At 35.9% G+C, this 144179-nt stretch overlaps 5 protein-coding genes, 1 long non-coding RNA gene and 2 pseudogenes across 10 annotated transcripts in view; 6 read left to right on the top strand and 2 right to left on the bottom strand.

Annotated features, from left to right (window-relative positions):
• Positions 1–3955, top strand: part of LOC146938410 (uncharacterized) — a 5448-nt gene extending 1493 nt beyond the window's left edge. For both annotated transcript variants that reach the window (XM_085752374.1, XM_085752373.1), the window contains exons 2-6: positions 1–418; positions 1757–1906; positions 2012–2092; positions 2204–2637; positions 3076–3955. The exon at positions 1–418 is cut by the window's left edge. In XM_085752374.1, the coding sequence (XP_085608500.1) occupies positions 1–418; positions 1757–1906; positions 2012–2092; positions 2204–2637; positions 3076–3594 (1602 nt within the window). In that variant the 3' untranslated portion in view covers positions 3595–3955. The remainder of the gene's footprint in view (positions 419–1756; positions 1907–2011; positions 2093–2203; positions 2638–3075) is intronic.
• A 61862-nt stretch (positions 3956–65817) lies between these two features.
• LOC146938409 (uncharacterized) lies at positions 65818–78879 on the top strand. Its single transcript, XM_085752375.1, has 6 exons — positions 65818–65930; positions 74299–74787; positions 76030–76179; positions 76264–76344; positions 76457–76890; positions 78180–78879. Exons 1-6 carry the CDS (start codon positions 65864–65866, stop codon positions 78711–78713), a joined length of 1755 nt encoding a protein of 584 aa, XP_085608501.1. The 5' UTR covers positions 65818–65863; the 3' UTR covers positions 78714–78879.
• A 1549-nt stretch (positions 78880–80428) lies between these two features.
• On the bottom strand, positions 80429–83533 carry LOC146938408 (disease resistance protein RPM1-like; annotated as a pseudogene).
• A 4725-nt stretch (positions 83534–88258) lies between these two features.
• Positions 88259–91114, top strand: LOC146938407 (uncharacterized). 2 transcript variants are annotated; one of them, XR_015031272.1, is made up of 6 exons: positions 88259–88443; positions 88535–88631; positions 88731–88873; positions 89684–89791; positions 90020–90068; positions 90905–91114. It is a non-coding gene; the product is annotated as an uncharacterized LOC146938407 (long non-coding RNA). The 2 variants fall into 2 exon arrangements; XR_015031273.1 differs by lacking the exon at positions 89684–89791.
• Positions 91115–92325: 1211 nt separating this feature from the next.
• Positions 92326–93174, top strand: LOC146938406 (uncharacterized). Its single transcript, XM_085749629.1, has one exon. It carries the CDS (start codon positions 92326–92328, stop codon positions 93172–93174), a length of 849 nt encoding a protein of 282 aa, XP_085605755.1.
• A 3036-nt stretch (positions 93175–96210) lies between these two features.
• Positions 96211–105046, bottom strand: LOC146938405 (disease resistance protein RPM1-like; annotated as a pseudogene).
• A 2111-nt stretch (positions 105047–107157) lies between these two features.
• Positions 107158–108752, top strand: LOC146938404 (uncharacterized). Its single transcript, XM_085752360.1, has 2 exons — positions 107158–108139; positions 108457–108752. Exons 1-2 carry the CDS (start codon positions 107158–107160, stop codon positions 108489–108491), a joined length of 1017 nt encoding a protein of 338 aa, XP_085608486.1. The 3' UTR covers positions 108492–108752.
• Positions 108753–112338: 3586 nt separating this feature from the next.
• Positions 112339–120157, top strand: LOC146938403 (serine/threonine protein kinase OSK1-like). Of its 3 annotated transcripts, XM_085752371.1 has the most exons (4): positions 112342–113046; positions 113132–113293; positions 115303–115473; positions 119884–120157. In XM_085752371.1, the coding sequence occupies exons 2-4, from the start codon at positions 113267–113269 to the stop codon at positions 119992–119994; spliced, it is 309 nt and encodes a 102-aa protein (XP_085608497.1). In that variant the 5' UTR covers positions 112342–113046; positions 113132–113266; the 3' UTR covers positions 119995–120157. The 3 variants fall into 3 exon arrangements, 2 of the variants coding, with proteins under 2 accessions (XP_085608497.1, XP_085608498.1); XR_015031271.1 differs by lacking the exons at positions 115303–115473; positions 119884–120157 and adding an exon at positions 114648–115089 and having other exon boundaries at positions 112339–113046; XM_085752372.1 differs by having other exon boundaries at positions 112358–113293.
• Positions 120158–144179: the final 24022 nt, after the last annotated feature.

Raw genomic sequence — 144179 nt, 5'->3', positions numbered from 1 at the left:
AAGGCTTTTCTTGATAACGATCCAAGTGCATTGACAGCGAAGGTTACGGTACTTGGTAGGACTGTACTTCACGTTGCAGCTGTAGGAGCTCAGTGGAAACTTATTCAGAAGTTAGTACAACATATGCCTGCATATATGCTTACAGAATTAGACTTGATGGGCTGTACTTGCCTTCACTATGTTGCAATGGGCGAAAGCGTAAATTCTGCAAAAGCATTGGTGGCTAAAAATCCTTCTGTTACACAGTTTACAGATTCTAAAGGATTCACACCACTCATCTCTAGTCTTACTTCTACAAGATGTAAAGAGATGGTTTCATATCTTTTAATGAATACTACAGATGACAGACCTGGCTGTCCATTCTCTGGTCCATCTGCTAGTCAACTTGTTGCTTTGCTCACTGCCGCCGGATTTCATGGTAATTTAAATTATTTGCTGAATGTGTAAATGCTGCAAGTCTTTTCCATCCTTATTCATGAAATAGAATGAGTTATTAAGTTTATAATGTTATTGTCTTCATAGCCTTACCTGTGGCTGTGAATGTTTGATAGACACTATTGTTGACAACATTATTATTGTCAAGAAATGATAGTGGTATTAACTGGTGAAACATAACAATTGCTACTGATAGTACTTTTCCCTGCTTAAGCCTCCTTAAAAAATGTCTCTAAATATAATAAGTAATTTTACCATATTGTCATATACAGTTATTACTGTCCTCGTGAGCTTAACTCAGTTGGTAAGGACAATGTATAATATATGCAAAGTCTGGGATTCAAACCTCGACCACCATAAAAAAAAAAAATATACAGTTATTAATTTCTTTTAAATATACCCTTATTAATAATCTACAGTTACTAATTCTTTCACAAGTCCACTGACTGAATATGTGTGTCTCCAAGACATCAAACTAAGTCAAGGCTAAGTGGGACTGGACAATGACCCACAAAGTCCATGTTCTATGTTTGTAGGGCCACAAAACACAGAGAGGGATGAGTGAAGAAGAGCGTTCTTGGTGGAGTTGTGAACCAAAGAATGTGTCAACGGATCATATTGCGGAGGAGGAGACGCAGAACCAAATGTAGGGCGCCATTATTCCCTGAACAAGGGAAACTCACGCACTACCCACGAAATTAGCCGAACAGACCAGCTTATCATTGTACAAGTCGTTTGGCTAATATGCATAGTTTTTTGTTATAACTACACAGTTTATACACTGTAATTAGAGACATCCAATCAATCAAATAAGTTTATTTCACTATTTTTTATCCTTTTACCTTCCTGCCTTTATCTATTTTTTATACATTTCTTAGTGTATCTCAAAAAACACAAAATCAATCGTTCCTAACTTTCTACAAGAGAAGTTAGGGAACCCATAAATGAGGAACAAAGTTCCTTCCTCAACGTCAATCGTTTGAAGAAAACGGAATCATAGTTAAGGACAATCAACCAAACCTTGATGAAACTCTTGCTCCATTAATATTGATACTACTATTTAGTCTAAAAATTTCTAGAACACATTTGTACAAGGAACAATAAAATAATACTTTTACACAAAATCAAAACATTAATTACACCATCAATTTTTTTTTCCTAGAACAAGTTGATAGAAGTTAAACTGCTAAAGTATCCAAAACTCTCAAAATTTATGTAACTGTTTATTTATTTTTAAGAATTATTGTGCTGCTATAATAATCAAGCATATAAAATACTATTACTCATATGTGTATATCCTTTTTAAATCTTCCATGCATAGATATCACCATGCATCTTCTGCAGCGCTACCCTAACTTGGCCACAGTTTCTGATTCTAATGGAAGCATTATACTTAATCTTCTGTCAAAATTGCCATCACACTTTCCAAGTGGAAAAGCGTATGTGCTTTTGAAAAAATACATTTACAAATGTAAGTATTTCTTGTAACTGTAAGCATAATTTTTTGAGGTACAAAATGCTTGACTGTAATACTCTTCGTCCTTACTTAAATTTAACATTTCTTAAACTATGTCAGGGGCTCCTGTTGATCGTGAATATTTATCACCCAATCAGTGTAATTTTGGAAATATAATATGGAATGCACTTCAAACTCTTGGTATGTCATTTTGTAGGGAATATCATCACATAGATTCTCTGGGTGTATCATTCTCTTAACTTTTGTTTCACTTTAAACTTTTTTATATAAAGTGGACAATTTCATTTGCAGTTCCTTGCATTAAGGAAGTTAGAGATACAAAGTTGAGACAGGTATCTGCTGTGAGATTGGCTGAATTTGTTTTCTCGCAAGCTTCAACCATCAATGACTATCAATTATTGCAATCTTTTATGAGTGAGGACATTATTTTCAGTGCAACGTCATCTGGCATAGTTGAAATATTAAGGATTTGTTTTCACTGTTTTCCTGATTTGGTTTGGACTCATATTCCAAATGAAGGGTATGTGGTTCAAGTTGCCATCAAGAACAGGAAAGAAAAAGTTTTTAGACTTCTATCCAAAATGCCAATAATTTGCAAGGTTTTAGTCTTGACATTAGATGAATCAAATAACACGACATCACATCTGGCAGCAAGGTTTCATTCTGAAGTAGAATCACATTCAGGTGCAGCATTTCAAATGCAAAGAGAGTTACAGTGGTTTAAGGTTTGTTTAATTTAATTTCATTATATTTTTTGTAATTTTTAAGTTAATTTAATCTATCTTTAAAAATATTTACACGGTTGAAACAAATTTCGTTTTTTGTTCATTTATGTTAGAAATCAGTATCTATAAGCGTTGAGTAATATAATACAAAGAATATTTCATCACTCAGTACCACAATTAGACCCTCGTTGACAATAGCGTGGTCACAATTAATCTTAAACGAAAACTAAAAAAGAACATGTAAATATTATTGGATTAGATATTGTAACAATCATTATGATATAGTTTAGATGTTATCTTGATGGGCCGAAGATGCAATTTATATTACTGAGATAATTAACCTGACATGAAATTTTTAATTAAATTAAAGAAACCGCATATAATTTTGTCTGAATTGTATGAGGTTATTGATAACTTAGCTACGTACATCACCAACAGGAAGTAGAAAAATTGGATCACCCTCTTCATAAAAAAGATAAAAACCAAGATGGCAAAACAGCTCGACAAGTGTTTACAGAAGAACATAAACCATTGCTTGAAGAAGGGAAGAAATGGATAAAGGGTAGATCAAACACTTGTATGATAGTGGCAGCTCTTATTGCGACAGTCACCTTTGCGGCTGCAATAACTGTATCTGGAAGTAACATCCAAGACAAAGCAATACCAGTAGCCGTGTTTATTCTGTCAGATGTAGTAGCCTTCTTTTGCTCAATGGCTTCTCTTCTGGTGTTTTTAGCAAACACAAATAAACGCTTTACCAATGAAGAGTTTATGATGGTATTTACTAGGACATTAGTATCCAGTTTGGATATGTTGTTTGTTGCTGTAGTGACAACAACAATAGCATTTATTGCAGCTATGTCTATGATTCTAGAGGAGAGATTTACATCTGCAGTTTATATTTTTTTATTGGCTACTCTTCCAATTTTTTTTATCTTTAAGGCTTTGATATCCTGAATTGACCAGCATAAATTACATGTGAATGAAGAAAATTTTGCGGACTTTTCATGGACTCTTATGCTCGAAAGAGTTATTACGCATGCTGCTTTGTTCAGGAGGTTGCTGGTACGTGTACATCTTGATACCGTATGGCGTTCGATCCATTCGCCGCCTTATACAACATTTTGATCCATACAATACAGATGGCCACTCTTCATTTTTTTTAATGTCATTTCGCGCTAGTGCATGGGTTTGCTGGGTTGTGTCCTTGAGGCGTGTTTGTTTTGTTAGGATTGATTATGGTTGGTCCACTTGGTTTGTATTATCACAATAAATTCTTGATTGGAATATACCAGGGTCAGGTCTAATGCCTTCTCAATTTATGTATCTCTTTATTTTATATTTATTATATTTATCATTTTTGTCTAAAAAGAAAAAAAAAACTTTTGCCAAGAAAAAATCAACAAATTATCATGAATTAATTTAGGACCTTTGCAAGTGTGAACATAAATAACACCTTTTCCTTCTGTAAAGAGGTGAATAGATTTGGTTTTCTTGCCATGTGGATTGTACACCCATTGTGAACATACCATACATCTTTTGTTAATGAGTTTGCAATTTATCAACAACCTCGGAAACAGTTAGTTTCTTGAGGACTCTTCAATAGCATCACTTTGGCTTTAAATATATCAGGTAAACATTTTTTCCACAACATTACTTTCATCTACGACCTCACCATAAAGCCTAATTTGGCTTACCAAGTTAGACCATTTTGAGGGCTTGAAAAGTGTCAAATTTAGGTTATTTTCATTAGCACTTAGTGACCTGTTTTGCAAGTAATTTACATAAAACCCTCAATGTATTATAAAAACAAGAATATTTATAGTTTTAAGCTGGTTAAGCTATTTGTACCTATTTTCCTTCGTTTTTTTTTAAGTCTTTGAGCACAATTACCAAAAATGACAAAGACCAAAGATGCTAAGCCAACGCACATTTGCTAGGCGAGCATGAACGAACTCAAAGCGAATAATTCCAGAGAGTTTCAGAGAGAAATGCTAGAGCACGTTCGCTAGATGAGCATCAATTCGTCCAACGAAGTAAGACGATGTAGTGACCTGTTGGGTTACTTGGCATTTCCTTATAGTTAAAGAAACCTTGATTGTTTGGATGAGCTGAATTCTCCCAGCGAACATTCACTTTTATAGACAGATAAAATAGCTTCTCCAATCAACTTTTGATAAAATATTATACTTTAGCAAGGTCACAAAATCCACTTTATTCACGTGATGGCAACCCATCATCAATGTTGTGAAAGTGCCTCAAAATTGAAGAAATTGCAATTCTGGTAGCAGAAAATTGGTGGCCGATTTTCAGAGCACGGTGACTGATTTTGGACTCTGTTTTTTGGCCTTTGGTTCGGCAAAAATCGGTGGCCGATTTGGAGCATTCGGTGGCCCATTTTGACAGCAGCAAATAAAACAGAAACGTATTTTTGGGCCTAGATTTGTTCCAGTTTTATTGAGGATTCTTTTACTATAAATATAGACATTGTACCAGTGTAAACCTTGAGATAGAGGGGGCTGAAACAAGGGTTTAGAAAGACAACAACAAAACTAGGGTTTGTATAGAGTTTGTCTCTTGGGAACAAACACTAGGGTTTGAAGGTTGATTCACCTTGGGAAACACTATTAGGATTGAGTCTCTTGGTTATGGGAAGAGATTGGGGCTTTGGGTTGAATTAGGCGGGAGACTTATTCTCCTAATCCATTGATATCTCTTTTGTAAGGTTACTCACCATTATAGTGAAACGGAGGGCTGCTCTCTCCCCCAGACTAGGTCAATTTGGACCAGACTGGGTCAACAAATTCTTTTGTGTTCTCTCTTTCTTTCTCTCGCTGTTTTCTACTTTTGCTTGTGATTATAACTATTACCCACCTGTATTGGTTGCTTGACTATCCCTTGCTCTACACATCAAGTATTATTGGTGTGATTTTTTCATCGAATTCACAACAATTGGCGCCCACCGTGGGGCAAGGGTCAAAGGATAATCAAGTACCATGGGTTCGAAGTGGGATATTGAGAAGTTTAGCGGAGATAACAATTTTGGGTTATATAAGGTAAAGATAGAATCGGTGTTAATACAACAAAAGTTTGAGAAAGATTTGAAGGGTGAAGGTTCGTTACCGGTCACCATGTCACGAGCGGAGAAGACCGAGATGGTGGACAAGGCCAGGAGTGCCATTGTCTTGTGCCTTGGGAATAAAGTTTTGAGAGAAGTAGCGAAAGAAACAACCGCGGCATCGATGTGGTCAAAGTTCGAATATTTGTATATGACAAAGTCTTTGGCTCATCGGAAAGTCCTAAAGCAACAACTTTACTCATTCAAGATGGTAAAGTCAAAGGCCGTCATGGAGCCACTTGTGGAGTTCAAGAAAATCATTGGTGATTTGGAGAACATTAAGTTGCGTCTTGAGGATGCGGGTGCTCTGATGGTGTGGTGTTGTTTGGAGGATGAAGAAGGTGATTTGTCCCACCTTGGGAGTGATGCCTAGTTGAGCGGTGGTCGTCTGGAGAGACGTTAAACACTCAACATCAGCCTGGAGTGGCGGTGGTAAGAATACTCATGATCAGTCTAGAGAGGCGGAGGCAACAATACTCATGAGCTACCTGTTGAGGTGGAGTTTCAAGGTTGAAGACATAGTGGGATGTACGCATTTGCTAGTTGAGGTAGAGTACGCTCAGGTTGAGGTGGAGTTGAACACACCGGTAATGGTACGACTATGGAGGACCTTGGATGCTATGCTCTATGGTGAGCAAGGGATTTCTTCAAAAATACGGAAGGCATTCCGAAGGTTGAAGAATGTATAGCACGGCTTGCGAGATTACCCTAAAAAAAGGCCATGGGTGATTGGATGCAAGGAAATCTTCAAGGAAGCGGGAGATGTCCTATGTTGAAGATGTTAGGGTGAATGCTTGTGGAACTACCTAAAATTCCTAGCCTAGTTGGACTGCAAGGACCTTCGGGAAGGCGGAAGACATTCCGAGGGCTGAAGGGGTTAAGGTGTATACTTTTGGATTACTCTAAAAGCCAAGGGTGATTGGGCACAAGTAGATCTTCAAGGAAGCGGGAGATGTCATGTGTTGAAGAAATATGGTATAGTCTTGTGGAACTACCTAAAATTCCTAGCGTAGTTCTGCAAGGATCTTCGAGAAGGCAGAAGACATTCCGATGGCTGAAGAGATTAAAGTGTGCACTTGTGGAACTACCTAAAATTCCTTGAGTAGTTTGGACACAAGGATCTTCAATAGGGCGGAAGGCATTCCGATGGTTGAAGAGGTTAGAGTGTAAACTTGTGGAGCTACATGGTGTAGTGGGAAGCAAGGGAAAGAGCAGTGAGGTGGTTGATGGTTTGTCATCATCACTAATTTAAAGTCAAGGTGGAGATTGTTGTGAAACTGCCTCAAAATTGAAGAAATTGGAATTCTGGTAGCAGAAAATCGGTGGCCGATTTGGAGCATTCGGTGGCCGATTTTGACAGCAGGAAATAAAACAGAAATGTATTTTCGGGCCTAGATTTGTTCCAGTTTTATTGAGGATTCTTTTGCTATAAATATAGACATTGTATTAGTGTAAACCTTAAGATAGAGGGGGCTGAAACAAGGGTTTAGAAAGACAACAACAAAACTAGGGTTTGTATAGAGTTTGTCTCTTGGGAACAAACACTAGGGTTTGAGGGTTGATTCACCTTGGGAAACACTATTAGGATTGAGTCTCTTGGTTACAGGAAGAGATTGGGGCTTTGGGTAGAATTAGGCGGGAGACTTATTCTTGTAACCCGTTGATATCTCTTTTGTAAAGTTACTCATCATTATAGTGAAACGGAGGGCTGCTCTCTCCCCCAGACTAGGTCAATTTGGACCGAACTGGGTCAACAAATTCTTTTGTGTTTTCTCTTTCTTTCTCTCGTTGTTTTCTACTTTTGCTTGTGATTATAATTGTTACCCACTTGTATTGGTTGCTTGACTATCCCTTGCTCCACACATCAATTATTATTGATGTGATTTTTTCATCAAATTCACAACAATCAAATATCATTCAAAAAAAAAAAAGCTAAGGTGGTGGTCAAGATTACTTAGAAAAAAAGGAAAAATGAAAGGATTGAAAGGGCTTCTAAGAAAGCTTAATGAGAAACATAAAAAGGCAAGGGAGGTTTAGAGAAAGACAAACCCACATGAGTAAATAAAGAAAGGTTGCGGATTGGTTGAAGTGGTGATGTGAAAGAGCTATAAATAGATTCATACACTTCACACACGAACATCACGTTTTGGAACACAAACAAAATCAAAACATTGGTTCTTTGCAATCAACAACTCAATAATAAGATAGAGAGAGTGATCTAGAGGTGGAAAGAGAGCAAAGGGGCAAGAGATTGCGGAGTGACTTCGGCATCAGATATATTTGACATCCCAACTAGGTTAGCACCCCATAGCCCCAATCCTCTACCACCTTGCTTGAAAATTTTATCAAAAAGGAAAAACTATACAAGAAGGTGTGTTATACCCTAATTTTGGACCTAAAAATACTTGTTCAAAATTTTCTTTCACCTTTGATATGTGTCTATTACTTTTGAAGAATTGCCAATTTGTTATTGTTTACACTGACATTTCACTCTGCTTTATCTCAATTTAGTTTTACATATCCTTTCAACTGTGTGTTTGTCCATGTTTTCTTGCATTCCAAGTCATCCAAGACATCTTTCTTACATTCCAAGTCATTGGAAATCATCTCTGATCAATTGCATCTTTCTTTGCATCTTATTTCAATGTTATTTGCAAAATTCATGGAAAAGGGTATTTTAGTCATTTCCTATATCCAAACTCATTTTAGTCCTTTAAAAAAAAAAATTGTTTGAGTCTTTTCAATTGGTTTGAATAAGTCTTCATTTCAATTCTATGTCAAAATCCATTTTAAAAACTGCATTTGAAGTCATTTTGAGTCAGTTTAGCCCCTAGGGGCATTTTAGTCTTTTCATGTGTTAAAGCCCTGTTTAATCTCTTAAAATTGTCTCTGAGTCTTTTAATTTGCTTGTATGAATTTTTGCTTTAATTCTCTGTTAAAAATCATTTTAAAAAATTACATCTGAGACGTTTTGAGTCGTTTTAGTTCCCAGGGGCATTTTGGTCATTTCACGCGAAATTTTGACAGAGAGAGGTTACTTTAAAGTACCTCATTTAAGTAATTGGTTCGTTTTAGTCCGTTTTATTATTTTTTTAATCATTTCACTTTTCGTTATTTTCAAAATTACATTTTTTACCAATTTTATTTTAATTACTTTTTGGTCCTTTTTGTCATTTTGTATTTTAGTCCATTTGTTAGTCCAAATAATTTTCAGGTGCCACATGTCCCACTCCAATTGGCCCAATGCTTACCACATCACCTATAAAAGTCAAGGTCATGGTCAAAGTCACATAACTAATCATTTTTTTTTCTTTCACCAATTATTTTCAATCTTTTTCACAAAAATACAAAAAGTCACAAAAAATCATTTTCTTTCCCCTCTTTTTTTTCCTCCACCGTAACAACTTTTCTCCACCACTCTAACCACCATAACCAACTATTTTCCACCACTTTCTTCATCCCTAACAACCTCCTGAAGGAAAATCGAAAGATATTATACACAGCGGAAGAAGAAGAAGAAGAAGAAGAAGAAGAATTTCGATTTTCTTTCCTTGGATCATTACGAAATTCAAACATGAATCAGTGATTCGATTGTTACCTTGAACTGTGGAATCTGAAAGCTGGAAATGGAAACTGGAATCTCGATCACAGCCAAGCAAGCAGCAAGCAGCAAAGCCTCTAGCAAGTCCACACGAACAGTGCTCCTCCAAAACTCGGTGCTAGCCAATGAATTGGAAGTGCAGAGAAGAAAGGGGTTGCTTCAAAAACGTGTAACCTAAAACTTCAGCACCAGAGTTCTATTTATAGAACTTCTAGTGTGCTCTGCAAGTCATAAGTCACTATTGGGCTTCAGTAAGCCCAACAACGAGTTTAGTAATTTTGCTAACTAATTAGCGTTATTTACTAAACGCACCCCTTATATAAGTCATACTTATATATTTCTCTTTTGACTGTTCTTTGTGTGTGACCCAATAGGTTCTAGTCACGTTGGCAATAATATTAAATCTAATATTTAATATTATAAACAATGAGCGGTATCTAGCAACACATCATTGCTACCCAAGTGACAAGAATGTCAAGTGATCTGACGAAACCTTTCCATGATAACACTCATGTGTATATTTACTCCTTTGTCTCGATATCTTCATTGATCCCAAGGCATAGTTATTGTCACCCTTGTATAGATCAATATTTATATTTCTTGATTCCAAAATATACTGAATAACGAATAAGTCCAATATCTTATATTCACTTAGTTCGGCATGGCCATGCAATTTTACAGTCATATTTCATCAAGAGGCCTAAAGATATATCTCCTGTTTATGAGGAGGGACAAATCCCATCTAGGACACTCATGTCCCTCAACATGATTCATCAAGTACCCATCAACCAACGTTATGGTTATCCTTTTACAGACAACGTTAGAATGGCAACAAAGCACTTGAGTCCACATCTAGGGATCATAGTGGTTTCAGGTCTAAGAGCGATATACATTATTATCATTGTGAGAATATCTTATGACATTTTCATAACATACTATGTAGTATTCTCACGGTGGGTCAATCCAGTATAAATATTACCCCTAATATTTATACCTATGTATAGACTTAATATCTCAATATCAATGACCCATGAGATGCGGTCATCAGTCTACATACATAATAGTCTTTATGCTTTATTATTATCCCAATTCATATTAAAGCTTGACTATGGATATGTTTAAGAATAGCGTTCTTTACGTAATGTAATCTCATGATTAAGTCACACTTAATATTCCATTACATGAACTATCTATTCTAGGGACTTTATTATTTTGAAACATAACAAAATCAATAAAGAAATGCCTTATTATTATATATATTCACAATATATATTTATATCAATATCATGATACAAAGCCAAACCCAATCAATATTGATTGGATATTAGGGCTTACTCCAACAATCTCCCACTAGCACTAAAAGCCAATCAAATATTAACTCAATATATATTGATCAAGTGTTAGCATCAAGCACACCCTGGGCATGATACTATTCTAGTAGATAAGGAACTCTTTCCTATGTTGGTAGGTTACACTTCTTTCAATTTCCACTTTCGATATTCCATCGAAAAGAAATTGAAGTGTCAAAGTATACATTTGGATTATTGGTGAGATCAAGTATTCATTGCTCGCAAGTTTAAACCAATTTCACCTCAGACGGGATCAATGGAATCCGCAACGCAAGAGACACATGGTTTTGCTCAGTTATGAGCTAAACAATCCAAATCATATATATTTGACATCTGTAATAGAAACAACAACTATTTGAAGCTTGTACTTTTACAAATTTCATAGATGATATCCAAGCATAGCATTTATTCCAAATTGCGATTTGGATATACTGTACACCGATATTAAAGTCAGCATCATTGTAACTTCTTTACAATGTTCCTTTAATCCGTGTTCAAGAAACAATCCTTAGTCCTTTAAGACATCCATGGATATTCTTGAAAGTATTCTAGTGTCGAACTACAATCAATTTTGGTACATATTGAAAATAATTTTCTAACCATGTCTCACATGTGTAGATAAATTGTTTTGGTGACTAGTATGTCATCCACATACTCCACCAAACTAATATCAATGCTCCCACTATTCTCCTTGTGTGCACAAGATTTTTATTAATCAAAGTTTTTCATAAAACTTCACTAATAAAACAAATAATTCAACTTCAAGAAGCTTGCTCCAATTCATACATGAATTTTGTAATATATATACCTTTCTAGCATCCTTTGGATTAACGAAATCCTACATATGTCAAATACATATATAAGGTTATTCCAATTAAGGAATACAACCTCGTTATCCATCTTCTAGAACATGTATTATACAACAATGGCAATTGAGATCGTTAGATTTAAGCATTACGATGATGTAATGGTTTCGTCATAATTTGCATCATGAGTGTCATGAAACCATATACAATCAATCACATCTTAAAGGTATTCATAATACCATCCATGTCAGCTTTCTACAAGAAAACTCACATTCATCTCATGAGTCATACTCATTTGGATGATTTAACCAATATCTATATATGGTTTGTGTACATGGATTCTTTATAAGATCCCATGGCATTTAGCCATTTCTCAAAGTTCAGGCCATTTACGACCTTCTAGTAAGTTTGGGGCTCATCTACCATGAAAATCATAACACCTTGTTGAGCCATGACAAAATCATGTTACTCATTGTAGTGATATGACATATCAAACTCATCTAGATCTTGTGCTACTCGAACTGGTGATTTAACAACAACCCTTTGTTGAATTAGTTCATGTTCCATTCTTAAAGATACATGTATTTTGTGGTACTTGACTTAATTCAAGTTCTACAACACTCCCACTGGCTCCTACAGAGACATATTCCTTTAATAGGAATACTCCAGATCTAGAGACAAACGACTATTGTCATGAAAGGTGATGTATAATCAGTATCCCTTAGTTTCCTTAGGGTACCTCCACAAATGTACATTCATTTAATTTGTAGTTTAGTTTATCTAATAAACCATATAACCTCAAATTATCATAAAGTCAAAAACTAGGTACTCTTACCTCCATATCTAATATGGTGTCTTTATGATTACTCTATTGGAACTTGTAGTGGGTGAAGAATAACTGTAATTTAATTTAACATCAAGAGTCAATGAGTCATAACCAAACTATTTTAGATCGATTCATGTCAAACATGAAGCGATATAAATAATAATTATACTCATTAATCAAACATTTACCAATCACGACTTACTCATATGGTCTTTATACTTTTCAAACCTATTTCTTTTACTTCATTGTTAAACTCTTTGAACAATTTCAAAGATTTCTTGAATTGTGTCAAATACACTTTTCTCATATACTATTAATTAGTAATGTTAGATGAAGTAAGAGAAATAAAATATCCAGCAAATATGTGTAGTGCTCCATATACATCTCATATGTATATCAACTCAAATAGATTATGTGTCCTTTTCACCTTTACCGGTATACTAATCTATTTTGAAAGGTGGAACTCACATCCTTCAAATGATATAAAACCAAATGAGTCCAATAGTCCATATCCATGGATTTTGGAAATGTGAATCACACTTGTTTGTACTAAACAGTGATGCCAATGATATACAAAAGGTTCAAATCTCATTTGATCCTTTTCTCATATGTTATAGACTAGCTTATCAAGATCATGGAACTCAAATCCATTACTTGATCAGCACATTGTATAGAAAACATTATTAGGACAATAGGACAATATTTGTCTATCATTCAACTACATAATCTTTCTCTTGTCAATACAAGATTTATGATTTAATGTTTCTATTTTATATGGAATTTAATAACAATTATTTGGTTCCATATCAAGTTAAGTTTAAGTCCAAGCATAAGCTCTTATAGTCAATGAAACAATTTGTTCCATTCCAGACGTAGGTGAACTTCACTTATAGTTAATGTTCTGCTTCTTTAAAACTCTTTATATTTCAACAAATATGAGATTAATCATCAAGTATCATATACTTATGATGAAGAAGTAGAAATTTAACTTTCTATAACTATATGGGTAAATAAGAAGTCTTACTTCTTTCTTATATTTTGACCCTTTCAAAACTACGAGCAATTTTTGTTTTTCAACTTTTGAAATAATTGCTTCCCCTTTTTGCAACCGTGTTTAACCTTTCAAAGGTAGAAAAACAGAATTTAAATTTTATTCTTATCCATGTACATCTACTTGATAGGCTTAAACTATTCATCTTATAACATTGAGGTTGAATGATCATATCATTCTCCATCGATGTTAGCACTATGAGATATCCTATATCTACTCATTTGACCCAATGCTTCTGATAAGCGTTGTTTTTCAAATATAGACATAGAAAGTTGCTAGGAAATAACTGCTCGAGAATATACAGTTTTTCTCATTCTTAAGAACAATTCTTAAATTTTGTACCAATTCAGAAACTCTTTTATGAAAATTTTGTTGTTCATAAGAACTTTTAACAGTATAATAAAATTTATATGCTAAAGAAATTCTAAATACAGAAAATAAATAAATGTATCATGATTTAAAACATATTTAAATAGGTCTTTAATTAAATATGCTCCCACTATTTTACTCAAAACAAATGACCTTCAACATTTGAATCGGAAAATCTCATTGGAAGATTTTCTAGTGGGTTGAAATCCATATTTCACCTTGGTTTAAGTCAACGGAGGCTGTACTCAAAACTCAGTTATTTAGGTAGGAACTCCTTCCAATTGTATCTCATACAACTTTCAAATCATTTGAGTGAATAACTCCTTACTCTAATCTATCATATAGATGTTCCCAAACATTGCTTCTAAATTTATTTTAATCTTATTAAAATTAATTTAGTTAAGTTAAACCCAAAAGAATAACACTTGGGTAAATTGGATTACCGCACCGCAACTTACTAGTATAGAAAGTGCACCTCGCGGAGGCGAAACCTACACATTTCGATATTAGTCTTGAAGGGTGTTAGACTTTTGGAAAGCATTAAACTTAATATTTTGAATTGAAGGATTTTTATTAAGTTTGATCTCACCTCACCACGGCTTATATATCATATATATTCGCACTCCAATCATTCAAGCATGCATAACAATTATACAAAATAAAAGTGACATGATTATGGCCTCCTAACGTTATGACTCTCTCAAGCCAATGAGAGAATCTAAACTAATCCTAGAAACGACCTTGCTTCTCCAAGCTGGACCTCCAGGACTATCCTAACGCCTTCAGCCCTATTACCTACTTGTATTCTATTTACATTACATAATAAGAAACTCGTTTTACATACGAGGGAGTGGATGAGAAGAGAATGTACAAATAGAATATGAGAGAGAGGCACGACACGCAGGCCGTATTTCAAAATCCAAACAAAATATAATAAAAAGGACTAAGGCCATAATCATTCACACACATAATAATAACAAACACACTTTTATTATTATTAAGGTCTTATAATTAAAATAAATTAAATTAAAATTTGACATATGATCACACTACGCAGATTAGCTGGGGGTTTAATTGAGTACCAAAATATATTATATTGAGTACAAAATTATATTATATTAAGTACAAAAATATCTCATATTATGTACCAAAATATATTTTATTGAGTACCAAAATATATTATATTATGTACCAAAATATATTTCAGATCAAGTACTAAAATATATTAGATTGCATACCAAAATATTTCAGATTGTGTTCCAAAATATTCTAGATTGCGTATTTCGCATCAACACTTGACACGTTTATGAACACCCAAATCGTTTCGGCAAATATTATGATCAAATCCAAAAGATCATATATGATATTGAAACTCTTTCAAATCATGATTCTTTTAAATTATAAACAAATCAAGTTAAAGTCATGCAAATCGATTAAATAATTTCAAAAGATCATATATGACATTGAAACTATTTCAAATCATGATCTTTTAAATTAACTATCAGTTTAGGATCGTTTATTACCTTTCAAACAACTTTTGAAAAACAATCCAAAAGGTAGAATTTTTATTTACTTAATTATAGTAATATTGACACTCAATAATTATTATAATTAAATCTGCTTTATTTAGGCAATCAATTTGTTTCCAAAACAAATTACAGGGCTAAAATTAAGCAAATATTTTATTACCAAATTCAAAAATCAAATCATATCTGATATTGAAACTCTTTCAAAATCATGATCTTTTAAATTTACTACCTTTCTCCAAATAAATAAATTAATTAAACATAAATATTTTCAAGGATTGTTTGTTTAATATGAACAACCGGATCTATGATGCTTCACCGGATTCGGATATTGAAGCTCACTCTCACGAATTGTTCAAATTCACAACAATCTCTTTGAAAACAATTGATCGAATGATACAACCATAATAATACAACGCTTGTATAGTTAGGTATCCTAATACAACAATCAAACATCAATAGTTTTAACAATTGTTTGTTCAGTATGGACAACCGGATCTTTGATGCTTCACCAGAATCGGTATTCGAAGCTCAATCTCACGAGTTGACTACAAATTCACAATCAATTATATAAAACCTATTGAACGAATGATATCATCAATATATCACATATAATGATGTTGTATGAAAATCATATATCACATATATGATATTGATCAATAAATTTTAATTAATATTTAAATTTAAATAATAAAATATTAACACTTAATATTCTATTTTATTAACGGATTTGCATTCCAAATTAATTCCTTATAGAATATCAAAATATTAGCAAATCAAATATTTGTGAAAATATTATTATCTCTTAAAACAATTTTAAAAGATAATCTAATTTGATTTGTTTCCAATCATGTTCCCGTCGATATGTATAATCAATATGTCGATACTTCACCAGAAACGGTTTCTGAAACATCAAACAAATCGAAAAGCCATGCACAGAAAACATGATACGATGCCAATTTTAATTCTCTTTATTATTTAATTCCGATTCAAAATGTTTAATCATATTAAAACATAAAGTAGTAACAAAGCAATCCGATTCATGGTTTCGCAATTGGCTCTGATACTACTGAAGGAAAATCGAAAGATATCATACACAGCGGAAGAAGAAGAAGAAGAAGAAGAAGAATTTTGATTTTCTTTCCTTGGATCATTACGAAATTCAAACACGAATCAGTGATTCGATTGTTACCTTGAACTGTGGAATCTGAAAGCTGGAAATGGAAACTGGAATCTCGATCACAACCAAGCAAGCAGCAAGCAGCAAAGCCTCTAGCAAGTCCACACGAACAGTGCTCCTCCAAAACTCGGTGCTAGCCAATGAATTGGAAGTGCAGAGAAGAAAGGGGTTGCTTCAAAAACGTGTAACCTAAAACTTCAGCACCAGAGTTCTATTTATAGAACTTCTAGTGTGCTCTGCAAGTCATAAGTCACTATTGGGCTTCAGTAAGCCCAACAACGAGTTTAGTAATTTTGCTAACTAATTAGCGTTATTTACTAAACGCACCCCTTATATAAGTCATACTTATATATTTCTCTTTTGACTGTTCTTTGTGTGTGACCCAATAGGTTCTAGTCACGTTGGCAATAATATTAAATCTAATATTTAATATTATAAACAATGAGCGGTATCTAGCAACACATCATTGCTACCCAAGTGACAAGAATGTCAAGTGATCTGACGAAACCTTTCCATGATAACACTCATGTGTATATTTACTCCTTTGTCTCGATATCTTCATTGATCCCAAGGCATAGTTATTGTCACCCTTGTATAGATCAATATTTATATTTCTTGATTCCAAAATATACTGAATAACGAATAAGTCCAATATCTTATATTCACTTAGTTCGGCATGGCCATGCAATTTTACAGTCATATTTCATCAAGAGGCCTAAAGATATATCTCCTGTTTATGAGGAGGGACAAATCCCATCTAGGACACTCATGTCCCTCAACATGATTCATCAAGTACCCATCAACCAACGTTATGGTTATCCTTTTACAGACAACGTTAGAATGGCAACAAAGCACTTGAGTCCACATCTAGGGATCATAGTGGTTTCAGGTCTAAGAGCGATATACATTATTATCATTGTGAGAATATCTTATGACATTTTCATAACATACTATGTAGTATTCTCACGGTGGGTCAATCCAGTATAAATATTACCCCTAATATTTATACCTATGTATAGACTTAATATCTCAATATCAATGACCCATGAGATGCGGTCATCAGTCTACATACATAATAGTCTTTATGCTTTATTATTATCCCAATTCATATTAAAGCTTGACTATGGATATGTTTAAGAATAGCGTTCTTTACGTAATGTAATCTCATGATTAAGTCACACTTAATATTCCATTACATGAACTATCTATTCTAGGGACTTTATTATTTTGAAACATAACAAAATCAATAAAGAAATGCCTTATTATTATATATATTCACAATATATATTTATATCAATATCATGATACAAAGCCAAACCCAATCAATATTGATTGGATATTAGGGCTTACTCCAACACCTCCAACCACCACAACAACTTTCCACCACCACTTCCTCCACCACTCAATCATCCTAACCACCTCTATCTCCGTCACAACACCACCGTAACAAACCTTCCAACTCCACAACCTTCAGCCGCATTCGAATTCACCAACATCAAAGAGGAAACCGAAATCAAAATCATCACTGAAAATCACTACTCCACCGATCCATTCATCATCACAACATCAAGCTCAACCGATTCATACAACCGGAAGCGGATTGTGCAGATGAAACGTGATTGAAGCGGGAACCGATTGGAACGAATTTGTTACAAACCTGGAACATAAACGGATCTGGTACAAGTCCGATTGAAACAACGGCGATGAACTCGGATCGTACGAGCCAGAACACAGTCGAATCGGTAACAGGTAACACGTTCTTCCTTTCCTTTTCTTGTTGACATTTGCAAGGCTGTTCTTGTGGATCTAAGATTGTTATGAATTACTTTTGAAAACTGAGTTTTGAAATCGAAAAAGGAGAAGAATACATGAGTAGTGATGTGTTTTGTTGAGAATTGAGTGTTGTTGTCAAGGTTCCGGCGCCGGAAATCCCCTGTCTCGCCGGAGAAGACAACCGGCGCCGGTGAAGCTTAGAGAGAAGGAGAGCGTAGGTGAGTGTTAGTGAGAGAGGAGGAAGAAGAGCTCTGTGTTTGTTTCACGTTTCAGAGTTTGTTAAAGAATTCTTGTTCCATTTTAATCCCATGCGTGAAAGTACATGTCCTTACCGTGTGCTTTCGCGTGTTTTGAGCGTTGGATCTCGGATCTGATCCAATTGGATCGATCTGACGATCCCTGTGTCTCCCAGTAACCCGTTTCTGCATCTTGACTTGGGCTTGGGCTGTTGTGTGTTGTCAATTTCGTTTTTGGGAATTTTCTTACTATTTGTATATTGCAAACTGTTTTTTACACCCCTGTGCACTCAAAAAGCTCTTTAAAAATTCCATAAAAATTCATAGTTCTTTCTTGATAATTTTGTGGTGTTTTTATGATAATCTTGTACTAAAAAACTTGGAAAAATAATGTGTTAATTTCTTGTGTTAGCTTTGAAGATTTTATGTAAAAAAAAGCTTGTGAGGATTGCTTGGTTTCAATTCCAATACTTGATATGTGTTTGTGATCCATGGTGTGTGACTTTGTGATATTTTTTTTCCTACTGTTTAAATGAATATACTACTGCATGTGAATATTTTTACGCTCTATTACTCGTTTTATAAGTCTTGTGTGTGAATAAATAATGTGGAATAAGCCTAACTTTTGTCCTAAATGCTTGACATGTTACACTCCTTTAATCCTCCTTGTGAAAACTGATTTGACACTCTTTGGGAACTTGTTAAGACATGAGGATTATAGGCCTTGTTCAAGCCTTGCATTGTTGATGAATCTTTAGGCCTATTTCGCACTATTTTTGCCATGTTTTGTGATATTTTTCTTGCTTTTGCTATAGTGATGTTTCCTTGCTCTTATTTCTTGATATTATCATGTGCTACTAACTCTTTTTTGTTTCATGTTTCATCATCATAAGCATTCCATATCTCATCTTTTTCTCCACTTTAATTTCTTGCACTTTAAATTTTGCCAAGACTTAGCATGTAAAGACTTAGGGATTTTGTAATATTTTTTATGCTTTTAATTCTTGCAAGACCATAGAATGTAAACTAGGGCATGATGTAAAAGACAATGGACTCTAATGATGTACACCGACACAAGCACCGACACATGCACACACATCACATAGATAGCTTTAGATGTATGGCTAGGATATGCATGCTTAGATGTATGTTTAGGATTGTATGTTTAGATGAATGCTTAGGCTTTACACTTAGAAAAAAAATCATTTTTCAAATAAACATGAACAACATCACTCAAATCTTTTTCCTAATAAACTTTGGGATCCAAATTCCCATTGATTTTCCCTTTCTTTTCTTAAGCAAAAATCTTAACAAATTCTTAATCATACTTAGACTTTTTTGCAAAATGACTAATCAAACCTCACAATTTCACAATCTTATGCCCTTGAGGCCTCTTTCTCTCATTCTTCAAAATTCCAATTTTCAAACTTAAAACCAACCAACAAAAACAAAAACATTTTTTGGAAAAAAACTACGGTGGATTTGATCCCTTAAACGGGTACGTAGGCAAGGAATCAAAATTCCTTCAATTCAAATAAAATAAAAATTCAAACATCTTCTTCTCCCTCCAATTCTTCACTTAGAAGACTCTTAGGCTTAATATCACTTTCAAAATAGCATTTAAAAATGAAGCGCGCATGTAGAAAGCAAAGACGGTTCCTATAGGATACTATAGTCGTTATGGGTGCCTAACACCTTCCCGTAGCGAAAACAACTCCCGGACCTCGATTCTCAAGGGTTTTGCTTATTTTTTCCCTTCCCAAGAAAAAAATGAGATATCACCGGTTGAAAAGGTTCAAACGTAATCAATGTTTAACACCCGAAAACCAAGATAAAACAGCTGGCGACTTCACTGGGGAGATTCGAGAGTTACGCCTAGTCTTTATTTCCACGCTTGCGCTTTGTTTTTACTTGTTTCTTTTACTTGTTTTCCTATGTGAATAAATGTTTAAATTCTTGCAAGCGTGTGGGGTGAGAATATCAAAAGTCCTACACCCGGGCTGAGTGAACTTAGGATTTAGGAGGGATATAATCGACAATTCATTCCGAGGGTTGCCTCGTGTATTGGATTATGCGATCAATCCCACATAGCTGAGGCATTTTGGGGGTGATGTTGTCGGCGCGTGTTGTCGCGTTTAGGCACTTTACTTCTAATTGTTCTATGACGCTATGAACCGTAGATAACCAAACCCATCCATGGCCATTTTCTAGGATGTAGTGCGGAGGCTAAACCGAGTGTTGTCTCGAGTTTTAGTCGTCACGCGATACTACACTCAAGTTAGACCTTCTTACGGATAATCATGGAGCGAGTGTTGTCTCGTGACACCGTGATATACGTCGGAGAGGTTGCAACTTGGGAACCTTTTTTAGAACCCGGTTACTATTATCCTAAAGCCCTAGTTTCACCGGACACCGTGTCCACCCATGACTCCTCGACTTTGAACTTTAACCCACCATGTTTTCTCCGAACTTGAACATAATCATGCATACATGCATACATGCATAAACTTTTTCCATGCATTTATCGAAGGGCTTAGACAAATTGAATTTGTAAACATTGTAGGAATGGGGAAGACTAAGTCCTACAAGTTCAAGGAAGTGGATTTAGCTAGTTTGAGAGATTCGGCACTCAAGATCAAGGATCCGACTGGTTTCCGACATCGTTACGGGGCTTTACTTACTATTCTCAAAACCAATGTGGATGAGAAGCTTGTGCACACTCTAGTGCAATTCTATGATCGGGAGTATCGGTGCTTTACTTTTCCCGACTTTCAGTTGGTGCCTACTTTAGAGGCTTATTCTTGCTTGATGGGTCTATCTATTGCTAAGGGGGTACCTTTCTCAGGACTTGAGCATCCTCCTACTCCATTGGTTATTGCTAAAGATCTCTATCTCAAGACCACCGATGTCTCCAAGAATCTTGTCACTAAGGCTCATATCCGAGGGTTCACTTCGAAGTATCTACTTGAGAAATCCAACCTCAAGACCACTTGTCAGGACACTCTTGAGGCTATTCTTGCACTTCTCATATATGGGCTTATTCTCTTTCCAAATCTTGATGACTTCGTGGACATGAATGCTATTATGATCTTCCACTCCAAGAATCCGGTTCCTACTTTGCTAGCTGACACATACCATGCTATTCACGATCGATCCGGCAAGGGTCGTGGATACATTCTTTGTTGTGTGCCTCTCCTCTATAGGTGGTTTATTTCGCACCTTCCGAAGTCTTTCCACGACAATCCGGAGAATTGGTCTATTTCGCAGAGGATTATGGCTCTCACTCCTAATGAAGTAGTTTGGCTTACTCCAGCTTCTAGAGTTAAGGAAATTATCTTTAGTGGTGGGAAGTTTCTTAATGTACCTCTTCTTGGTACCCGGGGTGGAATCAACTATAACCCGGAGCTCGCCTTGCGACAATTTGGTTTCCCGATGAAAGAAAAGCCCATCAATCTTGCTACATCTCACTACTTCTTTCACTATTCCAATGCTCCCACGGGAATAAGAGAAGATTTCATGGAAGCTTGGTCTAAGCTTCAAAAGAAAGAGGTGAAGCATATGGGTGTAAGGTCCGGCGTTGCTCATGAGGCCTATACGCAGTGGGTGATAAACCAAGCTAAGGAGATTGGCATGCCTTACCCCTCCATGAGATATGTGTCTGCATCTATTCCTACCATGCCTTTGCCTCTACTCCCACCTACTCAGGAGATGTATCAGGAGCATCTAGCTATGGAGAGTCGGGAGAAGCATCAGTGGAGGACTAGATACTATGAGGCTGAGAACTTGATCATGACTTTGGATGGGAAAGATGAGCAGAAGACTCATGAGGTCTTGACACTGAAGAAAGAGCTAGCTAAAGCTCGGAAAGAAATTAAAGAGAAAGATAGGTTGCTTATGAGGGACTCCAAGAGGGCTAGGGGTGCCCGTAACTTCTATGCCCGATACTGCAGCTATGAGTCTGAGTCTGAGGATGATGCTTCCACTTCCTATGCTTGAGGATTTCTGTTTCCAGTTGTTATTTCCAGTTTGTTTATGTCGTTTTACATTTCAAAGTCTATCCCTTGGCTTAGTATTTCAAAGGGAATCGTCTTGTAAAACTATATGTTGGTTGTTTGTTTCCCGTTTATGTTAATTGTTGTTTAGTAATGTTTACAAGAGCTCCAATTTGTCTAAAACCCTTCGATAACATAAAAAGAATCTTTTTGAATATGCATTTACATGCATCATATGCATTCATTGGTCACAAAAGACTTCTCTCGTGCTCATTGCCTCCTGGTTTTGTCCGCCGCAGTCTGAAAAGTGGCTCGTGCTCACAAAGTTTACCAACCAGATAGAGTTCATCAAACAAGATTTTACAAGAGAAGAATCATGGCTAACTTTGAAGAAGAAAATGCTCAGCTCCGTGCCGAATTGGCTGCTATGAAAGAAGGCCTGGCTAAGGCTCATGACGCTATGTCCACCATGATGGCTGCACAAGAGCAACCAGCCATATCTGTCCCAACTTCTACTGAAGTGATTCCATCTATCCCACTGTCTACTGTGATGTCTGATGCTCGGTTTGTTATGCCCAATGGACGCCTTTATGGACTCTCAGCTTTCTATGCTCCTAATACTGCGGCTGGTATATCTGGTTTTGCTGGTCAAGGACAGATTCCCGTATCCACCTCTATGCCTCAAGTGACTACTGTTGTTACCGACCCTGTTGTACACACTGTGCAACAGGTGATTGATGTTGATACTCCGCGTGGACAAGACCCTGTAATGGAGGCTATGAGACAACAGTTAAGAGAGTTAGCTGGAGAACTCCGCGAGGTCAAAGCTAGCCGTGGGAACGTTGCTTCTGCTAAGGCTCGTGATCTATGTCTGGTATCCCGATTTGAGGTTCCTAAGAAGTTCAAAGTGCCAGATTTTGACAAATACAATGGAACTTCTTGTCCACATAGCCATGTCATTCGGTACGTCTGAAAGATGGCCAACTACGCAGATAATGATGCACTGATGATCCACTGCTTCCAGGATAGTTTGATGGAAGATGCGGCAGACTGGTACACTGGTTTGAGCAAGGACAATATCCATACTTTTGAGGAACTTGCTGCTGCTTTTGAAAGTCATTATGAGTTCAACACCCGTTTGAAGCCGAATAGGGATTCTCTTAAGTCTTTGTCTCAAAAGTCAGATGAAACCTTCCGTGAATATGCTCAGAGGTGGAGAGGGGCAGCTGCCCGTGTTTCTCCTCGACTTGATGAAGAAGAATTAACACAGACATTCCTGAAGACTCTGAAGATAGAATATAAGGAAAGAATGATAGTCTCTGCTCCGAATAATTTCTCCGATATGGTTACCATGGGAACTCGTCTAGAGGAGGCTGTCAGAGAGGGTATCATTGTTCTTGAAAAGGGAGAATCTTCAGCTAATGCACCAAAGAAGTACGGTAATGGCCACCACAAGAGGAAGGAATCCGAAGTAGGGATGGTATCCGGTAACCAATCTTCAGCTACTGTCGCTCCTATTAATGCTGCTCAGTTGCCTCTGCCCTACCAATACATGCAGTACTCTCAACATCCTTTCTTCCCACCATTCTACCAGCAATATCCTCTGCCACCGGGTCAACCACCAGTGCCAGTTAATGCCATTGCTCAGCAAGTACAACAACAACCTCCTGCTCAACAACAGCAGCAACAACAGGGTCCTCGGCCCAAGACTTATTTTCCACCAATATCAATGCGGTATGCTGAGCTGCTCCCAACTCTACTTGCTAAGGGCCACTGCGTCAGCAGACCAGGCAAGCCTCCGCCTACGCCATTGCCTCCCAGGTTCTGACAGGATCTCACATGTGAATTCCATCAGGGTGCTTAAGGCCATGATGTTGAGGGTTGCTATGCCCTGAAATATATTGTGAAGGACCTGATGGACAGAGGACGGTTGACTTTTGAAAATAGTGTTCCTCATGTTCTTGACAATCCACTCCCAAATCATGCTGTTGTTAACATGATCGAGGCGTTCGAAGGAGTTCCTATTCCCAGAGAGGCTCCCATGTTGAATGTCCGTAATGTTGTTACTCCTTTGGTACCATTACATGTCAAGCTTTGCCAGGCTTCTTTGTTCCATCACAATCATGCTTCTTGTTCAGAATGTCTTCAAAATCCCATGGGTTGTTGTGTGGTGCAAGATGATATACAGAGCCTAATGGTTGATAAACACTTGATTGCCAATGATGTTTGTGTGACTGTGCCAGTGTTTCATGATTCCCCGGTTGAAGTTGCATCTCAGACAAAGAATGTTCAACCTTTGGTGATCAAGTTACCTGGTCCGGTATCTTATGCCTCTACAAAAGCAATCCCTTACAAGTACAATGCAACCATGATTGAGAATGGGGTGGAAGTGCCTCTGGTATCTCCAGCTACGGTTGATAATGTTGCGGGAGAAATTACAGCTCTGAGAAGCGGAAAAGTCCGTTCACCCTTGTTCCAAAAGAAGTTGGTTACACCTGTTGCCACAATAACTCCACCAGTTGCTCCTCCTATTGACAAGAATGCCAGCCCATCAGGCCAATCTATTGACGAGTCTAATCTGGACGAAATTTTGAGGCTTATTAAAAAGAGCGATTATAAAATTGTTGACCAGCTACTGCAAACTCCGTCAAAGATATCCATCTTGTCTCTACTCTTGAGCTCAGAAGCTCACAGGAAAGTGTTGATGAAAGTACTGGAACGGGCCTATGTTGATCATGAAGTCTCTGTGGACCAGTTTGATGGAATAGTGGGTAACATTACTGCTTGCAATAACTTGGGGTTTGGTGATGATGAACTCCCCGAAGCAGGGAAATACCACAACTTAGCTTTGCATATCTCAGTACACTGCAAGTCTGACATGATATCCAATGTGTTGGTGGACACTGGATCATCCTTGAATGTAATGCCTGAGTCTACACTAAGACAGTTGAGTCATCATGGAATTTCTCTGAGGGGAAGTAGCTATCTGGTTAAGGCTTTCGACGGATCTCGCAAAGATGTTCTTGGGGAAGTAGACTTGCCAATTACCATTGGTCCTGAGACATTTCAGATCACTTTCCAGGTTATGGACATCAATGCTTCTTACAGTTGTCTCCTTGGAAGACCGTGGATTCACGGCGCTGGAGCAGTCACTTCTACTCTGCACCAAAAGCTCAAGTTTGTAAGGAATGGTAAGATTGTCACTGTACATGGTGAAGAAGCATATCTGGTTAGCCAAGTTTCATCTTTCTCTTGTGTTGAAGCAGGGTCCGCCGAAGGGACGTTATTTCAAGGCTTGACTGTTGAAGGTGCAGAATCCCGGAGAGCTAGTGCTAGTATGGCATCATTGAAAGACGCCCAGACGGCTGTTCAAGAAGGGCAAGCTGCTGGCTGGGGCAAAGTGATTCAGATTTTGGAAAACAAGCGTAAAGAGGGCCTTGGATTCTCCCCGACCTCAGGCGTTTCAACAGGAACTTTCTACAGTGCTGGGTTTATCAATGCTATTGCTGAAGACGCTGCTGAAAGTAGTCATGGGCCTACATTTGTTGTACCAGGAGGCACTGTGAGAAATTGGGAGGCTATTGATGTTCCTTTAGTCATGCATGCTTCCATGTAATGTGTCTTGTTGCTCATGTTTTTCTTTTTTTTCAAAATAACAATCCTTCCGCTCTGCCCAAGGCGAAAGTGATCATTGTAAGGGCATGTTTGTTTCGGCATTGCCGTTATCAATAAAAGTTGTCGTCTTTCTCACGACTCTTTGTTTTTTACTTTTTAGTGCCTTTTTCTTGGGAATAATGGTAATGCCAGAAAAAACCAAAACATCTGTATTTTCTTATTAATTTCAAAAATTTGCATGAAAAACATTTGTCTAAAATCATTCCAATCATATTATGCAGATTGAACCATAATAAACCCGTTGAACACAGTGACCCTATGGTTCCTCCAAATTTTGAATTCCCTGTATTTGAAGCTGAAGATGAGGAAGATGATGAAGAGATACCGTATGAGATCACTCGACTGCTTGAACAAGAAAGAAGAGCCATTCAGCCTCACCAGGAAGAGATTGAGCTCATCAACCTGGGTACTGAAGAGAACAAGCGAGAGATCAAGATCGGTGCTGCACTTGAGCCAGAAGTGAAAAAGAAGATCACTCAGCTTCTCCATGATTATCCAGATGTCTTTGCATGGTCCTATGAAGATATGCCGGGTCTAGATCCCAAGATTGTGGAACATCGGATACCCACAAGACCTGAATGTCCTCCTGTCAAACAGAAATTGAGAAGGTCTCGTCCAGACATGGCTCTTAAGATCAAGGTTGAGGTGCAAAAGCAAATTGATGCGGGCTTCCTCATGACAGCTGAATATCCTGAGTGGATTGCCAACATTGTACCAGTACCAAAGAAAGATGGGAAAGTTCGAATGTGGGTTGACTACAGGGATCTGAACAAAGCCAGTCCGAAAGATAACTTCCCATTGCCTCATATTGATGTGCTTGTTGACAGTACTGCTCAATCTAAAGTGCTCTCTTTTATGGATGGTTTCTCTGGCTATAACCAGATACGAATGTCGCCTGAAGATAGAGAAAAGACGTCCTTCATCACCCCGTGGGGAACGTTCTGTTATAAAGTGATGCCGTTTGGCTTGATAAATGCTGGTGCTACCTATCAAAGAGGTATGACTACTCTATTTCATGATATGATTCACAAAGAAATTGAAGTGTATGTTGATGATATGATTGTGAAATCAAGTGATGAAGAGCAGCATGTGGTGTATTTGAAAAAGATGTTTGAAAGACTAAGAAAGTACAAGCTGCGGTTGAATCCTAACAAGTGCACATTTGGGGTAAGATCTGGAAAATTGCTAGGCTTCATTGTCAGTCAAAGAGGCATTGAAGTTGATCCTGACAAAGTCTGAGCCATCAGAGAGATGCCGGCCCTTCAAACTGAGAAGCAAGTCAGAGGTTTCCTCGGGCGTCTGAATTATATTTCAAGATTTATATCTCACATGACTACTACCTGTGGACCAATTTTCAAATTGCTCAGAAAGAATCAGCCTGTTGTATGGAGTGATGAATGTCAGGAAGCTTTTGATAGCATTAATGAATACCTGCTGGAACCACCTATCCTTGTCCCACCAGTGGAAGGAAGGCCCTTGATTATGTATCTGTCGGTATTAGATGATTTTGTGGGTTGTGTCCTCGGTCAACAAGACGAGACTGGAAAGAAAGAACATGCTATCTACTATCTGAGCAAGAAGTTCACCGACTGTGAGACTCGGTATACAATGTTTGAAAAGACTTGTTGTGCTTTAGCCTGGGCTGCCAAACGCCTGCGTCATTATATGGTGAATCATACAACTTGGTTGATATCCCGAATGGATCCAATCAAGTACATCTTTGAGAAGCCTGCTGTTACTGGGAAGATCGCACGTTGGCAAATGTTGTTGTCTGAATATGATATTGTGTACAAAGCTCAGAAAGCAATCAAAGGAAGCATCCTTGCTGAGCATCTTGCTTGTCAACCTCTTGATGATTACCAGCCGATTAAGTTTGATTTCCCTGATGAAGAGATTATGTATTTGAAAGCAAAAGACTGTGAAGAACCACTGATCAATGAAGGGCCAGATCCCAATAGCAAGTGGGGATTGGTGTTTGATGGTGCTGTTAACGCTTATGGTAAAGGAATTGGGGCCATTATTGTAACTCCGCAGGGGCACCACATTCCTTTCACCGCTCGAATAACTTTTGAATGCACGAACAACATAGCTGAATATGAAGCATGCATCTTGGGCATTGAAGAAGCCATTGATCTGAGAATTAAGCACCTTGACATCTATGGAGATTCTGCACTTGTTATTAATCAGATAAAGGGCGAATGGGAGACTCATCATGAGAAACAGATCCCTTACCGTGACTATGCAAGACGTCTGTTGACATACTTTACCAAGGTTGAGCTGCACCATATCCCTCGGGATGAAAACTAGATGGCGGATGCTCTTGCTACTCTGTCTTCCATGTTTCGTTTAAATCACTGGAATGACGTGCCCGTAATCAAGGTGCAGCGTCTTGATAGACCCGCTCATGTGTTTACTATTGAAAATATGCCAGATCAAGCTGATAAAGATGCGAATAATGGAAAACCTTGGTATCACAATATCAAACAATCCTTGCAGAATCATGAATATCCACCTGGTGCTTCCAACAGGGATAAAAAGACTTTGAGACGATGGGCTAGCAAATTCCTTCTGGACGGAGAAATCCTATACAAAAGGAACTATGACATGGTCTTGTTGAGATGTGTTGATAAACAAGAAGCTGAGAAGTTGATGCATGATGTACATGATGGTACTTTTGGGACCCATGCTTCGGGCCACACCATGTCAAGGAAACTGGTAAGATCCGGCTATTACTGGATAACTATGGAGCGTGACTGCCACAAACATGCTAAGAGATGCCACAAATGTCAAATTTATGCTGATAAGATTCACGTGCCTCCGCACGCTCTCAATGTTATCTCTTCCCCATGGCCTTTCTCTATGTGGGGTATTGACATGATCGGAAGAATTGAACCAAAAGCTTCCAACGGACATCGTTTCATTCTAGTGGCAATTGACTATTTCACCAAATGGGTTGAAGCTGCTTCCTATGCAAATGTGACCAAGCAAGTGGTAGTAAAGTTTATCAAGAATAACATCATCTGTCGATATGGTGTTCCCAACAAGATCATCACTGACAATGGTTCCAATCTGAACAATAGCATGATGCAAACTTTATGTGAAGAGTTCAAAATTGAACATCACAACTCTTCTCCTTATAGACCTCAGATGAATGGTGCAGTTGAGGCCGCTAACAAGAACATCAAGAAGATTGTTCAGAAGATGGTCACTACTTACAAAGACTGGCATGAGATGCTACCGTTTGCCTTGCATGGTTACCATACTACAGTGCGCAGTTCAACCGGGGCAACTCCTTTCTCTTTGGTATATGGCATGGAAGCAGTTCTCCCTCTGGAAGTGGAGATTCCATCTCTTCGAATAATCATGGAAGCAAAATTGACTGAGGCTGAATGGTGTCAAAGTCGGTACGATCAATTGAATCTGATTGAAGAGAAACGTATGGATGCTATGGCTCATGGACAGTTGTATCAAGTGCGAATGAAGAATGCTTTTGACAAGAAAGTCCGACCTCGAGAATTCAAGGAAGGCGAACTTGTATTGAAAAGAAGGATAAGCCAACAACCCGACCCAAGGGGCAAGTGGACACCTAACTACGAAGGTCCTTATGTTGTCAAGAAGGCTTTCTCTGGTGGTGCTTTGATTCTTACACACATGGATGGTGTTGAACTTCCGAATCCTGTAAATGCCGATATAGTCAAGAAATACTTTGTCTAGAAAGAAAAGAACAGCGTGGTAGGTCGAAAACCCGAAAGGGCGGCCTAGGCAAAAATGCGCTTCCCGGTGGATCGAAAACCCGAAAGGGCGGTCCAGGCAAAAGTTAGGGACAAAAAAAAATGAATATGAAAAAAGCTCGCTGAGATTGTACGCAACTCAGGCAAGAATGAGCGCCTCGATGAGCCGAAAACCCGAAAGGGCGGTTCATGCAAAAATGAGGTTGATAATAAGAGACAAGTAACTATATCTGGCAAACCACCATCACTCCTTGGGGCATCTGCAACTGTCAATGATCGTCTTCATCAGAAGCTTCTGTACTTGTGAATTCAAAATTTCTATGAGCCTGTGCTATTGTAAATCCGTGGAGTTATGCCTTTGGCTGATTCTCACTCTTCTACATCAATTTGAGCCTGTGCTATTGTTTGAAATTCTATTTCTCTTTCTACTTTCAATGCTATATACAAAATATTTTCTTTCTATTTGATAAAGTCAATGTTTGAAACAAACATCTTTGAAAATTGAAAAATCATTTCTGTCTATTTTGAAAGCAAACCTGAGCAATAGGGTACATTTCAATGAAACATGCATGAATAAATGAATATCAATGTCCATTTCAATACATGTTACGAGCAGGTTACTCCCCAGGATGATCTGTGGTCAATGGCAAGAATGAAAAAACAGAATGAAAGTGAAAGTTTGAAAAAAAATACAAATGAAAAGCTCGCTAAGTTGAAAACCCAGAAGGGCGGCTTAGGCAAAAAGGAGCACCCCGCTGATTGACAACCTATGAAGGCAATTCAGGCAAAAATGGGGCAATAAAAAGAATTTTATTCCCCGGTGAATCGAAAACCCGAAAGGGCGGTTCAGGCAGAAATGGGATTGAAAAATGAAAAAAGGAAAAATGAAAGAATGAAATATTGAAAAGCATTGACCACAGATGCGAACATCCAATGTTTACCCAGCACTGACACGCCTAACAACGGCGACCTGTATCCAAGAATCTTCCAAGGGTCCCTCCTCTACAAGTTTTATTGCCCTCACCCATGGTCTTGATACGTCTCTCAACGACGATCTCTCCAAAGAGGATTTCTATGTGAATATGTTGCAGCACGAGCCACTACGTGCCCAATCTTCCAATGTTTTGTCTGTCTCTGTGAAACTTCTCTCTCAAACTGCAAACCAATCATGCATTTCAAGCATTCATACATGCATAATCATGCATTTTATGTGCTCATATATTCAATAATCTTGTTATACCATACATACATGTTGCATTTCCAATCTCAATTTTCAACCCAACTCAGTTTCCAATTTCAATTCAACTCAATTTCAATTTTCAGCTCAATTCAATCTTCACTGTCAAATTCAACTCAATCCCCAATTTCAATCCAATCTCAATTTCAATTCAATTCAATTTCAACTGTCAAACTCAATTCAATCTCAACTTTCAATCCAATCTCAATGTCAATTTAACTCAGTTTCAATTTCTAACTCAATTCAATTTCAATCTCCAATTCAATTCAATTTCAACTCTCCATTCAATGTCTATGTCTATGTCTCTGATTAATCTCAATTTTCAATCCCTCTTTCAATCTCAAACTTTCAATTCAATGCCTTTGGCAATATTAACCCACTCTCAATTTGCTTTTGGGCCAACAAAAATGGTCATGTCTATTCCCAAGTCAAGTCAATATCAACTTACTCTCAATTTGTACCTTTTCAAATCAAACTTCCAATTTGTATCTTGTTATAGGTCAAGTAGCTGGTTCGATCCAAAGAACAGCTTGTACCTGCTTATATGCCTACATTTCCGGTCAAACGACAAGTTCGATCCAAAGAACAGTTTGTACCAATCTACGTGTTGTAATACTGATCAAGCCGCAGGTTCGATCCAAAGAACAACTTGTATCAGTCTTTTGTCTATATTTCTAGGTCAAACAGCAAGTTCGATCCAAAGAACAGTTTGTACCTGCCTATCTGTTTGTATTTTCGGTCAAGCGACAAGTTCGATCCAAAGAACAGCTTGTATCTTTCTATATGTCTATGTTTCCGGTCAAGTGACAAGTTCGATCCAAAGAACAGCATGTACCTGTCTTGTGTTTCTATTCCCAGTCAAGCGGCAAGTTCGATCCAAAGAACAGCTTGTACCCATCTCTTGTTTGTATTTCATGGTCAAGTGGCGAGTTCGATCCAAAGAGCAGCTTGTACCTCTCTTTTGTCCCCTGGTTTGTCTACCCTGTCAATGTATACCTAAATCCCCAGTGATATGACATGCTCTATTAGACTCTAGTTCGTTCGTCTTGCATTCATAATCAAAACGTTGCATGACATTCATATTTTGAAAATCTAAGAGCGTATCTTTATGTCCAAAAACAGTGCAAATGTTAATATTTAAGTATCTTCGTCCCGTCAAATCAAAGACTCCGTCTCTTGACTCTCCGAACAAAGAAACTTAAATAGGGGCAGCTGTTATACCCTAATTTTGGACCTAAAAATACTTGTTCAAAATTTTCTTTCACCTTTGATATGTGTCTATTACTTTTGAAGAATTGCCAATTTGTTATTGTTTACACTGACATTTCACTCTGCTTTATCTCAATTTAGTTTTACATATCCTTTCAACTGTGTGTTTGTCCATGTTTTCTTGCATTCCAAGTCATCCAAGACATCTTTCTTACATTCCAAGTCATTGGAAATCATCTCTGATCAATTGCATCTTTCTTTGCATCTTATTTCAATGTTATTTGCAAAATTCATGGAAAAGGGTATTTTAGTCATTTCCTATATCCAAACTCATTTTAGTCCTTTAAAAAAAATTGTTTGAGTCTTTTCAATTGGTTTGAATAAGTCTTCATTTCAATTCTATGTCAAAATCCATTTTAAAAATTGCATTTGAAGTCATTTTGAGTCAGTTTAGCCCCTAGGGGCATTTTAGTCTTTTCATGTGTTAAAGCCCTGTTTAATCTCTTAAAATTGTCTCTGAGTCTTTTAATTTGCTTGTATGAATTTTTGCTTTAATTCTCTGTTAAAAATCATTTTAAAAAATTGCATCTGAGACGTTTTGAGTCGTTTTAGTCCCCAGGGGCATTTTGGTCATTTCACACGAAATTTTGACAGAGAGAGGTTACTTTAAAGTACCTCATTTAAGTAATTGGTTCGTTTTAGTCCGTTTTGTTATTTTTTTAATCGTTTCACTTTTCGTTATTTTCAAAATTACATTTTTTACCAATTTTATTTTAATTACTTTTTGGTCCTTTTTGTCATTTTGTATTTTAGTCCATTTGTTAGTCCAAATAATTTTCAGGTGCCACATGTCCCACTCCAATTGGCCCAAGACTTACCACATCACCTATAAAAGTCAAGGTCATGGTCAAAGTCACATAACTAATCATTTTTTTTCTTTCACCAATTATTTTCAATCTTTTTCACAAAAATACAAAAAGTCACAAAAAATCATTTTCTTTTCCCTCTTTTTTTTCCTCCACCGTAACAACTTTTCTCCACCACTCTAACCACCATAACCAACTATTTTCCACCACTTTCTTCATCCCTAACAACCTCCAACCACCACAACAACTTTCCACCACCACTTCCTCCACCACTCAATCATCCTAACCACCTCTATCTCCGTCACAACACCACCGTAACAAACCTTCCAACTCCACAACCTTCAGCCGCATTCGAATTCACCAACATCAAAGAGGAAACCGAACTCAAAATCATCACTGAAAATCACTACTCCACCGATCCATTCATCATCACAACATCAAGCTCAACCGATTCATACAACCGGAAGCGGATTGTGCAGATGAAACGTGATTGAAGCGGGAACCGATTGGAACGAATTTGTTACAAACCTGGAACATAAACGGATCTGGTACAAGTCCGATTGAAACAACGGCGATGAACTCGGATCGTACGAGCCAGAACACAGTTGAATCGGTAACAGGTAACACGTTCTTCCTTTCCTTTTCTTGTTGACATTTGCAAGGCTGTTCTTGTGGATCTAAGATTGTTATGAATTACTTTTAAAAACTGAGTTTTGAAATCGAAAAAGGAGAAGAATCCATGAGTAGTGATGTGTTTTGTTGAGAATTGAGTGTTGTTGTCAAGGTTCCGGCGTCGGAAATCCCCTGTCTCGCCGGAGAAGACAACCGGCGCCGGTGAAGCTTAGAGAGAAGGAGAGCGTAGGTGAGTGTTAGTGAGAGAGGAGGAAGAAGAGCTCTGTGTTTGTTTCACGTTTCAGAGTTTGTTAAAGAATTCTTGTTCCATTTTAATCCCATGCGTGCAAGTACATACCGTGTGCTTTCGCGTGTTTTGAGTGTTGGATCTCGGATCTGATCCAATTGGATCGATCTGACGATCCCTGTGTCTCCCAGTAACCCGTTTCTGCATCTTGACTTGGGCTTGGGCTGTTGTGTGTTGTCAATTTCGTTTTTGGGAATTTTCTTACTATTTGTATATTGCAAACTATTTTTTACACCCCTGTGCACTCAAAAAGCTCTTTAAAAATTCCATAAAAATTCATAGTTCTTTCTTGATAATTTTGTGGTGTTTTTATGATAATCTTGTACTAAAAAACTTGGAAAAATAATGTGTTAATTTCTTGTGTTAGCTTTGAAGATTTTATGTAAAAAAAAGCTTGTGAGGATTGCTTGGTTTCAATTCCAATACTTGATATGTGTTTGTGATCCATGGTGTGTGACTTTGTGATATTTTTTTTCCTACTGTTTAAATGAATATACTACTGCATGTGAATATTTTTACGCTCTATTACTCGTTTTATAAGTCTTGTGTGTGAATAAATAATGTGGAATAAGCCTAACTTTTGTCCTAAATGCTTGACATGTTACACTCCTTTAATCCTCCTTGTGAAAACTGATTTGACACTCTTTGGGAACTTGTTAAGACATGAGGATTATAGGCCTTGTTCAAGCCTTGCATTGTTGATGAATCTTTAGGCCTATTTCGCACTATTTTTGCCATGTTTTGTGATATTTTTCTTGCTTTTGCTATAGTGATGTTTCCTTGCTCTTATTTCTTGATATTATCATGTGCTACTAACTCTTTTTTGTTTCATGTTTCATCATCATAAGCATTCCATATCTCATCTTTTTCTCCACTTTAATTTCTTGCACTTTAAATTTTGCCAAGACTTAGCATGTAAAGACTTAGGGATTTTGTAATATTTTTTATGCTTTTAATTCTTGCAAGACCATAGAATGTAAACTAGGGCATGATGTAAAAGACAATGGACTCTAATGATGTACACCGACACAAGCACCGACACATGCACACACATCACATAGATAGCTTTAGATGTATGGCTAGGATATGCATGTTTTGATGTATGTTTAGGATTGTATGTTTAGATGAATGCTTAGGCTTTACACTTAGAAAAAAATCATTTTTCAAATAACCATGAACAACATCACTCAAATCTTTTTCCTAATAAACTTTGGGATCCAAATTCCCATTGATTTTCCCTTTCTTTTCTTAAGCAAAAATCTTAACAAATTCTTAATCATACTTAGACTTTTTTGCAAAATGACTAATCAAACCTCACAATTTCACAATCTTATGCCCTTGAGGCCTCTTTCTCTCATTCTTCAAAAGTCCAATTTTCAAACTTAAAACCAACCAACAAAAACAAAAACATTTTTTGGAAAAGAACTACGGTGGATTTGATCCCTTAAATGGGTACGTAGGCAAGGAATCAAAATTCCTTCAATTCAAATAAAATAAAAATTCAAACATCTTCTTCTCCCTCCAATTCTTCACTTAGAAGACTCTTAGGCTTAATATCACTTTCAAAATAGCATTTAAAAATGAAGCGCGCGCGTAGAAAGTAAAGACGGTTCCTATAGGATACTATAGTCGTTATGGGTGCCTAACACCTTCCCGTAGCAAAAACAACTCCCGGACCTCGATTCTCAAGGGTTTTGCTTATTTTTTCCCTTCCCAAGAAAAAAATGAGATATCACCGGTTGAAAAGGTTCAAACGTAATCAATGTTTGACACCCGAAAACCAAGATAAAACAAGGTGGACTAGACCAAAACCCTCAGAAAAAACAGAAAACAAAAAGCCAAAAATAAAGCAAGAGGCCTAAGGATAACATAAAAAAGGAAGTCCGTATCTATCATTATAAAAATCATCTCTAATAAACAATGGGAGAGACTCCCACCAAAAATCATCATTCAAGTTGTGACCATGATTCACAAGCTTATCCGTACAACAATTCCCTTCCCGGAAAATATGAGATGAAAGGATGGAGATCACACCATGATTTGCAAGCTTATCCGTATCTTTCTTTTTCTTCTTGTTTCTTATTGTAAGGTATATAATGTATAACTAATCCTCTCTATGGTTGAGATTAGGTATAGTGAATGGGAATCTAATGTAGATACTTGTTATACCCTAATTTTGGACCTAAAAATACCAATTCAATTCCTCTTTTCTTGCATCTTAAGTCATTTGATATGTCTCTGATCAGTTGCATCTTTCTCTGCATTTTATTTCAATGTTATTTGCAAAATTTACATGGAAGGGCATTTTAGTCATTTCCTATGTCAAAATCTCTCTCAATCTTTCAAAATTTTGTTTGAGTCCTTTCAGGTAGTTTGAATAAGTCTCTGTTTCATTCTATGTCAAAATCCATTTCAAAAATTGCATTTGAAGTCATTTCGAGTCAGTTTTGCCCCTAGGGGCATTTCAGTCATTTCAAGTATCAAAACTCTGTTTAAACCCTCAAAATTGTCTCTGAGTCTGTTAATTTTGCTTGAATAAGTCTTTGCTTCAACTCCTTGTTAAAAATCCATTTTAAAAGTTCGTATCTGAGTCATTTACAGCTGTTTTAGCCCTAGGGGCATTTTGGTCATTTCACACGAAATTTTGGCAGAGAGAGGTTACTTTAAAGTACCTCATTTAGGCCATTGGTTCGTTTTAGTCCGTTTTGTCAAATTTTAGACGTTTCACTTTACGTTTAGTCAAATTATCATTTTTTATTTTCAATTTTTATGTTTAGTTTTTTCTAAGTCCAAAGTGTCCAAAATTGCATTCAAGTCCCTTTTAGTTTTCTTTTTAGGCCTTAATTTCGCATTTTTGCATAATGGTCCTTTTTACTTCAATTTTCTTCTTTAAGTCTTTTTTTTTAAATTGCAATTAAGTCCTCTTTTCCATTTTGCAGTTTTGTCCCTTTAGCTTTTCAATTTGCAGAATGGTCCTCCAACCTTCAAAAATTGCAAAAAGGCCCAGAATTCAGAATTTGTCCCAAAGAACGAATTAGTTACAAGTCCAGAACAGGTGGCAAGCTTTCATTGGCCACCAAGGCCACATGGCTCCCTATAAAAGGAGCATTCACTGCAATGTGTCAGGATCACCATTCACAATTTGCCAACACATCAAACACGCAGAAACAGAATTTCTTTTTCTCTCTCTATTCTGTTACGATCAAAACCTCCAAAAACTCAAAAACACCGAAGAACACAAACCCTAATTTCTATCAATGGCGATGAATTTGAAGCAGTTCTCAGAGATTCATTGAAGAATCTTCATCATCGAACTCTTTCTTCTGCAATTCGAAGCTCAAGTTCATCACCTAGGTGACAAACCTGAACGATCACAGAAAGCGAGGCATCAAGAGTGAGAAGAAGAGAAGATCGAAGTGAATTCTGAACCAGTGAAGCAGAGAGAGAAAGAATAACTGATTTATTTTCAGTTCAAGACTTACCAGAAGCTTCGCAGGATCTAATTGTTCGAATCTCCAAACAAAATCAGGTAAACACACAAATCCTTCTCGTTCTTGCTTCAAATCATCATCGAAGGATTAAAAGTGAAGTTAAACGGTGAATCGAAGTGAAAACTTCGAAAAGATTCGAAAAAAGTGAAAACGAAACCCTAATTTCAAAAATCATGAAGGTTCACCGTTTGTTCTTCGATTTAAAGCATAAATTCATCATCAGCATGTAAAATAAGCCAGAATAGGGTTCAGTTTCAAAGAAATCAGAAGAAATTTTCGAAACCCTAAGTTGTTGATTCAAGTGTAGATCTGTTCGAATCCATGCATAATTTTGAAAAATCAGTATCAGAATCATAGAGAGGGAGCCAAGACGAACACAACGGTGTAAAGTTTTTCAGAAAAGGTGCTCAGGTGCGGCGGCGCCACCGGCAAGCCACCGCACCTCCTCCGTTGTGTCCGTCGGAGAAGACGACGGATAGGAAGAGAGAAGTGAGAGCTTCTCTCACTAGAACAACATAGAGAGAGAGAGAGAGAGATAGTTGCAGAATGAATTGGACCGGTCTTCCAGCCTTTATAAAGGCTGTTGAACCGGACCGGTTCAATTCTGGTTCGCTCTAGGTTCCCTCTCCACCATCAGATCTAGGTTTAGTTGGACTTGGATCAATCCAACGCTTCTGGTGCGTTTGGATGATCCAGGATCCGTATCCTCTTGGGCCTGGGTTTGGACTCCTGCGCAGACTGTTTCCTTTCCATGTTTCTTGCTATTTTGAACGTTGTTCTTGCTTTTCACACCTCCTTTGACTCAAAAAATCTTTTCATAGAAGCATCTAAAATCCTCGTGTATTTTCAAAGTGTTTTCTTGATATTTTGTGAAGTGTTTTACATCTTAAAATTGATAAAAGAGATGTATACTTGTTACTTGTGTTTTTTTTTTGTTTATTTTTCTTGTGATTTGTTTGCTATAATTCCGTACAATATCTTGTTAAATTGATATGGATGTTGGTGTGAAAATTTGTGAATACGTTAGCTCCTGAATGGTCTTTTCTTTGCTGATTAGAGAATGCAATTTGATTGATTTCTTGGGGTGCAAGTTATGTGTATGTCTTAATATGTGAATAAATGGTGAAATAGGCTTATGATGATTCATGATCTTTAAGAGCTTGATATGGCTTTGTAGTTCTCATGTTGTGGCTGAAATAAACCTTTTGAAAAAGCTTGTCACAACATGAGAATTATGGGACATAGCCTTGCCTTGGCATTGTGATGAATATTAGGCACATTTTACCACTTTCTCTTGATTAGGTTTTATTCCCTTGCTTGATAATATTGCACTTGTTCTTAATACTTCTCTTGTTTACATTTTCTACCACTCCTTGCTTTATATTACTAACCATTTGTTCATTATTTCATACATCATTTCATCTTCCATCTCACATTTTCATTCTTTTATTTTCTTACATTTTCAAATTCATGCAAAGTTTAGAATGTAAACACTCAGGAGTTTTGTAATATTTTTCCTTTATGCACTTTTAATTTTCTTGGCAAAGAGGCCATAGAATGTATCTAGGGTATGATGTAAAGGACAATGGACTCTAATAATGTACACCGACACAAGCACCGACACATGCACACACATCACTATAATATAGCTAGAATATGCATGTTTAGATGTATGTTTAGGATTGTATGTTTAGATGAATGCCTAGGACTTATACTTAGAAAAAACCAATTTTCCAAACAAATGTGAACAACGTCACTCAAGCATTTTTCATAATAAACCTTGGGGTCAAAACCCCATTGAATTTTCCTTTTATTTTCTTAATCAAATTTCAACAAATTTTAATCATACTTTGACTTGTTTTTGCAAATGACTAATTCAACCTCACAATTTCCCAATCTCATGCCCTTGAGGCTTTTTTTCCTCATTCTTAAAAATTCCAATTTTCAAACTTAAAATCAACCAACAAAAACAAAAACATTTTTTGAGAGAGAACTACGGTGGATTTGATCCCTTAAACGGGTACGTAGGCAAGGAACAAAATTCCTTCAATTCAACTAAAATAAAAATCCAAAAACATTCTTCTCCCTCCAATTCTTCATTTAGTAACTTTTAGGTGTAAATAACATTTTCAAATAGCATTTAAAAATAAAGCGCGCGCGTAGAAATTAAAGACGGTTCCAATAGGTTACTATAGTCGTTATGGGTGCCTAACACCTTCCCGTAGCGAAAACAACTCCCGGACCTCGATTCTCAAGGGTTTTGCTTACTTTTTCCCTTCCCAAGAAAAAATAAGATATCACCGGTTTAAAAGGTTCAAATGTGATCAATGTTTGACACCCGAAAACCAAGATAAAACAGCTGGCGACTTCACTGGGGAGATTCGAGAGTTACGCCTAGTCTTTATTTCCACGCTTGCGCTTGTATTTTTACTTGTTTCTTTTACTTGCTTTCCTATGTGAATAAATGTTTAATTTCTTGCGAACGTGTGGGGTGAGAATATCAAAAGTCCTGCACCCGGGCTGAGTGAACTTAGGATTTAGGAGGGATATAATCGACAATTCATTCCGGGGGTTGCCTCGTGTTTTGGATTATGCGATCAATCCCACATAGCTGAGGCATTTTGGGGGTGATGGTGTCGGCGCGTGTTGTCGCGTTTAGGCACTTTACTTCTAATTGTTCTATGACGCTATGAACCGTAGATAACCAAACCCATCCATGGCCATTTTCTAGGATGTAGTGCGGAGGCTAAACCGAGTGTTGTCTCGAGTTTTAGTCGTCACGCGATACTACACTCAAGTTAGACCTTCCACGGATAATCATGGAGCGAGTGTTGTCTCGTGACACCATGAGATACGTCGGAGAGGTTGCAACTTGGGAACCTTTTAGAACCCGGTTACTATATCCTAAAGCCCTAGTTTCACCGGACACCGTGTCCACCCATGACTCCTCGACTTTGAACTTCACCCACCATGTTTTCTCCGAACTTGAACATAATCATGCATTCATGCATACATGCATACATGCATAAACTTTTTCCATGCATTGTTATCAAAGGGCTTAGACAAGTTGGATTTGTAAACATTGTAGGGATGAAGATGACTAAGTCCTACAAGTTCAAGGAAGTGGATTTGGCTAGTTTGAGAGATTTGACACTCAAGATTGAGGATCCGACTGGTTTCCGACGTTGTTACGGGGCTTTACTTCCTATTCTCCATACTAATGTGGATGAGAAGCTTGTGCACACTCTAGTGCAATTCTATGATCCGAAGTATCGGTGCTTTACTTTTCCAGATTTTCAGTTGGTGCCTACTCTAGAGGCTTATTCTTCCTTGATGGGTTTATCTATTGCTAAGGGTATACCTTTCTCAGGACCTGAAGATTCTCCTACTCTATTGGTTATTGCTAAGGATATCTATCTCAAGACCACCGATGTCTCCAAGAATCTTGGCACGCATCCGAGGTTTCACTTCAGAGTATCTTCTTGGGAAAGCCAACCTCAATACTACTTGTCAGGACACTCTCGAGGCTATTCTTGCACTTCTCATCTATGGGCTTATTCTCTTTCCGAATCTTGATGGCTTCGTGGACATGAATGCTATTATGATCTTCCACTCCAAGAATCCGGTTCCTACTTTGCTAGCTGACACGTACCATGCTATTCATGATCGATCCGGCAAGGGTCGTGGATACATTCTTTGTTGTGTGCCTCTCCTCTATAGGTGGTTTATTTCGCACCTTCCGAAGTCTTTCCACGACAATCCGGAGAATTGGTCTATTTCACAGAGGATTATGGCTCTCACTCCTAATGAAGTGGTTTGGCTCACTCCCGCTTCTAGGGTTAAGGAAATTATCTTTGGTGGTGGAAAGTTTCTTAATGTACCTCTTCTTGGTACCCGGGGTGGAATCAACTATAACCCGGAGCTTGCTTTGCGACAATTTGGTTTCCCGATGAAAGATAAGCCCATCAATCTTGCTACGGCTCCTTACTTCTTTCACTACTCCAATGCTCCCACGGGAATAAGAGAGGATTTCATGGAAGCTTAGACTAAGCTTCGGAAGAAAGAGGTGAAGCACATGGGTGTAAGGTCCGGTATTGCTCATGAGGCCTATACACAGTGGGTGATAAACCAGGCCGAGGAGATTGGTATGCCTTACTCCTCTATGAGATATGTGTCTGCATCTGTTCCTACCATGCCTTTGCCTCTACTCCCACCTACCCAGGAGATGTATCAGGAGCATCTAGCTATGGAGAGTCGGGAGAAACATCAGTGGAGAGCTAGATACTATGAGGCTGAGAACTTGATCATGACTTTGGATGGAAAGGATGAGCAGCAGACTCATGAAGTCTTGACACTAAAGAAAGAGCTAGCTAAGGCTAAGGGAGAGATTGAGGAGAAGGATAGACTGCTTATGAGGGAATCCAAGAGGGCTAGGAGTGCCCATGACTTCTATGCACGATACTGCAGCTATGAGTCTGAGTCTGAGGATGATGCTTCCACTTCCTATGCTTGAGGATTTCTTTTTCCTGTTGTTATTTCCGTTTGTTTATGTTGAAATGGTCTTGTAAAACTATATGTTGTTTGTTTGTTTCCCGTTTATGATAATTGTTGTCTAGTAATGTTTACAAGTTTTTAATTTGTCTAAAACCCTTCGATAACATAAAAAGAGTCTTTTTTGCATATGCATTTACACATTTCATGCATCATATGCATCCATTGGTCACAAAAAACTGCTCTCGTGCTCATTGCCTCCTGGTTTTGTCCGCCGCAGTCTGAAAAGTGGCTCGTGTTCGCAAAGTCTACCAACCAGATAGAATTCATCAGACAAGATTTCACAAGAGAAGGATGATGGCTAACTTTGAAGAAGAAAATGCTCAGCTCCGTGCCGAATTGGCTGCTATGAAAGAAGACTTGGCTAAGGCTCATGACGCTATGTCCGCTATGATGGCTTCACAAGAACAGCCAGCCACTTCTATTCCAGTTACTACTGAGGTGGTTCCCTCTATCCCACTATCTACTGTGGCTACTGATGCTCGTTTTGTTATGCCCAATGGCCGTCCTTATGGCCTCTCAGCTTACTACTCTCCTAATACTGCTGCTGGTGTTTCTGGCGTTGCTGGTCAAGGACAGATTCCTGTGTCCACTGCTATGCCTCAGGTGACTACTGTTGTTACCGACCCTATTGTACACACTGTGCAACAGGTGATTGATGTTGATACTCCGCGTGGACAAGATCCCGCAATAGAAGCTATGAAGAGACAGTTAAGGGAGTTGGCTGGAGAACTCCGTGAGGTAAAGGCTAGCCGAGGAAACAATGGTGCTCCTGCTAAAGCTCGTGACCTATGCTTGGTATCCCGATTTGCGGTTCCTAAGAAATTCAAAGAGCCAGAATTTGACAAGTACAATGGGACTTCTTGCCCACATAACCATGTTATCCGGTATGTCCGAAAGATGGCTAACTACGCCGACAATGATGCACTGATGATCCACTGCTTTCAGAGTAGCTTGACAGATGATGCAGCAGATTGGTACACTAGTCTGAGCAAAGATAACATCCATACCTTTGAGGAACTCGCTGCTGCTTTCGAAGGTCAATATGAGTTCAACACCCGTCTGAGGCCAAACAGGGACTCTCTCAAAGCCCTATCTCAGAAATCAGATGAGACCTTCCGTGAATACGCTCAAAGATGGAGAGGGGCAGCTGCCCGTGTTTCTCCTCGACTCGATGAGGAAGAGTTAACACAGACATTCCTGAAGACTCTGAAGAAGGAATATAAGGAGAGAATGATAGTCTCTGCTCCGAACAACTTCTCTGATATGGTTACGATGGGAACTCGCCTAGAAGAGGCTGTCCGAGATGGTATTATTGTCCTTGAGAAGGGTGAATCTTCAAACAGCGCGCCAAAGAAGTATGGTAATGGTCACCACAAGAGGAAAGAATCTGACGTAGGAATGGTGGCTGGTAACCCATCTGCAGCTGCTACACAATTACCTCTGCCTTATCACTACATGCAATACTCTCAACACCCTTTCTTCCCACCATTTTATCAGCAATATCCTCTACCACCGGGTCAACCACCAATGCCCGTCAATGCCATCCCTCAGCAAGTGCAACAACAGCCTCCTGCTCAACAGCAACGACAGCAACAACAGGGTCCCCGCCCCAAACCTTCTTTTCCACCAATACCAATGCGGTATGGTGAACTTCTCCCAACTCTACTTGCTAAGGGACACTGCGTCACCAGACCAGGCAAGCCTCCGCCTAATCCATTGCCTCCCAGGTTCCGTCAGGACCTAACATGTGAATTCCATCAGGGTGCTCAAGGCCATGATGTCGAAGGTTGCTTTGCTCTGAAATATATTGTGAAAGATCTGATAGAAAAAGGACGTTTGACTTTTGAGAACAGTGTTCCTCATGTCCTTGACAATCTGCTTCCGAACCATGCTGCTGTTAATATGTTCGAGGCCTTTGAAGGGGTTCCCATCCCTCAAGAGGATCCCATTTTGGATGTCCGCAATGTCGTTACTCCCTTGGTGCCATTACATGTCAAGTTATGCCAGGCTTCTCTGTTCAAACATGATCATGATTCTTGTTCAGAATGTCTTCAGAATCCTATGGGCTGTTGTGTTGTGCAAAATGATATCCAGAGCCTGATGGATGACAAGTACTTGATTGCCAGTGACGTATGTGTGATTGTGCCAGTGTTCCATGACTCTCCTGTTGAAAGTACCTCTCAGACGAGAAATGTTGAACCTTTGGTGATCAGGTTACCTGGTCCGGTATCTTATACCTCTACCAAAGCAATTCCTTACAAATACAATGCAACTATGATTGAGAACGGAGTGGAGGTGCCTCTGATATCCCCAGCTACAGTTGACAATGTTGCCGGTGAAGTTACAACTCTGAGAAGTGGAAAAGTCCGTCCACCCTTGTTTCAAAAGAAGGTGGTGACACCCATTGCCACAATAACTCCACCAGTTGCTCCTCCTGTTGACAAGAACACCGGTCCAGCAGGCCAATCTATTGAGGAATCCAATCTGGACGAAATCCTGAGGCTTATCAAGAAAAGTGACTATAAGATTGTTGACCAGCTGCTACAGACCCCATCAAAGATATCCATCTTGTCTCTGCTCATGAGCTCGGAAGCTCACAGGAAGGTGTTGATGAAGATACTAGAGCAAGCTTATGTGGACCACGAAGTCTCTGTGGATCAATTTGATGGGATAGTGAGTAATATTACTGCCTGCAACAACTTGGGGTTCGGTGACGATGAGCTCCCCGAAGCAGGGAAGCACCACAACTTGGCTCTACATATCTCGGTGCACTGTGGGTCTGATATGATATCCAATGTGTTGGTAGACACTGGATCGTCTCTGAATGTAATGCCTGAATCAACACTACGGCAATTGAGCCATCACGGAATTTCTCTGAGGGGTAGCAGCTATCTGGTTAAAGCTTTTGATGGATCCCGCAAGGATGTTCTCGGGGAGGTAGACTTGCCAATTACCATTGGTCCAGAGACATTCCAAATTACTTTCCAAGTCATGGATATCAATGCTTCCTACAGTTGTCTCCTCGGAAGACCGTGGATCCACGACGCTGGAGCAGTCACTTCTACTTTGCATCAGAAGCTCAAGTTCATGAGGAATGGCAAGATTGTCACTGTGCATGGTGAGGAAGCATATCTAGTCAGCCAGGTATCATCGTTCTCTTGTGTTGAAGCAGGGTCCGCTGAAGGGACGTCGTTTCAAGGCTTGACTGTTGAGGGTGCAGAGCCCCGGAGGGCTGGTACTGCTATGGCTTCACTGAAAGACGCCCAGAGGGCTGTCCAAGCAGGGCAAGCTGCTGGCTGGGGCAAAGTGATTCAGATTCTGGAAAACAAGCGTAAAGAGGGCCTTGGATTCTCTCCAACATCTGCTGTTTCAAAGGGAACCTTCTACAGCGCTGGGTTCATCAATGCTATTGCTGAAGATGCTGCTGAAAGAGGTCACGTGCCTACATTTGTTACACCAGGAGGCACTGTGAGAAATTGGGAAGCCATTGATGTTCCCTTAGTCATGCATGCTTCCATGTAATGTGTTTTGTTGCTCATGTTTTTGTTTTCAAAATAACAATCCTTTCGCTCTGCCCAAGGCGAAAGTGATATCATTGTAAGGGCGTGTTTGTTTCGGCATTGCCGTTATCAATAAAAGTTGTCGTCTTTCTCACGACTCTTTGTTTTTTACTTTTTAGTGCCTTTTCCTTGGAAATAATGGTAATGCCAGAAAAAACCAAAACATCTGTTTTTTTTCTTATTAATTTCAAAAATCTGCATGAAAAACTTTTTCTAAAATCATCCCAATCATATTATGCAGATTGAACCATAATAAACCCGTTGAACACAGTGACCCTATGGTTCCTCCAAATTTTGAATTCCCTGTATATGAAGCTGAAGATGAGGATGATGATGAAGAGATACCGTATGAGATCACTCGACTGCTTGAGCAAGAAAGAAGAGCCATTCAGCCTCACCAGGAAGAGATTGAACTCATCAACCTGGGTACTGAAGAGAACAAGCGAGAGATCAAGATTGGTGCTGCACTTGAGCCAGAAGTGAAAAAGAAGATCATTCAACTTCTCCATGATTATCCAGATGTCTTTGCGTGGTCCTATGAAGATATGCCGGGTCTAGATCCCAAGATTGTGGAACATCGGATACCGACAAGACCTGAATGTCCTCCTGTCAAACAGAAATTGAGAAGGTCTCGTCCAGACATGGCTCTTAAGATCAAGGCTGAAGTACATAAGCAAATTGATGCGGGTTTCCTCATGACAGCTGAATATCCTGAGTGGATTGCCAACATCGTACCAGTACCAAAGAAAGATGGGAAAGTTCGAATGTGTGTTGATTACAGAGATTTGAATAAAGCTAGTCCAAAAGATAACTTCCCATTGCCTCATATTGATGTACTTGTTGACAGTACTGCTCAATCCAAAGTCTTCTCCTTTATGGATGGTTTCTCTGGTTATAATCAGATACGAATGTCTCCTGAAGATAGAGAAAAGACGTCCTTCATCACTCCATGGGGAACATTCTGTTATAAAGTGATGCCGTTTGGCTTGATAAATGCTGGTGCTACCTATCAAAGGGGTATGACCACTCTGTTTCATGATATGATTCACAAGGAAATTGAAGTATATGTCGATGATATGATTGTGAAGTCAAGTGATGAAGAGCAGCATGTTGTGTATTTGAAAAAGATGCTTGAAAGATTAAGAAAGTACAAGCTGCGGTTGAATCCTAACAAATGCACATTCGGTGTACGATCTGGGAAGTTGCTAGGCTTCATTGTCAGCCAGAGAGGCATTGAGGTTGATCCTGACAAAGTCCGAGCCATCAGAGAGATGTCGGCCCCTCAAACTGAAAAGCAAGTCAGAGGTTTCCTCGGACGTCTGAACTATATTTCAAGATTCATATCTCACATGACTACTACTTGTGGTCCCATTTTCAAATTGCTCAGAAAGAATCAGCCTGTTGTATGGAATGATGAATGTCAGGAAGCTTTTGATAGCATTAAAGAATACCTGTTGGAACCACCTATCCTTGTCCCACCAGTGGAAGGGAGGCCTTTGATTATGTATCTGTCAGTGTTAGATGATTCAGTGGGTTGTGTTCTCGGTCAACAAGATGAGACTGGTAAGAAAGAGCATGCTATCTACTATCTGAGCAAGAAGTTCACCGACTGTGAGACTCGGTATACAATGCTTGAAAAGACATGTTGTGCCTTAGCTTGGGCTGCCAAACGCCTGCGTCATTACATGGTGAATCATACAACTTGGTTAATATCCCGAATGGACCCAATCAAGTACATCTTTGAAAAGCCTGCTGTTACTGGAAAGATTGCGCGTTGGCAAATGTTGTTGTCTGAATATGATATTGTGTACAAAGCTCAGAAAGCAATCAAAGGAAGTGTCCTTGCTGAGCATCTTGCTTGCCAACCTCTTGATGATTACCAGCCAATTAAATTTGATTTCCCTGATGAAGAGGTTATGTATTTGAAAGCAAAAGACTGTGAAGAACCACTGATCAATGAAGGGCCGGACCTCAATAGCAAGTGGGGATAGGTGTTTGATGGTGCTGTTAATGCTTATGGTAAAGGGATTGGAGCCATCATCGTAACTCCGCAGGGGCACCACATTCCTTTCACCTCTCGAATAACTTTTGAATGCACAAACAACATAGCTGAATATGAAGCATGCATCTTGGGCATTGAAGAAGCCCTCGATCTGAGAATTAAGCACCTTGACATCTATGGAGATTCTGCACTTGTTATTAATCAGATAAAGGGTGAATGGGAGACTCATCATGAGAAGTTAATCCCTTACCGTGACTATGCAAGACGTCTGTTGACATACTTTACCAAGGTTGAGCTGCACCACATCCCTCGGGATGAAAATCAGATGGCTGATGCTCTTGCTACTTTGTCTTCCATGTTTCGTGTCAATCACTGGAATGATGTGCCTGTAATCAAAGTACAGCGTCTTGATAGACCCGCTCACGTGTTTACCATTAAAGATATGCCAGATCAAGCTGATGGAGATGTGAATGATAAAAAACCCTGGTATTACAACATCAAGCAATTCTTGCAGAACCGTGAATATCCACCTGGTGCTTCCAACAGGGATAAAAAGACTTTGAGACGATGGGCTAGCAAGTTCCTTCTGGACGGAGAAATCCTATACAAGAGGAACTATGACATGGTCTTGTTGAGATGTGTTGACAAACAAGAAGCCGAGAAATTGATGCATGATGTACATGATGGTACTTTTGGGACCCATGCTTCGGGCCATGCCATGTCAAGGAAACTGTTAAGAGCCGGCTATTACTGGATAACTATGGAGCGTGACTGCCACAAACATGCCAAAAGATGCCACAAATGTCAAGTTTATGCTGACAAGAATCATGCGCCTCCACATGCTCTCAATGTTATCTCTTCCCCATGGCCTTTCTCTATGTGGGGCATCGACATGATCGGAAGAATTGAACCAAAAGCTTCCAATGGACATCGTTTCATCCTAGTGGCAATTGACTATTTCACCAAGTGGGTTGAAGCTGCCTCCTATGCCAATGTGACCAAGCAAGTGGTTGTCAAGTTTATCAAAAATAACATCATCTGTCGATATGGTGTTCCCAACAAAATTATCACTGACAATGGTTCCAATCTGAACAATAGCATGATGCAAGCTTTATGTGAAGAATTCAAGATTGAACATCACAACTCTGCTCCTTATAGACCTCAGATGAATGGTGCAGTTGAGGCCGCTAACAAGAACATCAAGAAGATTGTTCAGAAGATGGTCACTACTTACAAAGACTGGCATGAAATGCTACCTTTTGCCTTGCATGGTTACCGTACTACAGTGCGCAGTTCAACCGGGGCAACTCCTTTCTCTTTGGTGTATGGTATGGAAGCAGTTCTCCCTCTGGAAGTGGAGATTCCATCTCTTCGAGTGATCATGGAAGCAAAACTAACTGAGGCTGAATGGTGTCAAAGTCGGTATGATCAATTGAATCTAATTAAAGAGAAACGAATGGATGTTATGGCTCATGGACAGTTGTATCAAGTGCGGATGAAGAATGCTTTTGACAAGAAAGTCCGACCGCGAGAATTCAGGGAAGGCGAACTTGTATTGAAAAGAAGAATAAGTCAGCAACCCGACCCAAGGGGCAAGTGGACACCTAACTATGAAGGTCCTTATGTTGTCAAGAAGGCTTTCTCTGGTGGTGCTTTGATTCTTACACACATGGATGGTGTTGAGCTTCCAAATCCTGTCAATGCCGATATAGTCAAGAAATACTTTGTCTAGAAAGAAAAGAACAGCGTGGTAGGTCGAAAACCCGAAAGGGCGGCCTAGGCAAAAATGCGCTTCCCGGTGGATCGAAAACCCGAAAGGGCGATCCAGGCAAAAGTTAGGGACAAAAAAAATGAAAATGAAAAAGCTCGCTGAGATTGTACGCAACTCAGGCAAAAATGAGCGCCTCGATGAGCCGAAAACCCGAAAGGGCGGTTCATGCAAAAATGAGGTTGACAATAAAAGACAAGTAACTATATCTGGCAAACCACCATCACCCCTTGGGGCATCTGCAACTGTCAATGATCATCTTCATCAGAGGCTTCTGTACTTGTGGATTCAAAATTTCTATGAAATGTAGCGGTCATCGTGTTCAATGTATCACCAACCAATAAAATTACCATTTTCCAAGCTTTGTAAATCCGTGGAGTCATGCCTTTGGCTGACTTTCACTCTTCTACATCAATTTGAGCCTGTGCTATTGTTTGAAACTCTATTTTTCTTTCTACTTTCAATACTATATACAAAATATTTTCTTTCTATTTGATAATGTCGATGTCTGAAACAAACATCTTTGAAAACTAAAAAACCTTTTCCTGTCTATTTTGAAAGCGAACCTGAGCAACAGGGTACATTTCAATGAAACATGCATGAATAAATGAATGTCAATGTCTATTTCAATACATGTTGCAAGCAGGTTACTCCCCAGGATGATCTGTGGTCAATGGCAAGAATGAAAAAACAGAATGAAAATGAAAAATCAAAAAAATGAAAATGAAAAGCTCGCTAAGTTGAAAACCCGAAAGGGCGGCTTAGGCAAAAATGAGCACCCCGCTGATTGACAACCTATGAAGGCAATTCAGGCAAAAATGGGGCAATGAAAGGAATCTTACTCCCCAGTGAATCGAAAACCCGAAAGGGCGGTTCAGGCAAAAATGGGGTTTGAAAATAAAAAATGAAAGAATATAAAAGCATTGACCACAGATGCGAACATCCAATGTTTACCCAGCACTGACACGCCTAGCAACGGCGACCTGTATCCAAGAACCCTCTAAGGGTCTCTCCTTTACAAGTTTTACTGCCCTCAGCCATGGTTTCGATACGTCTCCTAACGACGGTCTCTCCAAAGAGGTTTTCCCCCTGTGAATATGTTTCAGCACGAGCCACTACGTGCCCAATCTTCCAATGTTTTGTCTATCTCTGTGAAACTTCCTTGTCAAACTGCCAATCAATCATGCATTTCAAGCATTCATACATGCATAATCATGCATTTTATGTGCTCATACATCCAATAATCTTACTATACCATACATACATGTTGCATATCCAACTGTCAACTGTCAAATTCAATTTCAATCACAATTCCAATTCCAAACTGTCAAATTCAATTCAATTTCAACTGTCAAATTCGATGCAATCTCAACTTTCCAATCTCAATTCCAAATCATGTCAACTGTCAAATTCGAAGCAATCTCAATTTCAAATTCAATTCAATGTCAAATTCGAAGCAATGTCAAATTCGAAGCAATGTCAATCTCCAATGTCAATTCCAATTTCAATTCCAATGTCAATGTCAATATCCAATGCCAATGTCAATGGCAATGTCAATGTCAATGTCAATATCCAATGCCAATGTCAATGTCAATGTCAATTTTCAATTCAATTCCAATATCCAATGTCAATGTCAATGTCAATTTTCAATTCAATTCCAATATCCAATGTCAATGTCAATTTCAATTTTCAATTCAATTCCAATCCAATCTCAATGTCAATTGCAACTCTCCAATCCGATGTCTATGTCTCCGTTCAATCTCAACTTTCAATCTCTCTTTCAATGTCAATTTTCAATTCAAATCAATGTCAATTCACTCTCAATTTACTCTTGGGCAAACCAAAAGGGTCATGTCTATTTTTCAAACCAAGTCAATGACAATTTACCCTCAATAGGTATCTTGTCAAAGCAGACTTCCAACATATCTTGTTACTGGTCAAGTGCCAGGTTCGATCCAAAAAGAACCACTTGTGCCTGCTTATATACCTATGCTTCCGGACAAACGACAAGTTCGATCTAAAAAGAACAGTTTGTACCCAGCTCATGCTTTGTTATCAGTCAGACGGCAAGTTCAATCTGAAGAACAGTTTGTACCCAGCTTATGCTTTGTTATCGGTCAAACGACAAGTTCGATCTAGGAAGAACAGTCTGCACCTTCCCACATGACGTGGTGATAATCCAACAAGCAAGTTCGATCCAAAGAAACAGCTTGTATCAACCCTTTTGTCTATGTCTCCAGCCAAACAGCCAGTTCAATCCAAAAGAACAGTTTGTGTCTGCCTATCTGTTTGTATCTTTAACCAAGTGTCAAGTTCGATCCAAAGAACAACTTGTATCTGCCTATATGTCTATGTTTCCGGTCAAGTGCCAAGTTCAATCCCAGGAACAGCTTGCACCTATCTCTTGTTTTGTCTTCCTTGGTCAAGTGTCAAGTTCGACCCAAAGAACAACTTGTACCCTATCTTCTACTCCCTGGTTTGTCTACCCTGTCAATGTCCACCTGAATCCCCAGTGACATGACAGGTTCCATAGACTCCAGTTGTTTGTCTTGCATTCATAATCAAAGTATTGCATAACATTCATGTTTTTGAAAATCTGAAAACGTATTTTTATGTCCAAAAGCAGCGCAAACGATTAATATTTAAGTATCTTCGTCCCGTCAACTCTAAGACTTCGTCTCTAGACTCTCCGGACGAAGAAACTTAAATAGGGGCAGCTGTTATACCCTAATTTTGGACCTAAAAATACCAATTCAATTCCTCTTTTCTTGCATCTTAAGTCATTTGATATGTCTCTGATCAGTTGCATCTTTCTCTGCATTTTATTTCAATGTTATTTGCAAAATTTACATGGAAGGGCATTTTAGTCATTTCCTATGTCAAAATCTCTCTCAATCTTTCAAAATTTTGTTTGAGTCCTTTCAGGTAGTTTGAATAAGTCTCTGTTTCATTCTATGTCAAAATCCATTTCAAAAATTGCATTTGAAGTCATTTCGAGTCAGTTTTGCCCCTAGGGGCATTTCAGTCATTTCAAGTGTCAAAACTCTGTTTAAACCCTCAAAATTGTCTCTGAGTCTGTTAATTTTGCTTGAATAAGTCTTTGCTTCAACTCCTTGTTAAAAATTCATTTTAAAAGTTCGTATCTGAGTCATTTACAGCTGTTTTAGCCCTAGGGGCATTTTGGTCATTTCACACGAAATTTTGGCAGAGAGAGGTTACTTTAAAGTACCTCATTTAGGCCATTGGTTCGTTTTAGTCCGTTTTGTCAAATTTTAGACGTTTCACTTTACGTTTAGTCAAATTATCATTTTTTATTTTCAATTTTTATGTTTAGTTTTTTCTAAGTCCAAAGTGTCCAAAATTGCATTCAAGTCCCTTTTAGTTTTCTTTTTAGGCCTTAATTTCGCATTTTTGCATAATGGTCCTTTTTACTTCAATTTTCTTCTTTAAGTCTTTTTTTTTAAATTGCAATTAAGTCCTCTTTTCCATTTTGCAGTTTTGTCCCTTTAGCTTTTCAATTTGCAGAATGGTCCTCCAACCTTCAAAAATTGCAAAAAGGCCCAGAATTCAGAATTTGTCCCAAAGAACGAATTAGTTACAAGTCCAGAACAGGTGGCAAGCTTTCATTGGCCACCAAGGCCACATGGCTCCCTATAAAAGGAGCATTCACTGCAATGTGTCAGGATCACCATTCACAATTTGCCAACACATCAAACACGCAGAAACAGAATTTCTTTTTCTCTCTCTATTCTGTTACGATCAAAACCTCCAAAAACTCAAGAACACCGAAGAACACAAACCCTAATTTCTATCAATGGCGATGAATTTGAAGCAGTTCTCAGAGATTCATTGAAGAATCTTCATCATCGAACTCTTTCTTCTGCAATTCGAAGCTCAAGTTCATCACCTAGGTGACAAACCTGAACGATCACAGAAAGCGAGGCATCAAGAGTGAGAAGAAGAGAAGATCGAAGTGAATTCTGAACCAGTGAAGCAGAGAGAGAAAGAATAACTGATTTATTTTCAGTTCAAGACTTACCAGAAGCTTCGCAGGATCTAATTGTTCGAATCTCCAAACAAAATCAGGTAAACACACAAATCCTTCTCGTTCTTGCTTCAAATCATCATCGAAGGATTAAAAGTGAAGTTAAACGGTGAATCGAAGTGAAAACTTCGAAAAGATTCGAAAAAAGTGAAAACGAAACCCTAATTTCAAAAATCATGAAGGTTCACCGTTTGTTCTTCGATTTAAAGCATAAATTCATCATCAGCATGTAAAATAAGCCAGAATAGGGTTCAGTTTCAAAGAAATCAGAAGAAATTTTCGAAACCCTAAGTTGTTGATTCAAGTGTAGATCTGTTCGAATCCATGCATAATTTTGAAAAATCAGTATCAGAATCATAGAGAGGGAGCCAAGACGAACACAACGGTGTAAAGTTTTTCAGAAAAGGTGCTCAGGTGCGGCGGCGCCACCGGCAAGCCACCGCACCTCCTCCGTTGTGTCCGTCGGAGAAGACGACGGAGAGGAAGAGAGAAGTGAGAGCTTCTCTCACTAGAACAACATAGAGAGAGAGACAGATAGTTGCAGAATGAATTGGACCGGTCTTCCAGCCTTTATAAAGGCTGTTGAACCGGACCGGTTCAATTCTGGTTCGCTCTAGGTTCCCTCTCCACCATCAGATCTAGGTTTAGTTGGACTTGGATCAATCCAACGCTTCTGGTGCGTTTGGATGATCCAGGATCCGTATCCTCTTGGGCCTGGGTTTGGACTCCTGCGCAGACTGTTTCCTTTCCATGTTTCTTGCTATTTTGAACGTTGTTCTTGCTTTTCACACCTCCTTTGACTCAAAAAATCTTTTCATAGAAGCATCTAAAATCCTCGTGTATTTTCAAAGTGTTTTCTTGATATTTTGTGAAGTGTTTTACATCTTAAAATTGATAAAAGAGATGTATACTTGTTACTTGTGTTTTTTTTTTGTTTATTTTTCTTGTGATTTGTTTGCTATAATTCCGTACAATATCTTGTTAAATTGATATGGATGTTGGTGTGAAAATTTGTGAATACGTTAGCTCCTGAATGGTCTTTTCTTTGCTGATTAGAGAATGCAATTTGATTGATTTCTTGGGGTGCAAGTTATGTGTATGTCTTAATATGTGAATAAATGGTGAAATAGGCTTATGATGATTCATGATCTTTAAGAGCTTGATATGGCTTTGTAGTTCTCATGTTGTGGCTGAAATAAACCTTTTGAAAAAGCTTGTCACAACATGAGAATTATGGGACATAGCCTTGCCTTGGCATTGTGATGAATATTAGGCACATTTTACCACTTTCTCTTGATTAGGTTTTATTCCCTTGCTTGATAATATTGCACTTGTTCTTAATACTTCTCTTGTTTACATTTTCTACCACTCCTTGCTTTATATTACTAACCATTTGTTCATTATTTCATACATCATTTCATCTTCCATCTCACATTTTCATTCTTTTATTTTCTTACATTTTCAAATTCATGCAAAGTTTAGAATGTAAACACTCAGGAGTTTTGTAATATTTTTCCTTTATGCACTTTTAATTTTCTTGGCAAAGAGGCCATAGAATGTATCTAGGGTATGATGTAAAGGACAATGGACTCTAATAATGTACACCGACACAAGCACCGACACATGCACACACATCACTATAATATAGCTAGAATATGCATGTTTAGATGTATGTTTAGGATTGTATGTTTAGATGAATGCCTAGGACTTATACTTAGAAAAAACCAATTTTCCAAACAAATGTGAACAACGTCACTCAAGCATTTTTCATAATAAACCTTGGGGTCAAAACCCCATTGAATTTTCCTTTTATTTTCTTAATCAAATTTCAACAAATTTTAATCATACTTTGACTTGTTTTTGCAAATGACTAATTCAACCTCACAATTTCCCAATCTCATGCCCTTGAGGCTTTTTTTCCTCATTCTTAAAAATTCCAATTTTCAAACTTAAAATCAACCAACAAAAACAAAAACATTTTTTGAGAGAGAACTACGGTGGATTTGATCCCTTAAACGGGTACGTAGGCAAGGAACAAAATTCCTTCAATTCAACTAAAATAAAAATCCAAAAACATTCTTCTCCCTCCAATTCTTCATTTAGTAACTTTTAGGTGTAAATAACATTTTCAAATAGCATTTAAAAATAAAGCGCGCGCGTAGAAATTAAAGACGGTTCCAATAGGTTACTATAGTCGTTATGGGTGCCTAACACCTTCCCGTAGCGAAAACAACTCCCGGACCTCGATTCTCAAGGGTTTTGCTTACTTTTTCCCTTCCCAAGAAAAAATAAGATATCACCGGTTTAAAAGGTTCAAATGTGATCAATGTTTGACACCCGAAAACTAAGATAAAACAATACTTAATCTGGATGGTTATATATGAACTTGATTTCGTTAAAATATTTTGTTTAATTTTGTACTTAATGCTTTTGCCGACGAGCACTCCGTAAGTGGGTTTTAAACTTAGCAAGTTCAAGACATCGACTTGTTATTTAAGGTATATAGTTTAAACCATGTGTAGATTCTAACTACTAGACATAAGGTTATGTGTTCAATCATATTCAACTATCCAATCATACATCATTGAATCAATAAACTATTTTGCTGCCGAGCATTGAAAGTCGATTGATACAATGAATTTCGCATCGTAGGCCAAACATTGAAACGTTTGATGAGATATAGGTGGAGTTATGATTAAAATAAAAGGAATACATAATCGATTAAGAAAAGACATTAAATGATTAGTTAACGAAGCTTAATACCTACAACATAATCTTTCTATTTTTGTTTTATCTATTAAATTGTGAAAACTGGTTTTTGAACAAACAAATCCACCTTTTCGTACTCAAAACAATTTTAGTTTTTAAACGGTTCAAATAACACACAAGTCACTGTGAATTCGATATTTTATTTTTCGTAAAACCAACATACTTACCGTTGTACAAGGATATGTAAATCCTCTTTATCAAATGACGCCGTTGTATGAGGAAATAACAATATTTGTTGTTTTGGGTATTTCTATATATTTGTTTATATTGTACAGTTTGGTATGTACTAACCTTTCTTTTCTAGACAAAGCAAAATTTTCTTGTTATCCTTTTTTTATTCTCCATTATAGACGAAATCATGACTGTTCATAACAACTTTTATACTTCATACGAGTATGAAATCAGAGATGTTTTTCTTGTCTGTGTCTTTCATACTTTTCAAACAATATGGATGGTGCGGAATTTTGTGCAATATAATGATGCCAAGATTTTTTTACATGCAGCCAAAGCGAAAATTTCTACGTTTGTGGCAATGAGTGGTAATTATTCCAGTGGTTGCCTACCTATTGATGCTAATACTCGGTTGTTGGACAACTTTCTTGTATTTCCTTGCATTAAGCATTACATGAACACATAAACCTTTGTATGGATATCTCCCAATGCTCCTTGGGTTAAGGTGGACACAGACGGGCCTTTGGCTGATTCTCATGCAGTCATGCTGTTTATGGAGGTATGTTTCGTGATCACAGAGGGGCCTTTTTGGGTTGTTTAGCATTATTGGATGATACACATAAGAATGATATAACTTGTACCTTAAGTAATTGAGTTTTAGGGTTTTCTAGTTACACTATAGTGTTACACTGCTACGGTAGCTTATCCTGTACGCTAGCTCTTGTATATAAACACCTTGTAACTACATTCACAAGTTAATGAGAATTATTTCTTTCATTCATATTCTTTCTCTTAATATGGTATCAGTTTCTTCTCCTTCAATTGGGGAAGTTTGTTACGATCCATAACTACCTTTTCTAACAGCTTTCCGCTGCAATTTTCCCTCTTTTCTTCATCTTCTTCACTGAATCTTCATGGTTCTGTGATTGATTCTCCATTTTTGTGCTTGATTGCTTTGTCTTCAAGCTTTGTTTCGTGCGATTTTGTTACTTCACATTTCTTTTCTTACTCTATTTCTTTCCCTTCTTTCTCCATTGATTCTTCTTCAACATGGCACCTCGTAATCAAGGTCCTGATCAAGAATCTCCCTTTTACGTTCATCCCAGTGAAGGTCCTTCATCGTTAATTGTTTCTCCTAAGCTTGATGGTTCCAATTATCTAGCTTGGAATCGTTCTATGAAGCGTTCTCTTGGCACGAAGAACAAACTTGGTTTTATCAATGGCTCCATTGAACAACCTGACATTGATGATCTTAATCGTTCTGCATGGGAGCGTTGCAACCATTTGGTGGAGTCTTGGATCATCAACTCCGTTTCAGATTCTATTGCTCAAACCGTTGTCTTCTACGACACTGCTTTTGAGGTATGGCAAGATCTCCATGAACGTTCCTCTAAGGTTGATCGTATTCGTATTGCCAATTTGCGTTCTTCCATTAATAATTTGAAACAAGGTGCTAAGTCTGTTATTGAGTATTTTACTGAATTGAAAGCGTTATGGGAAGAGCATTCATCACATAGACCTATTCCATCTTGTGTGTGCGTTCATGCTTGCCGTTGTGATGCTACTAGGGTTGCTAAGATCTACAGAACTAAGGATCAAATTATGCAGTTTTTGACTGGCTTGAATGATAATTTTGGGGTTGTTAAGACTCAAGTTCTTCTTCTTGATCCTCTTCCTCCTCTTAATAAGGTTTACTCTCTTGTGGTGCAAGAAGAAAGCAATAACTCTTTACCAAATTCAATTTCTACTTCAGATGATAGTAACATACAACTGAATGTTTCTGAAGTTAAGAAATCACAAGGACGTGGTAAAGGCTTTGTTAATTCTCAGAAACCTAATAGGTATTGCACCTTTTGTCACAAAACTAATCATACAGTTGATTTTTGTTACCAATTGCATGGTCACCCTAGTTTTCCCAAGCAACAACCTAAAGTGAATGCTGCTACTCATGAGGTCCATGATGAAAATGGTGCATTGGATCATGGTTTTGGGGCTTCTACAGGTTCTGGTACTAGTTTGTCTCAAGAGCAATACACTCAACTTGTTTCCTTGCTACAGCAGGCTAGCTTGATTCCCTCAGCATCCTCTCCTTCTACTTCAAATGCCACCACCAATCATGTCCAAATCACTCCTTTTGTTTCAAATAACATCTCTGCTTCTCCTCATGATACTGCATGTATACCTTCTAAACCTAATTACTGGCTTTTGGATTCAGGAGCAAATGAACATATATGCTCCAATTTGTCCTTTTTTACCTCTTTCCATAGAATCAAACCTGTTCATGTTAATCTCCCTAATAATACTTCTATCATTGTTCATTTTGCTGGTAATGTTATTTTCACTCCTCATTTTTATCTTACCAATGTGTTATATTCACCTTTGTGCCAAATGAATCTCCTGTCTGTTGCTAAACTTTGTGAGTCTTTATCTTGTGTTCTAAATTTTTCTCATGATAAATGTCTTATACAGGACAAAATTTCATTGAGGATGATTGGTTTGGCTAAGCAAGTAGCTGGTCTTTACAGATATACTCCTCCTTCTGTTTCTAGTTCCACTAGTTTTATACATTCCTTAAATAAACCTTGTAATTTTTCTTCTTCTATCAGTTGTAATTCAAGCACTTGTATTCCAGTTACTGCCTTGTGGCATTTCAGACCACAATGTCTCATCTGTATCCATCTATTGTTCACAATAATAAAGATGTGTGTGATATTTGTCACTTTTCCAAACAAAAGCATTTACCTTTTTCTTCCAGTTTATATCATGCTTCAACCAATTTTGAATTGCTTCATTTTGACATATGGGGTCCCCTTTCAGCTTCATCTGTCCATGGTCATAGATATTTTCTCACTATCTTAGATGACCATAGCAGATTTTTATGGATCATTATTTTAAAATCCAAATTTGAAGTTTCCCTTCATGTTAAAAATTTTATTCTCATGATCAGAACTCAATTTCATGTCACTCCTAAATACATTAGATCAGACAATGGTCCTGAGTTTTTACTTAATGATTTTTACAGTTCTCATGGTATTATCCATCAAAAATCTTGTGTTGAAACTCCTCAACAAAATGGTAGAGTTGAGAGGAAACACCAACACATTTTGAATGTTGGCAGAGCTTTGTTGTATCAATCTAAACTTCCTCCTTCCTTTTGGTCTTATGCCATTCTCCATGCTGTGTTTTTAATTAATAGAGTGCCCACTCTTGTTCTTCATAACCAGTCTCCTTATCATGTTTTGTTTCACAAACTTCCTGATATACAACTTTTTAAGGTTTTTGGCTGCTTGTGTTTTGCTTCTACATTGCAAGCTAATAGGTCCAAACTTCAACCTCGTGCTAGAAAATCATTGTTTTTAGGTTATAAGTCTGGCTACAAAGGCTACCACTTGTTTGATTTGTCCACCAGAGAAATCTTTGTATCTAGACATGTTACCTTTCATGAACATATACTCCCTTACAATTTTACTACTTCTTCCACTACTCCCAGCTGGGATTATTTTTGTCCCTCTGATACAGCAATCTCAACTCCTCCAAATGACACTTCCTCCACACCTTCTGTCTCTCTTCCAAATACATTCCCACTATTACCCTCTTCACCTGTTCCACATTTACCTAGACATTCTACTAGAAATAAAACTTCTCCTTCTTACTTGCAAGATTTTGTTTGTAATAGTTTTAGCACTACTACTTATCCCATTTCTCATTATCTTAGTCATAATAAATTGTCTTCTGACCATTCTTCTTATGTTTTGTCTTTACATACACACAATGAGCCCAAAATCTATGCTGAGGCCATCAAACATGAATGCTGGCAAAAAGCGATGCAAGTTGAGTTACAAGCTCTTGAACAAACTGGGACTTGGACTTTTGTAGATTTACCCCCTAATGTGAAACCCATAGGCTGCAGATGGGTATTCAAAATCAAACGACATGCTGATGGAAGTATTGAGAGATACAAAGCGCGCTTGGTTGCCAAAGGCTACACTCAAGTTGAAGGGCTTGATTATTTTGATACTTTCTCTCCAGTAGCAAAACTCACTACTGTCAGACTTATCATTGCCCTAGCTTCCATCAATCATTGGCATCTTCACCAACTTGATGTTAATAACGCTTTCCTCCATGGCGATTTACAAGAAAATGTTTACATGACTTTACCTCCAGGCATCTCTACTAAGAACTCCAAAACTGTCTGTAAACTCAATAAATCTCTTTATGGTCTCAAGCAAGCAAGTAGGAAGTGGTATGATAAACTTACTTCTGTACTCATCAGTAATCAATATGTTCAAGCTAATTCTGATTATTCTCTATTCATCAAGAAAACTGGTACTTCATATACTATTTTGCTTGTATATGTTGATGATATTCTTCTTGCTGGTGACTCCTTGGAAGAATTTCAGTCTATTAAAACCATTTTGGACACATTGTTCAAGATTAAAGATTTAGGACAATTAAAATTCTTCCTTGGGCTTGAAGTTGCTCATTCTCAACTGGGTATTTCTATTTGTCAGAAGAAATACTGCTTGGATTTACTTGCAGACTCAGGTGTCATTGGATCTAAACCTGCACCCACTCCATCTGATCCTTCCCTCAAGTTACATAATGATAGTGCTCCATCATATGAAGACATTCCTTCTTATAGAAGGCTGATTGGCAGATTACTATATCTTAACACCACTAGACCGGATATCACATATGTCACACAACAACTGGGTCAGTTTTTATCTGCTCCCACTCATACTCATCATTCTGCAGCTTTAAGGGTCTTGCGATATTTGAAGAACTGTCCAGGCAAGGGTTTATTTTTTCCTAGAAATTCACCTCTTCACTTGCAAGGATACTCTAATGCTGATTGGGCAGGATGTGTTGACACTAGAAGATCCATCAGTGGCCAGTGTTTTTTCTTAGGGAATTCTCTCATTTCATGGAGAACAAAGAAACAGGTGACCATTTCTAGGTCCTCTTCTGAAGCTGAGTAGCGTGCTTTAGCCTCAGCAACTTGTGAGCTTCAATGGTTGGTTTACCTTCTTCAAGATCTCCATGTTACCTGCACCAAGATTCCTGTCCTCTTCTGTGACAATCAAAGCGCCTTATGTATAGCAGCTAATCCTGTCTTTCATGAACGCACTAAACATTTAGAAATTGATTGTCACATAGTAAGAGAAAAACTTCATTCTGGCATACTTAAGCTTCTCCCTGTTTCTTCTAAAGAGCAAGTGGCTGATTTCTTCACCAAAGCTCTTCATCCTCAACCTTTCAACCTTCTTATATCCAAGCTGGGCTTGTTAGACATTTACCAACCTCCAGCTTGTGGGGGGCTATTGGATGATACACATAAGAATGATATAACTTGTACCTTAAGTAATTGAGTTTTAGGGTTTTCTAGTTACACTATAGTGTTACACTGCTACGGTAGCTTATCATGTACGCTAGCTCTTGTATATAAACACCTTGTAACTACATTCACAAGTTAATGAGAATTATTTCTTTCATTCATATTCTTTCTCTTAATAAGCATCTAATCTAGGTGTTTTTTAGGTGTTGGAGTTTGAGCTGCTCGGTTTTACTATTGCATTGGAAATGGCTGCCTGTAACCATTGGTCAATGATTTGGATAGAAATGAGACTCTTTCAAGATGCCTTCACAGCTTCAATTGTTCCTTGCCGCCAGCATAATCGTATTCACAAATACTTCAATCTTGGTGTTAAAAGTCCCACATAAGATAGGAGATGGCCTGACAATGTGTTTATAAGTGGGGGTAATCCTCACCTCACAAGGCGGTTTTGTGGGGTTGTGTTAGGCCCAAACACGATTTCAAAGATGGCCTCTCCAAGATTCATTGGGCCACATGCTATCATGCTATCACTATCAGGTATGTGTTTATACATGGGACAATCCTCACCTCACAAGCCGAGAAAATGGTTATGCAAACAAACTTGTTAATCATATATCACTATCAGGTATGTGTTTATACATGGGACAATACTCACCTCACAAGCCGAGAAAATGGTTACGCAAACAAACTTGTTAATCATATATCACTATCAGGTATGTGTTTATACATGGGACAATCCTCACCTCACAAGCCGAGAAAATGGTTACGCAAACAAACTTGTTAATCATGGTCATACTAATTAGGATGGTCATACTAATTAGGATGCAATTTAGTGAGATTCTTTACCTTGTTTTTTGTTAGGGAGGATTTCCGTAGACTTTGTTTGCGAGTTTGGGGAAGAGGGGAAGAGAAGGTTTGGGAGGGTTGGAAATATAGGGAAAAATGGTAAAATCTTACACATTTTTTTAAAAAACTAATTTTTAGAGAATGGTAAATTAATGTTTATGATTAATATATTTTTTATAATAAGAATATTATAAGTACCTAGATTAAATCTGAAGAATTCATATAAACCTTTTAAAAACCCCCAAAACCTCTTCCAATACAAGTTTTGAATTCCCCGAAATGATAAGGGTTTTATATTATGAAGAAAAGTGAAACCCCAAAGTCTTTTCCCCTCTCAATGTCATTTATTTTTTTCACTTACTCCTTCTTTTTATTCCAAACCCCTCCCATCTCTTATAATTTCCTTCGAATTCGCAAACAAAATGCTAGAGACAGTTGTCAAAAACTATAATAGTTTTGTATGTCAAATCAAAGAACCTCGGAATTGAAATATGAATGCTGAGTAAGACAAGTGAGAAGATATGCATTATCAATAAAACTATTACATTAATCTTGTCATCTAACCTTTTTTTATCTTAAACTGGTACGTTAATTTTTTATATTAGAAAAATATTTATTTTAGTGTGATATTATTTTTTGATAACTTGATAAAAAAAATATCAAAGAAAGGCCACAAACTCTTCATCTCTCTATATATCGACAATATTGTGTACCACTATCAGAGAAAGGCGACAAAGTCTTCATCTCCCAAAGATAATTTAAATTTCTTTTTTTACTACAAATTTAGGCGAATTAGATTTTGGAGGCTCATTAATATCAGAGCAGACATCGACACTCAAGGAGTTAGCTTTTGCCGAGGTACTTATATATTACCCATCAAAGAAGTTCTCATGGTAGCAACAATATAAAACCATACATTTACGAGGTATGAGTCAACTCCCTAACAACCAAATCAATCTTCATTGACGTCTTCAAGGTACATGGCACTGAATAAAAATTAGAAATATATCTTAAAAATAATTTATTTTTCTCTTGGCTTTTTTTGAGTGTCTGGATGTGTGGGTTCTGGAAAAGGGGAAATAATAGAGAGGAATCTTATCTTATATATAAAAGGACATACAAATGTTCCAAAAGTATTTTAAGATTTAGTGACATAGTGAGTGTTTATGTATATATTTCAACTTTTTCTAAATGAGTGTTATTGACTTATTGTGCATGTTTTCCTTATCTTCAGCAGCTTTTATCATTCAAAACAAAGACAACACTTTGCAATAGAACCCTCGGAATCGAAATATTAATGCTAAGACAAGTGAGAAGATATATATGTATAATCAATAAAACTATTACATTAATCTTGTCCTGTGAAACCCCGATACTTCAAAATGGATGATGTATCGTATTCTTTGCGTATCCTGCACCGATACCTGCCTGATACTTCCCGATACGTATCTGGAGAGTATCCAAATATTAAATTTTATTTTAAAACAAATAATTATCCGATACTTTCCGATACGTCCCTATACACACGGATACTTGTGTTTTTTTATATTATTTTGATTTCTATTTTTTTTTTTGTAAAAAATAAGAAGAAAAAAACATTAGAATAAAACATTATATTACTATAATATAAAAACATTTCATTTTTTGGAAGCTGATTTGTATCTTGATGATGGGAATGGAGGAGAGGAGATGTAAAAATTAGTTACATGTTAGTGTTAACTCTTACTCCCTCCGTCCCATTTTAACCGAGTCCTTGACTCATTTCACACTTATTAAGAAAAAGTGTATAAGTGAAAGAGAGAGATAAATGGTTTTGAGTGCCCTTATTAACTATTGGTGCATTCTTCTTTATCATAAATGCAAAGTAGATAATATTGAGATGGGAGTGGTGAAAGTAGTATTATTAATTAGTGTTATAATTGAAAAAAGTAATTAATATTGTATTAGTGAAATAGATCAATTTTTCTGGGACAATATTTTTTTCCAAATGGCTCAATTATTATGGGACGGTGGGAGTAGCACTGATGTGTTCTTTTTTTGATATAGTGCTTCTTTTTTGGATCAATATAGTATAGCATTGATGTATAGCACTGATGGTGCTCTTTTTGGTATATTTTGCGTATGTAATTGACTAATCATCACTCTCTTAATCGTCAATATTATTTATATTTATGTTAATGTGCTACGAGCCTGGTTTCTTGTGTTTGTTAATATATATGCATATTAAAAAAAATGGTTATAATTATATTGTACATTTAATTATATAATTTTTTTTATTAACGTATCCCAGCCGTATCGTATCTTGATTTTTGAAATTTTCCCGTATCGACGTATCGTGCAGTATCGTAGATAATTTTATTGTAGATAATTACTTTTTTGTGAGATATTATTTTTTGGTAACTTGATAAAAAAAATATCAAAGAAAGACCACAAAGTCTTCATCTCTCTGTATAACAACATTATTTGTGCACAACTATTAGTGTCTCCGAGATAAGTTAATTTTTTTTTAACAACAAATTTAGGTGAATTAGATTTTGAAGGCTCATTAAGATCAGGGTAGACATGATCACTAAAGAGCTAGCTTTTATAGAGGAACTTAATATTATCCGTCAAAGAAGTTCTCATGAGAGCAACGATATGAAACCATACATTTATGAGGTTTGAGTCAACTCCTTAACAACCAAATCAATCTTCATTGACGTCTTCAAGGTATATGGCACTGAATAAAAAATTGAAATATATCTTAAAAATAATTTATTTTGCTCTTGTCTTTATTTGGGTGTTCGGGCGTGAGGGTTTTGAAAAGGGAAAATACTAACTCCGTCCCATATTATGTGACCTAGTTGACTTTGTCAAGTATGTCAATGCACAATTTTAAACTTAAATTTCTTTAATAATCTATTAGAAAAAATTATGAAAATTTGATATTTTAAAAATATTTATCGAGACGAATCCAACAACTATGCTATATTTTGTCTTTATATATTAGTAGTGAAATACAGTCAAAGCATTGAATAGTATATATTTTTAAATTAGGTCATTTAAATTGGGACGGAGAGAGTAACATAGAGGAATCTTATATATAAAACGACAAACAAATGTTCCAAAAGTATTTTAGAATTAGTGACAGAGTGAGTGTTTGTGTATATATTTCAATTTTTTTACATGAGTGATTGTGCATTTTTTCCTGATCTTCAGCAGCTTTTAATTATCCAATAGAAATGGCATATGCAGAGTCAAGTCCACTGATATTTTCTGATCATGTCAAGGCTGCTGTCACCGAGTTCGGTATGATTATTATTTTTTCTTAGTTTTGGTCACTGTATCTTAACCAAACTGCAATTTTGATTTTGCCACTTTTTTTTAATTTTTTTTAATTGCATAATATATTGATAATATACCGATCCGAACGCAAGATGTTGTCAAAATGGTTTTTGTTTCAACAAGAATACAAGAACAGCCATATCAGTAAACATCACATAGTGGCTTACAAGAGCAAGAGCTCCTAAACCACTCAAACACCACAGCAAAAAAAAACTACCCGAAGGCCCAACACCTCTGCAGTTAACACCTCTGCAGAGAAGAAACCACCCAGCACCACGAGCAAGACAGCGAAGAGGAAAACCTGCTCTTCACTTGTCCATTTTAAAGTGATATTATTAAATTAAATCTATGGTGATATTATTAATTAATAATATCATTAATAATATTATTATGATATTACTTATATCATTAATAATAATTGATTATATTAAATTAAAAGGAGCCCCTAATATGGACCTCTTTTATTAGGGTCCATCCATGGTCCTTACAAATTGACCCGCTATAGTAGGTAGTTTTTGTTCCTTCCAATTTTATTTTTTTTATGATCTCTTCCTTCTCACTTTACACAGTAAATTGAGAAAAAAAGTAAAGGTTGTTGGGTCTGGTATTGTGTTGGAAACCACTGCCACTACCGCTTAATTCCACAATTCACAACAACAAATTTACATGGCTGAATGTAAAATGAAAGAATAATCCAATTCCCAACAAATCTAACTCACTATTTTTTTCTACACCTTCAATTTCATCCTTCAAAGGCTGGCGAAACAAAACAACAACAACAAACAATGAATCACAGTTGACACAACAACATTAATAAAAGTGTTCGTTGGATACATTAACACCTTGAAGCCGTTATCATTTCCGACAAGTTTATCAACATATTCAAATGCCAAGACATCCATGTTTGATCAATCATTACATTAACACCTAGTAAATTCATTCCCAATTCTTAATTTGATCTAATAGTGATAAGAAAGATGTAGCATTCAAGGAAGTATAGGCATGGAAGAAGACTTGCGAGGAACCAACTGTGAACATCATTGGACACCAAAGCAACCTTCTCTTCTGGGTGCTGGCCCACGAAGGTCTTCTACCATGGAAGAAAGATATCAAATGTGAAATGGAGTAAAGAAATAGAAGGGAAATGTAAAAGTGATTTGTGCAGCTTAAACCAGAAAGCAACAAAATATACCTATTATTGTAGGTCAATTAGTAAGGACCATGGGTGGACCATAATAAAAGAGGTCCATATTAAGGGCTCCCTAAATTAAATCTATTTATAATAGATTGAAATGAAAAAAAAAAATTAATAAACATATAAATATGACAAGTCTTTCACTTGTCCATTTTTTAGTAACATGTTATATCTCTTTTGTTTATTTAACTTCCATTTCGTTGTTTTAATCCTGATTCATAGAAGATCAAAATAAGACTTTTGATTTGATTGTTATTCCCATTTTTTAATTGTCATTGTCAATCTTAGAAGAGCAAAGTGGGATTAAGCTTTGTAGTATTTGAACCTACAACACATCAAATTTTATAGACCCACATTCTACAAAACCACTTTACTGCCACATCATCAAATTAACAAGTCAAAATTATGGGTTGGTCAAAATTTATGAGATAGGAGACCCAAATTGTTGTTTTGCCAAAATCGGGTTAATTAGAAATATGGGTCTGAAATTGCAGTTTTACAAAAATTGTGCAATTAGAAATAGGAGGACCGAAATTATGTTGTTGCCAAAATAGGGGGACCTACAACTGCATTCAAGCATAATAAGTAATCTCATATTTAAAGGTGAGATGAGTGAGTGAGAAACTAGAGAGAGAAGGTCTGGGGATTTGGTGGGCCCACAAGAAAGTTTGAATCTGAGAGAGGGAACAAAAAACCTTTCCAGAAGCGGGATTTCTTTCAAAACCATGAAAAGGACAAAACTTCCTACTTCTTCACTAACTTTTCGGCGACGACGAAAAGAGCTGTGTTGTGGAAGATCTTTGTTGAGTATGGAAGGGTTGGTGAGGTGTTCATCCCAAATAAGGTGGACAAATGGGGGAAGTGTTTTGGCTTTGTGAAGTTAGAAGAGGTGGTAAAGGCTGAAGAGATGGAGGGGAGGTTGCAAGACGTGAGGTGCGGCAAGGAGGTGCTTAAGGTGAATCTAGCCCGTTTTGGGCGAGATGAAGGTGTGAAGAATCCGAAGACGAGCCGAGATCCGGTGAAAGAAGCTTATGCGGTTGAAGGTCCTAGAGGGAAGGTGATGACCAGAATATCATTCAAAGATGTGATGGCAAGGGAAGAGGCAAGTAAGAGGATTCCGGCGGGCACAGTGGAGAAGGTTGTAGCAGATCCGACATCTGTACATGAAAGGCTGGAGAGGTATCAAGGTGATGAAGATGGGAGAATGTGTTGTGTTGTTATATACTTAGGAGGTGGGGTGATTGAAAAAGCCAGGTCTGAGAAAAAAGAGTGGTGGACTATTAATTTTGTGAAAGTATAGAAATGGTGTCCTCAACTTATTGGTTCTAAAAGGAGGACATGGGTGAAGCTGTTTGGAGTGCCTCTTCAAGTTTGGGATGAGTCTTTTTTTAACAAGTTAGGGGGAAGGCTTGATGATTTTATTGATTATGATGTAGATACGGCTGAAGGGAATCGTTTTGGTGTGGCTAGAATTCTTATTTCCACCTATAGGTGGGGATTCATAGATGAATGGGTCAAGGTAGAAGTTATGGGAGCAGTGTTCAATATTACGGTGGTAGAGGATGGTTTAAGGGAGGTGGAGGATTTGAGGAGGGAGGATGGGGACAATATCCATTCTAGGTCGGAGGAGGATGGTGGCCGGAGGGAGATTTTTCCTTTTGACGAGTCTTCTAACGGTGGTGATGATCAAGACGTTGATAAGAGTGGGGAAGACGAATCTCTATAGGATGGGTCGCATAGGGGGATGAGGTGGCATTGGTTGACTTTGGAGGGAACACTTTGGAGTGTAAAAAGGTTTCTTTTGGTGTACAGGAGGGTCCTATCTTGTTAGATGAAAGTTCTTCTGATCATTCAATACAAAAGGGACATCTGGAGCCTATTATAGATGTGTTTACCGATCAGATGGAGACAAAACCTTTGGAGGGGAAAGATAAAGCTGTTTTGATGGATGAACCTGCTGGATGTGGACAGGTGGTAGTAGGGGATGTAGTGGAGTTTGTTGATTTTAGTGCTGATCCAACAGGGGGAGGACGCGTGGTAGTTGGGGAAGTGGAGAGGAGTGTGCCAAGTCAACAAGATAGGATGGAGAGAGAAGAGGCGGGTCCGGTTCATATGGAACCGGGTCAGTTGCTAGCTGGAACGGGTCTGGAGCAAGGAGACTAGACCAGGCTGAATGGGAAAATAGAAGTGGGCCTCTGTTGATCAGAATTTACTGAATCTAATGAATCTATATCTATGGGAGATAGGGGTGCAAATATCAAAACTGGGAAAAAAGGTAAAAAAAAAATGTCCCCAAACATTAGGTCAGCCAAAATTCGTCAATTGAATGAGATTTTAAATGATGTTAGAGGGGGGAGGAAGGGTTAAGGAGGAGGGAAGAAGCATAAAGAGAGGTTGGCGGTTTCAAGGGGGGAGGGTGGGCAAGTTGAGAATAGGTTGGTAGAGAGTTATGAAGGAGAGGAGGTGACCTTAAGAGGAGGGCATTTGGAGGTGGTGCCTCCGAATTGCCCCCTAACTCCGGCGTCGGGGATGCATTTTTTCATGCAGGAAATCGGCTCTACGGTACCGGAATCACATTTAACGGGGAGTTCGGAGGCAAGGAGTAAGTTTTTAGATGCGTCAAGACTTTTGGAATTGGAGAAAAAGGCGGGTATTACCTTCATGGTGAATGAAGGTGAGGTAGTAAAGAGACTTGTGAACATGGAAGAGGTGGATGTCGCTAATAAGGTGATTTGGGAGAGGAGTGGTGTTGATCAGTGATTGTGCTATCATTTAATGTTAGAGATTTGGGGGTGGTGTGAAGCGCAAGCAGGTGAGGGAGCTTGTGAGGGAGCATCAAGTTGATTTTTTGGTGATCCAAGAACAAAGTTAGAGGTGATCACAGATAAGTTGTGTTTTAGTTTATGGGGGAATAGAGATTGTGATCGGGATTTTCTTCCTTCTATGGAAATAGTGGCGGAATTCTTTCAATTTGGAGGAAGTCGGAGGCAAAAGTAATCTATTATTTTTTTGTGAATGGATTTGTTGGTGTTTGTGTGGATTGGGGAGTTAATAGTAAACAATGCTTTGTCATCAATATTTACTCAAAATGCGACTTAATGTCAAAGAGGAGTATGTGGGAGAGTCTTGTGGAAGTGAGACATCTTTTTGGTGACGGAGCTTGGTGCGTGATTGGAGATTTCAATTCGGTTAGTGCTAGGGAAGAGAGTAGAGGGGTGAATGTCATTCCTTCGGCCGATCAAAGGTTAGAATTAAGTTTATTTAACAATTTTGTGGATGAGTTGGATCGTGAAGATGTTAATCTCATAGGCAGGAATTACACTTGGTATCATCCGAATGAAATAGCAATTAGTGTCAATTTCGGAAGAATGGAGGAATCTTTGGGGGAGTATTGTTTTTGGGCGATTCCTAGAGATATTTTGGATCATTGTTCGGTGGTTCTAAAGGTGGGGAGAAATAATTGGGGTACAAAACAGTTTTGTTTTAATAATTTTTGGTTACAAAACCGTAAGTTTAAGAAAGTAGTGGAGGATGTGTGGGGTAGGATTGTGGTGGGGGTTTGGATGGGATTTGTTTTGAAATCTAAATTAAAGGGATTGAAAGTTGCTATTAAGGAGTGGCATGGTGTGGAGTATGGAAACATGGATGCGAAAGTGGGAAAATTGAAGCTTGATATTGGAAAACTTGATGACAAAAGTGAAAGGGGCTTATTATCACATGTGGAGGTGGAATCTAGGTTATGGTTTTTTTAGGAATTGTGGAGGTTATTAAAGAGTAAGGAAATTATGATTTTCCAAAGGTCTATGTCAAAATGGCTTAAGGAGTGGGACACAAATTCTAAATTTTTCCATAAGTGCATCAAGGCTAGAACCTCTTCTAATGTTATCAAGGCGCTCAAGGTGGAAGGGGAGTGGGTGCAAACTCCTCCTTTAATTAAAGTTGCGGTCGTGGAGTATTTCAAAAATCAAGTGTCGTCTAGTGAGTGGGAGAGGCCAAGGTTGGATGATGTGTATTTTGAGTCTATTTCAGAGGAAGGTAATAGGAATTTGATAGCCCCATTTTCTTTGGGGGAGATAGAAAATATGGTTAAGGAGAGTGAGGGGGATAAAAGTCCGGGTCCGTATGGATTTAATTTTGCTTTCTTTAAAGAATTTTGGTATCTTGTGAAGAATGAAATTAGGATCTTTTTTTATCAATTTCATGGCAATGACGTGTTACCTAGAGGATTGTTGTTGTATTTTTTCACGTTAATCCCAAAGTTGAAGAACCCCCGTGTTCTAAAGGAGTTTTGGCCAATCTTGCTTTTGGGAAGTTTATATAAGATGTTGTCAAAGGTGTTGGCCGCTAGGTTGGCTAAATGATGAATCCGGTGATCTCTACCTCTCAATCCGCGTTTATGAAAGGAAGGAACTTGGCGGAAGGAGACTTGATTATAAATGAGGTGGTGGATCTTGCTAAAAAATGGAAACGTGAGTGCCTTATTCTAAAGTTGGATTTTGAAAAGGCATATGACTCGGTGGATTGGGGTTTTTTTGGACTATATGTCGATGAGGTGTGGTTTTTGTAGTAAATGGCGGTCTTGGATGAAGGTGTGTGTCTTTAGTGGAAGCATGTCTATTTTAATTAATGGGAGCCCAACAGAGGAAATTAATATTCAAAGAGGTTTGAAACAAGGGGATCTGCTAGCCCCTTTTTTATTTCTCTTAGTGGTGGAAGGATTTAGTGGGTTGATGAGGAACGCGGTGGAAAGGAATTTGTTCAAAGGTTTTATGTTGGTGAGCGGTGGTGTAACGCTCTCACATCTTCAATATGCGGATGATACAATTTGTATTGGAGAGGCGAGTGTGGACATCTTTGGACTTTCAAAGCATTGTTGAGGGGGTTTGAGATGGTTTCGGGTTTAAAAGTGAATTTTTTTAGGAGTTGCTTGATTGGTGTGAATGTTGATACGGAGTTTATGGATATGGCGTGTACTTTTATGAATTGTGGACAATGTGGTGCCGTTTATGTATTTGGGCCTTCCGGTGGGTGCGAATCCTATGAAAGTGTATACTTGGGAACCGTTGGTGGAGCAATTAAGGAGAAGGCTTTTGTCATTGGGAAATAGGTATATTAGTTTGGGAGGCCGCATTGTCCTTCTAAATTCTTTGCTTAACTCTATTCCTATTTTTTATCTCTCTTTATTCAAAATGCAGACAACGGTGGTTAAGGCGGTGGTGGCTCTTCAAAGAAATTTTCTTTGGGGAGGGGCGATGGGTAGTAGGAGAGTATGTTGGGTGAAGTGGAACATGGTTTGTCAACCGAGAAGTAAAGGTGGTTTGGGGGTGAGGGATATTAAGCTTGTTAACCTTAGTCTTCTTGCTAAGTGGATATCGAGGTTTCTTAATGAGAGGGGAGCTTTGTGGAAGAAGGTGTTTGAGGATAAGTATTGGGAGAGAGTGGGTTGGTTGGGGGAGAGGAGTAATGAGATGTGGCCTACTTTTGCCACTAATTGGTGGAAGGATGTGATGGCTTTGGAAAGGGATGGGGGGGTGGATTGGTTCAAAACAGAGATGGTGAAAAAGATAGGAAATGGAATGGATACTAGTTTTTGGAAGGACAGATGGTTGACGACGGGTGTTCTTTGTGATTGTTTCCCGAGACTTTTTGCAATTTCGACTCAAAAGAACATTAAGGTGGGAGAATTGTGGAATGGTAGTGGGGTGGTGAGGAGTTGGGGGTTTACTTGGCTTAGAGGTATTTTTGAGTGGGAAAGTGGTATCCTTCGAGATTAGAAGGGTTTGTTGGAGGAGGTGTCTTTAGTTGAGGGGAGGGATGCGTGGAGTTGGATTCCGAGTGAAGATGGTGCTTTTTCGGTCATCTCTTGTTACAAGATGCTTGAGGGGTTGTGGTTGTTAGAAGGGGAGGTGACTATGAGTGAAGAGTTGGTGTTTGGCTACCTATGGAAGAGTCGGGCTCCCACAAGTTTTGGCATTTGTTTGGGCTACTCTTCTCAACCGGATTGCAACGAGGAAATGGAGGAAATGGAGACTCATCTTTTCTTGCATTGTGAGGTGATTCAAAGGGTTTGAAAGATCTTAATGTGTTGGAAGAATGTTAATTTCATAATCCCTAATAATCTTTTTGTTCATTTAGGAGTGTTGGTCGAAAGAAGTGTCTTCCAAGAAACTAAGACATGGTTTTTGGTTAATTTGGCATGCTTCTTTGTGGGAGATTTGGAAGGAGAGAAACGATGTGATTTTCAACAATGGGACGAGGTTGATGAGGTGGTGGAGAATATCAAGGTAATTTCTTGGGTGTGGAGCTTGAGTAGATTAAATATCAGAACGAGTTTGTATTACAAATGGTGTTGGAATCCTCGTGAATGTTTAATGAGATAGTTTGTGAAGGGTTGTTTCATGGTTGGGGTGAGTTTTTGATTCTCTGTTAGCTGCTGATTGGTCTGTGAGCAGCTGCTTTTGTTTTTGTCGTTAGGTTGTGAAGGGGTTTTGAATTCACTCCATTCCTGTTGTGTCCTGATGGCTGGGCTAGGAGGATTTCTGGGTCTGTTTTTTAGCAGCTTGGTATCTCTCCCTTTAGCCTTGCGCGGGGGTTTGTATTTTTCTGTTCTGTGGCAGCAGTTCCCTTTTCTCATGGGGGGCTGTTTGCTTTAATATATTGGCTATTCAAAAAAATAAAAAGAAAGTAATCTCCTTATTTGGAAAGCTGAATACTTCTATTTCTAAGTTTTCTATTCATATATATCTTCAAAGATTTCTATTCATATAACTTTGTATGGATACTTGACACGGACAAATGTTTCTATATTTTGCAATCACTTGAAAAACATATAATACCTTTTTATAAATGGAAAATGCTATACGTCCCGAAAAATATCATAGCCACAAATTCACGACTCTGATCACTTGACATATTCATAAAAACCATACCCCACCCCCCCACCACGTCCTTGTTTTCCGCCCATGAAGAGTTTTAATTGGTTAATTGTGTTTCGGGATGATTACGGGACAATATCTCCGTTAAATAGCACTGCTCTTTATAAATTTAGAAGTAGTTATGATTAAAATGTTGTATGTAGTTAATTATATTTTCCTCCTTTTATTAAAACTCATGTTGGCGTACTATCATTTCCAAAAGCAAGAGGATTTAACCAGAGTTACTACCAACCCCTTCACTTAGCAATACTAAAAGGTGACTGGAAATCTACAAAGGCTTTTCTTGATAACGATCCGAGTGCATTGACAGCGAAGGTTACGGTACTTGGTAGAACTGTACTTCATGTTGCAGCTGTAGGAGCTCAGTGGAAACTTGTGCAGAAGTTAATACAACATATGCCTGCATATATGCTTACAGAATTAGACTTGATGGGTTGTACTTGCCTTCACTATGTTGCAATGGGCGAAAGCGTAAATTCTGCAAAAGCATTGGTGGATACAAATCCTTCTCTTACACAATTTACTGATTCTAAAGGATTCACACCACTCATCTATAGTCTTACTTCTTCAAGATGTAAAGAGATGGTTTCGTATCTTTTAATGAATACTTCAGATGAGAGACCTGGCTGTCCATTCTCTGGTCCCTCTGCTAGTCAACTTGTTGCTTCGCTCACTGCTGCCGGATTTCATGGTAATTAAAATTATTTGCTGAATGTGTAAATGCTGCAAGTCTTTTCCATCCTGATTCATGAAACAGAATGAGTTATGAAGTTTATAATGCTTTTGTCTTCAAAGCTTTACCTACGAATAGTGTGATAGACACTATTGTTGACAACATTATTCTAGTCAAGAAATGATAGTAGCATAGGCTACAATTTATCTTCAAGGATTTAGTGTTGTTTATTTCCTTTAGATATACCCTTATTAGTTGTTTACACCTAAAATATAAATCATGTTAGCTCATATAGGTAAATAGGAGATTGAATTTCAGGCAAGGAAATCTCCCAACCAAAGGGAAGTTAGGCTACTGACAGCCGAGGGAAGTTGATTCTTTCTCTATAGTCCACAGACTGAGTGCGTGTGTCGCAAAGTCTCCAAACTGAACCAAGACCAAGTCAGAATGGACAATGACACAAAAAACCCATGTTCTATGTAGCACCATTAAAAGAATAGAGTTAAGGGGACAAGCACATTTGTGATGGAGCTGCGGACGAATTATTTTATAGTGGAGGAGAGTCTGAGCCAAAGAGCGGCGATCCCCTAATACGGGAAACTCACACACTACCCACAAAATTAACCGAGCAAAGGCTCATCACTATAGGCCACATCGCTTGGCTAATAGGCATAGTTTTTGTTATAACTACTTAGTTCATACATTGCAATTAGAGACACTCAATCAATCGATCAATCAAGCTTATTTCACTATTTTCTTCCCTTTACCTTTTTGCCTTTATCTATTTTTTATGTATTATTTTTTAGTGTAGCTCAAAAAACCCTAAAAAAAAAAAAATCGTACCTAACTCTCTACTGGAGAAGTTAGGGAATCCACAGATGAGAGACAGGCCGGTTCCTTCCTCAACGTCAATCGCTTGAAGAAAAGGGAATGACAGTTGCGGACGATCAGCCAAACCTCGATTAAATTCTTGCTTTATTAGCATTGATAGTAGTAATTAGCGGAAAGTCATAATTAATTACATTTGTACAAAGAACAGTAAAACAATAGTTTTACACAAATCTACACATTAATTACACTACCAACTTTTCTTATGTTTTTTTATCAACTTGATATATTTTAACACTGGTAAAATATCCAAAGTATAACAAATTTGTGTAATTTATTACATCTTAAGAATTATTGTGCTGCTTTAATAACCAAGAATATAAAATACAATTACTCATATGTATATATCCTTTTTGAATCTTCCATGCATAGATATCACCATGCATCTTCTGCAGCGCTACCCTAACTTGGCCACAATTTCTGATTCTAATGGAAGTATAATAATTAATGTTCTGTCAAAATTGCCATCACACTTTCCAAGTGGAAAAGAGTATGTCCTTTGGAAAAAATTCATTTACCAGTGTAAGTACTTCTTTTAAGCATAATTTTTTTCAGGTACAAAATACTTGATTGTACTAAAATTTAACATTTCTTAAACTATATCAGGTGTTCCTGTGGAACTTGAATATTTATCTCCCAATCAGTCTTATTTTGTAAATATCATATGGAATGCACTTCAAACTCTTGGTATGTCATCTTTGCATGGAAGATCATCACATATATTCTCTACATGTATCATTCTCTTAACTCTTATTTCTTTTTAAACTTTTTTATATAAAGTGGACAATTTCATTTGCAGTTCCTTGCATTAAGGTAGTTAGAGATACAAAGTTAAGACAGGTATCTGCTGTGAGATTGGCTGAATTTGTTTTCTCGCAAGCTTCAACCATCAATGACTATCAATTAACGCAATCTTTTGTGAGTGCGGACATTATTTTCAGTGCAACATCATCTGGCATAGTTGAAATATTAAGGATTTGTTTTCGCTGTTTTCCTGATTTGGTTTGGACTCATATTCCAAATGAAGGGAATGTGGTTCAAATTGCCATCAAGAATAGGCAAGAAAAAGTTTTTAGACTTCTATGCAAAATGCCAATAGTTTGCAAGCTTTTAGTCTTGGCATTGGACGAATCAAATAACACTACATCACATCTGGCAGCAAGGTTTTATTCTGAAGTAGAATCAATTTCAGGTGCAGCATTTCAAATGCAAAGAGAGTTAGAGTGGTTTAAGGTATGTTTAATTTAATCTAAAAAGTACTTTCTTCGTCAATTATCTTTAAAAATGTTTACGCGGTTGAAAATAAATTCGTTATTTGTTCACTTATATTATAAATTTGTATCTTTGAAGCACCGACCTTCCTCGGGCTAGGTGTGTCCCAGTGTCAGACACAAGTCAGGGTCCGACACCGACACCTATGATTACACTGAATTGTCAATTTCTCAAATTATTATCCCTGTCGGCGTGTCAGTGTCTGTGTCATGTATGGTGTTCATGTCTGTATCCGTGCTTCATAGATTTGTATACATGATCATTGAATAATAAAATATAAAGAATATTTTACCACTTAGCAACAGAGTTAGACCCTCGTTGACAAAACTGTTGGGAAATGCCTGCATGATTTCCCTCCTCCATGAACTCAAAATAGGCACCAGCGGAAACGTGAAATATAAGCGTAATGACACAGAGAATTTTAGCGTGGAAAACCTTCTCAATGTGAGAAAGGGAGAAAACCACGGGACCCTAGGGCCTCTTAAAATCTCCACTATAATGATAATGGGAATACAACAACTTCACCCTTAGGTGGATCTGACTACAATATATCTCTCAATTTGTAAGGAACACTCTCACAAATTGGCTCACTATTTCTCTCACAAAAAAACTCTCTGTGAGGATGACTTTTCTCTTGAGCAAGACTCTATTTCTCTCTTGCTCTTTGTTGTTCTTCTCTTGTGGTGTGTTGTGAATGCTTGCTCATGGTGATATTTATAGGAGGAGCAAGCCAAAGTTGCCTTACATGCATGAAGACACTTGTCATTTGCCTTTCATGCAAAACATCAAGTGTCCTTTGCAATGCGTGCACCACACCAAGTGTCCTTTGCATGCACCACAACATGTGTCATTCATACACTACACCATGTGTACACCATGCATCTTGCTACTTGTCATCACATGCAACCTTCCATTTTGTCAAATGTATGTTGGACATGTGGCAATGGCTGGACCCCACAAAAACGAGGTCACACTTATAAATGAAAACTAAAAAAGAACATATAAATTTTATTGGATTAGATATCGTAACAATCACTACGATGTAGTTTAGATGTTATCTTGATGAATTGAAGATGTTATTTTTTTTTTTCTAACATGCATAGATTAAAGTGTATTAAGTTAAAGAAACATCTTTATACATAAAGCAATAATTAACCTGACATAAATTGAATTAAGTTAAAGAAGCCGTGTATAATTTTGACCAAATTGTATAAAGTTATTGATAAGATAGCTACATACATCACCAACAGGAAGTAGAAAAATTGGATCACCCTCTCCATAAACAAGTTAAAAACCAAGATGGTAAAACCGCTCGGCAAGTGTTCATGGAAGAACATAAACCATTGCTTGAAGAAGGGAAGAAATGGATAAAGGATAGATCGAACACTTGTATGTTAGTGGCAACTCTTATTGCGACAATCACCTTTGCTGCTGCAATAACTGTACCTGGGGGTAGCAACCAAGACAAAGGAATACCGATACTCTTGCCAGATAACAGATTCATTGTGTTTATGGTGTTTGATGCAGTAGCCTTCTTTTGCTCGATGGCTTCTCTTCTGATGTTTTTAGCAAACACAAATAAACAATTCACCGAAGAAGAATTTGTGATGATATTTACTAAGACATTGGTATCCAGTTTGGATTTGTTGTTTGTTGCTGTGGCGACAACAACGATAGCATTTATTGCAGCTCTGTCTATGATTCTAGAGGCAAGATTTACATCTTCTACAATTTATCTTTCTTTATTGGCTTCTCTGCCAATTTTTTTATCTTTAAGGCTTTGATCAGCAGAAATTACTTGTAAACTACGAAAGCTTTTATCTGAATCAAGTATCTATATATGAACTACATTTGAAATTTGTAAATGGAAGTGAATATCCTTCTTCATTAACTGGACAACATTAAGAAAGTTTTGATCTTAGTAATCAAAAATCATGAATTAATTTCAAACCAGTACAAGTGTGAACATATACAATACCTTTTTCTTCTGCCCGAACAATTTCTCGATTATGATGACAACCTAATCTAAAGAGGTAAATAGATTTGGTTCTCCCCGCCGTGTGGATCATGCACCCACTACTGTAAAAATTACATACATCTTTTGAAGATGAACTATATGCATGAGAAATTGCAGTTGTTGTTTGGTGAAGTTAACCTAATTAATTAGCATGTAGTGGTTGAGATTGATATTGCGTTAATCGGAAAAACTTCCCTCTATGTCCCCATCTCTTGAACGCGTATAGCTGCGTTGAATTTGATACTTCCCCTTATAAAAAATATTTTTCCAAGTGGGTTTATTTTTTATGAGACAAGGAAGGAACTTGTCATTTGCTACGTATTCACTTAAACTCCCATACTTCCTATTCCTTAATTTTGCCCTTTTGATCACGACTTCTTTTTTGTAGTTATGTTTCTTCTAATCTTTTTGACTAGACTGCTTCCCAATTTGTTTATGACTTCAAATTTATCAGGTAAGTTAATCAGCGTTTTTTAACAACTTTACTGCTTCCCTTTGTGTAAATTCTATTCTAAAACATTTCACTATTTTGTGACTCCGTTTGTTTAGAGAGAGAAAGCTTCAACCATGAGTATGGACTTTGTCTTCTTCGCTCATGGCGACCCACAACAACAACCGACCAAAAAACCACCTAACCCTCCTAAATCATTAAACTCTTGTAGTACAGTTAGGAAATACTTTGGTGATTGGGAATTTACAGATTAAGAATTAATAATATTTGAACGATAAGATAGAATAGCAGATTGCAAATAAAACATCAATTATTTTACAAAAGAATCAACACAAGGTCTCACAATAGAAAGGAAATCAATATAAAAATATGGTCTCACAATTCTTGAAAGGGAAGCTCTAATTATAACACGTCTCATACGATGATAAACACCAATTACAACAACTCAAATATCAAATCAAAATCAACAAACTTGAGTTCGTACACCATATAAGAAAAATTCAACGTATGTAACTTTTTTATTGAGGAACATAAGTCCTCAAGTGTTGAGGTTAAAGTCCTTGAGGAGAATCTGAATTGCTATTACACTTGAAGTTGAAGCCCAACACCCATCAAATCACATCACAACAAATTATTACTTACAGTGAAAACTAGACTCATTAGAATGAAAGGATTACAAAAAAAAAAAAAATTAGAAAAATAGCCATCGAGGATCCAGATCAGTACCACACAATTGGTGATGTTGAGTTAAGATAAAACATCATAAAATAACAGATAAAAATAAAGCTTGATTATGATGACTGAACATTAAATATTCTACTGCCTATAAAAATAGAAAACAGTAACTATTAGTACGGATAATAAGTATTAGGAAGAAAAAACACACCTTGATTTCTAACTTGAGTTTGTAATAAAATTTCTATCAATGGTATAAATTAATACATCAGGAACATGCTCCATGATCCAATTCCCAATCATCAGTAGAATTGTGCTTCACAAATTCATTTGCCATATTATCAATATTATAAGAACTTCAAGATTCTCTAAGAGTTGGATTCCAGTGGGTATATTCTTCGCTCCACCGGAATTTGTTTGCATAACTTCAGCTTTTTCAGAGAAGGCAGTGCTCCTTTCTCGATAACAATCTCTTCGAAATCGTGAGAAGATACAATTTCCAGTTCCTTTAGTTTCAGAAACCATCCATTTTGAAAATGCAAACATTTTCCATGATAAGCCTCATGCCCTATAGAAAGGTACAACAAGTGTTGCAAATTTTTTAGGGATTGCATTGGATCTTCAGTTAAACAGGAGAGCTCCAACCTCAACACAACAAGACTTGGAAGTTTTGGAATCCACTTTGGCAACTTCTCCAGCCTCCCAAATAGTGTAAGTTTTTGAAGCATAGTTGGCGCTGAAATCAAATGCAAATCAATGACTTCAAAATAATCGGAAGTTTTCGATGAAACACATAGCTTCTCCAAGTGTTTCATTTCATTGATTGAGGATGACAGAATGGTTCCATTTTCTGTCCACACACCACACAACCCCAATTCCCTTATCTGCTTCAGATTTCCTAGAGCCTTAATTACCTCTGCTGCTCCATCCATATCTAAAGAAACACAACGCAGAGTCTGTAGGGACTTCATCTATCCAATACCATCCTTTAATTGAATAAAAGACAGTGCCTTGCCGATAAGATGTCTTAGCTTCCTAAGCTTGCTAATCTCCTTTGGCAAGTCAAGAACATTTGTACCCTTTACATCCAAGGTCTCTAGGTTTTGGAACATGCCTATAGAATTAGGAAGTGTATCTACCGTTTTAAGTCTTATTCAAGTGGATCAAACTTCCCAAACTATCAGGAACATAAAACATATAGGAATCTTGATAATCAAGCACCTTCAACAACCTATATCTTGTAGGGATTATTTTCAGCCAATGTATGACTGACATGTTATTTGTGAAAACAAGAAGTGACCGGACATGTGAGCTTCCAAAACACGCCACTATATCATTAGAAATGGTTGTTATTGATAGGCGCCGAATTATTCCACTTAAGGATGACAGACCTTCTTCACTAATATGCTTACAAAAATTTATTCTTCCAAAGTCTTCCCTCTTTCTTCCTTCACAAACCCTTCCGCTATCCACTGTCGAATTACTCGCTTTGAATTAACTTCATAATCTTCTGGATATACTCATTGTTATCAAAAACGTAAATCCCAAAATCCTAGTTTTTGCGACTTTGCGTAGCTTCAACGACTCAAATTCATAGCAAAGTCCCAAAAACAGGCAAAATCCTATCAAAATTGCATAAAATCGCACAAAATCGTGAAATCCATTCAAAATCGCAGGATTTTGAAGGATTTTGTTCATTTTTTGATAAGGGTCAATTTTTTACCCGGTTCGTAAATTGACCCAATTTGAATCCATGACCCAGTTCTATAAATACCCAAAAGGCCAAAAATTTTCATTCTTTCACTTCCCCCACACTTCCTCAATAGTTACACGGGATTGTTCATATAATTGACGATTTATTCGTGACTTATGATTACATATAAGCTTTGCCATTAAATATTTTGTTAGGCCTCTAGTCTTTGCCTTGAAACTTAATAGCCTTACTCACTTGTGATCAAGCATTTTGTCAGGCATTTAAGATTTTCCTTTAAGTATTTTGTCTAGGTTATTTACCATTATTATGACTACTAAAGAATATTTGCATCTATGCTTTGAGTCATTTATGTATATGTATTGTGTATACTTTGAACTTTAGTCATTTATGACTATATGCAATTTATAACATATATTTACCATTATTTTTGTTTTGGTAGAATCCTCGATTTTGATTGCGATTTTACGAGTCCCGACTTTGCTATCCTATATCGATTCTACAAAAGTCCTTGAGTAAAATCCTTCGATTTTGATTGCGATTTTACGAGTCCCGATTTTGCTACTTCCTTTCGACTTGAAGTAAAGTCCCGATTTTGATAACCTTGCTTCCAACGTTCTATTGAACAAGGTTCAAACAGTTCTAGAAAAAGCCAGAATTCCAAATGGTACGACCCCCAAGTGGCTGCTCATTTCATGCAGGAAGATGACATTGTAGGCTTTGAGGTGCGAAGAAGAATATTGATTAGTTGGATGGTGAAGGGGAGAGAAGAGCGCACTGTCATCTCTGTGGTAGGAATGAGAGGGCAAGGAAAAACAACTCTAGCAAAGAAAGTTTTTGACAACAAGGATGTCATTGGACACTTTAATTGTCTTCTATGGATCATAGTGTCTCAATCATATGATGTAGAAGGGTTGTTGAGGAACATGTTGATAAAGCTTTAAAAACAAAAAGGAAAGGATCTTCCTCAAAGTATTTATCAAATGGATCGAGAGTCATTGACAGATGAAGTAAGAAACTACTTACGAGATAAGAGGTATGTTGTTGTGTTTGATGATGTTTGGAGTGTACATTTTTGGGATGATATTGAATTTGCTGCAATTGATAATAAAAATGGAATTAAGATATTGATAACAACAAGGAACCTGGATGTTGAGGTCTCCTGTAAAAGATCTTTCTTTCATTGAGGTGCTTGAGTTGCAACCTTTATCTGAAGAGGAATCTTTAGAGTTGTTCAATAAGAAGACGTTCAAATTTGAACATGGTGGGTGTTGTCCAAATGATCTGATTGTTATAGCTAATGAAATTGTTAAAAAATGCCAGGGTTTACCACTTGCAATTGTTTCCATAGGTGGTATTTTGTCTTCACGAGAGAAAAATAGATTTGTTTGGCTAAAATTGATAGAAAATCTAAGTTTAGAGTTAAAGAAAGATAAACATTTAATTGGCATAAACAAAATTTTAGGTTTAAGTTATGATGATTTGCCTTACTATCTCAAGTCATGCTTGTTGTATTTTGGAGTATATCAGAAAAATAAGAAACAAATTAAAGATGATTGAAACACAATGAACTCAGTGACAACGACCTTGACGTGATCAAAGAACGACAATGGACTTGATTCTCCAGATGCCATTTCTATTGCATAACTTTGCCTTTGTTTTGGAAAGATGATTGAAACACAATGAACTCAGTGACAACGACCTTGACGTGATCAAAGAACGACAATGAACTTGATTCTCCAGATGCCATTTCTATTGCATAACTTTGCCTTTGTTTTGGAAGCTGAAAACTAATTCAAATGGATAATCGGATTCTGCAGAAGTTAAGGTAAACTTGCACTTGATTTAAGTGAGTTGTGTTGGGGCTCTTGATTCTCATTTCCACATTCTACTTTGTATTCCCTTTCAGTCCTTTGGACAATATAATTATGTATTTTTTTTTTTTTTTTGGTTCTTTCACCATAACTATGCACTTCTTTTATTTTGTAGTTATGTTCAAGTTAATTGTAAGATCCGAGTTTTTATTTTATTTAGTTTGCTATTTATTTCATTAAACTATTCTGTTATAGTCGAGCCGATGTCGCTAATTATTTGATGAATGTTTTATGTTATTTCATTAAAAAAATGAAAATAAATATTTATTTTATTATATTACTATGTGTGTGGGATACAAATTGCATGATTAGGATAATTGTTTTATTAGAGAAGAAAAAGTATGAAAATTGGGTGACCATGGGAATATATAAAAAAAATAATGAATATTGTTACCTTGTAGATTTTATGTGTGTGCTAGTACTATACCTATTATTAAGGAAGGCTTTGACTTGGTATCAATTTCATGTACTGTGACAGCATTCTCTGTTTCCTGTTTTTGCGTTTTGTTCATATGTTTCTGTTTTGAATTGATCTTTGTTGTAAACATGAAAGTTGTTGATAATTGTGAAATGTTTCCAGTAGCCTTGGTTTGACATGAAAATATGTTGTGCATGATTATTTATGTTCTTACAAAGATGCATGATGAATTGTTGATACTTGAATACGATGATATATGATGAATTAATTGTGTGCTGTCATCAATGTGATATTGTTATATGAGCTTTATGTGAAATGTATATGATGACTTAAGATGCTATTGTTATCATTTGATACTGTTATGTTATGATGCTGATATGATGTGACTTATAAGGGCTGCATATGTTGTTGTTGATCTTATTTAAGATGTAAATTCGGTATAAGTCAAAGAGTTGTAAGATGTTCATGAAGTTTCTAAGACGTAAGATGTTGAGTCCATGCATACTCATTTAAAGATGAGGGCTCATGCCCAGGAGCTTTTGCTCAACGACGATGAGAGCTCATGCCCTAGGAGCTTTTGCTCAACGACGATGAGGGCTTATGCCCTAGGAGCTTTTGCTCAACGACGATGAGGGCTTATGCCCTAGGAGTATATTTATGTTCAACGGCGATGAGGGCTTATGCCCTAGATTGGTACCACATGCATTTGCATTTCATGATGATTCGAGATGGTTTACGACGTTAAGAGTTGCATACTCAAGTTTAGATGAATTGTCAAGTCAAGTTGTCGAGTTGTTAAGATGTTAAGATGTCAAGTTGTCGAGTTGTTAAGATGTTAAGATGTCAAGTTGTCGAGTTGTTAAGATGTTAAGATGTCAAGTTAATGAGCTATTAATGAAGTGCTTTATGAATGATTTTGATGCTTAAGATGATGAATGATTATGATGTTTATGATGAAAGATTATGAAGTCACTACACCATTTATTTTTTCTGGCAACACTTTTTTAAGCAACACCTATAAATCGTTGCCTAAAACTAGTTTCTGGCAACGATTTATGCGCGTAGCCTATTATGTTTCAGCAACACCAAAAAATCGTCCCCTAAAATCTTATTAGGGACAGTTTCAGTTCGTAACAATAACAATCAGTTGGCAACAGTTAAAATCGTCCCCTTAGATGTTTTAGGGGACAGTTTTAGAGTGATGCAGTTTGTTGCTACCAAAAGCAACGCTTATCAATTGTTGTTTTCAAAATTTAACAATTATAAGGAATTTTGAAATAGCTTAATAGTCTTGTCTTCAAAGAGTAAATTTTGTTTATTGACAAATAATGATTGTTGAATAATAATAATTTTTTTGTACCAATAATAATGATAATAATAATAAATTAATCCAATTTTTTTTTTTACAATTTTTAATCTAAAAATAGAATTAAACTCTTTTGAACAATTTGTTATTTGTGTAGCTTACTAATCATTTGAGCTCAATTGTTTGATTTAATAATAATAAATGTTTGTTCATCTATACTATAGATAAATGGAATAATGGATTTTGAGCTGTCTTTTTCATTATTTCAATTATAACTTTTTTATAAAAAATTTCTATAATAATATTATATTGTTGTGTCATTAAAAATATAAGAAATTATACTATTTTTGTCATATTGTTGGTATCATTAAAAAAACAATTATAATTTGTTATAATATGAGTGCAAAATATATATTCTTATTGTTTTGGACCGGCTAGAAGGTCAATCCAATGATGTCACGTGGACTAAACGTCCACCAGATTAAGACGCATCGCCTGAAGGAACTGACAATATCAGTGCACGTCACCTTACCAGAGCACGCCTCCGTGCATCAGACACCATATACATGTCATTTAATCGTCTCCCAATCACGGGCCACATATCACGAAAGCAGTTATTCTCACACACGATTATATAAGAGTGACTTAGCTTCACCCCAAGGTATGATTCACTTTTCGCACACTTTTTACGCACTCTTTCTGAGTTCTAATACTAACTTGAGCGTTGGAGTGCTAACGTGCTTACATACACCTTTCGTTCCACCGTGAAGACTCATCGCCACCGTACCGGAACACTTTCTGCCACCGTTGCCTACATCGGTTCCTCACCAGACAAATCATTTAACGCTAGAAGGAGGGGATCAGGGCCGGGTTTGAGGGGGTGCAAACAACTCTAGAGAGCTGGGCCTCCAAAATTTTGCGACCCAATTTTTTTTTTTTTTTTTTATATAGTGCATGTAAAATGTTAACATATTCAAATAGACAGTTGCTTTTTTGACATTCAAAATGTCCTAGGAACACAGGTAAAAGACCAAAAAACCCAGCGGCAGTTAACTGCCGCTGGTTTTCTAGTTATAATCCGACGGTAGTTAACTACCGCTGGGGTTATTTTAGTAATTTACTTGTGTTATACAGAACTTCTGAATGTCGGAAAAGCAATTCTCATTCAAATAAAGTGACTAGTATAGGCTTGCTTAAGTGTCTAATTGGTAAGAGCTTGAAGTTGCTTTCCTAAGGTCATAGGTTCAACACCAAAAATTACTTTTTTCTTCTTTAATTATTTGTTTTCCTTCTTACTTCTTTATTATGGGTGAAAGTGGTTTCGACAAAACCGATGAAACCGAAAATTCAATCCGATCCAAACCGAAAAAATATCCGACCTTGTTTGGTTTGGTTCAAAACCAAATCGAACCAACCTAAACCGATATAGTTTGGTTTGGTTCTTGGATTTTAATTTTGAGAACCGATAAACCTAACCGATGCTAACCACACTCCCCATTTTAGTAATAATATCTTTCCTCACACACACACACACACACACACACACACACACACATTTATGATTAAGCTCAAAATTAAAGTTAACATAAAATACTCCTTAATTCATTCACTTTCTCTCATCATCATCTCATCTCATCACTCACACTCTATTTCGTTTCTACTAAAAAAAACAATAGACGCCAGTCACACCTAATCTATCGTTCCTCACCGTCGATGGAATCGTCCATCTTTTGTTAGTTTTTTCATGTTAATTATACAAAGTAGTTTGAAAACAGTAAAAACCGAACCAAACCGATGAAGATATCATTGGTTCGGACATTTTTTTGACCAAAAACCGATCCAAACCGAACTGTTGCACCCCTATTCTTTATCAATTTTTTTCTTCTTATGGATTTGAGCCCTTTGTTCTCAAGTCTCTTTTTTTTCTTCTTCTCCAATTCATCCCAACCCTCCTTAACATATTGAATTATATATTTACAAATAAAAACGCAATATAACTTATTTTTTCTTCTTATTTTTGTTAGAACACTTTTTGTAATTTTTGGCTCATATGTTGTATAAAATAACAAAGCTCTAACAACAAACATTTTTTGCCTCTACAAAAACTAAAGAAAATAACAACCTAGAAAGTTTTTTCCGAAAGAAACCTATAAAGTTGATAAAGATATTCGTTTGAAGTTTTATTTTTATATTTTTTATTAGAACTTTTTTTTGTTACTTTCAATGATAAATATATGATTGCTCTTTTAAAAAAATATTTTTTTATTTTAATATATTAGGAGCCTTTTTTTACTTTAGAGCCAGACCTCCATTTTCACAGGAACGACCCTGGAGGGGATCATTCGCTAAGCACCTTGATTTAATGAAGAAATTACCTTTATGATTCGCGTTAGATTTGATATTCATTGATGTTCGATTTGCGTTCGATTTATGTTGGTGGATTCACATTCGTTCTCTCCATCATTTTTAAAAAATATAACATTTTTGTTAAAAACATAATTTAAGAGTATAATTGAAATAATAAACAATCTAACTCAATCATTTTTTTTATTTGTATATTGTTATAGATATATTTATTATTTTTTTTAAATAAGTTATAGATATATTGTTGTTTCTATTTTATTAATTAAATTTTTTAGTAATATTATAAAAAGGATAATAGAGTAAATTAAAAGTTAAGTTAAATTATATAGAACAAGTATGACGGGATGATTGTTCTGCGTTAAAAATTGCAACATAGTAGACTAATTATGGATCAAATTGAAAAAGGTGAAAATATATTTATTTATTTTTTCCCTTCTATCTCTTTACTCGTACCACTCTCTCTTCTCATTTATTCTTTTTCCTTTTTTTCCTCTCTCCCCAGAACACGTTTTCCTCCCCCTTCTTTCTCAAAAACCACCATTGGCCACCCCATTTCCGGCGCCGTTCCGTCTGCCACGTGCACCGATCGGAAAAAGTTAGACCATTTTCTTTATCCTCTCGACGAGATCTTTCTGTTGGTACGAATAATTTCAGGAAAGGAGTAACGTTTTCGTCGACTCTTTTCTTCCTCCGCCATGGTAAGGAGCTTTCCCGACCACCATTCTTTGTCTTTCTTCGTCTTATTTTATGTTTTAGTCATATTTGTAACTAATTCCTTCTTTTACCTAGTAACAATATCGATTTTGGTAAAACCACCGTTGTCGGAATTTCTCTGCTTCTGTAGACCACCACATTAGAAACGAGTTAAGGCTAAGATTGAAGCAAGGTGACTTAATTTCCTCCTCGAGTTCCCAAAACAGTACAAACCATTACCCTAATTTTTCTTAATTCTCATTTTTGGTTGAAATTGTTGTTGCATGTGGAGTTCTCTTGCTCAAGAGTGTATATTGAATTGTTAAGGGCTGAAATTTTAATGGAATTGGAGAAGAAGAGTAAGAAAGAGTTGGAGAAGACTAGAGAATTGGAGCCTTTACCAACAATTTGACACTTGCTCTCAAAATAAATAAGGTGGGTTCCTAGTTGGTTTGATTATTAGAAATAGTGTAGAATCTGTGTTGATTTTGGGCTGTTGTACTGAATTTTAATGCACATAGGATATTTACATAACTCGGCTAATACATATATCATGTAGGTTCCAATTAGCTCACTTAAATTATGAGGCAACGTGAGCCTAGGTAATAAGATTTTAGGAGTATTAGTACTCCCCTTGACTATATATTGAGTTAAAGTTAGTATATGTCACTAATGTTCATGAATTAATGCTTATCTTAAATAGGTGCCTTAATCCAAAATAGGGGCCTTAATCTATGGTTAGACTGTAGGCTGAAATATAATTGCTGCTATTAGTGAATGTATGAACTTAGGACAATTGAATCTTTCATATGTATATAGGGCTGATGGTTAGGAACGTGTAGGAAGATAAGAGAAATTTTAAGATATCAAACTAAATTATCAGTCCAAGAGACATATAGGTCTAACGAGAAATGATTGTGGCCATAGGATTTATGGATAAAGCATAAACTAAGAAATTTCACAAGTTTTACTGGTATAGCTTGATAAGATTACTTATACTGGATACAATGATATTGTGAAATTATCTTACAAAACTAGTTATGACGGGTGCGAGATAATGTAAATTGATAGTTTTAACTATTCAGCTGCCATGCATATATGATTCATGATTTTATGACATGAGATGGACTGGTTTTTCGCAGATTCTGAAATTAGTTAAAAGAATATTAGTTAATGCCAAATTTATAAGTGTGTTAACATATGAATTATCCGTTATTTGAATATTAAGTAAATGTTTATTTGCAGGTTATGATGACAACATTGACAAATTAACTAAGGGCATCATGACCTTCAAATAATCATTAAATTTATATGACAAGGTTTATTAACGGTTATGGTGACAAGTTAACTAAGGTACACCATGCCCATTAGTTAACATCGTTTTCTTTATGCCTTCGACGAAAGCTTTTCTTTAATCCAATTAGTTTTGCGAAAGGAGCATCTTTTTCGCTGACCCTTTTTTTCCACTGCCGCGGTAATGACTTTTACGGCCACCATACTTTTATGTTCTTCTTTTTCTTTCATGTTTTATTCATATTTCTAACTATTTCGTTTTTATGGCAACATAATCATTTTGTGCAGAACCACTTTGTTAAGTTATTGAGGCCGCCATTAACTTCAATTTTCCAAGGTGAGTGTTCCCATTTCATATCTTTTGAATTTAAGCTATGAAAACTTAAAAGATCATTTTTTTGAAACTATAATATTCTTTTTTTCTCAAATCAAAATGTGGCACATGTTTGGGTAAAATTTTGGTTACTAGGATTTTGACTTGATTCACAAATCTAAATGATTTCTACTGTGTTTGAGTTCCTGATCTTGGATACTTTGGAGTTGTTGACGGTTGATAAAAAGTTTGAGAGTATTAACAAAGTTGTTATAGTTGATATCGAGTTATTTGACAATTTGTAAATTTTTTGTAGCAATTATTGATGGCTACTTTATGGTTTGATGTTGCAAAAGATACTATTGTTGATGAGTTTGGATTAAGTATCAATAAGATTTGAATCCAAAACTAGTGTTAAGAGATTTTATTATGTGTGGATAAGAATAATTTGATTATTTGATGGATTAGTTGTTGAGCAATGCTGCATCTATCTTCTTTTGAGTTTAATTTGTAAGTTATTGTGGATGAAGGTTGATGAAGTTATACTTGGTATCAAATAAGTTCAATTAGGATTGGGATAAATGCTCTGTTTAGGCATGTTGTCTTGGCATTGTTTGTAGTTACTAAATGATTGTTAAAATGTTAGCAAACTTGTTAAAGAATATTTTATGACTTGATGTTGTAAGAAATTCCTCTTGTTAAAGAGGTTTACTTGATTACGGTAATACTTTGGGTGTGTTTTACTCATTGTCTTGGTTTTTATTTGTGTCATGTATAGCTGTCGATGACTTTTTAATTGTCCATTGAATTGATACTATCTATGGTTGATATATTTTTGTTTTACTCTCTTTCGCATCAAGGTATCAATGAAGATGATGAAAAAGATGACGATGGTGATGAACTTCATGAAGATGATGAATTTCAAGAGGACAACATAGATAATGATGAATTTTAAGACAAAGTTGAATGAGTTAGATGATTTTTTATTTGGACTTGCACTTGAAATCATTAAAATTAACCAAACTATGTATTTTGCTAGGCTTGTACTTGATATCAAGTAATGTTAGGCATTTTTTTTATTATTATGTGTTAACTCATGTACCAAGAATGAATATTTTAACTCCACTTTATTGTAACTCAACTTTTGTGGATGTGATAAAATTCCATTTTGTACAAGTTATAAATGATTATATTTACACAATTATTGTAAAAACAATTCTATCACAATTATTGTGATAGAATTTTTTTTTTCTTTCAAAAAAAAAATTCTAAGTACTTTCGAAAAATGTCGCCTATAAGCCATGGCTACAAATTACCATTTTCTTACTATTTCACTCTAAGGCAACGTTTAGTAATCGTAGCCACCTGTAGCAACATTTAAAAACGTTGCGTGTAATGACATTAAAAAGCGTCCTCTATTCCAATGGTTTAGCAACGTTTTCAAAAAGTGTGCCTAAAGAGCGTAAAAAAACGTCCCCTTAGACAATAGGCGACGCTCGAACAGGAGACGCCTGAAAAACGTTCCCTATTATAAGATGCTACATGTTTACTAATGATGATATGTGATGATGTTATGATTATTAATTGATGATATGTGAAGATGATTATGGTTATTATTAAGATGATACATGACGATGTTTATGATTATATTTATGATGATATATATATATATATATGATGTTATGATTAAGGTGATATATGATGTTATGATTAAAATGATATATGATGTTTATGATTATTTATTATGATAATATAAGATGAAGTTTATGACTAATGTAGGAAGATTAATGATACTAGTTAATGAAGTTTAAGTTGTTAAATGTGATTGATGAATTATATGCTTAATATTGTTGTTTGTGAAATCTCACCCCTTCTGCTTGAAAATGTTGCTCTTCGTATGAGTAACTTGTAGGAAACCAAGATTAGTTGCGGTCGTGAGTGGACTCCTCACAAGTGTGTGTCTTTAGGTGCTCGGATACGTAACGGGATGAGAATTTTGTCATTGTTTTCTGTTCCTTACGTATTGCTTTATGAGTATGTCAAGAATTATTGTTGAACCAAGATATTATGAGATTTTATGTTGAGGCCCTTGTGCCAAAGACTATTTAAGATGTTGAACTATTCCGCTGCAAAGTTTTAAATATTACGTTGTTGGATTTTTAAGGATAAATAGTTATTTATTCAGTTTATGATTTTAAGAAAAGAATGTGACATTCCGTTTACGTTGATAAACTCTGATTTTATTTAAGAAATTTTTAAGTTGGGAAAACTGGGTGTTACAATGGTTGCTGATGTTGCTGCACAAACAGCAGCCAAAATTCAGCGAGACCAATTGAAACAGCAGAGAGAAGATAGGGAAGCAGATTCAAGGGGATTGGCAGATTTCCGTCGTCACAATCCACCCCAATTCCATGGAGAATTAGACCCAGAGAAGGCTGATCTGTGGCTACAAGAAGTGGAGAAGATTTTGAAAGTGATTAACTGTCCTGAAGAATCGAACGTGAAATATGCCACATATTTGTTGCTTGGTGATGCAGAGTATTGGTGGAAAAATGCTAAAAGTATGTCAGAAAATGCGCAAGAGGAAATCACATGTGAGGTTTTTCAGACCAAGTTCTTGGAAAGATATTTTCCTCAGAGTGCAAGAACTAAATTGGATGATGATTTTCTGAAGTTACGACAGGGCAACATGACGGTAGGAGCATATGCAGCAAGGTTTGAGACATTGTCCAAGTACTTCAAGTTCTTTCGTCAGACTGTGGATGAGACCTACATGTGCCACCGATTCCAAGAGGGGCTCAAGGATGAAATTCAAGACATGGTAATGCCATTGGGAATTCAACAATTCCATCCTTTGGTAGAAAAGTGTAGAGAAATAGAAGCGATGAAGAATAAGAGACTTGCTCGAGGGAACAACAATGACTTTGGGGGACCAACTCGTTCCAGCAATCAAAACCGTGGACGAGGAGGAAATGGGAAGAAGCCCTACGAGGACTCTAGAGAACCTAAAGGGGATCATAATAATTCATCGGAACCTAGTGCGGGAGACAAAGGAGACCTCTTTAAGCCAAAGCCTTACTGTTTCAAGTGTGGAGATCCGGGACACTATGCTGACAAGTGTACCGCGTAGAACAATCTTTGTTATCGTTGCCGTGAACCGGGACATCTTGCTAGGGACTGCAAGGCATGAGAAAAGTAAGATCCGAAAAATGTGGCAAGAACAACACGTAATGCACCAGGACACCTATATTCCATTATGGGAAATGAGACTTTAGTTCATATGATCCTGGTGTTTGAAGTAGTCTAGTAAGGGTTAGAGATATTAGAGTTATTAGGTAAGAAATAAACTAACGTTCTTGACACTTTCTCCAGTGTCAGCTTCGAGGACGAAACTATTTTAGGTGGGTAGAATGTAAGATCCGAGTTTTTATTTTATTTAGTTTGCTATTTATTTCATTAAACTATTTTGTTATAGTCAAGCCGATGTCGCTAATTAATTGATGAATGTTTTATGTTATTTCATTAAAAAAAATGAATATAAATATTTATTTTATTATATTACTATGTGTGTGGGATACAAATTGCATGATTAGGATAATTGTTTTATTAGAGAAGAAAAGTATGAAAATTTGGTGACCATGGGAATATATAAAAAAAATAATGAATATTGTTACCTTGTAGATTTTCTTGTGTGCGCTAGTACTATACCTATTATTAAGGAAGGCTTTGACTTGGTATCAATTTCATGTAAACTTAGTGTACATGGAAAAGAGAACAAAAGCAACGTGTTTAAAAAGATAAGTGTAACCTCCTATTTCTTAAGTATAGTGCCACTCATTTAGGAAGGAAGTTAGTGGGAGGGTTATTTCATCGGTTACCTCATTCTTTCCATTCATTTTTACTGATTATACACTTTGAAGAAAATAGAGAGAAACTTAGAGAGAGAGTCTTGAAGGAGGAAGGAAGGAGAACTAAAGATCCACCCTAAGGAATAACAATTAGACTTATCACCAAGTGTAGATTCAGTGGAGCAAAGACCACGAGTAGAAATCTTAATAGCTGCAATATTGTTAAGGTAAGGCAAAGGGCGCTCCATTTTTTTTATTTTATATATGTATTTACTGGTTGTTAAATGATGATGTTTCTAACATGTTTATGTATTGTACCATGCTTACATACTATGTGAACTTGATTTTGTACTGCTTGGTTGTGATTATGACTTGTTGTTTACATGCCTAAATTGTGGTCTTGCATATTTTGTTAGTCGGAGTTAATGTCGGTGTAATCAGTGTCTTTAGCAGGTGGTTAAGACAATGATTAATTTAGTCGGATACTCATTTTGGGTGATCTATTTTGTAGAGTTAATAACCAGGTGTCGCATGCATACATCCATTGTCGCGTGGTGCCCATAATTGGTTGGGACCCGATGTCTTAAGTGCCCATAATTGGTTGGGGCTTATTGTTTCCTTTTGAGTGCTCATAATTGGTTGAGGCTCGTTGTTTTCTTTTGGTGCCCATAATTGGTTGGGACCCGTGGGGTATGTGGTGTCCATAATTGGTTGGAGCCACGGTGGAGTGTTCATAATTGGTTGAAGCCCACAAATATCTACGAAGAACTTTTGTTGCCCTACAAGGGAGGTGATATCCGGATCATTTGTGTCGCATATAGGTCATGTTGTAGGGTGTCGTGCATTTGTCGAGTCCATAGGTGTTTTGGGTGTTGACATTTTGTGCAGTTTATATTATTATTTGTATTATTTGCTTGCCTTGAAATACATGTTAAATATATGTATAACTTGTATATTTGTTGTTGCTTAGGAGTTGACCCTTTTTCCGTATTTGAAAATTAGATAATGATAATGACTTACAGTTGGAGGCTTCGAGTGATGTGTACCTAGGGTGTGCCTTAGCGAGAGTTCTCGCAAGCGTCCAAAGTTATGACCAGCTTGGGTGTGTGTTTGGGTAGCGAAAGGCCAAGAGCCATGCTCTCAAGAATTTTTTATTTGGATGTAAAACAATACTGATTTATTATTTTGAAAGTTCAAAGAGAATTTTTTTTTTTTATTTTTAAGCCAGGGAGTTTTAAGTTATTGTTATTATTTATAAAAAAAAAAAAATACACTATTTTCGCTAAGAATTATATTAGTTAATGTCTCAAAAATTTGGGTCGTTACAGTAATAAATATGGCTTGTCTGTTTGATGGCGCTAAATTGAGAAACTTCATTAGAATTTTCTCACCCTTTCGAAGAATTTTTGGATTTCAAGCAACTGGAACAAGGTTCGATCCATTCTCAATTAACTTCATGTGTTAAATTCAATTCTTGACGTAAAATACTCTCATGGTAAAATGATATTAACTTCTGTTAAAATCAGTATGTACAGAATCAGGACAGAAATTTTTGAACTTTTAAAACCAATTCAGAACTAAAAAGATAAATGTATTTCTTGACAAACAAAATAATCCACAATATAATCCGCGTCTATTATGTGATTGCTTCTTAATAATGAAACCTTCCTTCAATAGAATCTATACATAGTTGTTGCTCCTAAATTTCTTTTGTTACCCTTCAACATTTTCTCCCACTCTAAATCATTTTTTTTTTTTGAATGGCAAAATATATATATATATATATATATATATATATATATATATATATATATATATATATATATATAAATAAAAAGATAAGAAGCAAAAGTTTAGAACAATATACAGAAAAGGAGGCACCAAACGATACACCACCAAACACCAACAAAGATACATGTTAGATACATGTATAACCTAATATGTATCCACATTAGATACATGTTATAAAATTTAACATATAATAACATCATATTTATCGCACCAAAATAAATATAAAAGCGAATATTTATTGCATCAGTTCTAAAAAAAAACGACGAGTCGAGGCAGAAGATCTTTTTTTACTTTTTGTTAGAGGTGATGTGGTGTGTATCTTTTACGACACAAATAACATATAAAACATCATAAAAATTACGTAAAACTTCATTTTTATTACACCAACATAGAAAGGAAATCAACAGAAAAATAAGGTCTCACAATTCTTGAAAGCAACAATTACAATAACAAACAATTTAGATATTTAATACACCAATGTTAAAGAACGATCACACATTTTATTTATTTATTGAGAAACACAAATCTCAAAGTCCATGTGGAGAATCTGAATTGCCATTGCATTCCAAGTTGAAGTCCATCACCTACCAAATAACAGCAAATTATCACACTATACACTGCAAAATTCAGAATATTTGGAACAAAAGGGTTATAGAAAACTAGCCCATTGTGGATCCATAATTGGCGATTCTGAGTTAAAATAAGAAGTCATGCTAACCGGTGCCCCGGTGCACTGGTAAAGGATACTAAAAAAGGAAATTATTACCATAAAAGGAAGCTTGTTTGACAATTTATAGATTAATTATACAATTTTCAATGCAATAAATAGTATATAATTTCCTTTTTTAGTATCCTTAATCAGTGCCCCGGGGGCACCGGTGAGCATTTCCCAAAAGCATGTATTTTGATTAATGAACATTAACAATTCTCATGCATATGGAAAACAGCAAATATTAGTACGGAAAAAAAGTTATAGGATAAATTGGGAAAATACTTGGGTGACATAATGTCACCATGACATTAAATCTGGGCCACACAAAGGTGTTGTGTTGTGTGACCCAGATGTGTTGTATGTGTTGTGTGGCCCAGATGTTGTGTGGCAATGTGTGTTGTGTGGTCCAGATTTAATGTCACGGTGACATTATGTCACCTAAGTGCTTCCCGATAAATTGTTAGAATAAATTTAACTCCGTAAGTTTTTAATTTCTCTGCTATATTTAGCATAAATTGTTACAGAGGGCACACGCTCCATGATCCAATTCCAATCCTCTGTAGAAATGCGCTCATCAAATTCACTTTCCACACCCCAAATATTGATATTCAAGCTTCTCCAAGTGTTGGATGCCAGTGGGTATATTCTCAAACCCACTGCCGTACAACATAAGCTTTTTCAGAGAAGGCATTGTTCCTTTGTCAATGATAATTTCTCTCAATTCATAGGCGGAACTAACTTTTAGTTTCTTTAATTTCTGAAACCATCCATCTTGAAAATGCAATTGTAAACCTTCATACTTACTAAGGTCTAAGTACAAATTCAACAAGTGTTGCCAACTTTTTAGTGATTGCAATGGATCTTAGACTGAATACGGCCACACCAACCTCAACATAGTAAGATTTTGAAGATCTAACATCCATTCTGGAAACTCCTTTAATTTCCCTTGTAGTATAAGTTTTTGAAGCATAGTTGGCGGTGAAATCAAATTCAAACAAATGAAGTTATAATCTAAATGAATTGTTTTAGTTTCTGCAAGTGTTGCATTTCATTGATTGAGGAAGATAGAATGCTTCCATGTTCTTTAGGAACAAAAAACAACCCCAAATACCTTATCAACTTCAGCTCTCCTAAGGCTTTAATTACATCTGCTGCTCCATCCATGTTTAAAGAAACATCATGCAGAGTTTGTAGGGACTTCATCCTTTTATTGAATCAAAGACAGTCGATCCCCGATAAGATGTCTTAGCTTTCTAAGCTTGCTCATCTCCTTTGCCAACTCAAGATAACATAGACCCCTTACAACCAAGGTCTCTAGGTTCTGGAGCATGCTAATGGATTTTGGGACTTCAACTTCATCAATTGACATCATGATGCTTAAATACTTCAAGTGGATGAAATATCCCAAATTCTTAGGAATATTCTTCAAATCAAAATCTTCAAAAACAAGAACCTTCAATAACTTGTAATTTGTAGGGATTTCTCTAGTGAAAGGAAGAGGATATTTGTTTATTTCCAAAATAAAATAGTGACTGAACATGAGATTGATCAATACACTCCCTGAAAACATCGTCAGTGGATGTTATTGATAGGTGCCGAACTATTCCACCTACGATGTCTGTCCATGATCACTAATATGCTTGCAAAAATTAAAATCCTCATTCTTTTCAAGGATCATTTCACGTATTAGATTATGAACACGACAACCTTTAGCTTTGCCATCAATTTTAAGCGAGGATACTTGAACCAGGCTTCTATGAATCAACTCTATTAGATATCCCTCTGCCCCTTTCCATCGTCTTTCCCTTTTCCTCTTTCACAAACCCTTCAGCTATCCATTGTTGAGTCACTCTCTTCGATTTGACTTCATAATCTTCTGGATATACTCCAAAATACAACAAGCATGGCTTAAGATAGTAAGGCAAATCATCATAACTTAAACTTAAAAAAAAAAATTATCCCAGCTAGATGTGTATTTGTCTTTAACTCTAAATTTATATTTTCTCTAAATCTCTGCCACTCAAACACATTTTTCACTCTTGTAGATAAAAGGACACCGATAACAACAACATGAGATACGTCAATACATTCCCTTAAAAAATCGTCAATGGTTGTTGTTGATAGGCGCCGAACTATTCCACTTAAGGATGTCTTGTTGGAATTTTATTTGATAATTTATTTTAAAGTTAATTATTATATTTATTATTTATTATACATTAATTATTTTACTTTGAATGGGTCTTGCACGTTTTCCCAATTCCTATTTTAATGGTACTAACCGTTTCATGCTTGACTAAATAGCCTTTACACTGCATTATTTCACTTACTTTCGGTTTCAATTTGCAATTAAGAAGGAGCTCTCTTTTATGTGTATATAAGATATGGGTTTGAGAACAAAAGGAACAGAGTGTATAGAACATGCATATTAGCTTCTACTTTTCATTTTTTGTTCTCTAATAATAAATATAAATTAAGTTCCCTCGAGCATCCAAAAGTGGTTCATGAGACCTTGCTAATTCACGTGCGGTGCTAGCAAGATGTGACTGTTGTATCCTGGAGAGTACTAGCTATGAGACCTACTGCATTGGGTAACCTATCCGGGGTGGCAAAAAACTCTTAAGCCCAGTGCTTCGTGCACGCCTCAGTCAATAATCGATAAGTTCACTTATTCTCTATTCTATTGTATTTAGAGTTCTATTAATTTGATGCTAATATTTCTTGTTGTTTATTATCTTATAATAATTCTATGTATATTTTTCCTACAATCTTAAGAGTATTTATTTGATATAGAATTGTTAATTTTGTTTTGAATTTGTCAATTGAATTAATTTTATGAAAATGAATTTTTGAGAAATGAAAGTGCCCTTACGTAATTGAAGTATTTTATTCTTCTTCATATAATTGATCAAGGCTAGTAATTGTTGTATACATTTGTTTGATGTCCTGTTAATTGTTTAATATCGAACCCCATGTAAAACTAAAGGCAGCTTGATATAATGATCTGTTTATATTTTTGTGAATGAGAGTATTGACACTGACTTGTTTTGTTTATTTTAACTACTACCATTCTTCTATAATAGAAGTCATGTTATTATGTACTCTCAATATCTAATCATGTTTATTTGTAAAATTGGAGGATGCTCGTTGACGCTGGAAATTTTGGTAGCAGTGGTGATCCTTTGATTTAAAAAGAATGGTGAATAAGCTGCAGATAATTATACTGTGGATATGTCACACAGAAATTGGAAGCGAGCAGTGACAAAGCCAAAAGGTGGGTGAGACTTTATTTTAGGGAGAAGGCAAATACATCAAAAGTTGTGGAATTCATCGAATCAATCTACAATAGTATGATGTGATCGACTTCTTTGTAAGTTTTAAACTTTTCGCCCCTTGAAATCATCCACAAGGGGTCAGGTACACATTCAAATCTCATCTCAAATTTTGTGTGTTGACATTGTGAGAGCATGTTGAATATATTTGTAAAAATAGTGATTCTATGAGCTTCCAAAACTGTGCTTTTGTAGCTCTCATCTATGCCACTACGTCTGTTGTTGAGTTCTGTTTTAATAATGACTTGTTTGAGGCTAACTTTGGATGTCTTTTAAGCTTACATGCTAATTTTGAATATGTTGAAATCCATCATGAATTTGGTTCTATTCAAATGCCACTATTACTGATATGTTAAAAATTCAATTCCATCCTATAGTTAATTCTGAAGTATATATCATATTCATTTTAAGAATACTGTGTTAAAGTGTTTTAGGGTGATACAAATTGATCCGACTATTTTCTTAATCTATTATATCAATAAATTGGTGTATGTCATATCTGATGGTTGTGTATTATATATTATGATCATTTTGTCTATACGTATTCCTTTAACAGAATTAATATTGTTTTCTCCTCATAATTGCGCAAAAACATGAAAGACTATGTGACATTAATCAACAAATGAGTTTAGAAAATGTGTGTGAAACCCATGGTTGACAATGCATGCTGAATTTATATAGAATGTCTATATTAATGTGGAGTATTTAGTTTGCGACAATGTTAACATGTATTTCTTTTCAAAACTATTCAAAACTAAAGCTTTGTTAGTATAATTTTTTTGTGATATATACTTCAATTTGTGTGAAATTCTCTTAACTATATTTATTGTGGGCGCATATAATATATTTATGATTGGGAGAATTTAGTGACGTGTGTATATACGCTTTGTATGCATGAGAATATATATTTGAGAATATTGTTTGATTGTGAAATATAATTTAATTATATTATTGGAAGAAAAATAGAGAAATTTATGGAGATACATATATGTCATGTATGAGTGAAACAAATGCAATAAAGATGTTGTCGTTTAAAATTAATTTAAACAGACCTGAATATTTTGTGACACTTGCTAAACTCAGGTGATGCATGTACTCAGATACACCTTAGATATTGGTGACATATATTGTGGATTATCCATTGTATTAAAATAATACAATGATGTTTGATATATTTAAAGTATCCATTGTATTAATAATACGACGATGTGAAAATATAAAATTGTGTGGATTTATTTTCCCCAATGTGGGGGTGTCATCACTTGATAAATAATTCAAGTAGATCTGAAAAAAATTCACACATGAATTTATATTTACCCAATGTGGGGGCGTTGTCGCCTTAAAAACTTTTCAAGTAGACCTGTATAATAAATCTAAACGTCGATTTATTTTCTCCAATGTGGGGGTGTCGTCACTTGGAAATAATTCAAGTGGGCTAATATAAATCCACAAATGAGTTTATATCTACCCAATGTGGGGGCGTTGTCGCTTGGAAGCATTTTCAAGTAGACCTGTGCAATAAATCTAAAAATAGATTTAATTTTCTCCTATGTGGGGGTGTTATTGCTTAGAATTTAATTAAGCAAACCTATGATAATATATCATGGATGATGATTTGATAATAAATATGTGATACTGACTGGGAGACGTCTTGGTCAATGTATTATTTGTGATACAGCTGTATAGTGAAAAATATTTATACATCGAAGGGGGATGAATTATGTCCAATACAAAAATTGAGAGTGATGGTAACCCAACATAAATTGTGAAAATTCGCAAGGTTATGTTCATATGGGTAAGAACAAGTCGCTTGTCAATTTGATGAGACACTATCCATTTTATTTTTGAGAATTCATCCCTATGGTGTAGGATAGTGTAAACTGCAGCGTTGAAGGTCGAGTTTATAAACTTTTAATAAATCTATAGCTCATTTATTTGAGTGGTGTACTTGACTGTGGTGTGCACTTGATAGATTTACCTATATGAGTGTTGGAGGTGGGGCCGCCTCTATGAAAGCTTGGGCAGACTTTCTAGAGCCACTCATGAAAACCAGGCATAGGTGCAAGGCCAAAATGCACCACACCGCGTTGAACAAACTTTGGACGAGAGATCAATGTGAGTGATGAGGTCACTGATTCACATACGGAATGAGGTTCATAGAGGTTATAATCTCACCGACATTCTAGTGGGTCAAATTTCATTTGCTCTATGTGCTAGTTCATAGTCCAAAAGACACTAGAGCTTATGCATTGATTTTTCACGCTCTTGGGAACACCTAAAACTTTAAAATAAATTGTGGGGGATTGTTGGAATTTTATTTGATAATTTATTTTAAAGTTAATTATTATATTTATTATTTATTATACATTAATTATTTTACTTTGAATGGGTCTTGCACGTTTTTCCCAATTCCTATTTTAATGGTACTAACCGTTTCATGCTTGACTAAATAGCCTTTACACTGCATTATTTCACTTACTTTCGGTTTCAATTTGCAATTAAGAACGAGCTCTCTTTTATGTGTATATAAGATATGGGTTTGAGAACAAAAGGAACAGAGTGTATAGAACATGCATATTAGCTTCTACTTTTCATTTTTTGTTCTCTAATAATAAATATAAATTAAGTTCCCTCGAGCATCCAAAAGTGGTTCATGAGATCTTGCTAATTCACGTGCGGTGCTAGCAAGATCTGACTGTTGTATCCTGGAGAGTATTAGCTATGAGACCTACTGTATCGGGTAACCTATCCGGGGTGGCGAAAAACTCTTAAGCCCAGTGCTTCATGCACGCCTCAGTCAATAATTGATAAGTTCACTTATTCTCTATTCTATTGTATTTAGAGTTCTATTAATTTGATGCTAATATTTCTTGTTGTTTATTATCTTATAATAATTCTATGTATATTTTTCCTACATGTCTGTCCATCATCACTAATATGCTTGCAAAAATCAAACTCCTCATTTTTTTAAAGGATCATTTTGTGTATTAGATCATGAACACGACAACGTTTAGCTGTACCATCAACTGTTAGTGAAGATACTTGAAGCAGGCTTCTATGGATCAACTTTGTTATATATCCCTCTGCCCACTTCTTCCAAAGTCTTCCCCTTTTCCTCCTTCACAAACCCTTTAGCAATCCATTGTCTAGTCACTCTCTTTGATTTAACTTCAAAATCTTCTGGGTATACTCCAAAATACAACACGCATGACTTGAGATAGTAAGGCAAATGATCATAACTTAAAGTTAAATTTTTTTTATCCCAATTAAATTTGTATTTGTCTTTAACTCTAAACTTAGATTTTCTCTAAATATCTGCCACTCAGACAAATTTTTCTCTCTTGTGGACAAAAGACCACCAATGGCAACAATTGATAGCGGTAAACCCTTGCATTTTTTAACAATTTCATTAGCTATATCGATGAGCTCATATGGACAGCACCCACCATAGTCAAATCTGAATGCCTTCTTTTTAAAAAAAAACTAAAGATTGTTCTCAAGTTAATGGTTGCAACTCAAGCAAATCAATTAAAGAAGATTGTTGGAACAAAATATGTTTAACAAAGAGCCTTTGAGAGTTTTGATGATAACAAGGTATTAAAAATTGTCAATTGGACTAGCTAATATTTGTTCAAGTGTACACGACCATAGGCAAAAATTTACATCTTAAATAGGTTCTGGATGAACAAAAGAGAGCTTAAGAAATCAACAAAAAGGAAGCTTAAAGCATCTGAAGAGAAGTGCTCCGGAAGTCAAAAGTGCTTCTGAAGACAAAGCGCTCCTGAAGTGATGACGTCATCAGAAGCATCTCATCAGAAGCATCTCATCAGAAGCTAAAGATCACCAGAAGTTGTAGTTCATCAGGAGATGCAAGACTTAAAGCTTCAAGGGCTGTTCAATGGATTTAAACACGTCTAAGCACTACAGAAGACTGGAAATGTAAAGCAACGGTCATTTTGAATGGATTTGAAGGCATTGGATGCTTATCTTCAAAAAGCGTTGATAAAGTACAATAGTACGAAGTGTACAACCACTACCTCCACTACTCTATGTTTGTCTCTGCTAAAAGACAAGAAAAACAGCTCTGCCTGCAATGATGTTCCTTCACAATGGGAATGGATTTGAAATTGATCCTTCATAGTACAACTACCAAATCAGGCAAAAGATCATTGGTGATTGATCAAAGCTTCAAACGACTCTTTTTGATGTGATGGCAATTTCACAACGTCTCTTTCACACCTCTATATAAAGGAGTGAAGACTTAGAGATTGGTAGAGACTCAACAACAATTTACAAGTGTCAAAACTCTGCTGAAATTGTTCTGCATTCAAAGTTCACTTAGAATTTCTGTTTCAAAAGTTCATATCTTAGAAATTCTAGAGTCTTAAGAGTCTGTATCTGATTTGTATTGTGAACACCACTGATTGTATATCAAGTGTTCAACCTCAAACATTTTTCTATGTAATTCTGTTTGATTAGAAGTCTCTTGTAGCTGTGCTTGAGCATTAGAAGTCTCTTGATTGCATTCAAGAGCATAGGAAGTCTCTTGCAGTTGTGCTTGAGCAATTTGAAGTCTCTTGCTAGTTGTAGCAGTGAGCAATTGTAATCAGATATTACATTATAGTGAACTCTCCTTGGAAGTGCAAGGGGGGACAGGATTACTTCCGATTTGTGGAAGGAACCTGTATAATTGCTTTGTGTCTTTCCTCTCTCTCTCTCTCTCTCTGTTTTTATCCGCTGCAAGTTAACTCTGAACATCACTTCAGAAGCAGTCTCAATTTGCTTCTGGCCAGTGTGTTTCAGCTTAGGAGAAAACGAAGAAAAAGCTAACACAATTCAACCCCCCCCCCCCCCCCCCCCTTTCTTGTGTTTTTCTCACCTTCAAAGATTTCTTACCAGACACCACAACATCCATGTTCCTTATTGTTATAAATATCTTACTTCCATTTTTATTATCAATCACAGCAAATTCAATATCATTCCAAAAAATCAGATGAAGGCACAACAACTAGGAACATTTAAATTTTATGGTTGCAAACATTAGCAATAACCATTTATTGATTATTTACTCTTTTAGGAATCAATAAGTGAAAGGAATGCAGAAGAGCAAGAATGAAAAACCAAATGTAATTCTTAATCCTTATATCTCATTCCATTATGCTCTTTATTGGAATCGCTGTGAGGCATCCTCCAGACCTCTGATGGAGGGATGTAACCATACTTCTTTCTCAACATATCTAAGACAAACTTATCACGAGCCAAGGTTCGGGCTCGTTGAGGTTCAACATTGACATACAGGTTGTGTGTTAGTTCAATGCTCATTCTCACAAACTCACAAACTCATTTCTTTTATTTATTTATTTATTTTTGCTTTCATACCGGTTTCCGACTCACCAAAGGTGGACGACTAATCCGTATCATGCGTAGAGGCATGCGCACTAGCCAAGCATTGTTCCTCCTGGGAATCGAACCCGGTATTCCCCGGGTTGTCCCTAGAAATGTAAACTTTAACTGCCAATATTTGAATAAGCTACAAAACCAGATTCCAAATTACAAAAAATCTTCATTTTTAAAACAACAAAATTAAAAAAAGGAAATCAACAGAAAAATAACAGAAAAATAAGGTCATGAAATTCTTGAAAGCGACAATTTAGATATTTCATATACAAATGTTAAAGAACATCAAATTAAACATATAATCTTTTACTGAGGAACATATTCCCAAAGTGTTGTTATAGAAGTCCACGTCGAGAATCTGAATTGCCATTACACTTGAAGTTGAAGCCAAGCACCTACAAAATAACATCACAACAAATTATCACTTTACAGTAGCTCATAATGGGTTATGCTGAGGTAAAATAATAAAGTATATAACAGAAGATAATTAAGCTTGTATTCTGATCACTTTAACATAAAAATTTCTCGTCCTCATGGCTATGAGAAAAAGCAAATATTAGCATAAAAAATAAGTTTTAGGAAGAAAAAAGCACACCTTAATGATAAAGCTGGCTCTCTAACTCCTTGAGTTTCGAATAGTTTTTTCATCAATTGTGCAAACTTCTACTAGAGGAACATGATCCATCATCCAATTCCAATATTCTGTAGAAGAATTGTCCTCAGGGGCGGATGCATTTGAGAGCTACATGGAGCTAAAGCTCCACATGAAATTTCCTTATTTTTTTTTTTTTAATAAATAAAACATCTTTTGAATGTTTTGTCACTTGTTAATGATAGCAAAAATTAATTATAAGAAATAAGGAACGAGGGATGAGAAGAACTTATATCTAAAGTTATTAAAATTTGTAATAAGCATGATATTGATGTGCATGATATGGATGCACCGGAAGTAACTTTATATTGAAAAACACCAATTGTTTATTAAAAAGTTATATATTTAATATAAAATACACAAATTATAAGATAAACTTACCATTTTAAATTTCTTAACATGTGTAAATATGCACATGATAGAAAAAACTCTTCTTATTTTTAATATAATTTGCATTATTTTTTCTTCAAAATTTTAGCCCCACGTATACTAAATGTCTAGATCCACCCCTGATTGTCCTGCACAAATTCAGGTAGCATGCAATGAAAATAGTGAGCTTCAAGCTTCAAGTGTTGGATACCAGTTGGTATATTCTTCAGTTTGAAGAGTCCGTATAATCTAAGCTTTCTCAGAGAAGGCAATGCTCCTTTGTCGATAATAATGTCTCTCAATTCATCTGATTTTTGCACATACAGTTCCTTTAGTTTCTGCAAACATCCATCTTCAAAATGCAAACATAATCCTTCATAAGCACATTCATCTAAAGAGAGGATCAACAAGTGGTTTAGACTTTAATTTTTAGAGATTGCATTGGATCTGTAGTTAAACAGGTATTACAACAGCATGGAGAGAAGAATAATATAGAGAATAATAGTAACTTGCTATGCAAGTAATCTTACCATTGTACTTCATTATCTTAGTGTAGTACATCATCTTAGTGTAGTACATTTCCAGATTGTGTAGTACAACTATTAGGTCTATATATACTCTTGTATCACTCTCATTTCACAATAATGAAGATTTATTTTGCTCTTCTATTATTTCATAATATGGTATCAGAGCACTCTCTTTGAGAGTAGTTCTGATCCTAACCGTTTTTCTTGCGATCCTAACCGTTTTTCTTCTTGTTTCTTCCGCTGCAATTCATCTTCTCTACTTGAATTTCGTGCAATTTCTGCACATTCGCCATTGATTTCTTCGTGTTCTTCTTGCTTCCTCTGTTTTCTGCAATTTTTGAAGCTTTTCATCTTCAACAATGGTGCGTAATTTGAACACTCAGCAAAACGTTGATTCAGTGTTCTATGTTCATCCTAGTGAAGGTCCCAACTCTGTGGTAGTTACTCCATTGCTTACTGGCTCGAATTATCTCGCATGGAGCAGATCCATGCAACGTGCACTTGGCGCGAAGAATAAACTTGTTTTCATCAATGGATCGGTACCTATTCCTAATCTTGATGATTTGAATCGTGATGCATGGGAACGGTGCAATCATCTGGTTTATTCGTGGTTGATCAACTCTGTTTCTCCACAAATTGCTCAAACTTTAGTGTTTCATGAGCACGCCATTGATGTTTGGGATGAACTCAAAGAACGCTTCGCAAAAGTTGATCGTATTCGCATAGCTTCTTTACGTTCTTCTATCAACAATTTGAAGCAAGGATCTAAAACAGTTTCAGAGTATTTCACTGAAATGAAAACTCTATGGGAAGAGCTTAATTCTCATCGGCCAATGCCTAATTGCACTTGTCCATTTCCATGCCGGTGTGAAGCTATGAGATCTGCACGCGCACATCGTATGGAGGATCAAGTAATTCAGTTTTTGACTGGTTTGAATGATAACTTCAACGTTATCAAGTCTCAGGTTCTTCTTTTGGATCCATTACCTTCAATTAACAAGGTATATTCATTGGTTATCCAAGAAGAGAGTAATAATGGTACCGTTTCTCTTCCCTCCGTTTCTGAAGATTCCAGCATCCTTGTTAATGCTTCTGACACTAAGAAGCAATATGGAAATGGTAAATCATTTGCTGGTTCAAAGAATAATTCTAGGTTCTGTACTTTTTGCAAACGTACAAACCATACTGTAGAGTTTTGCTATCAGAAGCATGGATACCCCAATTCATATAAGTCCAATCCTACAGCAAATGCTACCAATGCTTCTTCTAGTACTGCAGAGATTCAGCCTGTAAATTCTGCAGTTGACAATTCTCCTCCTACTGGTTTAACTCAAGAACATTACAATCATCTTGTATCACTTCTTCAGCAGTCACATTTGTTTGCTTCAGGATCCAATCCTTCTCCCCCAACCTCAAACCATATTGCTTCTGCTCCTCATTTTCCTTCTTCATCTGGTACTCCTCCTTCAGGTATATCAACTGTTTTCTCTTGTGCTTTGTCTGACTCTTCTCATGATTGGTTACTTGATTCTGGTGCCAATGAGCACATTTGTTCTTCTTTACAATATTTTACTTCATATCAATCTATTAAACCCGTTCATGTTCATTTACCAAATAAAACTATAGTTACTATACATCATGCTGGTACTGTTGTTTTCTCTCCACATTTTAAGATTTCCAATGTCTTATACTCTCCACATTTCAAAGTTAATCTGATTTCTATTGCCAAAATCATTAGCAGCATGAATTGTTATGTTCAGTTCTTACCTGATAAATGCATTATACAGGATCTGATTACCCACAGGATGATTGGTTTGGCTGATCCTCATGGTGGTTTATACAAATTGAGGATTTCTCCTTCAGCTTTTCCTTTTAAGTCTTCTGTTTCTAATGTTCCTCATTGTAATATATCCATAAATAAAGACTCTCAACCTATTGTTTCTAGTTCTTTTACTCATATTCCTGAAACTGCACTTTGGCACTTTAGATTGGGGCACTTGTCCAATCAAAGATTGTCAAATATGCATTCTTTGTATCCATCAATCTGTGTTGATAATAAAGCCATCTGTGATGTTTGTCAATTTGCCAAATATAAGAAATTGCCTTTTCCTCATAGTTTATCTCATGCTACTTCTAAATTTGAATTGATTCATTGTGATATTTGGGGTCCTTTGAGTGTTCCTTCTGTTCATGGTCATAAGTACTTTATCACTATTGTTGATGATTTTAGTAGGTTTGTTTGGATCATTTTGATCAAATCCAAAGCTGAGGTGTCCATTCATGTTCAACAGTTCATTACCCTTATTGAAAATCAGTTCCATATCACTCCTAAAATTCTTAGAAGTGACAATGGCCCTGAATTTGATTTGCCTTCATTTTATAACTCTAAAGGCATCATTCATCATAGGTCTTGTGTTGAGACTCCTCAGCAAAATGCTAGAGTAGAAAGAAAGCACCAACATATACTCAATGTAGGAAGAGCTCTCTTATTTCAATCCAAATTACCCAATTGTTATTGGTCATATGCTGTTCTTCATGCTGTTTTCTTAATCAATAGAGTCACCACTCCTCTTCTTCAGCATAAATCTCCTTATCATGTTTTACATGATTCTATTCCTGACTCTTCCCTTTTCAAAGTGTTTGGATGTCTATGTTTTGCTTCAACCATTCAATCTCACAGAACCAAACTTCAACCTAGAGCACGAAAATCTATATTTTTAGGCTATAAATCTGGTTATAAAGGTTATGTTCTTCTGGACATGCATTCTAGAGCAATCTTTGTGTCAAGAAATGTCACTTTTCATGAAACAATTTTACCTTATCAGTCTTCATCCCCTTCTTCTGTCATTGATACCTGGCATTATATTACTCCTTCATCTCAACCCTTTGTTGATGATTTTGACCATTTACCTATCCCTCCTTCTCCTGTTCCCACACCAGAAGATTCACCAACTATTTCACTTGATTCACCCATCACTTCTGAATCTTCTGCTTCACCTGTTTCTCCTATCATTGCTCCCCCACCTGTTAGAGCTTCAACTAGACTTAGAACTGCTCCTGCTTATTTACAAGATTACATTTGTCCTATTACAAATTCCATTTATGCATCATCTTCTCCTTATCATATTTCCAATTATTTGTCTTTTACTAATGTTTCTCCTTCTCATTCCTGTTTTGCTTTGTCTCTTCACACTCACCCTGAGCCTAAAACCTTCACTGAGGCAAACAAACATGATTGTTGGAGGAAAGCTATGCAAGATGAGCTTAATGCCTTGAGTAAGACTGGTACTTGGAAGATTGTTGACCTACCACCTCATGTTAAACCCATAGGCTGCAGATGGGTTTACAAAGTGAAACATCATGCTGATGGTTCCATAGAGAGGTATAAAGCCAGATTGGTTGCTAAAGGATATAACCAAATTGAAGGCTTAGACTATTTTGAAACATATTCTCCAGTGGCTAAGCTTACCACTGTCAGGATTGTTCTTGCTTTGGCTTCTATGCATAACTGGCATCTCCATCAACTTGATGTGAACAATGCATTTTTACATGGAGAACTTCAAGAAGATGTCTATATGATTGTCCCTCCTGGTGTTCCACATTCCAATCCAAATCAGGTGTGTAAATTGAACAAGTCTCTTTATGGATTGAAGCAGGCAAGCAGGAAATGGTATGAAAGGTTGACTTCAGTTTTACTCCTCAATGGTTACAAACAGGCTTCTTCAGATCATTCCCTTTTTCTTAAAAGCACTTCATCTTCATTTACTATTTTGCTGGTTTATGTTGATGATGTGATCTTAGCTGGGAACTCTTTGGAGGAATTCAAGTGTATCAAGCAGATTCTTCATACCACATTTCAGATTAAAGATTTGGGCACTCTTAAATACTTCCTTGGTATTGAAGTTGCTCACTCTTCATCTGGCATCTCTTTATGCCAGAGAAAGTATTGTTTAGATTTACTTGAAGATTCAGGATTCCTTCATTCAAAGCCTATCAGTACACCCTCTGATCCAAATGTTAAACTTCATAATGATGATTCACAACCTTACTCTGATGTTCCTGCTTACAGGAGGTTGATTGGCAGACTTTTATATCTTAATACCACCAGGCCAGATATCACATTCATCACTCAGCAGTTGAGTCAGTTTCTAAGCAATCCCACTCAAACTCATTTTCATGCTGCAACAAGAGTGTTAAGATACTTGAAAGGATCTCCAGGACGTGGTATCTTCTTCCCTAGAGATGCTCATCTTCAATTGCAAGGCTTTTCAGATGCAGACTGGGCAGGTTGCAGAGATACCAGAAGATCTATCACTGGTCAGTGTTTCTTTTTGGGCAAGTCACTCATTTCTTGGAGGACAAAGAAGCAACTCACTGTCAGCAAATCTTCTTCTGAGGCTGAGTATAGAGCTTTGGCCGCAGCATCATGTGAATTGCAATGGATCTTATATGTTCTTCAAGATTTGCAGATTCAATGTTCCAAAACTCCTGTTATCTACTGTGATAATCAGAGTGCGCTTCACATTGCTGCTAATCCTGTGTTTCATGAACGCACTAAGCATTTAGAGATAGATTGTCATATTGTACGAGAGAAACTGCAGGCCAACATTCTCAAACTGCTACCTATCTCTTCCAAAGACCAGCTTGCTGATTTTTTTACTAAGGCACTTCTTCCTCAACCATTCAACACTTTGTTGTCCAAGTTGGAGATGATAGACATTTATCACCCTCCAACTTGTGGGGGGCTATTACAACAGCATGGAGAGAAGAATAATATAGAGAATAATAGTAACTTGCTATGCAAGTAATCTTACCATTGTACTTCATTATCTTAGTGTAGTACATCATCTTAGTGTAGTACATTTCCAGATTGTGTAGTACAACTATTAGGTCTATATATACTCTTGTATCACTCTCATTTCACAATAATGAAGATTTATTTTGCTCTTCTATTATTTCATAATAACAGGACCACGACAACGACAACACAACAAGATTTTGAAGCTTTGGAATAGTGGGTTTTCTATTATTATACTCCCTCTGTCCCTGTATCTAACCACCCATTTGACTTTATTTTTGTCCCTAAATCTAAACTATTTTTCAAATTACTAGATACATTTATTATTTTTTCCTAAACATACCCCTAATTAATACTACTAACTTATCTTGAAATTTAAAAAGTCAAATTTAATACATATACAAATAAAGGACAATATGATAATATTAACACACAAAACAGACATAATAATTACACTGACAGCTTTTCTTAAGAAATGTGAAAAAAAGAAAGGGAGGTTACATTAAGGGACGGAAGGAGTAATTTTTTATTTATGTCTTTTTAGAACACGATACTATGCAAAGCTCATTAATTTTGGTTTTATGATATGACTGCCCAGGATTTTAGGAACCATATCCACTCTGGTGAAGTTGCTTCTCTGGTTGGTGGGCACTTGTAATTTTCCACTCGTTAATTATTGAAATATTACCAGCCGAACGTATAGGATAAATGTTCAGGAGATTCTTTCATGACGAAGAATGTTTTGTGATGCAATGTCGGTAGTTACACGCATGTTCAGTTACCGGTGTCAAGTTAAACACGTTTAAGAAATAAGGGCATTATGGTACATGCACACAAGAGGTATTTAAGTAAGTTTTGGTACAAATTCCTCATTGTGGTAGTGACTTTCTCTCTCTAAAGTTACAAAACAGAAGTTAGAACTCCTCCCACTCTTCTATCTCACGCCCCTAAACCCCATCACCACAAATTCATCAATCATTCTCAATCAATGTTACATGCAATTACATAATCTCAATTACCATTGAAAATTAACCTAGTAACAAGCTTCAAACATGTCCTCCCTCTCCAATTCTGCCTAGGCCGTACCTCTCCCATCCTTTTCTATTTTTGGTGGATTCTGCACTTACCCATGAAGTAAGGGTTTTCATGAGTTTTAACTAAGCTTGGTGGCTGGATTGTGTGCTAGGAACAGAGACTTGAAGCAAGAGATAAAGTTAGAAGCTTGTGTGTGTAAAATTGAAGTTTTACAAGGCAAGAAAAATTAAGCTGTTTTAAGAAATAAAGTTATAGCTTAATACAGCTGATGTTGGTGCTGGAATTGTTATGAGGATTAGGTTGATTATGGATGAATTTCATGAAATAGTGGTGAGCTCAAGTTCTGGTTTTTGATTCGTATCTGTTTCTATGTAGCTTGGATTTGAGTGATTGTTGAAGTTTTAGATTCCTCATTCAATTTCCTACAGTTTGGACACAAATTTTGTATGATTCGGATTGGAAACGAATTCGGAAAACGCAATTGAAGTTGGTAAATTCTGCTGGAATTTGGTTACGGATTTTGGGACAGGGCTCCACTAAAACAGTAAGAACTTTCTCTCTGTAACTTGGAATCAAGTGATTTTTAATGCTATGGTTAGCTAACGAATTTACGGACGTTTTGGTACCAGTTTCACTGATCTTGGTCTGGTATTGAAGTCTGGAGACAATTTTGAAGTTGGGGGCAGAAGTATGATATGTGCTGAACCATGAATATGAGTTGTTGATGTGCTAAAGTTTGAATACTCAGGAGTTCAAATGGAATTATGAATAAGCTGCTGAAAGTGTTTGAGGTGAGTTCTTTAGATAGTTTCCCTACCTTGGGTTTGTGTGTGTGTCCATGTGAGACTCATGATCATGCTAGTTTATGAATTAGGGAAATTAGTACCCCTTTGTGCTATAATTGCTAAAATGATGTTAATGTTTGCCATGCTAATCATTCTCAATGTTTTTATACTTTCTGGAAGTGATATGTACATTACTACCTAAGATTCTATCAAGAGAAATGTATGAGCAAACGTCGGCATTGTTCGGTAATGTATGACACTCGAGAGTTTAAACATGTTTATGTTCGGGTAGCGATAAATCTAAGAATGGGAAAACCCTAGAGCCTCGACATAGATAGTCGAGAATAGTATATTATCATGTAAGCTAGGCATGTTAGACCATATATGATTAAGAACAAGCATGCAAATATTTTTACCGCTATTTGGGTAGGTTACGGACCCGTGGTAAACAAGCAAGTTAAAGTATAAGTTAAAGCCCTCATGTATGAACAAGACTTTAAGCAAGATGTAGGTGTCGTGTCTCTTGCTATCCACGCCAGGGGGATACAAGAGGTTCACGCCAGGGGGAAGGGACACACTCTGCAAGGTAGGCCCGCATGACACTGAGGGAGTCCAATATACCTTAGTTAGATTTTCATCGGTCATGTATGGGATTGTACTCAGGGTTACTCCACTCGATACACTCCGTAAAATGAACTCAGATATTATTGTTTGTTCAACGCTAACCTCTAACATAATGAATGGTTATGAATTATGATATGATATGTATATGTTAGACTATGAAGTATGTATAAGCTTATGTATCAAGGCAATACCATGAAGATGAACTGTCGACGAATCTAGTATCTCCTTGATCGTCCAGTTTAGAACCATGTCATGAATGATCTATGTATAGGTTTCGATGCGATTATCGTATCCTAAGTAGCGGTCTTAGGTTCCCATGACCGCCATGACATGTAGAAGATAACAAGACTTGTAACCTATGAAGCACGGACACTCCTCGGATTAGGCGTGTCCCGGTGTCGGACACGTGTCGTGTTCAACACCGACACGACACCAACACTTGTAATTACATTGAATTATGTGATTTTTTCAAATTATTAGCTGTGTCGGCGTGTCAGTGTCCCGTGTCCGTGTCCGTATCTGTGCTTCATAGCTTGTAACCCATGTTATGTAACCTTATGACGGTCCTAGTATGCACTACCGTCTAGGTAAGAATGCTCCACACACGTATAATCAACCGACAGGTTGTATTATAGACACGTGGTGACCCTATGTTTTCCCCGAGGTTACCTATAGTCTAGGATTAGGTAGAACTCACTGAGACATTATGTCTCATCCCAATCCTATTTTGTTTCAGATCAACAGGTTGGTTTAGCAGGATGTCGCAGCATGTGACGGATGGATATTCAGCAATGTGCTCGTTTGTACTGATTGCAGGATGTTCAGATGTTTTCAAGTGTATATGGCTATGAATCGGATTGATAATGTTGTATTATATATTAGATGTACGAACACGCTTTGTTGTATGCATTTTTATTCATTCGAAGGACAATGTTGTAAATTTTAATGTATACAATGCTAAGTTAATGCACATGCTAAACTTTCTAAATACGTTTAGTGTGGGCGTTACAGCACTGCTTTTTAGGGAATATGGATTATCAAGGAGTAGGAATGAGGCAACAGTTCTTTGTTGAGAGAAAATGGACTCTTGAGCTTAAGGTGTTGTATTTTACTTGTTAGGTTTTTCACATCAAAACTGGATTCCATAATGGTTTAAATTACTTGGCGTCTATAAATCATTCATAGTTGTTAATGAATTAATTGGTGTATGTTTGTGATTGTTTCAACCGATTCCGTATCTCTTTTACGAGTGAATTATCAAATTTGTTGATTGAAGGTGTTACTTTTACGAGTAAATTAATTAATAGTTACCATTAGAAATATTGAAGTTTTGACGTAGTGTAACTGACTGATGTCTTTAACTTGTTCGTCTGTTTGTTTACTTGTCATAGTCTCAAGCCCAACCTCATGAGATAATAACTGAGGTCCTTAGAGCTCTGGAAGAATTGAATGTTTTTTGGGAAAAAATTGGACCCTATAAGATGAAGTGCAGAAGGGTTGTTGGCATCCCTGGTCATCATGGAGGAATGGTTATCAATTATGTGGTCCAGTTCGAAGTGCAGGTGGTTATCCTGATAATCCTAATCTATGTTGCATTTAGATTTAAATGAATTGTTTAATTATCGACTTATTAGTAACTTTTTCATCGTCATTCACTGATGCTCATAAGCAGCCAGAACACTTTGCTAAACATTAGTAGTTTAAAGCCAATGTTGATGGGTCTTCAAAAAAAAAAATATATTCTTCCTCCAATTTGATTGACATGTTTAAGTCCTTGCTGTTATATTTTGGTTCTTTGGACTTGCTATCAAATAATTTCTTATAGAAATATTGTGTTCGGGAATCTATCTAGCATCAACACTTCGGATTGAATACATGTCTGGTTTCCAAGTTGTTATAGTGTTGTTGTGGTTATATTCTATCGTTTTCTTTTTCTTAAATTATTATCTATCAGTATTTGTTGTAAAATTAGGCATAAGAATATCTCTACAAATAATAATTAACATATAAATATAAGAATCAATTTATGTTAATGAGAATAATCAAGAGAGATTTCAAGGAAACTTATCTGTGTTGAGATTGCTGTAGAATTAGATCATTAACCACCGACAAAACTCATCAATCACCATCTCTATTGATCAATTCAATAAGAGAACTGCAAAATGAACAAATAGTGAAGGTAGTCTGAGACGTGCTGATCGCACTGTCCTTAAGGATTTTCCGCGTAATTATACACTAATCCCAGGATTTAACAGACCCTTCTCGATGTAGAATCGAGGAAACAGAACTGACAAGAAAAAATATTTCAGAAAGATGTAACCCAGATTAATGTTTTTGAAAAAGAGAGAAGAGAATTGTTTTTTCTTTCTATACTAAAATTGAAAATAATATTCACGGATGCTGTAGATATCAAGCAAAACGTGATACCTCGTAAGCAAGAAAAGCAGCCTAAATAATAGGCACAATTAAGAGATATTAAAAGAAAAGCGGTAACAAAAGTTTGCAATTAAAACATGGTTCCAAGTCAAATATCATAAATAATATTATAATAATTTTCTATTAAAATATTTTTCTATATTTCTCAATTAAAAAATATGGGACACAATATTTGAAACTTTTGAAATATAATCAAAATTTACAACAATCCCCCACATATTTCAAAAGTTTAAAAGAAATTAGAAAAAGGACTTCCTGGGTTAACATCCTAGATGTGATGCATCAAACTGGTGTAGCAAGCTATATGAACCAGCCCTAGAATGATAATACTTAACACACAGTGAAGTTGGTGTAGCAAGCTATATGAACCAAAATCACTTGGTGTATGTTAGCGGTATACCACTCGCATCACATCCCCACAATTCTTGCTGTTGGCGCTGTGGTGCGCGAATAGGCCGTGCGCGTGCCTGGATTATTTCATGAGTGCTCCAGAGATTTTGCCAAAGATCTCATACAAGCGGCCCCACTTGACACTCACATAGGTGATTTCATCAAGTGTATGCTGCAAATCATACACCACCCGTAAGGGATATGAAATTCATTAAAAGCTTTATAGGCTTATCCTCTCAGTAATGCAGTGTCTAGCACTTCTCACACACACCATAGGAAAGGGACGGAAACAAAAATTAATCAACTAATTTTTGGTGCTAGCAGAACTAATAAGTGACTTGTTCTTACCCATATGAACCTTATTCATGGGATCTCCAATCACAAAGGTTGGGTTCCCATCACTTATTAATTTCGAGTGGCTTAAGTCCCAATCTCCTCGATGTACACAAATTTATTTCATCCCAAGGGGCTTTGTTTAGTAGCTACTTTATACACAAATGATGAAGATAATTTTCTTTCTTTCATCATATAAGATTGACTAAGACGTCTCTAAGTCAATCAACCTCATATATTTATCAAAGTCTATAACAATAAACTTGATCTCTATAATTATAATTATACAGGTCTACTTGAATAACTTCAAGCGACAACATCTCATAAAATAATTTTACATTTTGATTTATTCTCATTGGAATTCAATTTCAATTAACATCATTGCATTATTTTGATGCAATGGTTCATCTAATCTAAACAATATTTTGTCCAACTGACTTCCTTGATATACTTCATCAGGTCTACTTAGATAAATTCTAAGCGACAAACCCCCACATTGAAAAAATATAACTCTATATGTGGATTTATAATCCAGATCTAATTGAATAATATTCAAGTGACAACGCCCCCACATTGGGTAAAATAAGTTAATTTTTATTCATATCTACTTGGATGATTTTCCAGTGATAATGGAGAGAATAATCCACCTAAATATTTTTTTTTGTTTTACATAAACAAAATTAATTAAACATCATTGTATTATTCTAATACAATGGATAACTCATAAGATATTTTTCATAGTTTTATCAATACAATGTTTCTTCAATTTTCTTCTATCAAGTATAAGAACCATACTTGATCCTATTATTCCATTCATATCAATCTAGATGTCACTTTATCCTTTAAAAAAGTACATAACAGATAGTTAAATAAACTAAAGATTTCACAAATGAAATACATGACATATAAAAAGAATAAAGGAAAATTCAATCCAAGATGATTTAATTAGAGTATCACTTCACTTTCAAATACAATCATATACATTTCAAGAACTTCTCAAAAAATATCATGTGTCAATACATTTTTCGATAATGACTCAGGGTAACACACTCCCAAAAAATACAAGTTTGATATAAGTATCTTATAAATGACAATTCTCATATATATGCAGTTTATAAACGTAAATAACTTATATGGAAAAATAGGGCAACAAGATGTTTCATCTTTATTCACAAAAGCATATAAAAAAAAAAATCTCATATATTCTAACCCACAACAATAAAATACTTTTAACCGATTATGTTACCATAACTATCACATATCATGAACATATTTTGCTTCAACTAATAGTTTAACAAATCAAGGAAACAAGTTCAAAGTAGATTACAGAATTAAAATTGATACAGAACAGACATGTTCATATTTAGAATCAAATTCTAAAATGCAATTTCATAGCAAATCACCCAAAACTAATAGCAGCAACTTGATAACTAAATTACTAGAAGCATTAGAGGATAACTAATCTAATATTTTAAAGTACTCCAAAATGCTAATTAATTTCTCACCATCTAGCTTGATTCACAAAAGCATATAATTAATATTCTCTATTGTGATGACTCAATGCAACATGTAAAGATAATCATCAGCCAAAAGGAATTGCATGATAAAATAATATAAACTCAAGGTTAAATTATGAAAATTATAAGCTCGACTTTTCCTTGACTCAAAATAGCTATTGGCCAAATTTTGCTTGACATTGATTACGTCCCTTCAAGACACCAACAATAGTTGCGACGGAGCATTTTCTCTGGGCATCCTGATAAGTACTCTCAAAGCATCTAATTTAAGTTGTGTACTTTGATCAAAACCAACCACGATGGTGGATATGAGAATTAGGGCTCAAACATGTTTCATAAGAAAAGAAAATCCTTAAGATTGTTGTAAAATTAGGCATAAGAATATCTCTACAAATAATAATTAACATATAAATATAAGAATCAATTTATGTTAATGAGAATAATCAAGAGAGATTTCAAGGAAACTTATCTGTGTTGAGATTGCTGTAGAATTAGATCATTAACCACCGACAAAACTCATCAATCACCATCTCTATTGATCAATTCAATAAGAGAACTGCAAAATGAATAAATAGTGAAGGTAGTCTGAGACGTGCTGATCGCACTGTCCTTAAGGATTTTCCGCGTAATTATACGCTAATTTAACAGACCCTTCTCGATGTAGAATCGAGGAAACAGAACTGACAAGAAAAAATATTTCAGAAAGATGTAACCCAGATGAATGTTTTTGAAAAAGAGAGAAGAGAATCTTTCTATACTAAAATTGAAAATAATATTCACGGATGCTGTAGATATCAAGCAAAACGTGATACCTCGTAAGCAAGAAAAGCAGCCTAAATAATAGGCACAATTAAGAGATATTAAAAGCAAAGCGGTTACAAAAGTTTGCAATTAAAACATGGTTATAAGACCAAGTCAAATATCATAAATAATATTATAATAATTTTCTATTAAAATATTTTTCTATATTTCTCAATTAAAAAATATGGGACACAATATTTGAAACTTTTGAAATATAATCAAAATTTACAACAGTATTTACTCGTATTTAGTATCTCAGACGGTACTTCATAACTAGTTATTGCTTCTGTGTTTATAAGCTTGGGAATTAATACCAACACGAAAACAAATACACACTTCAGGGTTTACTAGTATTATAGTATATGTCTTTGTCAAAAAAAAAAAAGTATTATAGTATATGTTTGTTGTCTACATATTGATATTCTCTTGTTCATGAGTAATTCTTCTGTATTTTTTTCAAGAATATTCTCAAACTTGTGTTGATATCTTTTACAGTTGTACAAAACTCAGGAGAAATATCTGCTTGATCTTCAAAGGGTTGAGGGTACCCAGCTTCATTTCTTGGATCTTTGTTCTGCCTTCCTTGCGCAGCTTCGCGTTCTCTAGTACAAAGATAGTACACTCACATGGGGGACTTGAGGTGTATTATGTTGCATGTGAATAAGCTTATGATGTACATATAATTGCTCTATAAGAGTATGGACTGACCTTATGTTTAGGTGACATTTTAGTATACCCCCAATTTTTAAATATTTAGGTGATCATGACTATGAGGCAATTCTGTATTAACACTGAATTAAAATTTTCATTCCTCTGAAAATCTTTGGGAATTTTATGGAAGAAATATCCCCCTATAAGACACACATCTATATTTATGGTATTGAACTTAATGTTGTGGGATTGTTTGCTTAGTCTGTATCCAACATGAACTTGTAGATTAGCATTTTCTCCCTCACTCCTCCTCTTGCATTACATGACATTGTTGTTCTCATTGTGTAGTTTGACTGCTCATATTTGTTACTTTTATTATTGTTATTATTTAAAAAAAAAAAATTTGGTAGAATACTTTCTTGGTTGTGATTTGTAGACATTTTGCTTAGTTTTACAATTTCATCTTTAACACACACTTTACAATACACCTTCTATTGTTTTTTTGAGAGAACCTTCTTCTATTGTTAAAATATTAGATTTCTTTTTATCTTAGTATATAGCATGGGACATTTCCCCTAAACAAAAGCCTAATGGACATTTTTTGTCAACAAAAAATATACAATAGTCATATTATTCAGGCAAAAAAATAATACTAAATTCAACAAATTAATCATTCTTTATAATCAATAAACAAATTGAACAACCCATTCACAAAAAAAAAAAAAAAATACAACCCTTAAAAAACAAATTAAACAAAAGCAGTAAATTTCATTTTATTTAATATTGAATTCTTACTAGAGTTGTCAATTACATATAATGTCACTCTTTATTTCTATTGATAATTCAAGATCATTTTTTTTTATTCAAAAGTGATAGTTAAAGTAAAGTGAAAACCAAGACCTAAACCGGGGGAGGAGGCGTACTTAGATCAAGAGGGTTAACAGGATCAAACCTAACAGGACCAGACTTACTGACAGGAGGTTTAACAGGAGCATGCCTGATAGGGGCATGTTTAACAGAGGAACGAGGCTTAACAATTGGAAGCCTAAATCGATCTTCTTCAACGACAGGATTTGGATCTTGAGGGTTAACATCAGGATCAGTTATAATAGGATCATTTCTAACTGGATTAAAGATAATTGGATCTGTCTCAACAGGGAGAGGCCTAAAAGACGGAAACCTTAAACGATCAGGTTTGTCAAAATCAGTTTTAAGTTCTTCAGCAAGTGCAATGAAAGAAATTAATTGGAGTAGAAGTAGCAACAATGCTAGGGATTTGGCCATTTTTCTGTGTAAGAGAAAGTAACCTTGAAAGATAGGGTGAAAAGTGATGTTGTGAAAGTGTGAGGGGTTGATTTATTTATAGAAGCTAATTCCCATAATCATTGGAGTTTTTGTATATTTGTAGTAAATAATTTTCCGAAGATAAAATTATTTCTTTATTTACCCTTTTTAGTGTATTCCCAAATTCATTAAGCTGTTTTTAAAAATCAAATAATATTTTTTATTTCATGGGTTCTAGTGCAAGATATATAAGCAACGATTTTTTTTTCTGATGTAACGAAAAAAATATAAGCAACCATTTGGGAAGGAAATATTGAAATGTAGGAAATTAAAATTAAAATTAAAATAAAAAAAGTGTAGGAACTCGCGTTGCGCGCGAAATATGTTGACCTTTAAAATTTTAAATAACTTATAATAATTTTTTTTACCAAACAAGATATAAGTCTAAATATTTTCATTTGCAAGTTTAAAAGAAAATTTTTTAATCATATTTTATTTTAATGGTCGGTGGTGAAATATTCATGGTGGAGAAGATTGAGATAAAAAAAGAGTCAAATGTTTTTTTTTTGACAAAAAAAGAGACAAATGTTAGTAGTCACAAAGAAAAATAAAAAATAAAAAATATATTCGAATAGTATAGGAAACAAAAAGATAGTATTGTGAAGTAAAAAATGGTAAAAAAGAAAATGAAATTTTGTGATAATATATATATATATATATATATATATATATGAGAAATGATATACGTAGTAATAAGTGAAAAATTGAGATTGAGTGGATTAATACTTATATTAATGGAAAGAAAAGAAGTAACTCAAATTATAGGGTAGTTTTTTTTTAGGTACACGAAATCGCAAATAATTATGAAACTCACACACTAAGTAGAGAAGCCTTTTTTTAGATAGACAAAATGACAATTAAACCTCAATATATCAATGAGAAGCCTTTTTTTTAGAGAAGCCTTTCACGGATAAGTGAGATATTCGGGGTTTAGACCTCAATCACTGCATATACAATGTAATGTCCATACAATGCACTTGAATTCATGAGACGTTAATTTCCTTATTAAAGGCAATATCCAACATCTAATTGGAAAAAAATTAAGGCATTTGAATTCATTTTTGTAAAATTGTTTAATGCAACCATCAAAATTAAAATCAAATTAAATATGGTCATAAATTTTTAAATTTAAAACTAGTGCATCAACGACTTATGTATATTCTATTTGTTGTATTGAAAATCAGTTTTTTATTCTATTTCTTTTAAATACATTCAGTGCCGTTTTTATAGCCATTTTATGTCGTTATTATTATTCCAAAAAAAATGTCGTTATTTTTTTTTTGAAGAATAAAAAATGTCGTTATTAGAATCCATAAAAAAGATGGGAAATACTTAATTGCACGACAATATTTTTCGTGCCAAATGCACGACAATACCAAAATGCTTTTCTGGTAATTATTATATGACTTAAAATGATCCATTTAGTGTCTAGGTGATTGATTTATTTATGAGAAATCATATTACAACTCATTTCTTGCCACTCCTCCAAATCACCTGATTATGGATTTTATTTTGTCTTATTTCTTTTTTGTCTTATTAACTTTTGCACCTTAGCAACCAGTTCAGGATAAGTACTAAATTCGAATATTTGTTATTGATAAAGTGTTATGTGAATTGAGTCTTACATTTGACCTGTTAGATTTGTTTTTACTAAGCAAATTGCTAGTTGTTCTACCTGTCGTGTGTATTCGTGTGTGAGGTGGTGTCGTGCTAGCTCAAAAAAAAAAAATATAGACAATCAATTGAGACTCTTTCCATTGGTTTCCAAAATGAGACCTAAACTTAATCACTAAAATTCCCTAAAATAAACTTTTTTTTAGGGATTCCTAAAATATGCTTAATCAATAAAATTTGTAATAGTGTTTTAAATAGTTTTCTGTAAGAATTAATTTCAATCATTTAATGTAAAAATTTTGGAATTTGTATACTGCCATGTAAATGAAATGTCCTCGACTATTGTGTTAACCTCTGTCAAGCACCAGCGATATGCTACTTATTTTTAACCTCTACAAATATATTATTGTTTGTTTTTTTTCTTCTATTTATCAATAAAAATTATTTACCCCGTGTTTTTTATGTATCAATTATTAATGTGTGTCCCATGCTTTTTATGTATCATGTACTAATATTTGTCTTATGTTTTTTTTTATATATTTATAGGTGATAAGTATTTTTTTTTTGACAAGATAGGTGATAAGTATTTGTCATCTGTTATTTTTATATATTTATCAGTGACGAATATTTATATCATGTTTTTTATGCATCAATGACAGATATGTGTCCCGTATTTGTTTATGTGTCAGTGATAAATATGTGTACCGTGAATTTTTTATATTTATTTAGTGTAAAATATAGGAGAGTTGTGATTGTTTTGAAGTAGACAGATGCTGGTGGTTATTTTTTAGGGAAATGAATGATAAGATTTTTTTTTTGTTAACCTTCCGGTTTTTAGTGAAAAGGTGCCTCTGTTAATTTGGGATTTGACCGAGAGGTAAGAAAAGTCTGACCAATAATTTTTATTCAGAAATCGAGCTCAAGTTCTCTTAAATAATTCGTCTTCAGGTATCGACCATCTGAGCTCAATTGCTTGGTTAAAAATGAGGAGGTTATTATTTTTATTTTTGATAGAAGGGAATGATAAATTAAAAATCAATCAAATGATTGTCATTGATTATAATTTATTGACATGTTTTTAAGATATCAAACGTTTTTTTCCGAATATATCAAACATTTTTTTTGTGTTAACTAGCAACAAACTTGTGCGAAGCTAAAAATTTCATTGCAATTTTTAAATAAAAAATTTCATTATATTTTATTGGCTTAATTGTTCTTTTCGTCTCTTATGTTTTTATTTAGTATCGCTTTAGTCCTTAAGTAAAAAAAGTTTGTTTGGGTACTTTATTTTAATACCCGTGATATGTTTTGGTTCATTCCGTCAAATTAAATAAATAAAATGTTAAGTGTGGTACACGTATCATTTTAGCATTGGCTCTGTAAATTTTATTTTATTTTTCTCATATTCTTGATCACCTTGATAAACATTCATCATCTTCATCAAATAAACCCGAAAAAATTCATCATCTAACTTCATCAACTTCAATGTCAAACATAGTAAACTAAAAAAAAAAAACTCAAGAAACCAATATTAGAGAGAGCTCGAGAAAGGGTATGAGAAAGACCAATTGAACTGCACGAAGCGTTATCCTCAGCAAAGAAAGTGTCTCTTCCATTGAATGATTGAAATCTTCTGATGAAACGGAGCTTCCAACAAAGGGTTGTGTCTGCTGTGTTTGACGTGGAAGGGTTACAGAAAAGAAACGCGTTGCATTGAAATTGAAGAGAGAAGAAGAAGACAAAGTGGGATTGCGAATAAGAGCATTGTTGATGGAGAGAAGAAGAAAAATTGATGGTAGCGAATCTGTGAATTTTGAAGATGGAGCTTCATCACAGAACGAGTAACATTCATTTTTTGATGTCTTTGAAAACAAGACAGAAATGGTGAAATGAAATATAGGGTAAGGGTTCGGGTTTGGTGTTGAGAAACTCTAAATGGGTCATATTGGTACCAACTTAATAGCTTGGAGTTGGATCTGAACTTTTATCAAAACTTAAGAGTAAGAGGAAAACAATACGGCTGCCATAGATCTTTTCAAATCATTTTTTATGGAACAAAGTAGATGTAGATATGAAGGATATGAAAGAAAGAAAAAAAAGGCAGATACGCATGGTGACAGTGGTATGGAATTAGGTTTAAGAAATTTGGGGGAAACTGAAATTGAAATTGGGGAAAAGGGTTAGGAATTTGGAGGGTTTGATTTTGAAATTAGGATTGATTTTATGATCAATTCCATTTCAAGGTTCGATTTTAGCTTTTCTGTTTTGTTTGTTCTTCTTTCTGGGTTTAGTTGATGAATGATGAAGGGTTTGATGAAGATGAAGAAGATGATCTCCAGAGCCAATGTCACAATGACACGTGTACAACAATTAACAATTTTTATTAAACCTAATGGAAGGGACTAAAACAGGCAACGAAGATAAAGATAAAGTACACAAACAATCTTTTTTTTAGTTAAGGGACTAAAGCGATACCAAATAAATACTTAAGAGACGAAAATAGCAATTAAACCTATTTTATTTTAATGGTCGGTGTTGAAATTTTCTTGGTGGAGAATATTGAGATAAAAAAGAGACAAATGTTAGTAGTCACAAAGAAAAAAAAACTAAATAAAATATATGGAAACAAAAAGAAGAGTATTGTGAATTTGTGAAGTAAAAAATGGTAAAAAGCAAATGAAATTTTGTGATAATATATATATATATATATATATATATATATATATATATATGAGAAATGATATACATAGTAATTAGAGAAAAATTGAGATTGAGTGGATTAATACTTATTTTAATGGAAAGAAAAGAAGTAACTGAAGTTATGGGTGCTAGACTACTGGTAGTTTTTTTAGATAGACGAAATCGCAAATAATTATGAAACTCAAACACACAATTGGATAAGCCTTTTTTTAAGATAGATGAAATGACAATTGACTATGAAATTCACAAATAAGTGGAGAGGCCGTGGTTTGGAACCCGGTTCTAACAATTTCAGCATTTTGCCCGTTGAGATGGAGACTTGTGGACTGCTAGTGTTTTTTTTTTCTTCACGGAACCTAGTGGCTAAAAATTCATGGATAATTGGGATGTCGTGGATTTAAGCCCCAATCACTGCATATATATTGCAATCCAATGTGCATATCAACTAACTTAAGCTCACGAAACAGTAGTTTCTTTATAAAAGGCAATATCCAATATCAAATTGGAAAAAGTTAAGGCATTTGAATTCATTTTTGTGGTCTCCATGAGCTTAACTCAGTTGGTAGAGACATTTCATAATATATTCATGGGGCGACGTTCGAACCTCAGACACCCCACTTCTCAAATGTGTGAGCTCCAGTTACTGGGCTACTTGACAAAAAAAAATCATTTTTGTGAAATTGTTTAATGCAACTAGGAGGGTTCGCGGTGCGGTTTGGTTCGGTTTTCAGACTAAGTCATCCAAACTGCAAGATATAAAACATGTGTTATGGTTTGGTTTGATTGACTTATAAAATAAAATCCAAACCAAATCAATGCGGTTTCGGTTGGATCAGTTGATGCGGTTTTTTCGAGACAATACTATTTTTTGTTTTTAACATATTAAAAAACTAAAACATAACATATTTTCAGCAATATTTTAAATTTCATTTAATATTACAATTTCATTCTCATCCAACAATGGTCCCCACCGCATAGAACGAATTAAAAATGTGGACTAAAAGTAATCATATTTTGTAAGAAATGGGAAAGACTAAGATTTTATTATCTCTAATAGTTCAAGTAGCGCATAAATACATTTTTGAAATAAAAAGCAAAGAAGAATAACAAGAGAAAAGATATGCAATTTTAAAAAAGTTTCCATTGAGTTTCTATGAGTATATGTCTAGGTGATATATGAGTATATGACAATTATTTTGAGACATAAGAAAAAAAAATTTAAAAAGTCAATTATTGTGACACGGAGGAAGTATCATTTAATTCCTGAGAATCAATACAAATAACTTCAAACAAACGCACCCTTGTTCATCGACTTCTTATGTCTATTATATTTGTTGTATTGAAAAAAAAATTATTCTATTTCTTTCAAATACATTTTATGTTGTTATTGCTGATTTATAGCCATTTTATGTTGTTATTAGAATCCATAAAAAATATCACCGTGAGCTTAGCTCAATTGGTATGGACAATGCATAATATATGCAAGATCCGATGTTTGAACCCCGGCCACCACCAAAAAAATAATCCATAAAAAATACTTTATTTTTTGACAAAAATAAATGATATTCATTCATTCAAATTGACAAAGTACATTGATACAATGCAAATTCGCTAAAGATAAAAAGGATGAATCTACGAACAAAAATCATCCATGTTAATAGCATAAAACGGCAAAGTACAAAAGACTACACATATGATTATATTCAAATCTCCGGAATATCTGTAATACCCACACTAAACGTATCTAGAAAGTTTAGCGTGTGCATTAGTTTAGTATTGGATACATTAAAATTTTACAACATAAATACTTCGAATGAATATCTTATACAACAATATGCGTTCGTCCAATATAATACAACTTAACTTTTCTAAAGTATAATAAATGCGTCCTTGCATATCCATATCCTTCTGCAGCGGGTACGAACGAACACTTGCTGCAACATCCATTCGTCTACTAGCTTGCTAATCCATTCTGATATCTGAAACAAATAAGGATTGGAATGAGACATAACGTCTCAGTGAGTTCCACCTAATCCTAGGCTATAGGTAACCTCAGGGGAAACCTACGGTCACCACGTGTCTACAATACAACCTGCCGGTTGATTATACACGTGTGGGGACTTGCATACTTAGACAGTCGTGCATACTAGGGCCGCCATAGTCTCTTCTTACCTTGTTATAGGCTTCACTTCTATACGTGTCATGGCTGTCAAGGGGAATCTAAAACCGCTATCCCAAGAATACGCTCTACGTATCGAGGCCTAAGTCTAACATAATCATGACACGATCCTAAACCAGACGATTAGGGGAAAACTAATATCGTCATCAGTATAACTTTGTCTATTTGCTCTATTGCATAACTACGATGTGTCTAACAACGTATCTTATCTTGCTATCATACTAGTGTTTGACGATCTACGTCTATTCTCTACTAATTCTTGACGATCTACGTCAAGGCTCTACTAGTTCTTGACGATCTACGTCAAGGCTCTATAACATAACATAAATATGTCTAATAAATATGCAAAGTCAGATTCATTGATTAATTTAGCGTTTAACAAACAAATATTATCTGAGTTCATTTTACGGAGAGCCCCGGGGTGGAGTAAACCCTAGCGCAATCCCTATCTAACCGATGGAACCTACTAAGGAATAACCAACGGCACTTCTGCAGTGATGTGCGTCATCCTTACGGCTAACCCTGTTTCCTCTAGCGAAAACCCCTTGAGCCAACCTAGTGTGGACCCAAGAGGCACGACCACTACCTCTTGTCTAAGCTTTCTATGTGAAAAGATAGCTAATCGTTTCACAACTTTATTAAAGTCTTTGTCTATAAATGCATGAGTATTAAATTTATACCTACTATCTCTTTTACCTCGGATTCCTATAAGATCCAACTAGAGGTCAACTATATGCTTGCTTATCTTACTATGTAAAGAGATATCTAATCAAATCACGTCTAGTCATGATTGCATGATCATTCTAGTTTCTATGCGAAGAGAATACTCTACGTCACTTCGTGTCTTATCAAGAATAAAACTCATGTCTAACATTCTATTATATTCTTTACTAACTATTCTAGTTTCTTAACAAGCTATGTCAAGGCTCTACTTTCATTCCATTCCTGAATGATTAACTGGCTACCCGATTCATATCACATAAATCTCTCGTTTTCCATGCTTTACTAGCTTTGTCAAATACTTGCTTCTTAATTCCTTATAAAATGACTTGAAACACTGACAAGGAACCATTGGAATGGAGGGATTTATATCTATAAATAATCCTTGAAAATGAATAAGAATTCTGCCGCTGTTTGCTCGGAACAATATAATTTTCACGTCTCTGTTCTGTATTGGTCGCTGTGGCGACACATTTCCCGCCGTGGCGACAGAAAGGCAGAAAGTCATGCTTTCTGTTTTTCAGCTTGCCGCCGTGGCGACACATTTCCCCCCATGGCGACAAATGGCGTGCCCGGCAAGCCATGACAGGAGAGAACGTGTAAAACAACCATTTTCTTCAAAAACCTCCAATTTCAATGACCCAAAGCATATTTCAACTCTAAAAATCATACAGACACTTAAAGTATCATTAAAGAGGCAAGGATTAACAAGATTAATGATCATGGCTTGAGAAAGGGGAGAAATCATAAACTAGAATCTCATGTTTCCTTTCATGGATAAACACATAGTCCTAAGGGTGGGAAAACTATCTAAGGAACTCACCTAAACAAGATTCAGATACCAGCTCCAAGTCCTAAGCTCAAGCAACCAAAACCCTAGCTCTTGATCACTTGCTTTCTTAGCTCATACCATTTCCTTCTTGGTGTTTTTCTTGTAATCTAAGGCGTCTTGATCCTTGCTAGCTCATCAATCTATAGATTTCTCTTCCAACTCATCACTTCATCATCAAACCCTAACTTCTTGATTCAACCACAAATCAAAACCTTAAACCAAAACCAAGCTTCCATATGTTTATGATGTCTTGAAAGAACATAAGTTAAAGCCTTGCCATGAAAGGAAAAAGAACTGGAAAGGATTGGGGAAGAGAAAGAGAGAAGAGTGGCGTGAGAGAAGAGAGAAGGAAGAGCAATTTGCCAAACTCAAACCCTAGAGAGAGAAAGGATAAGGGAGAATGAGATATTTTCCACCAAAATCACATAAATATCCTTTTTCTTGCAATTACAATTATGCCCTTTGTCTTAAGCGTGTTAAATACGACTCTGATACTTTCTCCGTATTAAGCTGACATCTCATAATAAATATTTCCATCAAACTTTCTTTTCATAAACTTTAATCCTCTGGCTCGATCGACTGGTAATATTCCGATCCTGACAGGCAAGATATTACAATATTTATGTTTTCGGATCTGCAACATGGACGACGCCAAAGTCATTGATTAGATCTGCACTGGATCAAAGCTGATCTGACAATATAAACCGAACAAATACATGAACGAAACAATACCATAAAAAAAATTTATGGACAATCAATTGAGTCTCTTTTCATTGGTTTCCAAAATAAGACCTAAACTTTTTCTTTTTTTTTTGAAAGAGGAAATAATACCTAAACTTAATCACTAAAATTATGATGTACATATAATTGCTCAATCAGAATGGACTGACCTTATGTTTAGGTGACATTTTAGCATACCCCCAATTTTTAAATATTTAGGTGATCATGACTATGAGGCAATTCTGTATTTCGTATTCCCGTCCTTTTTAACACTGAATTAAATTTTCATTCCTCTGAAAATCTTCGGGAATTTCATGGAAGAAATAGCCCCATATAAGACACGCATCTATATTTATGGTATTGAACCTAATGTTGTGGGATTGATTGCTTAGTCTGTATCCAACATGAACTTGTAGATTAGCATTTTCTCCCTCACTCCTCCTCTTGCATTACATGACATTGTTGTTTTTATTGTGTAGTTTGACTGCTCATATTTGTTACTTTTATTATTGTTATTATTTAAAAAAAAAAAATTGGTAGAATACTTTCTTGGTTGTGATTTGTAGACATTTTGCTTAGTTTTACAATTTCATCTTTAACACACACTTTACAATACACCTTCTATTGTTTTTTTGAGAGAACCTTCTTCTATTGTTAAAATATTAGATTTCTTTTTATCTTAGTATATAGCATGGGACATTTCCCCTAAACAAAAGCCTAATGGACATTTTTTGTCAACAAAAAATATACAATAGTCATATTATTCAGGCAAAAAAATAATACTAAATTCAACAAATTAATCATTCGTTATAATCAATAAACAAATTGAACAACCCATTCACAAAAATAAAATATAAAATACAACCCTTAAAAAACAAATTAAACAAAAGCAGTAAATTTCATTTTATTTAATATTGAATTCTTACTAGAGTTGTCAATTACATATAATGTCACTCCTTATTTCTATTGATAATTCAAGCTCATTTTTTTTATTCAAAAGTGATAGTTAAAGTAAAGTGAAAACCAAGACCTAAACCGGGGGAGGAGGCGTACTTAGATCAAGAGGGTTAACAGGATCAAACATAGGACCAGACTTAATAGTGACAGGAGGTTTAACAGGAGCATGCCTGATAGGGGCATGTTTAACAGAGGAACGAGGCTTAACAATTGGAAGCCTAAATCGATCTTCTTCAACGACAGGATTTGGATCTTGAGGGTTAACATCAGGATCCGTTATAATAGGATCATTTCTAACTGGATTAAAGATAATTGGATCTGTCTCAACAGGGAGAGGCCTAAAAGACGGAAACCTTAAACGATCAGGTTTGTCAAAATCAGTTTTAAGTTCTTCAGCAAATGCAATGAAAGAAATTAATTGAAGTAGAAGTAGCAACAATGCTAGGGATTTGGCCATTTTTATGTGTAAGAGAAAGTAACCTTGAAAGATAGGGTGAAAAGTGATGTTGTGAAAGTGTGAGGGGTTGATTTATTTATAGAAGCTAATTCCCATAATCATTGGAGTTTTTGTATATTTGTAGTAAATAATTTTCCGAAGATAAAATTATTTCTTTATTTACCCTTTTTAGTGTATTCCCAAATTCATTAAGCTGTTTTTAAAAATCAAATAATATTTTTTATTTCATGGGTTCTAGTGCAAGATATATAAGCAACGATTTTTTTTTTTGATGTAACGAAAAAAATATAAGCAACCATTTGGGAAGGAAATATTGAAATGTAGGAAATTAAAATTAAAATTAAAATAAAAAAAGTGTAGGAACTCGCGTTGTGCGCGAAATATGTTGACCTTTAAAATTTTAAATAACTTATAATAATTTTTTTTACCAAACAAGTTATAAGTCTAAATATTTTCATTTGCAATTTTAAAAGAAAATTTTTTAATCATATTTTATTTTAATGGTCGGTGGTGAAATATTCATGGTGGAGAAGATTGAGATAAAAAAAGAGTCAAATGTTTTTTTTTTGACAAAAAAAGAGACAAATGTTAGTAGTCACAAAGAAAAATAAAAAATAAAAAATATATTCGAATAGTATAGGAAACAAAAAGATAGTATTGTAAAGTAAAAAATGGTAAAAAAGCAAATGAAATTTTGTGATAATATATATATATATATATATATATATATATATATATATATATATATATATATATATATATATATATGAGAAATGATATACGTAGTAATAAGTGAAAAATTGAGATTGAGTGGATTAATACTTATATTAATGGAAAGAAAAGAAGTAACTCAAATTATGGGAGAGTTTTTTTTTAGGTACACGAAATCGCAAATAATTATGAAACTCACACACTAAGTAGAGAAGCCTTTTTTTAGATAGACAAAATGACAATTAAACCTCAATATATCAATGAGAAGCCTTTTTTTTAGAGAAGCCTTTCACGGATAAGTGAGATATTCGGGGTTTAGACCTCAATCACTGCATATACAATGTAATGTCCATACAATGCACTTGAATTCATGAGACGTTAATTTCCTTATTAAAGGCAATATCCAACATCTAATTGGAAAAAAATTAAGGCATTTGAATTCATTTTTGTAAAATTGTTTAATGCAACCATCAAAATTAAAATCAAATTAAATATGGTCATAAATTTTTAAATTTAAAACTAGTGCATCAACGACTTATGTATATTCTATTTGTTGTATTGAAAATCAGTTTTTTATTCTATTTCTTTTAAATACATTCAGTACCGTTTTTATAGCCATTTTATGTCGTTATTATTATTCCAAAAAAAATGTCGTTATTTTTTTTTGAAGAATAAAAAATGTCGTTATTAGAATCCATAAAAAAGATGGGAAATACTTAATTGCACGACAATATTTTTCGTGCCAAATGCACGACAATACCAAAATGCTTTTCTGGTAATTATTATATGACTTAAAATGATCCATTTAGTGTCTAGGTGATTGATTTATTTATGAGAAATCATATTACAACTCATTTCTTGCCACTCCTCCAAATCACCTGATTATGGATTTTATTTTGTCTTATTTCTTTTTTGTCTTATTAACTTTTGCACCTTAGCAACCAGTTCAGGATAAGTACTAAATTCGAATATTTGTTATTGATAAAGTGTTATGTGAATTGAGTCTTACATTTGACCTGTTAGATTTGTTTTTACTAAGCAAATTGCTAGTTGTTCTACCTGTCGTGTGTATTCGTGTGTGAGGTGGTGTCGTGCTAGCTCAAAAAAAAAAAAATATAGACAATCAATTGAGACTCTTTCCATTGGTTTCCAAAATGAGACCTAAACTTAATCACTAAAATTCCCTAAAATAAACTTTTTTTTAGGGATTCCTAAAATATGCTTAATCAATAAAATTTGTAATAGTGTTTTAAATAGTTTTCTGTAAGAATTAATTTCAATCATTTAATGTAAAAATTTTGGAATTTGTATACTGCCATGTAAATGAAATGTCCTCGACTATTGTGTTAACCTCTGTCAAGCACCAGCGATATGCTACTTATTTTTAACCTCTACAAATATATTATTGTTTGTTTTTTTTCTTCTATTTATCAATAAAAATTATTTACCCCGTGTTTTTTATGTATCAATTATTAATGTGTGTCCCATGCTTTTTATGTATCATGTACTAATATTTGTCTTATGTTTTTTTTTATATATTTATAGGTGATAAGTATTTTTTTATATTTATTTATGTGTCAGTGATAAATATGTGTACCGTGAATTTTTTATATTTATTTAGTGTAAAATATAGGAGAGTTGTGATTGTTTTGAAGTAGACAGATGCTGGTGGTTATTTTTTAGGGAAATGAATGATAAGATTTTTTTTTGTTAACCTTCCGGTTTTTAGTGAAAAGGTGCCTCTGTTAATTTGGGATTTGGCCGAGAGGTAAGAAAAGTCTGACCAATAATTTTTATTCAGAAATCGAACTCAAGTTCTCTTAAATAATTCGTCTTCAGGTATCGACCATCTGAGCTCAATTGCTTGGTTAAAAATGAGGAGGTTATTATTTTTATTTTTGATAGAAGGGAATGATAAATTAAAAATCAATCAAATGATTGTCATTGATTATAATTTATTGACATGTTTTTAAGATATCAAACGTTTTTTTCCGAATATATCAAACATTTTTTTTGTGTTAACTTGCAACAAACTTGTGCGAAGCAAAAAATTTCATTGCAACTTTTAAATAAAAAATTTCATTATATTTTATTGGCTTAATTGTTCTTTTCGTCTCTTATGTTTTTATTTAGTATCGCTTTAGTCCTTAAGTAAAAAAAGTTTGTTTGGGTACTTTATTTTAATACCCGTGATATGTTTTGGTTCATTCCGTCAAATTAAATAAAAAAAATGTTAAGTGTGGTACACGTATCATTTTAGCATTGGCTCTGTAAATTTTATTATTTTTTTTTTCTCATATTCTTGATCACCTTGATAAACATTCATCATCTTCATCAAATAAACCCGAAAAAATTCATCATCTAACTTCATCAACTTCAATGTCAAACATAGTAAACTAAAAAAAAAAAACTCAAGAAACCAATATTAGAGAGAGCTCGAGAAAGGGTATGAGAAAGACCAATTGAACTGCACGAAGCGTTATCCTCAGCAAAGAAAGTGTCTCTTCCACTGAATGATTGAAATCTTCTGATGAAATGGAGCTTCCAACAAAGGGTTGTGTCTGCTGTGTTTGACGTGGAAGGGTTACAGAAAAGAAATGCGTTGCATTGAAATTGAAGAGAGAAGAAGAAGACAAAGTGGGATTGCGAATAAGAGCATTGTTGAATGGAGAGAAGAAGAAAAATTGATGGTAGCGAATCTGTGAATTTTGAAGATGGAGCTTCATCGCAGAACGAGTAACATTCATTTTTTGATGTCTTTGAAAACAAGACAGAAATGGTGAAATGAAATATAGGGTAAGGGTTCGGGTTTGGTGTTGAGAAACTCTAAATGGGTCATATTGGTACCAACTTAATAGCTTGGAGTTGGATCTGAACTTGTATCAAAACTTAAGAGTAAGAGGAAAACAATACGTGTAATATCCCGCCTGACAGTATCAGTATATTACCCATTGACCGTGTCAGATGAATTTAATTCATGGAAAGTAAGTTATTGGAAATATTTTATGAGATGTCAGCTTTTACAGGGAAAGTGTCAGAGTCGTTTTAAACACGTTCAAGGCAAGGGCAAAATGGTAAGTTCACGAGGAAAGGATATCTCACTTTCTCCTTTCCTTTCTCACTCTAGGTTTTTAAGAAAGACTTCTCTCCTCCTTCTCTCTACCTCCCACGCCCTTTTCTCTCTTCTTCTCCACCAAATCTTCTTCTTTCCAGTAGTAAGTGAACTAATATTGTTCTCTCTTAATTTCTTAAGCTTGAGGAAGCTTGGGTTTTGCTTGGTTACTATATTTCTTCTCTCAAGAATGGATCCAAGAAGTTAGGGTTTGGATTTAAGCAAGAAGCTATGGCTTTTAGTTGTTCATTTGGAGCTTATGTTGATTATATTTCATGGAAGTGGAGAGGGTTAAGCAAGGAACAACCTTGAGTTGAGGTCCTTTTGAAATCAAGGGTTAGGGTTGGTTCATGGTAAGTTGGAGGATGAATCAAGGTATGGTTTCTTCATGGTCAAGGATCATGATGCTAGATGACAAGAAAAGACAACAAGTTTGAATGGTTTGAGCCAAAGAAGCAAGTGGATTAAGCTAGGGTTTTGGGCTTGTTGAGCTTGGGACTTGGAGATGTTGCAAGAACTTTGCTAGGTGAGTTCCATAGATAGCTATCCTACCCTTTGGGTTTATGTTTATGTCTTGTAATATCATATGAAAATTCTATGGTTTATGAATGAATTGATTACCCCTTTTTATGCCATGCATGCTAAATATGTTTTATACTTGCCATATGAATGTTTTACAAGTTTTCTATGGCCTCTAGTGTCATGTTATGCATATGGAAGTTTGGTTTTGAGGTTTTTGGGTCAAAAACACCAATTATGCAGGTGCTGGACTGTCATAACTCGCCTTGCGAGTAAGCTACTTGCCACGGCGAGTATGAATGTCGATTGGGGGGTGCTGCTCGCCCCAAGCTCGCCTCGCGAGCAAAACAACTCGCCACGGCGAGTGATACTATTCGCCTCGCGAGTAAGTCTGGGCACAAGAGCACAGCTTGCTTGCCTCAGGCCCTGTTGTTATCCTTTGAGCTGGTGTTACCCATTCAATCTTTTATAAAAACAAACCCCTCAAACCAAGGTTTTATGTGATGATTTTTAAAAGAGTTTTCTTACGAAATGAGGCAAGTATTTAATAGGTTTAGCAATGCATGGTACATGAAAATTGGCATGTATGATATGATATGAGTTGGGGTAGCAAGATATGAATTAAGCAAGGGAAAAACTAGAGCCTTGACATAGTTGTCAAGAACTAGCAAGTTAGCAAGAATCCCTAGAATGTTCATACGCGAAGTATATATCTTCGCACATGATTAAGAATAAGATTGCAAGTATGTTAAGCCATGGATTGATTAGTTAATCTCTCCACTAAGACTAAGTATGTACAAGTATGAACATTTACCGCTAATCGGATCGATTAAGGTTCCGAGGTAAACATGTATGCATGATCAGGTTTAACCTATACGAACGACAAGACTATGATTATTAAGTAGGTGGCATGTCTCTTGCTATCCACATCAGGGGGATACAAGAGGTTCTCGATCTAAGGGGAACGATTCAAGCCGTAAGGGACCCGCATGTCACTGAAATTAACAAGACGTAGGTGCTCGTGTCTCTTGTTATCCACGCCAAAGGATACGGGAGGTTCTCGACCTAAGGGGAATGGTTCAAGCCGCAAGGGACCCGCACGACACCGAGGGAGTCCGATGTACGTACATCAGTCATGTATGGGATTGATCTCGGGGTTACTCCACCCGGGACTATCCGTAAAATGAATCAAGATAATAATTGTTTGTTCAACGCTAGCCTAATGAATGAACTTAGATACGTTTATGCATGATATGAATACGATTATGTTCCTTATGATTATGTTATGGCATGTAGTATGTTTCATGCAAGACCATGTTAAAGACAAGAGCATTAGATGCTATATGACAAGTATAAGGCATAGAATAGAGCAAGATAAGAATGTTACACCGATGACGATCTTAGGTTTCCCCTAATCGTCCGGTTTAGAATCATGTTATGATATGTTAAACTTAGGCCTTGATACGTAGATCGTATACTTGGCAATGCGGTTTTAGATACCCCTTGACCGCCATGACATGTGTAGGAAGTGAACCTATAACAAGTAAGATAAGATTAAGACGGCTCTAGTATGCACTACCGTCTAAGTATGCAAGTCCCCACACACGTATAATCAACCGTCAGGTTGTAATGTAGACACGTGGTGACCGTAGATTTCCCCTTGAGGTTGCCCATAGCCTAGGATTTAGGGGAACTCACTGAGACATTATGTCTCATCCCAATCCTTATTTGTTTCAGATAAGCAGGACGTTATGCAATCTTGAAGTCGGATGGATGTTTCAGCAACTGTGCGTTCGTGTCGTTGCAGGATGCTTTGGATTTGAAGGATGAAATTATATGTATAGTTGAGATGTTTATGTGAATTATGAACGAACGCAATTTGTTGTATAAATATTCATTCGTGTGTAATTTATGTTGTATATTTTAATATATCCAGTACTAAATTCCAACGCACGTGCTAGACTTTCTAGATACGTCTAGTATGGGTGTTACATTTGGTATTAGAGCAGGTCGATTCAGACCGTGCCTTGGGTCATTAAATTACAACTAAGGTAGTCGGACCATTGGGTTCCGGGTAAATGTTCTAGTTGTTGTTGTTAGTTGAGCCTGATCAACTCAATTTAACATTCGACGATTAGAATAGATGCCTGAGAGCTGAATAGGACCCAGGTGGAACGAAGTATGTGATGAAGAAGTTTGATCGTGCCAAAAGGTGGCCGGCGAACTAATTAAGTAGAAGTGTGAATCCTCCGCGAATGTAAGGCATGTTAGGAAGGAACGTTCCGGCAACGTCGGGTGAGATGATAGTGATACTTAATGTACCCGTAAGCAAAGAAGTTGGATATATATATATATCTAATCATGACCGAAAGATTCGGTAAGAGTTGTTGTTGGAATGGGTTTATGATATTCTGGAATGTCAGAACAAGGCTACAAGATAGCGAGAAGTCGACATATGTTGACGGAGTCAGCAGGCTCTCAGGAATAGCAATATGTGAATGAAGTTAAGGACATGTATGCTCGGAAAGTTGTGTAAGTGGCAATGTAACGAGGTAAGATATTCGTAGTGAAGGAAGTTAAGGATTCAAGAGAAAGTTTTATGTTATCAGGAGTAAGGCATTGATTTCCGACGTGCCAAGAATTGTATCGAAAAATGTTGATGTTGCCATGCATATGTTATAGAATATTTTACGATGATAGGAACGACTGATGTGCATTGTATGCTTGAGAACAAGAATTTTATGCAATAAATGTTTTCTGAAAAATAGAGTTGGAGAAGCTCCCCAATAGCAAGCCTGGGACGAAACTTCCCGTTTTGTGAAATCTACTAGTTTGTTCCTATGGTTTGCAATGACTATTGGGGAGATGTCTTCACAATAATATTTTATGTGACGAAAATTTTTTATGACATCAAGTAACGAATGCATATCATATCCTAAGATTTCCAAGGGAAAATACATGGGCAACCATCAACGAAATCGATACGGTTCAAGGTAGCTTTGGAAGATAATGTGTTAAGAGTCAAGAATGAGCCAAGATCAAGAATATATAAGTTCCGGTATTTAGAAGGAAGTCACGGATGTTTTTGTACGAGGTATGAAGAAGAAGCTTAAGCGGTGCAAAGTTATGGGAATTCACAAGGTTCACGGATTATATGGAATTATGACGTATCTCTCGAACCTATGTTTTGTTTAATAGATTTGCTAAGGCTCGATATGATGTTGAATCACAAGTTTAAATAAATTTAGAAAGATTTACACGTATGGGTGATTGAAGTTGGTATTTTGAAAATTCACAAGAGATTTTCTAGAGACCGGTTTGCTACTACACTCGTAGAGCGGGCTAGACTTATTAGAGTCTAGGTTTGATGGCGCGTATGTGTTATCAACTCGTTCTATGATTTTAGAGTAATAACGGGGGCTTAAACTCGATATTTGTATATAGTAGAAAATCATCAACGTCAATGACCTGTGCGCTAGTTTACGAAGTTTTCTTTAAAAGAAAAATCAATGAGCAAGCATTGATATGATTAAGCAAAATATAGTATGTGAGAATGCGAAGGTACAAGGATTAGATATTCAAGAAAGTCATGTTTAAGTGCTGGATGGGTTCATTAACGGATTTTGAGTTTACTCGAAAACAAGTTCAAGTATGATATGTATGGTAAATGCAACCAGCAAGAACGTAAGGTTTACCCCCAAGTCAAGTATTATGAACATAAGATAAGGTATCATGAGATTTGAAGTTACAAGACAAGTGTAAGGATGTGACATTGGTTGCAATATGGGAAATTTTGCGAACAGTTCGAGAAAGGAGTATTCAAGTGAGGATCAGAAATGTGAAGTCTTAATTGCTCTAACGGATTAGAGTAATGGTTTAAGCCAACCGGTGGGAATCAGAGTAGCGCCATGGAAGCTAATCGTTAATCATGAAACATGGAATTTTAGTATGAAAGAATTTTCGGTTGGTAATACAAGTTAACAAGAATGCATTATAAGACAAGTGAGGAGTTCTCGATGTGAAAGGTAAGAATGGATGCATGAATGATGATGATATTGGAAAACATGTGAGGTTCAGAAGGTTTCCTCTTGAGATTCAAGTTTAGTGTTCCTGAAGAAGAGGAACAAGTCATGTCAGGTGGACCAAGGATTTTCCTATGGATATGTAAGCATGTTAATATGTAGGGAGATGCGACCCTCAAGTTTTGTTCAATGAGAATCATACTTTCGTATGCAATACTTGTTGAGTGGAAACGATACTTGTTAAAATATGTCAAGTCATGATTTATAACTTTTAAAGTTAAGATTGGTATCAAGGAACTTAGGAACGATGTTTTTATTTAACTCATGGAATTATACATTTTCGAAACCGATGAGATACGTCGTAAGTGAACTCACTTAAGACGTACAAACTTCAGGACCAACTTGTCGTGGACAAGTTTTGGGCGAGTTGTAAAAATCTTTTTCTAAAAAATATCGAAACTCGCCTGGTGGTTCTGGGGTGCCATTACACAATCAGTTTTGGAAATGATAAAATCTTTTTAATCATGAAACTATACGTTCCAAGAACCCGAATACCAGAGTTTAAGAGAATTCTTCAAAGAAAGATTTTAGAACACGTATCGTTATCATTTAACAAGAGGCGGCACTTGAAAGTATGCACATGTTATGGGAACGACAATGTTCGTATGAAGCCAATATCCTACAAGATACACAGAAATGTTTTAAGAATGTTTGATGTATGTGCAAGTAGATTTGCTAGAAAGTTTCAAGAGCATGCGAACCACGACGGTGGTGATTAATTGTCAGATGAACGGTATTGTTAATTTCACATCCTCATGTCAAGTAATATGAGTTACCCCTTAGTAAGGGTGTGATAAGATGCAATGAAATTGCAATGAAATCAGAATATTTCCTAAGGCTCTGAAAAGAGATAAGAGATTCATGGAATCGTTTATATGAGTAATACAAGTAAGAAGCATGTGTCTCAAGGTACAGTAAGATGTATGAAATATGTCTTATGTTGCAAGTAAGCACTGCAGGGCAAACCTGGTTTCCGTAGGATCCCAGTTAAAAGGCAAATCATGGGTGTTCATGTTTATGATAAGATATCTTTATGAATGGTTTATGTTAAGCGGGTAAAGTACGAGTCTGAGACGACAAGTCTTTGTGTAGCAAGGAATATTCTAAATCATGATGTAACAAGTTAACTCTAAAGTTTAAGTGATATCAAGATCAAGAAGGTTATGTTCAGTTGCATGTGGGTTAAGAAACGAGATGAGGACATGATACGACGACCCCTTTGAATATGTATGAATAGAAATGTATGGCTCAGACCAAAGATGGTAAGTTTATGTCATGATGTTTGGTAGACAGTCTCTAAATTTCGAGGACGAATTTTTTTTTAAGGGGGGTAGAATGTAATATCCCGCCTGACAGTATCGGTATATTACCCGTTGACCGTGTCAGATGAATTTAATTCATGGAAAGTAAGTTATTGGAAATATTTTATGAGATGTCAGCTTTTACAGGGAAAGTGTCAGAGTCGTTTTAAACACGTTCAAGGCAAGGGAAAAATGGTAAGTTCACGAGGAAAGGATATTTATTTGGAATTGGCCCAAAATATCTCACTTTCTCCTTTCCTTTCTCACTCTAGGTTTTTGGGAAAGACTTCTCTCCTCCTTCTCTCTACCTCCCACGCCCTTTTCTCTCTTCTTCTTTTAAATACATTCAGTGCCGTTTTTATAGCCATTTTATGTCGTTATTATTATTCAAAAAAAAAAATTCGTTATTTTTTTTTTGAAGAATAAAAAATGTTGTTATTAGAATCCATAAAAAACATGGGAAATACTTAATTGCACGGCAATATTTTTCGTGCCAAATGCACGACAATACCAAAATGCTTTTCTGGTAATTATTATATGACTTAAAATGATCCATTTAGTGTCTAGGTGATTGATTTATTTATGAGAAACCATATTACAACTCATTTCTTGCCACTCCTCCAAATCACCTGATTCTGCATTTTATTTTGTCTTATTTCTTTTTTGTGTTATTAACTTTTGCACCTTAGCAACCAGTTCAGGATAAGTACCAAATTCGAATATTTGTTATTGATAAAGTGTTATGTGAATTGAGTCTTTCATTTGACCTGTTAGATTTGTTTTTACTAAGCAAATTGCTAATTGTTCTACCTGTCGTGTGTATTCGTGTGTGACGTGGTGTCGTGCTAGCTCAAAAAAAAAATATGGACAATTAATTGAGACTCTTTCCATTGGTTTCCAAAATGAGACCTAAACTTAATCACTAAAATTCCCTAAAATAAACTTTTTTTAGGGATTCCTAAAATATGCTTAATCACTAAAATTTGTAATAGTGTTTTTAAATAGTTTTCTGTAAGAATTAATTTCAATCATTTAATGTAAAAAATTTGGAATTTGTATACTGCCATGTAAATTAAACTAGTATGGACACCCGTGCCAAGCACGGGCTAAAATTTCACATACTTGGGGGAGAGAATATTGTGATGTATCAATTGTTAGTTAAAGTTCAACATTGGATAAATGAGCAGAGCTTGTACACCAAATAAGTAAATGAACGCATATAATTAAGCCTAAATATTTTGAAAGAAGACGCGGTATCATTCTCACATGTGGTTGCTCTTTTTGCAATGTATCGATTCGCATTAATGTTGACTACCTAAGAAGGACTTAAAGTGGTATCATATCTCGGTTCAACATTGGAGGGGAGCAGAAGTGGTTCTTGGCGGTGGACCATTGACACAAAGAGTCTCATACTTAATGTATATATGTTAATGTGTCCAGTGTGAGTTAAAATTCTACATTAAATGCAAGAGTAAATGTTGAGAAACATATAAGTGAGGTGGCTCATATACTTAATGTCTTAAGCCTTTGGGTGAAGATATAGAGTTATCTAGGCATGGCATTGGGGCGGGGTGGGGACAGGATTTACCTTCCCCATCCCTATCCCTGGCTCTCATATACTTATTCATTACCTTACTCATACCCAACAGGGATGAGGAATTGAATCACATCCCCATCCCCAAAGGGTTTGGTATCCCCGCCTCATCTCTGTCCCCATAATGAATTATTATTTTTCAATAAAAAATAATTTTTTTTAACCTTGAGGAAAATGTTGTAATGCATTATCCAATAATATGCTTATTTTAACATTTCATTGAGTGAATTAGTTGGTTGCTTCTTTAAATATCAATTGCAAATTTTATAAAATGTCAAATATCAATGGATGATAAAGTAATTTTCTACAATGAGATGGGTTTGGGTATGGGTTCGGGGTGAGTACCTATATCTATGTTATACCCATGTTTTGAAGTCGGGGAAAACACAAACTCATAGCCAAACCCAGTCAAAAAGGGGAAAACTCGTCAAATCGGGGTTGATTTGGACGGGTAACCGCGAGTATGAGTTTTGTTGTCATGTCTAGTGTTATCCTCATTTATGTGGTTGCTCTTGGTTGAATGTGATGTTACCATACTCAACATGTCTGTCTTCAATCCAATACGAAATAAACCCCCTCATTGAAATCCTTTTCCTTTATGTTCAACATTCTTGTGGTCCTCCAATCTAATTTTTATATCTACATAATATTCATCTTAACCATAAAGGAAACAACAATGGATATTGAAGTGGCACAAATAAAATATATGTCCCATATATTTGTTTGAACTCTACACACACACTTTCAATATTAATGTCTCGACCTTTTTCAACTGCATTACCATCGTTGATTATTAGTTTTGCAACATCATCACACATAACATAAGTAAATTATGCATTCTAGCACCCTTTGAAAGATTGATAATAATCTAAAATACAAATTGGTCGGGTCTTCTTGTTCGACGTGATCTATAACATAGAAAATCATTTTTGCGAGTACATTATGCTCATCAATGTATTTTTTAAGCTCTCAACCAAAGACACATTAAGATCTTAACCATCAACATTCGCACTGTATAAAGAAATATTGTATTTAAAATGTTCATTTGACTCTTAAACTCAATTGTTGGTGCATAATTAGAACCTAACATCAGACTACCATTACAATTATAGTTTTCACCAATAAGAATGAGTGGTGACGGTCCACCTCTATCTTTTTTTCTTTTTTTGAAGAAAACAATCCACCACTATATCAAGGTGAACGAAAACATATTACTGTAAACTTTAATATTATCCTGGTAGTGTCAACTATTTGGATGACCACCATGTAATTTAACTAAGGGTCCTGCTAACCAGTGC

Source organism: Medicago sativa, chromosome 3 (assembly GCF_051527215.1).
Source record: "Medicago sativa cultivar Bolivia chromosome 3, Bolivia_mono, whole genome shotgun sequence".
Taxonomy (NCBI): domain Eukaryota; kingdom Viridiplantae; phylum Streptophyta; class Magnoliopsida; order Fabales; family Fabaceae; genus Medicago; species Medicago sativa.
This window is presented reverse-complemented; position numbering and strand designations above follow the sequence as displayed.

Coding starts and splice junctions, on each gene's coding strand:
- LOC146938404 (XM_085752360.1), top strand. CDS start 107,158: ATGCAACGTGCACTTGGCGCGAAGAATAAACTTGTTTTCATCAATGGA. Junction 108,140..108,456: donor ATCTGGTACTCCTCCTTCAG/GTATATCAACTG, acceptor TGCATTATACAG/GATCTGATTACCCACAGGAT.
- LOC146938406 (XM_085749629.1), top strand. CDS start 92,326: ATGGTTGCTGATGTTGCTGCACAAACAGCAGCCAAAATTCAGCGAGAC.
- LOC146938403 (XM_085752371.1), top strand. CDS start 113,267: ATGAATAAGCTGCTGAAAGTGTTTGAG. Junction 113,294..115,302: donor AGCTGCTGAAAGTGTTTGAG/GTGAGTTCTTTA, acceptor TACTTGTCATAG/TCTCAAGCCCAACCTCATGA. Junction 115,474..119,883: donor TGGTCCAGTTCGAAGTGCAG/GTGGTTATCCTG, acceptor TATCTTTTACAG/TTGTACAAAACTCAGGAGAA.
- LOC146938409 (XM_085752375.1), top strand. CDS start 65,864: ATGGCATATGCAGAGTCAAGTCCACTGATATTTTCTGATCATGTCAAG. Junction 76,345..76,456: donor GAATGCACTTCAAACTCTTG/GTATGTCATCTT, acceptor TTTCATTTGCAG/TTCCTTGCATTAAGGTAGTT. Junction 76,891..78,179: donor GAGAGTTAGAGTGGTTTAAG/GTATGTTTAATT, acceptor CATCACCAACAG/GAAGTAGAAAAATTGGATCA.